Source organism: Leptosomus discolor, chromosome 1 (assembly GCF_034619465.1).
Source record: "Leptosomus discolor isolate bLepDis1 chromosome 1, bLepDis1.hap2, whole genome shotgun sequence".
In the NCBI taxonomy this organism is placed as follows: domain Eukaryota; kingdom Metazoa; phylum Chordata; class Aves; order Leptosomiformes; family Leptosomidae; genus Leptosomus; species Leptosomus discolor.
Window position 1 is genome coordinate 97647173 of NC_141391.1, and position 144179 is coordinate 97791351.

Genomic DNA, 144179 nt, shown 5'->3' on the forward strand with positions numbered 1-144179 from the left:
CTTGCCTTTCTCTCAATTCCCTTGTGAAAGTCTGTTTTTTTTGCAGTGGCAAAGAAAACCTGTGCTGTCTCATACTTACTAAAAGTGCTTTTCTGTAGTACAGGCTTACAACAGGGGGGGTTTCTTTGACAGCAATTTTTGACAGGGTATACTTATTGCTGCTTAAAAAAAAATTAAAACGGCAATTTTGAACTTCTCTCCTGTTGATCCCCTTATGTGAAGAACTGAAGAACCTCAATTCTGCACCACACTAGTGCAGGGATGGCCACCATACGGCTCTCAATTGGGCCCCACACAGCTCCCGAGCCAGGCCATGTTACACGACCAACAATGAAGCTAATGCTGGTGCAGGGGGCACTGGGCAATAGGAGCCCTGGCTCCAGGAGACAGCGCACCAGGAGCCACTTCCAGACCCAGCTAAGATCTGGGCTGTAGCCACAGGACCATAGAAATCAAGCATGTGAACTGCTCCTGGGATTCATCTAATTCTTGGCAATCTGAAGGACACAGTAGAGGTCTCAAAGCTTGGCCGTCTGAAGATTTTTGTATGTGACCCACAGGAGCTGAAAAACTGGATACAGCTGGGTAAGGGTGACAAGCACAATGCCACAAAGTCAACTGTGATATGTACGGGCAGGGAAGTTCAGTATGTTGATCTCTTCTTCCCAAGGGGATGGTAGAGATTATATGCTTCCATGTGAAACTGTCTAATTTTAGAAGACAAATAAACTCATAATTATGTTTGGAATATGGCATGCAACACTTTTTTAATCAATGCTAGAAACAGTTAAAATCTTTTGGTGTTCAACCACTGAAAGGCATCACCAGCTACAGTATTTAAATATCTTTGCTGAAAGCACCTGTCTCAAAAAAGGCAATTGTATTCCTGGCAAAATGGCACAAGCAAAAAGCAACTTACCTAGAAAGGGGGCAAATTATTAATACTGAGCTATTTCCTAGCCTATCTGGGAGTTTGTGTCTCAGGAAGAAAAAAAAAATATTTGCATCAATTTAAAAATACAGAGCTGCAAAGAAAGGCAATTCATTGTACTTCATGGAATCACAGAATGGTTGAGGTGGGAAGAGACCTCTGGAGACCTTCTAGTCCAACCCCACTGCGCAAGCAGAGTCAAGTACAGCAGGTTGCTCAGGGCCATGTTCAGCCAGGTTTTGAGTATCTCCAAGGGTGGAGACTCCACAACCTCTCTGGGCAGCCTGTGCCAGTGTTTGATCACCTTCACAGTGAATTATATCTTTTTAATATTTAAATGGAATTTCCTGTATTTCAATTTGTGCCCATTGTCTGTTATCCCCTTGTTCAGCACCACTGAGAAAAGCCTGGCTCCTCCTCCTTCACTGCTTCCCATCAAGTATTTACACACGCTGTCAATACGGTTCACGCCCTTTTACATGTCGGATATCAGCCATGAGCTCCTCTCTGTTACTGACTGCTGATTTTAGCAACTGTTCACATGACCAAAATTATTATTGCTAGAAAGTTATTTCATGGCAGTGGTTACTAAAAACTGTGGCAGTAGAGTCACATTTTGTAGGTAATATCTGTTGGGGTTTTTTTCCCCTTAGAATTCTCAAGTCATATAAATTTTTTTTTTCCCATTTTTTAATGCCAAATGCATGAAAGGAAATAAACTTATTATTAGGTGTTAAGAGTGAAAGCCTGAAGTTTGCCTCTCAATATTTACTGCAAAACCTGTTCACTTCTTAAATTTCATTTGCCTCAGAGATACTGAAAATGAGAGATTTCAGAAATGTATGAATTTTGAAATCTCACTCTATGGAAAAAAATCTATTCAGCTAAAAATGCACTTCAAGGATACGTTACTCTTCTACTAGGTGAAACCGATTAAATTCTACACTGGCTGAAAATCCACAAAAATGGTGGGATAAGTGAAGACTCTGGTGGCCAAAGCAATCTCCAAACCAGCTCTTCTGGGGCCTCCCAAGCTATGCAAGTGACACTATCAGTTAGGCAGGTGTCATGAGGATGATGCAGGAAAGATATCTGGGAGATACCCAAGAGTGAGTTTCCTGAGCATACTCAGGTAATCAAGAAAAACTCAGCCCTTTCCTCTAATGCAAATTCACTTCATGTCACTGCAAGCAGAAATGCCATTTTAATCTCCCTATGTCATCTGAGACACATAAAGCTCATCAACTGAATTTGGACATAACAACACCCTAGGCCTCATCTTGGGAGGAGCAAGAACCTCAGTCCCATACAGAAATCACACAGAAGTACGAGTGTCAGCATATCTGCCCTACCGGTATAATACACGGCTGTGATGTATAGAACGCGGAAGTTATTTTGAAGCCTTATGAAGCTGAATTTGGAAATAAAGATGTATTAACAATAATGCATTTCTGTCATCTCTAATCAGTATAGGCTGCAGAGACTTACATTATGAACAACTTAATTTTGTACGTTTCACTGCATTTGGTAACTCACTAAACGTTACTAAACTAAAAATACCACTTCTACCACATTGCTTCATTGACAAGCCTGCCAATGGTGCTCACTATTGTTAAGTGGAAGTGCCCTGTGCAGTCTGTAAATACATCCACCCATGAAGAACAAACGAGGGTAGCCAGCTTTCAGGGTAAGAGCTGGTTTCTCTTTTGTCCTTACAGAATGTTTGTCCTTAGTTAAAAACTAAGGAATCAACAAACTCGGCCTTGGAGATAGAACTACAAATTTCTTATCAATGCTACTGAATAAAGGTACAATTTCATTAATGAAGATGTTTCTGGAGCAGCTTTTGGAAGAAAGTATCATGTGGGCACCCACAGACATTAGAAAAAAGCAGCTAGGACCTGCAAAAACCGAAACTGTGCAGCTAGCTGTCCATAGACAAGAAACTGGAGCAGTTATCAGTAACATGAATGACACCACAAGGTCACTTCAGAGTACTTAAATGCCAAACATCTTCAAAGTACTCCTACACACAACCAGAACTTTGTGTGTAGTTTTAACCCTGCTTAGTTTCATAGCAGCTGAGATACTGAATACCAGAGTAAGTAACCAGGTATCTCCAGGAGAAGGGAGCATGGCACTAGATGCCATCTTGAAATACATTTTCGAGTCAGTCAAGCATTCCGTTACCAAATACCCATCTAAAGTCTTTGGCAAGGCAGGAACATTGTACTCTCTTGCCCTGGGTAGTTACACAGACTAAGTGAATTTGACAGCCATTTTGATAGCTGGTAATCGGCTTCAATGCACACTAACTGTTCTGTTTTTAAAACTGAGCAAGGCCAGCACATATGTTTGAGAGTGGGTATCTGCCTATGCTGGGCACTAGTTCATGAAAGTCAGGTTTCTGTCACAGATCTAAGGCAAATATTACAATTTACAGGAAAGAAATGAGGACATCAATACATTGTGCGTTATTGGAGACATACAGCCTTTATAAGACGGTGGCTTTCACTATGATCTCTGGGTTTTCTATGTCCTTTTTGCTTTGGACCATTCTCAGTTCCAGCTGGGCTGAGTTTGGTTTGTTTCCTTCTCCAGCTTGCGCTAAAAAGATGACATCAGAATGTCATTAAAAACAGCAGTATAAAAAGAAACAAGTTACATTGTTCTGTTACCCCACTATTTTTTCTACCCTCCTCCCCTCCCCAATCCTTACTACCCCTGCTAAAGGCTTCCAAGGTGGAAGACTGGAAGATCCAGGTCAGCACTGTGATTTCTTATCACCTCTGTTCTGCACCTCTCTCCAAGAAAGAAACACAGCTCTGCTGTTAATTAGAAAGTGACACAGACATGCTCTGAGAACCCACAGATCCCATCTGGGTCTCCTTAGGAACTGAAAGGCATGGGAACTCCAAGGGGAGAGAAGGTGTGGGGGGGGGGGGGGTGGAAATCGCTCCTCACATGGCCACCACCACAAACAGACAGTTTAGGATTAGTCGATAAGCCCCTATCAATACTGAACACACGCACTCAAAGGAAAAGTGAACGAGCTATACTCAAAACAGAAGCCCTCTTGCATGTCAAACTCAGCATTTCCTCAAGTTCTTCCACCACTGTTTTGCAAAGCAGTCAAGCACAGTAAGGCATGACTGTAGTCCCACTACAAGCTGAACAGTGACATCTTCAGTCGGGTGTCGTCAAACATCGGCTTGGAGGACACAGTAAGGAATAGGCACTGACAAGACTACCGAGCTCTCATTCTGTAAATTCGCTGGCTGATTCTGTACCGAGGGCTGTGTTTAGTGAGGAAACCCAGAAAGCTCTTTGAATGTTTCTTCTGATGTAAATCCAGAGAGCACAAGGGAACAAGGTTTGAATGAATTACCTTTTGCACTCTTAATGGTCCTCTGCAGAACATGTTGCATGGCTGACACAGTCTTTTCACATGCCACCTGCATTAACATAATACATTCAGGCTTTAGTAAAATTTCAAGTGCCTAATTTAGTATTATTATTTCAAAAACACTGCTATCAAGTGGAAAACATGACTGACGATACAAAATGATGACAATTACGTAATGTAGAGTTTGGGAAAAAAAATGTTAGACTGTCTCAATTCTCCCAAAACAGGTATTAGAAACCATACACCTGTATAGAGGACTCCAGGTGCTTAAGGGCAAGAAACAGAAAAGTAGATCTGATAAATCATTTTCAGTGCTTATTATGAAGTGAGAGTAAAAAAAATATAATCACAAACATGCATGCAGTGTCTCTCTCTCTCTAAAGAGAGCAACACCTTATTTGGCAAAATTACAAAATCCATGTAACAGAAATGTAACCATCCAAAGTTGTACTCCAAGGTGAGGTAAAAAAGCCAGTCTTTAAATAATGTCATAGATTACAAATAATTTTAAAAAAAAAACAAAACATAGTCTAAACTTGCAGACAGATTAATAACTTCTCCCACACCTTCAAATTGTTTGGATGCTTGTGTGTCCATGCCAGAAGCATAGCAGCGAACAAGTCTCCTGTTCCAACAAAGACAGCATCCACTTTAGGAGACTCTACTCGAATTCTCTGTGTCATCTTGGTACCATCCGCTTTAGCTACAACACAGATAGGCAGTTCAGTAATAGGCAGACTCAGCAATTAATACAATAGCATTTACTACAAAAGTGATCACCAGATTTGCATTCCTTTGTTGTTTGGAACGTAAAGATGCTAAAGAGTATCATGAAGTTTGTACCAGCTCTTTTAAAAGGTGCAACCTTTCAAAACTTTGCCAAGTTGGGATAGCATTTACAACTGCACTAAGAGGGTGCAGGTAGCTAGCACCTTCATCTTCATGAATGCTTGAGACCCACCTATTTTCATTTAGACAACAGCAGCAGCTTGCTCAGGAAATCACATATTTATGGAGACTGCTGAATCCTAGATGGGGCATCCCAAATCATAATCTAGAGTATCTCCAAGTCATTTAGAAGCACAAGAGCAGCTGTAGACATCACCAAAGAATATCTGATCCACGTGCCATACTGTAATCACCATCGGAATGACCAGACTTATTTCAGATCTGGCATGTACTGAGGGCTAAGACCCACTGACTGATTCTTAGTGGAATCTGTCTTAAATATCAAGACTTTTTCAGTTTCTCAGCAGTTCAGAATGTGATGCCCATATTCAGATCCCTCAGATGGACAAGAAAATGAGATCATATACCATCCCACATAACTATGCCCTTGTCAGGTAAAAACGTTCTGCGACAGTTCAAACACACAGTGAATCTTGGTGACGGTATAGAAGGGGATATAAACAAAGAAGCAGAAGGACATTTTACAACCTATCGGGGAGGAACAATCTGCTAACAGGAGAGTGTAACTTTTCATAAAAGCATTCAAAACATTCACATTTCCTGGTTTATACCACCACTACTTGTCAGGGCCACTACTAGGGGCTTTAACAGCCCTGACCCATCTCACCTAGGACATCCTCCACCCATGCACCCTCTGCCTGCTTGCCCAGGAGCTGCACGGAAGCTCGGGCCTGGGCGCAAGCATCCTTGCCTGAGCTATGTTGTAGGTGTACCTGTTGTAGGTACAGTCCTGCTGTCCTGACTTACTGATTGGATTTTCCAGATGAATCTCGGACCTGGCTTGTCTGACCTTTCTCTGATGATCACTGGACTGTCAACAGGACCTGTCCGCCATCACCACCCCTGTTGTGCTCACCCTATTCAGATACCGCGGGCCTGTGTGCTATGAGGGGAGGGCAGTGCTCTGCCTCTGCTATGATCACGCCCAGTTCCCAGGTTGTGTTCCATCATGGAGCAGCTCCATTCTCACCACTCTCTGACATTACCAGAGGAGAAGTTCACTTCGGGATCTAAGCTCCTTCCAGGCACTACAGATGGGTCTGATGACACTACTCCTTAAAAATAACTGAAAGCACAGAAGAAGTTAAAAGAAAGCAGTTTAACAAAGGAGTCCAAGACTTACTTTTTCTGTGGCTTCCCAGAGCAATTAGGTAGTCATTTCCTAGAGGTGCCTGTAGATCTGAGCTTGTGATCACGACAGTCTCTGGTCCCATGGCATGGAGCATATCCATTACCTTTCCATATGCAAAAAGGCAGGAATTAGTGACTGCAATGTGTGTTAATTAAACCTTGCATTATTCATAGTATTGAGAATTTTTGACAAGCACCTTATTCCGGCATCTTTTGTAAAGAGAGGAAAAGTTTCTATTCAAAGAATTCACTTGAATTAGGGGAATTAATTTGAAATAGGGGAATCAAAACATCCATATTTAAACACACACACTTGTTACAATATACAAGTATCTCTGTTTTTTTTATCTTTGGATGCTCCTCTGAAAAGAATACTCTGTTTCAGCCGTGATCAGAATTTTTGTCTGCATCATGTTTTCAGAACAGAACAAATATACAGACACATGCACCTGAGCTGGCATCTTAAAATGCTTGTTAGAAAGCCAAAAACTCCAGGCCATGAAGTCTTACGTAGCTACTACTTTAAGAGTTAGCAGAAATGAAAAGTTAAAAGCACTAAATCAGAGGCACACGCGCGTCTGTCTCAATCTTCTTTTCAATTTCTGTTTCAAACCCCGAAATACACCTGTAAATTGTGTATCTTTGCAGATGTATTTCCACTCTGTGTGTTCCTCATCTAAACTCATTAACACTCTACTTCTGACATCACAATTGGTTGCTACAGAAGTAAATTTCACAGACAAAAGAATGACTTCAATAATGACTTTAGCATAAAACACATGAAATATTAATTCTCCCAGAAGAGTTTAACTAAAAATCCTCTCAAGCTAGCTATGACTCAGGAGCAGCTGAATGATAAGGATTTACTTCTGTAATTTTTTAATTCTCTATTGATTTTCTTTCTTGTCTAAGCCTCCAAGTTTCTTCAATTGTCAGACCTCTTTGCACAGATATTGGTTGGGTTTTAAAGAAGCACTAAATTCACCAGCATATGCTGACATAATCAACCTGTGAGGTAACATGAAACTCAATTTCATTTCTCAGTCACAATTCACCAAGAACCTAATCACCAGTATTTCTAGTTGTAGGACTTAGCCCCTTCTCCATTAATATTACATCATATTTAATTTTATTTTAGAAGACTATATTGTCATCACTAGTTTCGCTAAAGAAATGAATGAAAGCATGGCACCATGGAAACTCATGCCAGAATTCCTACCACCTCCAAAGTAGACAAATTCAGCATGGATTATTATCAGAAGGATAGCCCTATATATGACAAACAGTTGGAGAGACAGACAGATTAAAATATAATATTCTGCAAGCAACTATTTTAAGGTGTTTCCATTGCTAAGTATAATTCCTTCTCTTTACAAGAGATTTTTTAAAACCCATTACCAATAAGAGCTATCACATGAATCAGTGTCAGAAAACTAACTTGTAAAGTTGTTTAGCACACGCAACTTGTGTTTGCAGCTGAAATATGCAAACTTAAAACTAATGGCTGCTCAGCTAATAGTGTTGTTCTCAAGACTGTGTCTCCACCAGTGAGAACAAGAGTAGAAGAACTGAGTTGTTGTTAGCAGCTAGCAGCATGAAGCACAGTTCATAGCCCTCACCCAGCACAGTGGGGTAATGTAAAACCGGGGGGGGGGTGGTGTGTGTGTGTGAAAGAGCTGAGATCTTTGGTGTTGCTTCCTGCCGTGAAGAGATGGTGATCAGCCCATCTTGTATGACGTTGCTGGAGAAAAACAACAACAAACATTTGGGGTGACAGACCCCAGCTACTCTCCAGGGTGCCACTGCAGCTGCTGTTTGTTTAAAGATTTTGTGTTCCTTTGAAGTTCAAAACCAAACTGGAAGAAATAACATCAGACCATTATGAAAGCACTTGGCTAGTCTACAAAACAAAGAGCTCAGCCTTTCTCAAGACACCAATAAAACCATATTCCTATTTTGTCCTTCATCAGCAAGCCCTGAAGCTTTTCATTTTTTTCAGTTTGTGTAAAAGGGTAAATCCTTACACCTCACTGCAGTATATTTGCGCACCATCTATCATCTCTGTATGGCGATGGTAGCAGCCATCAATGCTGTGGATCTGCCTCTCTTTTGCCAGGAAGCACCCGAAGGCCATCACTCCCAGTCTGGTTTCTCACCTATGCAACTTACCCTTTTGCAACCCAGGTCTCACCCTCCTTGAGTCAATTTAAGGAAGAGAAACAGACCACCAGCAAACGCTGTCAGGAAGAGATTCAGAGTGTATTCAATCAATCCTTGTAAGAGTTTGCTAGTAAGTCCTCTTCCTTGCAGTCTGTATAAGAGAATGGGAAATGGCTGTCCTAACACTCAGCACTGCTGTTGCACGACTCACACGTGGACAGCAGAGGGAGCGACTCACGCAGCTTTCTAATGCCCAGGGTCACCCGGCGTTTTCACACCAGTCAGTGTATTTCCACAGTGCTGATAGCGTGTGGTTACTTGCCATCTGTGCTGCTGCTACCCCTCTTAGACTGCAGAAAAACAAGCTCACAGAGATCTAATCATTACCACTGTAACGCCTTTATCTGTAGCTCTTTCAGGAACTTTCTTCAGAAGTCTGACGCTAGAACAGAAAGTGTTTTGCACCTGGAGTGCAGAAGCTTTAATGATAAATGGAGAGAAAGAATAGAGGCCAAAGTGACTTCAAGGTTAAAGACAAATGGCGAACTGCAGCATTGCAGGCAGGAATACAGAAAGAGATCTTACCCATTGTACCCCATGCCTACTTACCTCTAAAGCTTCTTCTTCTGTGTGAATCTTCCTGCCCGTGAGTAACCTGAGAACGAAACAGAAATCTTAAAAAGTTCCCCAGGCAATGACTGCTTTGTTTACTCTTTGAAAGGAGGAAAGTTTGGACAGCACCACACAGGCCTAAACAGTTTGTAGCTACATGGTCTGCTGTACCAGTCCACTGTCTTTAAAAGTTACGTGCATAGATACACAGTGCTTCTGAAGCGGACTCACACCAGTCCTAATCTGCCTCCTGTAGAGATCACTGTATCATAAAATTCCCTCACAAGTGTCTTCTCTCCATCTCCCACGTAGCTGCTCCCTCCCCTCAGGGGGACAGCCTGTGATGTATCACAACAGACTATCTCCTGACCAGAGTCATAGACAGGATGGGCAGGAGGCATCTAAATTCTTAAGTCCTATGAGATGTTGCCATGCTGGTATTTCTAATTTTGTGGGTTTGAGTCAAACTATCTGTTTTGATATTCTAACATACAATAAGAATTTTCCTAGGAATTGGTAAGGACAGGGAAGGGAAGAGTGGTAATTTTTCAACCTGCCCTAGATACAAGCCTCTGGAGATAAAAAGAGGTAATCATGAAAACGAGACTGGAGGAAACAAAAGAAATTTTTTCTTCACATAATGCCCAGATTTTTTATTGGTTTCAATATGGAGCAGTTGGGGATTTGCTGAAAAGCACCACTTGAAAGTAACAGCTAAGAAACAAACCCCAACACATACATACATGTGGCACTGTATTGAGGAAAAAAATGGGTATCAGTCTCTCCTGCTTTTATCCCCAAGTTTATTTGGCATAAAAGGACGGAAGTACTTACTCAGCTTCAAACTGGTTAGGAGTAATTATATCAGCAACAGGTACAACTTTGTCCCTGTAGACTGGGAGGAGATCCTTGGGCACATACTAGCGGAGAAGAAACAGTATTAGATGTTGTCAGCAGCATCTGAGATGTGGGACTGCAACTCTCCTTCCCTCAGCTTCCTGACAGTTTCCAGTAACCTGACAGCTCCCAGCATACTATTATGTAGCAGCAACCGAAGTGGCAGCCAGTGCACCCTCCAGCTGGTGACAGTCCAACCAACAGCCCTTCTTTCACTAGAGGGGATAGGAAGCACTGTTAAGCAGACAGGCCTAAGCTGGCAGCATTAAAATGAAGCGGTGCCTGGATGAAGAACTCGCCAAGGTGACGCAGCAGCATGAGGAAATACAGTGTCCCAACACGGGGAACCCCTTCTCATGTCCTTACCTCCAAAAGAAACCACTCTGTTGTTGTACCGACAGTACAGAGGCCCTTTGCTGCGGCAGCGCATGCCCACATTGATTGTGTTGTATTGCGGGGCTTAGGAACAAGCAACAGCCATGCTATACGTTATTTTGCCTCCTTCTTTCAGTGCAGTATTTCTAGGGTGTGCTGTACATCAGTATGTGTGAACAGGAATCAGATTTGTAATTCATTCCGTACAACTTAAATCTATAAAGCAGTTCTGATAAGGACATTAAAAATATTTTGCTTGTGTTGCACCCAAGTCTAACAAAATGCCAGCGTGCTTCGCTGCCTGCAGAATCAGCTCTCCAAGTAATGAGAGCCAATGTTCCCTTTTCCGCCTGTCTGTTCCATCTCTATCCCATCTTCATTAGCTAAACACGGCCCATGAGCAAAGGGAGATAGGTTGTGTAAGCAGGTGACATACACTAAGGCATTAAGGGAGCCCACCAGCCTGTATGCTCTTCAGACTTAAAGCTGAAAAGCATCAGCTGTTTTGTCAGAGAGTGGAGCTCAGCTAGGAATTTGGGTTAGATGAGTACAGGGATCACCTCACCTTCCTGAGTCTTAGAGTAACTCAATTTAACAAAACCTTTAATAAAAGTTCATTGTTTACTAGTAGCTGATATTCTTTGGCAGAACCCCACTTGCCAAATCAGGATTAATACCCCCTTTTATCCATGTTGTATTTTCTCTGTTAATCTCATAAGCTACACAGGGCAGGGTGCACGTATACATGTGCCCATGTGTTACTGTCTCCCATTCCAATTGTATCAGCAACAGATACAACCCCACCACAGTGCTGACCACTAGGTGCACCAGAACACCCATCATACTGATACTGAACTCACTCATGTAGCCATGGTGAAGCCATGACGTCAAAGGGACTCTACCTTTAGACAGAAATGCAAGACTAGGTCCCATCTAAATAAATAATAATTTTATTACTTTTTATGGCAGGAATGAGTTGGTGGGTTCCATGTTAAATATTCTCCTCCTCTTCCATCTACCCTATCTTCTACCCAAAAGACATAGGTAGGCCCATGGTTATGACTTCTCCCAAGAGCTAAAGCTTTGCAAGGTGACTCAACAGCTGCTAGATCTCTGCCTTGTTAGAATTAAGCCACGGACAATAAACATTGCAATAGATGTAAAATGAAAGAACAGGACACAAAAGCAATGGCAAATTTATTACTAAATGCTACTTCACGTGATGTTTTATGAGCAGGTAAACTGTAAAAAGGTACAGGGACAAAGAGGAATTCCTACTGCAAGACTAGCTAAGGCAGAAGAAAACACAAAATACCATTATTGCTGATGTCTTCCCACATCTCATTTTTGCTGAAATTATTTGCCAGTTTTGATCAAAAAGAATGATTCTTTGTCAGTATGCAGTCTCGTATTGGCACACAGAACCTTTCTGTCACTGATCACAGCCCAGTCCCTAACAGCTGTTGAATCTCACATGAAATAAGTCAGCTTCATTTAGCTTCAAGTGGTATGTCAATTCACACAATCACTGACAATGCCAGCCAGGCTAACAGCCAAAACAGAGCTCTTGGCAGAAGATGAGGGAACTCCAGTGAGACAAGGAGGGGGAGCAGGGGGATATTTTCCTGTGGACAAGGTCTATATTCCACCTGTTGTCTCAGCAGAGAGTCAGAAATAATCCCTGGGCTATGCAGCCATCATTCTTCTCAGATATTCAAGTCATTCAAATATAGAAAATTGAAGTACAAACTTATTTGATGCTGGCATCCAAAGCCACGCCTAGGTAAAATAGCTTCGTTTTGGTGTTCAAAAACTATTAAATCTTTATACATCTTTATGCAGCAAATATGCACTATACAGAGAATCCAAACAGACAAGTACTAACCATAGAGCCTTCTCCATTCCATTTGTCACCCATCACTGGATCACATACTGTAAAAGAATACATCTAGCTTTAGAAATAGGGTACAGTTACAGGGACCCTGGTGGGAGGGAAAAGTTTTAGGTAACAGTAGTGGGTATGTAACAGCACTGAGCACCTGATAGCTTATATACTCTCAAAGCTCTTGCAGCACACTCAGCTTGAAATTTATAACTAGTGGCTACCAATTCTGAGCAGGCCGTGCGTCTTAAACAATTGTCAGAGCTGTAGTCGCCCTCTCCTACCCGCTTCCATGTTGTTACGTCTGAAGGTGATGAGAATGACAGGGTCTGACTGCTGGGAGTAAATGGGCTTTTGTTACAGAAAATGCAGAGAGCCCTCTCCTTCACTCCCCAACCCAAAACTCTGGAATAGCAGTATGGTGAGGAAGAAACATGAGAGAAGCCAATAGCTGTGAAAAGAGTCCTACTTTTACTTTAGCGTAAAAAGACACACGCCAAACATACACACCAAAGTGCGGTGAGCACACATCAAAAAATTGTGTGTATTACAACGAAACGAGAAGAAAATCCATGCCAAAGTACATAAACTCATACTTGGTGTAATAATATTAACACACATCTGGCATAGGTTCTGAATCATCAGCAGTATTAACAACATATTCCAAGTGCCCTCCGTTCCAAAGTGAGGATGGAAACAGCCTAGCCTTGTACTTTAAAAAGGAACATTGTTCATTGTACTGAAAAAGCTTTAAGCAAGATAAAAAAAGAAATACAAATCCAAAGGTATCAAATCAATGTCCAATCAGTATTTAAGGAAGTGTCTATGAGTAAAAAGAGGGTAATTAATTTTACATTTAAAAAGTATTTTCCTTGCATTAAAATCTATTTATTAAATACAAAGGATCTTAGAAGCCTAGCTGTGTTCTCACCATCTGACCACTTCCTTCCTGTTCTACACAGCTAGATGTTTCTTTCTGCTCATACTCCAACAGAGTTTTCAGCTTTCACTTACTAGTACAAGGCTCTGCTGAACCTGACAATGCAACAGTGTTAATAAAGGCTAAAAAGCAAAAAAAACTGAGCTCACAAAGATATCCCTGCTACATTTTTCTAAATAAGAACTGTGCTTTGTTAATTTTAAGTCAGGTATCACACTCCACAGTATTACACCTTGCAAATCCTGCAAATAATTCTAGATGTTTCCTGACCACCCATTTTTACTGAACCTGAGGATGACAGGCTCAAACCATCATTCACAGTTTTTTATCCCACTAAACCCCGACTGACTTTGCCCTGTCACTCTAAATGCTTTGCTCAATTCAAGCCTATGCTGGTTATGTTCCAAAGTCCTGAAACACTCAGAGTCGGGAAGGAAAGTGGAGAATCTTTTCTCTCAGGTTTAAGTCTGACGTGACACGTTAATGACAGCAGTTGCTAGAGTCCGTAGCTCTTCGAGAGCTCCTAGGTAATCTTAGTAGACTGCACCAGTGTTAAAAAAGCCTTGGGAGCTTAAGCTAAATTATGAAGCTCGTAAGGCACAGTAAGACACTTCTGGGATGCAACGTCAAACTATGGCAGGGCAACACAGGAGGGTCTATCCTGCATTTGACTGACTTGGAAATCAAGGAGAGGCTTCAGCTATCAGCCTGTGCCTCTGAACTATGAGTAGCAGCAGCCGGATGGGATTTCACAAGCCTTTCTTCAATACTGTCCTCAAGGCACATTCTCCTTTGGACGGCATAATGCAAGAAACATACTGAAAGGCATAAAACCAAAAAGATAAAAACCCAACTCCCACAAAACTTAAGCAATACTGAAACGAAACTTCACTGGAGCCCCACACTGGTCCCAGCCAGATCAGAGCACAAGATGGTTGTGAAATGCTGGGTAACATCAGAACAGCATTTTCATCCTAAAATGTGAAAATGATGGGCATACACAATGATGAAGCATAAAGGATTATAATGCACATCCTTACCGTATACTAGGTTAGAATTTTGTTGCTTCAACTCCTGGACAATATCCACCACCATTGCAAGAAACGATGTGTCTCTTGTATACCCTTTGGGGAAAAAAATTAGACACTTGAAGTCTATTTTCATTAATGCTTTTTTTTTTTTATATAGAAATGCTGCATACTTCTCATTCTTTTGAGTGATGCATTTTTAGAACAAAGGCGTCTTCGTGTTTCATTCAGGAATAATAGGTGGAAGACAAATTCAGATAGTGCTTGCACAACTACAAATATAACCTTAAAAATCCATTTACCAATTACGTTATACATAATGGGCTCATACAACTTCAAAATGATTGAACATATATACAAAAAGGTCAGGCTGAAAGGAAAAAACCATGCATTTTCTTCAAAACAGCAGTCCAAATCAGTACTATTTATCATGTAAGTAAATATCTGAAATTCCATATACTCTTCTAGTACTCTGATTTGAAGCAGGTTTTTTATTATTATTAATGTTGGTGCTGATACAGTCCAACACATTAATGCAACGGAGAATTAATCTTGAATATTTTAAAGCAATGGTCAACATACCAATAAAATTCCTGTTTTCAGGCTTCACAGTGAAATAAGCTGCCAATAAGTTTTATTATATCTCAAGACCCTAATCACAATGCTAGCACTACAATATTCTTATTTAATAATGAATTTCTTTATTTTATAGACATTTATTTATATATTTTTATGTATTAACTTTATTTTCAACATTTATTCATTAATAATTTGATTTTAATTTATTTTAGTTTATTTAATAGTATTCTTTTTAGCAAGGTAGCTTCTTCAAACCTTCAGCTTGGGAATGTCCACTCTACTAAAACATTTAAAAATTCATTTTGGAGATTTTTAAAATTATTATTGGCAAAATTGATCAATTCTTAGATGCTGCAGAGAAATGGAAAAATCTTCCAAGATTTTTGGCCAAAATACTTTGTCTTATGTCTACAAAATGCTGATAATCAGTCAAAACAGTCAAGCAAAGATTTTTGTTTAAAATCATGTGTGATGGTAGATTGGCCGAAAAAAATATAGAGTATGATGAGCACTATTGACAGAGGTGTTTCCAAAAAATGACACTGAATTCGAGTTTATCTCTTGAGTGTTTTACTGTAAATGAAACAATTATATGAATCTCTACAGTTAACTTAGAGTCACAAAATTTAACAAAGTGTTATTTTATGTAATCAGCCTAAAGATAGTAATTTCCACCTCAGCCAAGATATCTACAGTCATCAGACATACAATTACAGTCAAATCCCATCTCCTGACAAATCAACTTGTTTTCAGTGTTTGAATAATCATATCCAGGTTGATGGAGGTACAAAGTACAGTAAATGGCTGTTCCTGTTTGAAGGGAAATATCTGTCCTTTGGCCCTGAATGAAAAAATTAATTTTAAGTTCAGCCACAGTGCAACTGAACACTAAAACACAGAGCGTTATTAGATCTCAAGAAATTCATGCCACTTCTACCCATGCCTTCTCTTTGCCCATACTGAAAATAGCTACACCAAACGAGATTTTTTTAAACATGAACAACACACTGACCCATCTACCCACAAGTCCTATTTTCAAAGGCACATTAATAAATATTCCTTTTATTCTCCAAAATGACTTCTTCCTGAAGATTTCTATTTTTCCTTCTACCGTTTTTAATCTCTTACATCTGTTTTGCCAGTACAAGATAGTGATAGGAAAGGAGTTGGGGGTCTCTTCCAAGAATTCAAAGTAAAATAAAAAAGGAACATTTTATCTAAAAGAATATTCAAATATTATTTACAAACTTTGCATACTAACATCTCCCGAAAACTCCTACAATACAGTGTGGTTTTCCTGGAAGTGTCCTCTGTGAGAGTTCTTTCAAGAAAAGAAAGGGTGTTTGTCTATTTTTCAATCACAAAGAACCCCTTTATGCTGGAATTAATTTCTTAACCTTAGTTCAGTCTATTTTCTATGTAGTCTCCTTTACTTCACAGGTATTCCCTGAAAAAAAACTGACCCTTCAAGCCAGAAAAACTGCTTTGGGGTTACAATCTACGCACTTAAGGTTTCCAGTTTTCCTTGTGTATAAAGACTTTCCTACATGTGGAGGCCACTGAAATCCATCAAATCTGGCAATATATTTCTGTTTACCTTCAAAAAGTGATTGTTCGCTGCTATAAAAAAATTGATACAGTAACCTAAACCAGACGCATAGCTCTCACTGAGGTGAAACCCGATCAGTAATGTATATCTGAGAAGCAGGAATTGGACGAGAAGCAGTTTTTAATAAAAACTGCACATAGAATCTCTCCTTTCTATAAAGCACTCTACAAAAACTTCTCTTTGCCTGTATTTATAAACACTTTGCACCTAGTGGCAAGCAAAGGAAAACACTGCACAGTCATCATGCCCTGTAGAACTGTATCCACTCAGAGGATCCACATAGTAACAAGAGCAAAAAGAAGAAAAAAAAAAAATAAAAAAAAAATATCAAGAAATAGGACAGAGTCAAAACCAAAATCCAACCCTGCGTATACTTTGCTCTGTAACCAAAGAACCACCCCTTAAGGATGAAGTAGAAAAAACAAGGACAGACAACTGTGTATAAAATCATGCCATAGTACTGCAGAGTGCTAGTACTGCAAATCGAGGACAAAGGGTTAAACTTACATCTCCATAATAAATTTTAAAATAATACTCTGACATTCCTCATCCTTTTTTCAGTAGAGACACTCCCAAAAACATTAATTAAGCCTGTATATGACTGGTCTGTACAAGTCTGTAAACTATACAAGGGGATCAATTTACCCACCCAATTACAACCTTCAGGCTGGAGAACACTTGCTGTTTCAAACTAAACAGCACGAGCAGTTGAGACTATAATATACCGATCAAATTGCAGGAGGAATCAAAGGAGGGAAAATGTAATTGCTTGGTTTGGAATAAGGAGGGATACAGTTTATATTTTTCATTTATGTCTCATGGGAACTCCAAGGAAGAAGTTGTTCTTACCTGTGAGTACATAATCATACCGGTTGACCTTGTTCAGCTTAAGTCCTTCATAAAGTTCATGAAGTTCATCTGAATTTAACACCTGACCCTTCCAGTGGGCATAACCTGCAAAGTAAACACCAGATAATTTTTCAAGAGCGTAGATTTTCTATTTAGGATCACACAGATTATACACTTAGAGAGACTGTATCAGACATTAGCACCAGAAAGCATTTCCACCTTCTCTTCCGTAAAACGCTGTTGTTGAATGAAAGCTGCTGTCAGCAGAACAGTTAACGTGCTTAACTTCTTAGCACTTCTGTTTCCCAAAGGAACAGGAGTGACTACACTGGAGTTTGACTGTCCATTTATAGCAAATCAAGCAGAGCACACACAAGCTCCTGCAAGTTTTCCCACAGAGCTTATGCAATTATCCCTTTTCTGTGTGGACGGGGACAAACGTATGTTTTAGACTTCACTGGAAAGGGGTGTCAGTATAATCTATTTTTGTTATTTTATCCTATTAAGAAAAGAAAAAGATCGACAGTTAGATGACAAGCTTAAACAGGCTTGTGGATCTGTGTGGACACAGGCATGCAGCACTGCTGCACCCATCAGATACGGCATTCATGGGGACCTGCATGTAACGAATACAGTAAGCACAGCAGAACACTGTCATGGATACTTTTCAAACATACAAAGTAATCTGATAGATTTTCTTCCAAAAATAGCATAGTTTTAACGCTGAGGATCCTGGAGGAGGCAAATGAGTATCAGAAAGACACTATAAACAGACAAATAATATCCATATGCTCTTATCCTTGAATGATCTCTCAGAATTACAAGCCAATATTCTTGGCTGAGAAGCGGATGGAAGGTGAAGTTACTTGGGAGAAGCTGAACTGATTTCAGCAAACAGTGGACCAAGCTCCACAGCAGCCAATTTTGGAGGGGAGGGGAAGGAATAATTCTTTCTTGACAGATTCTAAACATCTGTTGAAAAATGTAAATGCACTTTGTACCTTGTCATCAAAGCTTGCCCATCTAGAAGGCAACCATTACTCCCCCATAGGCAAGAATGGGACTTCCTCCAAGATATCAGATGAAGCACCCACAATTTAACTCTTCCAACCACCATAAATTCAGAGTTTGTTAAAAAGCTTATCTTTTTATTAACTGGAATTGGGAAAAGTGAAGTGTTAAATGAGGTATCTTTTTCCACACCATCCCCATGTGAAGACAAGGGTATTTTGTTCGTTTTACCTTCCGTTCTTGGAGTTAGAAAATTCTGTGATAAAAACTGTTGGCTTTACTTATCACTCTAAACTGTGTTATTAGAGTAACTGCCAAAAGGTCCCTAGAGCCTAGGCTAAGCACATTTTTCAGCTTTCCTTCTTATGAATGCAAATACACCCACAGTAGGGTGAGCAGATGGATCATTTTGTCCTCCTCAGCTCACAAAGGCCTAGCCTCTAACACATGACTCTGTGCCAGCTGGCTGGGGGACTGACTCACATCAGCCACTACAATTCTCTTCCTAGAAAATGCTTTTTAAAAAGTCTTTGTGAAGAAACAGACAAAGTGAGGGACTCCCGTAGGTTAGGGCTGTAGTTCCATTGCAGAACACAGTGATATTCAAAATGGCAATGCTAACACAGAGGCACACGTCTAGCCCCAAGTATATGAGCAACCCTTGACTACAACTAACTCAAGTATTTGGCTTATTTAACACACATGCAGATGTTTGTTCTGTCACATCTGCAGCTTCAAAGAGAATAATCTGCCCTCTCCTCTTCCTCGAATCTCTACTTCTCTTAGCACCACAAAACCAGTCCATACAGGGACACAACAGAGACCTTTTTATTCCGTGGTGCCCACTGATGAAACTGAGTGCAGTTTTCACCTGTGAGGTGAAATCAAGGTCAGCTGGCAAAAGAGCAGTCATTCATCTTACACACGGCCATAGGAAAAACTATGATAGATTGTCCAGACAATCTAGATACTCTCAGGAGCCATTCTTACACAGGGACCCTGCACATTCACTATTCAACTAAAAGTTCACCTTCCTATGTCAAGCTGTCTGAAACAGTCAATGCACAAGGTCTGTGTCACACTGATCCTCCACTGAGGGAGTGAAATGAACATGGAAACAAAATGTTAGGTAGCAGCCCAGCTTAGCTCAGGAACTGGTAAGCTACCAACAAGGGGCAGGGACGTTGTCCGAATTCTGTAGCAATGACTTCCAAGGGTATCTAGAGGATCCTTTTTACCACCTGGTAACACATGTAATACAACCTAAAGTCTAATCACACAACAGCTGGAGGAAAAAAAAGCCCTACGGAAACTCTCAGGGAAGCCCCAGCCATTGAGACAGAAGAAAAAGGGCAATGCCTTCACTGGATCTGCAGAGAACTGTGATTTCACTAGGAACTCAATCATGTTCAAGTAAGAGGAAACAAACAAACACTGGCAGCAAGATGGAAACCACACTAAGCCCCTTCCCCAGGGTAACTTCATGTAACATAATGAAAAACGGACAAATCCCATGACACTGCATCTATCCTGCTCTACTAGTGGAATATACAACCAAAAAGCAGCTTTTGTAGAAGGACAGAAGCCAGTTACTCATGTTCAGAGGGTTTCACCAGCTGAAGGATGGATACCTTGGGGTCACAGGAAGAGGGACTATCTTGAAAGGGGAAAGGCAAAAAATCCAGATAGATACTAGGCAGTCAAAAAACCACTGCATAGCCCTGAACCCAGAGCTAGTTAGCAGGGAACACCAACAGCAAGCTTAAACATGTGAGGTCCAATTTGCTTTAGGGAAAAGCATGAGTGGTTGGAGCTACGGATGACAATGAGGAGCCACTGTCTTCCTCGACAAGACGTAAGAACTCGGCTGGTAATGAGCACATTTGAAGGCCCAGAGCTACCTTGCAAGACCTAGAAGAATGTCAGCTTCCTAGAAACATTATCCCTATGCCTACACCACTAAATATGAATATGTGAAAACAGCAAGAGAAAACCTAAAATCTGTTTTAACTGTCCACTTACTCTAACTCCTACTCCGCAGTAATATTTCCACTGTGGCACCCAACAATACATGAGTTCAGTCTCACAGTACCTGGCTATTTGCACACATTATACATGAACCACAGCCAAGAAAACTAAAGAATGAGTTTCAAGTTTGTACTTGGCAGAACAACTGCATCCCATTTGGAGACTACAGAGCTGGTTAGGCATAGCAGCTGGGTTAAATTATTATTTTTATCTTGGATATTAAGGTGAGATCTTGGCTTGTATCTTCCACAGAGGAAGAAAGCTGAGTCTTCCTTGTTTTGGTTACAAAACCACTAAATAATTCCCCTCGGCACCGGACTGAGAGAGCAGGGAGAACTTTGCAAATCATTATACAAGCTCTCCAAAACGGCACTTGGCTCAGACTGACTGCATTAGTCTCCCAGATTAGTAATGATTTTAAACATATAGATGAACATAAATATTTAACCATCTTTATACCCCTTCTGCCTATCTGTATTAAGGCCTTCTATTGCAATTAAATGTTATATATTTGCTTTCAGCACATAAGGGAATGAAAACCAGGTAAGACGTGATGCCTCTCGTCACTTATCCCTCTTAAATGGTATTCATTAGTCTCCAGGGAAATGTCCTAGTTCAACTGTATGGAAAAAAAACCCAAACAACAAAACCCACAACAACAACAACAAAAAACCAACAAAAACCACAAAACCACAACCAATAGAAGCAGCTAATACTGCAGCCAAAATGAATTTACATACTTTTCTTTCTTGCCTTCCTCCACTGGTACATTTTTTTTCTCCTTTGGAATGTAATTATAAGCCTCTTAATTACATTCAAAAACAAGGAAAAAAGAAAAGAATAAAAATCCCACACATACAAGAAGAGGGGAAAAAAAAAAACCTACCATTTAAGTGTAGCAAGATGTAAGATTTCTTTGTGTTCCAGCCCAGAACATTCTGTTCTGAGGTTTTGAGTTCCTCCTGTGCTGCTCCCTGAAAACTTATTCCAAGTGGCTTCAGTAACCACGTATTTTACATTGGAAAAAGGAAGAAAGATCTAGTGTTTAAGGCTCACAATAGACCGGCAATCTGGTCCCAGCTGTGTCACGAAATTCACACGCACTCTGGCACAAAACCTGGTCTAAACACACGACTTACTCTTCAGCTATCAGAAGGCTTTCAACAAAACCAGAAATACAGTACCAAATTCTCCAGTGGATTTTTTTTAGAGCTTGTCAGTGTAGGAGTAAAATACTACCAGTGTTAGGCAGAAGTGGAGATCTTTTCTTTTTGTCCTGCCCTGCACAGGTGTGAATGACTGCATATGGGCGGTAGACTGTGAAGAATTACAGGAGACATAATGGTAATTTCTCATGTATCAGACCTACCAGCCAACCCAACCACCCACTACACACCCACTAAGTGGAAGTCAAAAGTGCTTTGCTTAAAAATAAAAATAGCAGGAAAAAAACAGGCTATTTGTTCTGGAGCAGTTTCAACAGTAGGATTTGGGTAGCAAAGTAAGCATATTATATGCTTAGCATTAACCTACCAATTAAAAATAATGCAAATCACTGAAGAATTAAAAATGCACCCCAAAAAAATCAACAATACAACAACACACACAAAAAAATAATTTAATTTTGCACATCAGATGATGAGATACTTCTGCAAACAGTACAGTAAAATAGAACACAAAGCACAGAATCTTTGTAGGTTGCATGACAGCTTCTTTTATTTGTACATGAAGCATGATGCCATTCAAGGGTGAGTCATTCTAATCATTAAAGTTCCTCACTAAGCAGCATGACAAACTGTTCTCCCAGGGGGACTGACTTAAAGCACATTTTCCAAATTTCAGGATTATCAGAGTAAAGAAAGCTGAATTTTCTGAGCAGAAGTCAGCAGAAATAGGCCTGTGGTATCTTATTAATTTAAAGACAGGGCAAAAAAAAGCAATAATGATTCACCAAAGAAAGCCTGTTAGTCATCAATTCTCTCTGCGTTTTATCTTTTGATGACAAGACCAGGTTTAAAGACAGGGACAGGGAAAGAAAGAATGCCATGTCCAAAACCTCACACACTTTGCTACCTGTGCCCCTCTGGTATGTGGCATTCTTTTAGAAACTAAAGTTCACAGCTCGATTTTGAAGCAGAAATTTGCCCTTCAGCTTTAATGATGACCACAGAAAGGGTTTTCATAAGGTCTTGTTCTGGTAGGAAACCGAAGTTATCCTCACCCATTCATCCCGCACACAATTCCCACGTATCGCGGCACTGCTCCAGGCACAAGCCACAGCCCAGCATGTCAGTTTGTTCATTAATCCCTCCAGTGGTACATTGATTTCCAGGTACTAGTGCAAGTTGGTTTGCAGGCATGCACAAACGTTCAAGCCTGGAAAAGTCTTTCTATGAGGACACCACATGTTCCTACACGCCTCTCTTGAAGAGGAGGTGCAAAGCCACTAAGTTTAGCATCTATCCTTCAAATTAAGAAAGGGTAGAAAGGATTTAATGGAAAAACTCCAGTGTTAGAAAACTAGACCTGCCATAAAAAGGATTATGTGCCCTTCCTTTCTTTCCCATGCCTTCCTCTTTCAGCCAAATGACTGATATTTCTAAGTATAATCTCCTTTTACCCATGCTTGGCAAGTGACAAACACTCACCGTATTGTGTTTTTTTTTTCCTGAAAGCTCTGCTTCCCTAAGTCATGAGGTTGTGCAGCAATCTTTAGGATGTTTTAACAGATTTACTAACACAATGCTGTTTCTTCTCATATCTTCAATGTCTGCCAAACTTTGAATGAAGCACTGGTAACCCTTCTCCAGCTGTGATACTATTAAAAAAAAAAATCTTCCTTCTTTTCTATTTTAAGAACTTGGTCATTCTATTGGTAATGTGATTTTCCTACCTTCAGACACATTCAGTTTATGGTCCAATAAAACCTCTATTAAGCTCTTTTAACGCCCTATAAAGCTGATTTAATCTTGAAACAAAGCAAATGAATGACAGGGGCTCATTCATTTTGAGCGCTGAGTTATTTCACATGAAAAAATTGCTTCATATCTGGAAGATTACAACAGTTTTACCCAGCTATCAAAAACTAAACAACAAAAAATCCCAAAGTCCAAAACTAAACACATTAAGGAAACATAAGTTACATCTAAGTATCTCTTAAAAAGATGAGAACACCTTTGTACTGTGCCAAAGGGTCAAGTGAAATAAGCAGCTTTTTGCCTAAGCCAGGAAGACCCCCACCCCTTGTTTAATTATTACCTCTTTTATGCCTTTTCTCAACAAGCAGAGATGGCTTTCTAGCTACCTTTGAAACATGCATTTCTTCTTCCAGGGTGACATTAAATTCTTTCCACGATAGGAACATCTTCTAACCTTTTGAAAGCTGCATGGAGCTCAACATAGTAAGAGAGGACAGAGGCTTCCTGGTCTGCCCTCTGTTCAAAAACCCAGCAGTTTATTAAGAGGAAATAAGGAAAGTATCTCTACTTTTGTGTCTGTCCGCCCATGTGTCATGTGTCCCGCGCTACCCCCACACCTCCCCCCTCCCTTTGTCAGACAGAGTTTTTCCTCTTTTCCAAGATGTTAAAGTCAGAATTTGTTCCTGGATTGTTTTTTAAAGACACTCTCAGAATTTCTTTACCTAGAGCAGATCTCCCTTCAAACAACCTGCCATGACCATGATCGTGGATGTGTCTCTATTGATCCAAAACCAGCAAGTCACTTAGAGCTCCTTTATGAGTGAAAGGTATTGCTAAAATAAACATAAATTTCAGCTTTACTTTGAAAAATAAAGTCCTCTAGCACTGAGTGTGACGAAGTCTGAAAGTATTATGTAAGTGCATCATGTTCAGGCTTAGAACCCAAGTAAAAATACATGCAAATGTATAAACACCCTACCCCCTTCCTCCCTCCAGAATGTAATTTTAGGACACTTGCTACCCATCTGGGTGGGCACATAAAGAGAGGAAATATCATGTTTAGCTCAGTATTCTTCTGATGTTTGAGTTGGTAATATGACTGTGAGTGTCAGAGCCGTAAGGGACAGAAAACAGTACTGAAGACTCCCCCATTCACAGGCCTGCTGGCATAGATGGCCGTATTTGTGTTATTTCACTGTCCGAGTTAATTAGATTAATGTCTAACAAAAGAAACTCACACTCTGAAGTAGAAGAACAGGACATTACCACATCGTATCATGCCCTAATCCCACATCCAGACTTCTGTGAGATTTGAATCAAAGCATGAAAATTACATTTCTGTCTCGTATCCTGAAAATGTGAGTGAAAATATGAGACTGATCTCCTTTCCACTGTCATGGGATGAAGTGAGCCACATATTGAGTAGAGCTGAATGACTGTGGAGTGGTACCTGAAGACCCATGCAAAATTTTACCTGTGTGGTTTGAAAACTGGACAGAGTTCACTGTATCAACTTCAAATCCCAAAACCTGTAACAGAACACAGGAGTATTTCTTTTACTAACACAGCTTTGTTAATACATTATCAATATCACAAAACACAAGAAAGGATTCTTATTTCCCAGTGCATATTTAAAAATCCTGAGTGCTGTTTTAAAGTGAAAGCTGAGTTAACATACATGCCACATAAACAAACAACGCAGCACTTTACTACAGCATGGACATGGACTGGAAACAGCACTAGAAAAACAGAGCTCTGGATCCTCAGGCTAGAGTTCATCTGGGGATAAGGACGGAGAGGCTGGTCCAGCAGCCATCACTGAAGCCCTGAAGAAAGCCTTGGCTAGGCTTTCTTGGCAAGAAAAGCAGTCTAAATTTCAAGGTACTAAATTAATGCAAAATATGGAGAGAGGATGCTGTTAGAATTCCAGAAAGCCAATCTTTCTACAAGGAGGACAGAAGAATCTTAAGAGAGATCAACATGATAAGCCATGCTCGGAGGTCACAAGCTGGTTATTTACAGCTAAAAGAGAATAGAAGGAAATCACAGAGAATTAATTTGTGGCATGATTAGACAATAAAAGGGAGAGAGCTCTTAAAAACACAAAGTAAAAAAAAAAGACTAAAGCATGCTCCAAAAGCCACCACCCTACTATATTGAAATACCCAAGAATTTGCTACTGCAATCAACAAATACATTCTTGTTGCCCAAAAAGAGATAAATATCATGAAAATAAGAGCATCAAATCAGGAGAAAACTAATGAGGATTTTTATCCTGACAATACCTGCTTAGCACAGACAGGCATTGCCGTCCAAGCCATTTTTAGACGTTTTTCTCTGTCACGAAAGAAATTCTAATGCAACAGTGACATAACAGTCTGACATTTCATATTTGTTTCCACATCCTACTTGCTCTGAGTAAGAATTCTCCTCAAAAGACAAGCTGCTATACAGGGCTCAGTGAGTCACACTGGGAGATAATAGTAATGATGCATTGCTGTTATGAACCACTTTCAGGCAATTTGCTGGGGAGGGGGGAGTGAACAAACAAAGCTTTTGCCAGTCACGTTTTTCACCGAGACACACATCTCTCCCTTTTTATCATGAAGGCAACCCCTTCACATATATTAAAAGCCTCTGTGTGTATGCTGCCAGACATTAGGTCTTCCCTGTGCATGTTGTTTCTCTCGCACATGAGAGCCATTAAACGATAAGCCCCTTATTTCAAACCCTGGGCCATTACAAGATGGAGGTACACGCTGCAACAGGTAGTTCCTTCTGCCCGCAGGCACTGCATTGCTGTCATTTCACAGCTCAGAGTCCACACAGGTCCTGACAGAATAAGTCTCTTCTTTCAATATAAAATAAAGGTTTCTATTCATTCTCAATCAGAAAGCAAAGTAGTCTTACATTAACGATAGACAGAATGGTGGGTTGTCTCAGCCTGATCAAGTTAAAATTAACCTCAGCTTCTACTGTCACCCCGGTTTCTTGTTTCATCTTGGTGGATTTTATTTTAAAGACCCAGGAATTAAAAGAGTGAGAACATGGCAATATTGTCACGACCTTAACCTTGATGTTTGCACATGTCCTTCAAAGAAATAAGTGAGAATACTGCCTCTAACCAGACTGTCACCCCATACTCAATTCCACTCCCTGCAATGAGCAGACCTAAGAAGTTCTTATTTCCTTCAGACATCTTGGCACCAATTGTGAATTAATTCTCTTCTGCAATACTTACATCACGTTTCTCCAACTATTTAACACCTGACACTAAGAACACACTATGCGTTACTAACTAATCAGGTTACACTTAGTACTTAAGGGAGGAAGAACATGCACAACTGCTGGTAGGGAGGGCTGTTCCATGACACGGATAAGCACTGTACCAGCTGATGGTCACCAGAAAGAGCAATCCTTCTTTACTGTCTCCACCAGCACTAGCTATCATTTGATTTCTCAATAAGCTTTTCTGTAGGATTAGGGATTTTTGGTTTGTTCTGGTCAGTTAATCTGCTTCAAGCTGCAGAAGGGAAAGTACAAGGGAGGACACCTCTTGGAGACAGCTAGGTCCCAGGCTGGCTTAGCTGGACACTTGGTAAAAGAGAGTTAAAATGCTTTTGAACAGTTGAGGAGAAGTCACAGATAGCTCAAATTCATCAAGGGAGCTTGATATTCTCCCTTTTCTCATCAGTGCAAAACAGGCTAAAAAGCCTTTAAAGGTCTCCATAACAATCACTGGTGATGGTCCACTCTCTCACAGTTACTGATTTGCCCTAAAGTTTTGTTTTGAATAAATGTACATGACTGATCTAACACACTTAACTATGCAATTCTCTAGTTCTGATTCAACACTCAAAAAAAGCCATGGTTACTTTAAGGAATTTTCTTTTACAAAGATTCTTATAAAACAAAGAGTAAATAAAAGACATAAAATGTCATTTAAAAAAACCAAAAGTATAATTAGAAAATGTAATTAGTACTACCTTTGAAATGAGAGCTACAGATGCTGAGGTCTAGGCTTAGTATGACATACTAAAATAATCAAAAAGAATGGTGAAGTCAAGTTCAGCCAGTACATATTTGCTACCAAGGCAAACTGAATTGTAAAGTCTCATGAAATTTAGTCATCAGAAGACGACCTGAAAACAATGTACACTGAAGTGCTAAAAGCAGGTTTTGACAGCAATCATCTCTTCTACGGCTACAGAGAAAACTGTCTTAAAATGAACTATACAACCCAAAATTAACAACTTGATCATTTAAAGTGGATAAGGAAATGTTATCATACCAATGACTAAAAACCAGTACTAGTAACCATTAACCATGCATATTTAAAGCACCATACATATCAGAAACAGTTTCTCACTCACCAAATGATCAATACTTTCCCTTCTTACAAAGCAAGCTGTATTTAAAAGACGTCTTGTTACATTTTTTTAATATATACTAGTATTTTTAATTTTTTTAGGCAGAGGTAACTAAAAGCACTGATCATGCAGGTTTTTTGATTTAATTAAAAAGTTCTAGCCAAACCAGAGTTTAAATAGATCTTAAGTGAAAGTTAGCTACTTAATTAGAAATACACGATTTTCGTATGTACAGACCTAGAAAACTGAGATCAGAGCAAATGCATTGGATCAATCATACAAAATAAAGAAAATCTAGGTCTCTTATTTGTACACAAATATCACCCCAAATTATGCATTTAGCTGGATATCAAAAATGCCTGTTAATATGAAACACATTTAAATCACTTATTTTAATTCATGGATTTAAAACCAATCCGCTCCAGTTACTGATTTTTTCCTACATACAGAAACAAACCTCTTCACGTTTATGAAATAAATACATAAATATATATGCACCAGTTCAGTCATCACCTCAGTACCTTTCCTTATTTCATGAGCAATCAAAGTGCTGTAATTCAGCAAAAACTGCATGTGAAATGGGAAATAGTGAGATCTACACAGTAGTTTTGTGGTGTTCAGTCAACAGAGAACAAATTCAAGCTGGTAATGGTTTATCATAGTTCACTAAAGTGTGCAGTTGTCTCTACACTTTGCTCAAAAAATATAGTAGAAGCCACAAGCAGCACTTTGCTGGGCCCACCTGTGTGAGAGATGCCTTTATTGAGATACTGACGGTTTCACCTTATACTCTCTGACACACCACTTTCCCTTTGCTTCCTGAATATCTTTGCGTATCAGCCTGCTATGTTTGCAAAATGACCCAACTTTGGGTGTTAAAACTGTCATTTTTCTGTGTGTGTATGCACTTACGTGTTCCTTGCACCTCTGTGTAAACTAACTGAAAGAACTCACTCTACTTGGATCTTGCCTATGTCAGAACTAATGCCTTCAAGATCGTATTTGATTAGGGTGAGGACTGAGCTTACTAAGAAATGCACAACAATGCTTAATTTATTGCTTCTCTATACCAGCCTGTAAATAGTCTATACCTGTGTTACTTCCCCCGCTCCCTACAGAAAGAGTCCTGTGGTGATATTTGTGCCTCCAGTTTTGGAGAGGTAGGTTATGGCAGACACTCTACAAGTGCCCAGGGCTTCAGCTGCCAGGGACACACATCGTCTGCATTACCATTATCCCATTTTGGATGATCTGGTCTCTTACAGGCCCTCCAGTAGAAAACAATTCCTGGTTTCCACGCTCTCCCTCTGCCGTCACTCTATGTAAGCATCATTTGCTCACAGAACTGCAAATACCTGGCAAATCTAAACCCATGGCCAGTTCGCGTAAGGAAGATAAGCACTCTTCAAAGGAAAAGGATAACCGAGTTCACCCTAAATCTGTCAGCCTCTAGTCTGAGCACATGTCAAACAATGTTCGTCTTAAGACTCAAACTAAGGTCGCCTATACCACATCATATCACATAGTGACATCTACTGCGATTGAGGTCTCCGAGGAAAATGGGTGATTCCAACACATTTTTTAAGTATCTTCAAGCAAAGGAGGCAGAACTGTTACATTTCTAAAATTAAATCACAAAACATCAAAACCAGAGGAATTTTGTATTTGAAAGGCATGGCTGGCAAATCTGAATGACAGATTTCAGAAAAATATTTGGAAGATTAGATCAAAATACACACACTGGAATAGAATGAGTTTGAAGAAACAGCTAGCATGAAACACACACTCCAACACTACGCATGAGATGAAACTGGGCCTAGTTCTTCCTCACAAACAACTGAGGAAAAGGGACAAACATCATCCAGCTCTTCCCACAGTGCAGAAAGCCCTATCTCAGCCTTACAAAGGGAAGGTGTATCACCCGTGCAGGCACCTAGTCTACAGAATCATTAAAATGCACATCTTTAAACTAGCAAGTGCTCAAGGGAAAAATCAACACAAAAGAAAGGAAGATACCTCAAAATACACGGACAACATCTAAAAGTGTTGTCTCTTTTTGGAAAACTGGACCAACAGCATAGTTTTCCTAAAAGCACAGAAGTAATTTAAGCTTATATGCAGCCACAAATAAAAAGACAAAAAATTAAAAAAAAAAAAAATCAATCTCCTTCAGGACTCAAATTTTACAAGTGATACCAATTGTTTTACTGGTAGAACAACCTAAAGACCTAGGCAGACAGAAAATTATTTCCTCCTAAAATGGCTTGAGTTATATAGGTTACATATATAGCTAGATCTCAGTTCTGGTTCACCTCTAAAAATGCAATCTTTTGGCCTTTGCCACTGTGTTCAAGCATGAATTAGAGCTTTGTTTAAAATTTACAGTCTCTCTTCCTCTCCCTTCCAGAAAACTCTTCAACCATACATACGGCGAAACACGCTATTTCTTCACTGCAAAACTGGTACATAAGATTGTTAGAAATGAAAGATTACAAACATACATTCCCTTCAGGACGACAGCCTAAGCTGTGCCCGTTCTGTAAAGGGCTGGGCGGTGATTGTAAAACAACAAAAGAAAACTATTCCACATTACAGAAAATTGTAAGTGTAGCAACAGAGAAATTAACAGGAAGATTTTGAAGCAAATGCAACATCTCAAATTCAGTTTTAATGACTGCTAAGCTTTATGTTTATATTTGTGTAATCTACATTATTTGACTCCAGAACATTGGTACATAAACGTACTCATTTTTACCTCCTAATCCCATTTGGTATTTGACTGTTAACATCACTTGAGACGGAAAACTGTTAACTTCAAAAATTAGCTCTGCCTCAGAGTAAATATTAGTATAAATTCTCATTTAATAATTTTATTTACTCTGAGCAATGCTTAGAGAAATGTGGAAAGCTGTTACTGGACTGCTTCTGTTTAAAATTTATACTGCAGCTTTACTATGCTTCAGCAGGGAAAAAGTAAATTTTCAAAAGTATCACACACTTTACAGTACTCAAGCAGTTCTTTCTCCTTGTCTGTATTCAGCTGGGGGCGAGGGTGAAGTTCAAAAAAAAAAAAAAAAAAAAAGATAAATATCTTAAATCTCTTAAGTGTGCGAGAAAAACTGTCACGTGACAGAACATAAAAAGGCAGCACGGTGAATTACACACAGAATTCCAAACCAAGGATTCAGGTACGTGAACAACTGTGCTACTGAATTGTTTTCCTTTACTGGGCAAGACCAACATAGAATCATAGAATTGTAGAATGGTTTAGGTTGGAAGTGACCTTGAAGATCACCTAGTCCAACCCTCCTGCCATGGGCAGGGACACCTTCCACTACACAAGGTTGCTCCAAGCCCCATCCAGCCTGGCCTTGGACACTGCCAGGGAGGGGGCAGCCACAGCTTCTCTGGGCAACCTGTGCCAGTGTCTCACCACCCTCAGGGTGAAGAACTTCTTCCTAACGTTTAATCTAAATCTCCCCTCTTTCAGTTTGAAACTGTTACCCCTCCGTCCTATCACCACACTCCCTGACCAAGAGTCCCTCCCCACCTTTCCTGCAGGCCCCCTCTAAGCACTGGAAGGCCGCTATAAGGTCTCCCCAGAGCCTTCCCTTCTCCAGGCCGAACAACCCCAACTCTCTCAGCCTGTCCTCACAGGGGAGCTGCTGCAGCCCCCTGGTCATCTTCACAGCCCAACTCTGGACCCGCTCCAACAGGTCCATGTCTTTCTAGTGCTGGGGGCCCCAGAGCTGGACACAGCACTGCAGGTGGGGTCTCACCAGAGCAGAGTAGAGGGGGAGAATCACCTCCCTTGACCTGCTGGTCACGCTTCACTTGATGCAGCCCAGGATGCAGCTGGCTTTCTGGGTTGCGAGTGCACATTGCTGGTTCATATTCACTTTTTCATCCACCAGCACCCCCAAGTCCTTTTCTGCAGGGCTGCTCTCAATCCACTCATCCCCCACCTTCTATCTGTGCTTGGGATTGCCCTGACCTAGGTGCAGGACCTTGCGCTTGGCCTTGTTGAACATGTAGATATGTTTTCAGAATCAACTGCTAATTTCAGCTGCTTTCCTACTCAAAGACTAAAGATGCCTAGGAATGATTCACAAAGTCAGGAAACCCAGGCAGATCTCACTGCTTTCACTTACAAGTGACAATCAGGCTTGTCTTTATTGCAAGCTGGCTCGGACTCTGACCTACGCTCCACTAAAATCTCTTGCCTGAGTTTAGAGTGATCGTCTCTGCAGAGAAAACAAGTCCTTGCAAAGGGCCTGAGAAGCAAGGAACCATGACAGATATTAGCGTGCTGTTCCGAACCAGTTCTAAAAGAGTGTATTACCCTCAAACCTTTTAGTGTATGCACTTATCCTCCTGGTAAAAAGAAGCAGTCAGTTGTACTGAAGGATTTCTCAGCTAGCTGCCCTCTTGATCAAGATATGGAAGTTCTAAAGCACAAGATGATGATAACAGTCTGACCTCCAGATCATTTCGTACTTCCAAAACCTTTCTAACCATTGGGCTGTCATTTAAAGAAGGAAAGCATCTACAGAACATGGTCTATCATCCTGCTATCTTAAACATAGCATTACTACAGATTCCAGTGACATAAGTTGTAAAAAATAAATTTAATTTCAAATATTGCATATTCTCCTCAAAGTGTTAAAAATATAAGCCTTCATAGAGCCCTGTGAACTGGACAAGTGTCACGCTCATGCAGAACTACATTATCAATATACAGTGACAACAAAAGGAGACCACCACTCTGCAAAGCGTTGTGCTTAAACTAGTATTGCTTGAACTCGGATGTAAAAAGCCAATGTCCTGTTCCTCACACACACAGTAAGAATACAGCTAGGAACAAAACAAGGTCCCTCCCTGCCGCCAAAGCAGAGCTTAGGAAATTTATGCTGATATGTATTCTGTCTGTGTGCAGATCTGTGTGATCTCTACAGTAGTGTATAATATGTGCAGTCTTGTACTTTGTTTTTCAGAAAACACAGACCATGCCACCTGGCAAAAACTGCAACAGATGCAAACCCCCTCTATTTTTCTCCACAAATTAATGTGTTTTTTTTAATGGAAGCCTTTCAATACACTCAAAACAAAACAAACGGTTTCATTTTCAAAAATTAACAGAATCACATGACAAGCCATGAGGCTCTACAGAAAGGAAGAAAGAAGTCCTCTGTTTCAAGAGCCAGTCAAACTTTCCAGGTAATGGGGAAGTGTTTTGATTTATATCATTTAAAGCACACAGCAGCATTTTTAAAAAAACAAATGAATAGTTAAAAGCAAATCCTACATCTCAAATATATACACAAATACAAATATACACACAAGTTTTTATTAAGCTGAAGACTGTGTTTATCCCAACGAATAGCTTAACTATGACTACAAATTTTAATTAACCAATATTAATTATTGCCTAATTCATCTTACTCCTCTGCCTCCACAAACCCAGTTAATATAAGGAAATTCAACAACAGGGTGAGCTGGCAAAAGGCACTTGAATAAACGGATCTGGGCCAAAACCAGAAGCTAATAGTAAACAGGTATACTAACAGAACATGCCTGGTGCCCCATGCAAGGTGAAAACATCTCAAAAATACCAACCAGTAGCCCACCAGAAACACGATGTATGTACCGAAAGCAAAACAGTTGGCCTGCTCCGGACTGCCCACAGCACATCTGGTTAACTTCAGAGGGCCTTTATCTGAGAGCGTGTGACAACAACACAAAACAAATCAAAGGCTTGAAAAGCCCCACTAAATTATCATATTTTCTTCCAGAGGACCCTCCTCCTCTTCCACATTTATATCACAGCTGGCTTTATTGCTATTGACAGGACACACATACGGTAAGCCCTACAGCAACAGGAAAATTACTGTTGTAGCAATGTAACACTGAGAGATGCATCAGTCAAGGGACAAAGTTTTATAGCATGAAAACATACATAAACACAGGGGGTTAGAGACTTAAACAGTCCAATTTCTGAGGAATTTTCAAGAATTCTTGTGGTAAGACCCCAAACTGCTCACTTTTAGCAGACCACGTCTATAACCCACAAACTGAATTAACCAGTAATATCTGTATTTGTCTACAAAATCACTTCATGGCATAAAAAACACCCATTCCATCCCTTCCATTTTTTTTATATCTATTAAAACAGAGCTTAACTGAAAGTCAGTAACAGAATTAACTTCAATGCCACAGTTAAAATCACCCTGTGAAAAAAGGTAATTGAGGGTTTGGGGTTGTTTTGGGGTTTTCTTGCTTAAGTAATGGCATCTATATTTTCCAATAAGAAAGTCTCTCTATCAGGCCATGAAAACTCTGTGCGTCCATTGTATTATAAGTCACTTGCATACAAGTGCTGGTGTTTATGTACTACAGTTCGTAGCTTTGTCTTACACAGCCATCACTGTAGTTCCAGTGAACATCATTGCACCACTCTACTCCTCTGACATGGAGCAGAAACATACTTTAAAAGGCTCAATTTCTGTAATCAAATTAATTTGGAGGAGGAGAAAGGATTTCCCAGTTGCAGCTTGCGTCTCTAACTGTGTGCCAGCTCTTTCACTTAATTGCATCTCCTTCCATTTGATACTAGATCAAAACCCACACATTGTACTGGGTGTAGAAACTTAGAATACAAATTCAGCTTGAGAAAAGGAACTCAGGAAAAAGAAAAGGCATGTCCTGGCAATTAGTGGAGCAGGCATAATTGCTGGCATGGGTTGATAAACTGAACTGAAACTGCTGTTGACTAAACCAATCTCTTTTTTTCTTTATGAGCTTTTAATAAACCATACCAAGTAGATAATGAGAACTCTGTACATATAATATAGCTGCATCCTAGTGCAGCTTTTGACAAGGCACTGCAAAGAAATATTAAGAAATATCATTAAGAATCATTAAGATACTGGAGATATTGTGCCAGGATAAAAATACAAGAGTAAATAAACTAGTTTATGAACAGGGATGCTGGAGATACTGTTGGCGATTCATTAATCTGGAGTGAGGTACCAAGTAGGTCACTTCAAATTCTGAGGTTAGAAACAGGCAATTAAAAAAACACAGCAGATGACCTTGAGAAGAAAAGTAGTATTTCACCAGTGACAGACACAGGAAATGCTATAAGAGATATAAAAGAACAGTATTTGGATAGCATCTGATACTTGTTAAAAACGAGAGATACTTGTTAAAAAACAAGAGAACTTTATGCTCTTTAAAAAAACCTACAAAATACACTATACGAAGACTATACAAACAATACATGCACACACACACACAAAAATATCAAGAATATACCAACAAACTACCTGGTTAGAACTATTCACCCTCACACTAAAAAAAAAACCCAAACAAACAAAAATTCCTGAAACATCACAAACCACCACACCTTTCCCTACCTGAACCTACCTTTCGCCTCAACTTGTTGTACTTTCAAGTCAAACTCCATGCATCTCAAACTGTTTTCTTTCCTTCCCAACTCAGCTTTTCAGCTACAAAAGAACACACATGAGACAAAGCTAGGTGTGGAGGAGTGTGCGATATTTTATATATTCTGCAGCCACATTTATTTGATGCTTCATTGTTGCTCTACGGCCACTAGTTCTCAGGCTCAACAACAGCTAGCCCCACATCAGTGAAAAAAAAAAGACAAGACTATCACCTCAGGTTGCCTAATCCCTGTTTGTTTAGTGACACTCCCTTTTCACCTTTTATCAACTGCATACCAATTTTCAGGATTTACAAGATGACTTCAGCACTGGACACCAGAGAGGACAAAGACTGGAGCAGAAAACAAATGCCTCTCTCTTCAGCCAGAGCAGACTGCAATTTTCGTCAAAGTGCTCTGGCAAAATCAGTACTTACTGAGAACTTGCAGATGGGCTGATCTAGCTGTAACACCGTGACCATCTGAACAGAAAAGACTAGAACAGCCTGACACTGCGGTGAATTTGTTCTCGAATAGTTTATTTCTTCATTTTTCTGAAAAGGCTCTCAATATAAGTACAGAACTAAAACACAACCAGGCCAAATTCAAGTTAAGGATTATAGTGCCTTAAAGATGCTCCTCCAAATAAGCCTTGGAGACACAGAAATGCTTCAGAGCAAATACCACCAGGACACTCAGTTTTTCCTTACACCAAGACAGACTGACCGGTATGCATTACTAACTATTCAATGCAAGATACTACGATGACATAAAATACATGCCTTTATAAAAATTCCCTCTCAGTCTTGTTCAGCACTAAGAAATTCATTGTTCTACATCATCAGCATTTTTTCATGGGCTACTCAAACAGCCTCTCGTGCCTGAAAGATGCACATGCCCATCATGGTTACTCCATGCATTACACCAGTTCAGCTCAGCATCGACCCAACTGCAGAGACAAAAGATTTGTGGCACAGCTGCTCTATTAACCTTCCTATGGCCAGAAGGTCATTCCTTCCATCTGAAGTGGGATCAAATAATGTATCTGCAAGACACAGATTTATACAGGCCAGGGTAAATGAAAGACAAGGAAATAACAGTTCTGTTTCCTCCTTCATTCTTCCCACTAACAGACAAACAAACAAACAAACAAACAAACAAAAAAAAAAGGAGAATGAGGTGGTGCTGCGGGCATCTGCCTGCCTTTCACCTAAGAAATACATTTCCCCTCCATCCTGAGACTCTGTTTACTGTTAGGTAACCGTGACTTTAGACACTGATTTCAGCTGGAGAATTTGCAGTTCACATATTCTTTTGAAGAGTTCTAAAATCTGCAGATTCACCGCAAATTTCAGATTCATCACCTTCATGCTGCTTCCTTCTACACTTGGATGTAATTTCACGAAAACACCATGCTTGTCACTGCAGGCTCCCGCCAACTGGAATCTTGCAGTGCTACACAGGAGGTTTACTAACACTGACCAGAAGTGGCAGACATACACAGTAGCAATAGGTCCAATAGGCATGGACTTAATCTCTTGTTTATTTTAGTGAATTAAAGGGGGGGGGGGGGGGGGAGAGATCCCACAAAACATTCTTTTCTTCTGATTTTTTTTTTTTAAAAGTTTTATTTTTAATCCTGCTGTTCATATTTTGCATACCTAGTTCTCTAACCGCCAGCCCATCAGCAAGGCATGGCAAGCACATTATGTACATCTAAGGTGGAATTATCCTACCAGAAAGATAGTCATTTTATCCAGCACATATGCTTCATTTGGCCTTCTTAGGTAGACTATGAATGGATCCCACCCTCCTACCAAAGCTTTAGATGTTAAACTGCAAGGTAACAGATGCTTGTAAAAACAGAACAGGAAACAACTCCCTGAAAGAGGCACCACCTTACGTAAAAAAATCACACCAAGGCCACCCCAGGGAAAGAATGAAGCTTCTAGAAAACAGTTAAATGTCTCACCAATTCCTTCAGAGCAAGCAGATACTAGCGTACTTTGATGAATGTTTCCTTCAGCGGACGCCAGGTGCAGGAGCCTGGGGCTTGCTCCTGCTCTGGCACCTCAGTTACGCCAAAAGAGCTGTCTGTGGGGCTGTGAAGGGAACTGGATCAGGAAATTGACTCACAAGATAAACATGTTCTTCTTTTCCTTCTTTGTCAAGTTATTGATAACCTGGATGGTTTCTCAGAGCAGTTTACCACATGGCCTTACAAAATTACTTTTCTTGAAGAGTTGAAGTGGACAGCAAAACAGAGCAGGTGGAAGAACCAGCTGGTGCCGGTAAGGAAAGAGCAAGAGTTTTTCAAGCTGGCTTTGCCACTGAAGACAGCAGATCGTGAAACTATACCCTAGAGGACAGGTGACAATATAAAACCTCTCAAATTTAAACATTAAGTTGCCATATGTTTGGGTTTTTTTTTTGTTGTACGAATGAGCAGAGGCACAACGTTACTTCTACTAACTACAGTGAGAACAGAAATAACCATCTCCAATTTAAAGCCACTGGCAGTATTTAATTACAAAAGGAATGAGCTGTGACACACATTGCCGCTTGTGCTGGTCCACAAACAGCAACAACAAATAATGTATGTGCTGCAGGAAATACCATCCCCGCTGGCCTCAGTTTTAACCATTTTTTAAACATTTTTTTTCATTTTTGTTAGCTGCACAGTGTCTGGTGGTTTCCACAGGTAACATGGTGCCGCCCCTATGAGACAGGGGCTGTATTCTGCCCTCAGTGAAGCACTGGACGGCTGGAAAAATAGTTTTTCTTCAACCTAAACTTGCTCAGTAGTACTCATCACCCAACACAAATGGTCTAAAACACATGAAGATACAGAGATTTGCAAAAAATACAGGTCTATTTTAATTGACTAGATTTAGGCCAAACTTTACTAAATACATTACCACAAACTCCAACATGTAATTCTCCAAAAATAGCATCAAATTTTGATAATTTAGTCAACACTTTTTTCTGTTATAACTTATTTTCTTTTTCTTTCCTCTTCCAGAAGATGCGGACAGAATTACCATGTATAGTAGCTATGAACAAGCACAGTAAAATTCAGGAAGAAAACAAAAAATTCATTGTTAACAATAAATAAATAAAGTAGAGAACTATTAAGGGGAGTATGAAAGAAAATATACTTGGCTTTATTGGCAATCTGCCAAGCTAAAACTAAAAATGTGCCTTATTCTGATATTGTGGGACAAACCCGCACTTCACTTCTTTGGCAGTTCCATGTATGATGACCTAACGAATGCTATTCTTTAAGATTGCCATAGATTCCTTCCTTCAACTTATTAATGCCATTGAAAGCTGTGTCATCCTTGCTTGAGTTTTCCACACAGATCCTCTTCTGAGAGGTAAAACCTGACTGGACTCTGCAGCAGGGAGAAGGGGAAAAGTTGTGAACAGACTGGAAAGGTTCCGCTAGTCAGGAAAACCATTTCCTTCTGCTTTCAGAAACCACTGCATCTACAGATCAGAAAGTGGCTCTCCAGCTTTTGCTTTGCCCCATTTTCCAGTATATGCTCTAGCACCTCCTCAATCCCACACATCCCTCTGGCAAGAGGTGCTTTGGATTCCCAAGAGAGCAAAGTCAAATCACCATGAAAGGATTTCTACTCAGCCCAAACTAGTCCATATACTTAAAATTTACATAGGATGACAGAAGGTGAAATGAGGCTTGTTGCTTGGTGAACCACGGAAGAGGTTTTGGTATCACAGTTCTCTCTCCTACTCTATGGATAATAGTTAGAGTTAAGCGAACTGGAGATCAGAGGTGTCATGGATGAATTAGAATCAGCAAATATGAGTCCTGAACAAAGGCTTGAAGAAATTCAGCAAAAAAATATTGCTGTGCTGAACTACCTATCAGTTACCCCACTGCTGCCAAGTCACAAGACGATGAACTAGTCCAGCTTCTGGTGGGGCATGTATTATCTACCAGCACCGATCTTCTTGGCATGTTTCAAACATGCTCATCATTATATTTTTTTTACCTCTGCAGATTACTACACAGCTGCACACTCTACCACACACAGTAATGTCAGAAGAATGGACATTTTATGTACCAGGATTAAAGTCTGACTCCTCACATTAACCTTGCTTCACCAACTCAAGCCTATTTTCCACACAACACAGGCAACTGAAGTGGAACTTACACTTGCATCTTTTCAGCCTAAACTGGCTAAAAGTACATGTCTGGCATGTGTTGAGTCAGCCATGCATAATGTTGTATCTCTTACCTAAAAATAACTAAATATGCTCTTCAAGGAAAGGTGACCATCATTTGTGGATATAAACAGAAAAAAATTAAAAGTAAGTAAGAGATAACATTTCACCAAAAGGGAGACTTTAGAGAAGTATCAGCAGCTTTGTATGTCATCAATTCTTCTTATGTGCACCATCCTCATATATACAATTGAAGAGTCTTTTTATTATTTCAAATTATACTACTTTTAATACATTTCAGTACATTTTAATATATATATATATATATATGAAATTAACTTTAACTTGAAGCTTTTTTTTTTCCAGAAATCTGATCACTATTGACTCTGTTATCTGAGCTTGTTTGTTTATACAGGAAAAAATATTTTCTCAACTGTTTCATTTGGAGCAGAAATATGACATAACAACTGCAAGAATTAAAAACAAAACAAAAAAAAACAACTAAGACTTTAGAACATAAGGCCATTTCCTAATAAAAAAACGCCTTAAGCAAATAAACACTTGCTACTGAGTCTCTGAGTACATGATATTCCCACACAAACAGTGCAAATTCACCTTTAGGCAAGGTTTTCCAGTCCTTTAATAAGATTTCCAATTTTTTGATGACTCAATTTTTTTTTCTAAAGAAAGTGGGTGAACCAGGGTAAGGCAGTTTTGCTTGCTCTGAAGTCAAATATTTGCACATATTTGTAGACACCAAATGGGATCCTCCTTGATCTTTCCAATTTGCTGTGTTGTGTTAGATCAAAAGATTACATTTAGGTCAAAAAAGCTACTATTTCTTCACTACAGCACACACTCCAGTGTAACTATTAGGAAATACCAGCCTGTGCATCTGCATAGTTCAAATTTTCACAACGTACTATGAAAAAGTTAGCAAATTATAACAGTAATCAACCACTGTAAATATTTATCATAATCTTTTTAAAAAGTTTAAAATGCCAACTGGTCAACTGGCCCCATAGGCACACTGCAAAACAAATTTTAATACATCTTAAAATACTTTTTTCAGCTTTTCAACTGTAATATACAACAAGCCTGTGGGAACATCCCTCAACATTTCTGTAGTTTCATGACTCTATTTTCATGACAAAACTTTATTTAACCACTTGCTACAACTGAGTGACTTGTAGGAATAACTATGGATACTAGTCACACACTTAGACTCAGCCTCAGGTGACGACGGTTCAGTTAGCCCTGCTCTTAGTTTATTAGAGACTCTGCTCACTCCTGTCTAATTTAGCGTTCACAGCACTTAGCAGTCCCAGCTGCACTTCTTTTAGGTGGGCTGAAATTACTCTAATTTTTCAAATTTATTATTTTGCATTAGTAGTTGAAAAGACTTCCGTAAAAACTCTGCGAAGAAATTTGGCATCTCTTAGTTTACAGTGCTACACAAACGTTAACTACTACTGTTAAGTACAGGGGAGATCCCAGTATTTTTCCCAGTTCTTTGCCTTCAGTCTAGTCTCTCTTCAAGCAATGTTAAGAGCTGAAAGTGACTTTTTTTTTTTTTTGTCTGTAAATAAATATTCAACTTTCTTGTCCTCTCTCAGTCCTGTCCCACTTCCCTTCCAGCTTACCATACAGGTCAAAAGTCCATCTCCTACAACCTTCTCAGAAGTTCAAAGTTCTCACAGTACATCTGAGCTCCTAGAGAGCCAGAGACATCCTTTCTTCATAAGTGAGTTAATCTGGACAAGCGCTTCTGGAAAATTTTGATAAAGCCTCTCCCTAGAAGTCCAGTCTGCCAGGTGTTTACCTAGAAGTCCAGGCCATCTTGTCAGGACCTTTTGGATTACAAGACTTTTTCAGGGCCTCACCTTGCACAAGGTATTCACCAGACTTTTGCAACTACATATACTGACATCCACATAATAACAAAATTCTGTTTACATAGCTACAAATAAGCCTTCCCAGAGGGATCACAAGTTTCTGGTTTGCTGGGGTTTTTTGTTTGGTTTGGTTTTTTTATTTTTAATTCTTCTGTCCCTTGTTTACCTTTCTTACAAGAACAAAAACAGAGGCAGGAAAGAAAACCATGCTTCTGCAAGCTTCATTTGAAGTACGAATCTAGAGCAACATTTCTTGTATCAGATATGTAACTTATGACAATCTTTGGATCTTACAAAGAGCAAATACACTCTTTTATCTTTATATTTATTTTTTAAGGGTTAGACTTTTTCAGCCTTTGATCTGTAACAAAAATAAGGGCTAGCCAGTAGGAACATTTCTTGCTGTTATTCTGTAATGACTTTTGACTTACTCCTCTTCCTCCTGACTCGTGTAATTAATACAATAGAAGTAGGTTTTGAAAAACAGAACAGGCAATCATCTTAAATAAGAGATGCTCCTTATCCATCTCTTTCTATACAATACTTAATGTGTTTGACCACATTGTTCAACAAAAGAAGAAAAAAAAAGCCTTAATTTTTTTTGCTAGGGCAGCAGATAATAAACATAGGTTGATACTGGCGTTGATCTCAGCATATGAAAGCATATTATACCCTTGGCCAAACAATGCAGTTCAAGACTACCCTCAAATACCACAGAAATTACCGTTTGTGCTGACCAAAATTATTTTCCCATCTTTTTTACGATGAAGAAGGAGCTAAAAATGTAGACGTACTGTTTCTTTCGCAGAAGAGAATCATTGAGGACTAGTCTTAAGAATGAAAATCACCTGCCCTTATTAACAACCAAACAGACAACTATTTCCATTCAGCAGGGGGGAAAAAAAAGAAGAAAAAAAAAGGGAAATCATTGAACAGATTTCAAAAGGCCATCTTATCCTGTATTGTAGAAGCTGTTTATGGTGGTGTCCTACAATTCAGAACCGATAATTTCATTCTCCAGACCCAAATAATTAATGGTATTTGTCCCTGCTTTTAGCTCTATCTTCAGGGTAAACAGATATAAAAGGAAGTCAATTAAATACTCAAAACAGAGACAAGATTTTCTCAAGTTCTATGACTGTTAGGGGAGACAAAAAAAAACCAACACAGTAGAACATAATCATTTTCCATTAGCATTATCAAACAGAACTCTCTGGATCTCATTGCTACCTGTACATAGCAAAGATCAACAGTCTCTGACTTGCAGACAGGAGTCGAATCTAGTCCAGTGGCAACCAAATGCTAATGTCCAGCACCCAGGTGACATTGCCTGGGACTTTCTCCTGTCCCTTCCTTGTACTTTCAAACCTCCGTCTTGGAAACTCAGAGAGGCCCAAAGGACTGAACTTACAGACAGAAATACTCATTCACAAAAGCTGACATTATGACAGCTGTAGTATATGAATCTTAAATTCATCTGCCTACCAAAATTTCCTGACAGTCAGAATCAAGCACCTCTGCAGAACAGAAATGAGCTCGCCCTTGTGTATTTACTCTGTGGTTTATGGAGGACTGTAACTCTACGCTTGCCAGTACTGCAGCCTTTACTTATTGCCACATTCTACCAACCTAGAAAGTGGGGCAGGAGAGGTAAGTTAAAATAAAATAAATTAAAAGAAATTACATTAAATTAAAATAAAATAAAATTTTAAATATAAAGAAATAGGAGATCCCTCTAAGGAAGAAAACACTTATGATGAAAGTAATGTTGAATGGCAAGGTGAAAACATACATTTGGTGAGGCACTGGCACAGGTTGCCCAGAGAAGCTGGGGCTGCCCCCTCCCTGACAGTGTTCAAGACCAGGTTGGATGGAGCCTTGAGCAACCTGCTCTAGCGGGAGGTGTCCCTGCCATGGCAGGGGGGTTGGAACTCGGTGATCTTTGAGGTCCCTTCCAACCCAAATCATTCTATGATTTTTATTTTATATCATAAAAACTATGACAACTCTTAGTCAAGTAGGGGAAATATTCTTTGGTGTTTTAAAACAATTTATCTGACTGACAGTGGCAACTCTCTAAATTCATGTACACTCTATCGCTCTTCCCCTCTTAAATGCTGGACAATCCTAAACCATTTCCTGATACCAAAAGCTGCCCACGTTACATGACTACAAAATAACTTAGGACTATTTTCAAAATAATTCAGAATCACTTTCTGAATTTTTAAAGACAAAGTAAAACGTGCAAGTAAAAACCATTTAAACTCTTGGCAAGGCAGAATCCAAAGCACAGCTGAGGACAGTTCAATTCCTGGCATTTTACTCCCTGGAAAGTCCCAGTGCCATTTCCTCTAAGACCTATCAGTTAATCTAAAATCTCATCTCAAACTGCTTAAACAAATGTATTTTAACCTGAAATGATGAAAACGGGTTGCTGTGTTTACTATATAGAAAGTGTTTACTATATACTTTGCAGAGAATGTCTTTCCACGCACATACTTTTAAATACTTTTGCTTTGTCAGGTTTCTATTATTCTAAAAGCTAAACTAACTGGTTAAAAAAAGACATTATAGAGTTCTCTGCTGTGCACATTGCTATGCTGGCTATTTCTAATAAATAATATTAGAGATCAAATATCAGAGATCAAATCATTGAAACATAACTGATGTTTTTGCAGAAGTCTGCAAACAGGAGGTGAAACCACGTCTGGTTTTCTATTTGGATGCTGCTGTCCAAATGCAGATTCCTGAACTGTTCTGTCAGGATTTCAGCCCATCAGACATCACATGCACACAGACGCGTGCATCTACATACATCTTGCCCTGCAAACTCAATACGGATGAACTCAGATGGAAGCCTCATTTAACCATTATTGGTTCAGAAGACCAAAATAAAAAACAGAATGGGAAATAACATCAGCATGCCAGATTTGCACAAACCCTCAAGACTAGCATCAGGTTTCATTTTTATCTCATTAAAAAAAAAAAAATAAAGAGACTCCGGTTTGTAATTCCTTTCCTTGTTTGAAGAAAACATAAAAAAGGAAAGTTTAGCTTGGTTGCAACTTGCTACATCTGCAAAGCCAGGGTTTAAATAACCTTCTAGCAAGCAGACCTTCATAAGGTCGCCTACATCGGATTTTCAAGTGCAGCCTGTAGTGATAGTTCAGTTGTTTCCCAACTATCTTTTTTTTCCCCCCACCCCAGCAACTTCTTGTTAAGCTATACACTGAAGAACATCACGCAGCGTGAGTGTGATAGGCTCCTAAACAGAACCCAGCTACAACATCAACAGGACATTTTAACTACTGTAGTATTGTATAGCGTCATCATCAAGGAACTAAAGACACTTTCCGGGAACTGATTTGCCAAGTCATACGAGACACCCATACAGAGGCTCTTGTGCCACAGCAAGGCTGTTAGAGAAGAGTAAATAGAACCTTCGACACAATTAATATGAAGACAACAGTTTAAGAGATTGGAGATTTCTGGAATAAGTACTACTGTGTGCTCTTCTGCTACCACAAAAATAGCCGGGGGGGGGTGTGAGGAGGGGAGCACAATTTAGAGATCATTCTGTCAGGAAAGGAGGGACAGTTGGCTGCAGATCAAGACAGTCTTTCAGGCACGGGTCTCCACACACGTAGATTTTTCCACAATACATGGATTTCATATGTACATCATCCTTCACCATGTACTAATTTTCACGAGACTTGGTTATACTATAATTGGATGCTGATAAGGGGGTGTGATGTCAGCTTGTTGCAGGCCTGCTCTCAAGCGCATCATTTATCAGACTTCTCTCGTGTCTAGTCTACTGAGATTATACACTATCATTTGTTAAGCACGTACCAAGAGAACCAACGTCAAAACATACTGGTTCTAGCAAAGAGATTCTTAAACAGCAAGCTTCGTACAGGCACACATGTCAAGGAACAACGACCTCTTGATGGTAAGGCCCCAAATTAGCCCCTTACGATACAGGCACTTCACAAGAGAGAACAGCAAGATGTGCAAAGGCTCGCCCCAAAGCACACCAACGTTTTCCCACTGTCAGCTAGACCTTAGCAAGCCAACTCTGAAGTCAGAACATGACAGCCATGAAGGCCAAGATCCAATTATACCCTCAAGCCCCGGGCCATGTAAGGTAGTTTCACTGGCCCAGCCTGGTACAGTCATTAAGCGGTCCTTACACTCTACTACACCTTCCCTGCATCCTCAGAAACCGAGGAGTGCGGGTTTACCCAGCCCCACCGCCCACGACGCCTAGAGGGGCTTACCTTTGTGCCAACACAAGGACACGGGGCCACCAAGCCCGGCGCCCCGTCCCCACCGCGGGACACCCACGGCTCAGCGGCAGGCACGGGCGCCCGCACCGCGCCGCAATACGAAGCCTGCCAAACCCACCACAACCGCCCCCATCCGTCTCCCCCTTATTTTGTAAGCCCGCTCGCCGTACCACAGCCTCAAGCCAGCTTCACGTTACCGGGAGCCGCGGGCCGTGCGGCGCGGAGCCGGCGGGAGGCGCAGGCTCCCCGGCCCCGGGGGTGCACGGGGAACCGGGACCGTCACTGCCCACCGCTCCCCCCGCCCCAGCTCCGCGCTCCGGCACTTGAGAGGGTGGGGAGGGCACCCCGCTCTCGGCCGTCCCCTGACCTTACCCCTACTTGGCAGGAGGCGCCCGCCGGGCAGCCCCGCCGCCACACCACCTGCCCGGCTCCCCTCGCCGCCCCGCAGAGGAGAAGCGGCGGAGCAGGCGGACGGCAGAGGAGGAGGAGAAGGGCCCGTCCGCGGCCTCTCACCTGCAGGGGGAAGGTGGCCGCCTTGTTGCCCACGTAGCCGCGGACGACGTGGCTCTGGATGGAGAGCACCCGGCACTCCCGCTCCGGCTCCATGGCTGCGACCGCCCGCCCGCGCCGGGCCGAGGTGGCGGCTCCGGCAGCAGGAGCGGGGGGCGGAGCGCGGAGGGCGTCACGCGCTCGCCCTCCCCTCCTGTCACCCGCTCGCTCGCTCACACACGCACAGCCCCCCACCCACGCACCCGCCCTCCCAGCGCCGCGGGAGGCGGGGAGCGCGCGCGGGCGCGCCGCCGCCGCGGGGCCGTCAGGCGATCGGCGCGGACGCCTAATGGCGGCCTCCACCCTCCCTGCCCAGGGGGAGGCAGCCGGCGCGGCGGGGCGGGGCGCCCACCGGCACCACCTAACGACCCCCCCGCCCCCCGCCGCCGCTCTCATTGCAGGTCTCGCCGCGGCTTCCGTCACGCGCCTCAACGGCCGCCCCTCCCGCACTCGGCGGCGCGGCGGGCGCCGTTGCTGTCAGCGGCGCCATCCCGCAGCGCCCGCACGGCTGGCCCCCTCCTGCCCCCCCGGCCTGGCGAGGAGGGCGCCGCCTCCCCTCGCTCACCCTTGGCGGCGGGAAGGCTGTGCCCCTCACCCCAGTGCTGAAGCGCTCGGTGACACTTAGGGTGTTATTGCCCCAGTGCCGCGCCCCCCTGCCAAGCACAGGGCCCTTGGGACCGCGGGTCCCACAGCCACCATGTACCTGCTGGTGCACCAGGCCCCATGTCTCTGCCCAAACACGGCGTGGGGTACGCACAGCACGTGCACGTGGGCCCCCCTTCGCCCAGTCCCACATGTCACACTGGCAGCCCATGTCACCTCCTGTCCTTGCCCACACAGTGCGACAGCGCTGGGTGCCTCGCGTCCTTCCAGTGCCCGTAGGTATGCCCAAACGTTGGCCAGCGCACACAGCGTTGGCCATCCAACCCTCCTGTGTCACCCACACTGTGCACTAGCCATCATTTAGGGTCCACGCTCCCCCTGTGCCACGGTGCTAGCCACACCTGCCCCTCTGTGTGCTGGAAAGCCGCGAGCACCGTGTGCATCCTGACCGTGCTACACCTTCCCCTTCCTGAGTGTCCAGAAAGCCCTGCGGAGCCACAGGCAGCCCCACACAACGCCCTGCGGTGGCACGCTGGCCCGAGCTGCGGGCGCCCTGACAGAGCACCGCCCTCGCAGTCGGGTTTTGAAGTGAGTGCAATTGTATGTTATCGACACAAAAAAAAAACCCAAACAAACAACCCTTCAGAGGGCTGCCAGAGTAAAAGAAGATGTGTTGGCTGGCAAGCGCTACAATACATCAAGACTCTGCTGAGGATAGGACTTCATAACATGTTTGGGAATTCCATCTTCCTCTGGCCATTTGTCATTATTGACCATCACAGGTTCAGTCAAAGATCCCTTCACAACAGGAAATCATGCCCAATGCCTCTTATTGTTCTTAGTGGACAGCTTTAAATTGACTCCTGAAATAGCATGATTTTTTCTCAGCAGTATGAAAGTGTATTTTCCTCATCATAAATAATCGGTTAGAAAATGAGGGAACACGCCGTTCTCTTTTCTGTCACCACTCCAGATGCAAAACTTAGTGCTTGTTCTTGGCTGGCCTGACTACTAACAGTTTCTCCATCACCTGTAAATGTAGGTATTTTCTTGAGTTGTAGAAATCAGTGCATCTCCTTGGAGTATATACAGGGTCAGAACAACGAATGATCTGCACAGTGTATGCTCCAGATCCAGCAGTCTGGGAAAACATTACAAAACAGCATTTCACGCGAGGAGGTTATCTCGAGGGGACACAGGTCTGGATGGCAGGGTAAGCCAGAAGAATTAGAGCAGAGGCGTATACTGAGATGGGATCTTCCTCCGTTTGTGGTCACCCATCTCCATTCTCCACCTGCAGGCTCCTTGCCTGCTTTCCACCGCTGAGTCACTCACCACATCCCTCAACCTGCATGGTCCCAAGTCCTAATTTTCCTACTCTCACCATCTTAGTATTCTTAGAGCCAAAGCAGCTTGCCACGTCTGTTACCTCTTTCATCTTCCTCACATCTCTAACTTTTTGTGCCAGTCTTCCCTCTTATTTTCCCTCTGAGTTGAGTTGTTCCATTTCCCGCCCCAATAACTCCACAATCTATCCCCAGCAACTCCACCATCTTTTCTTTTCTTCTTTCCGTATTTCTCAAATCCAAGTCCTTGACTATGTAGTCTCAGTTTCCAGTGATCACTCTTAACCTAGTGTCGTTTTGTCTCACTTTCCTCTCCTGTTTCAAACTCCTTCACCTCTTCCCACTTGCACTCTCCCCACCAACACACGTCTTGATCTGGTCCAAATCAGGCAACCTGATGGAGGTCAACATTTTCTGAGCTCGCAAAGGAGGAAAAGGCAAGGCTCCCTGCTTCCACTTGCAGTGCTGAGACCAGACAAGAGACAGTCCCGACTGGCAGCTGCAGGTCAAATTTACTTTAAAGAAGATAAAGCTTTGAAGAATTTAAAGAACTAGCAAATCTTAACAAAAGCATAAACAATGACCTCCCCCCCCCCCCCCCCCCCCCAAAGGCTAACAGAACCAGGTTACATTTGGGGCTGCTTTTCATAAGTCGAGCAAAATGCACATTCTTGACATGAAAGCATCGTCTTCCCCCAATGAAGTCCAGGGTTCCAAAGAGTAAGATGTCATCATCTTTTAAAAGAAAGTTACCAAAAATACAGGGGTGAATATTCTGTATCTTCTGCAAGACTGACTTCCAGATGACTCAATTGTTCTAGCTAATGCTCTTTCACCTCTGTCCTCTCTCCTCTTACCCCAGAAGGAACCCGAGACAGAAAATTTCTCTGAAAACACTGAAGCATTAGGAAATGTATAAACAACTAAAAGTAAGGTCTCACGTGGAAAAGGCTAGGTGGCCGTAGAGAAGTTTCCAGCCCTGTTTATGTTTGGCATTCATCATAATAAACAAGTACAGAACACACACACTATAAACGTATACACGCGGTCAGCCGTATGCTGCATACACGTGCCGCTCTCGTGATGCACATCCGAAGGACACAGTCTGTTCTGTAACATGTACCTGTACAAGGTACAGTCGGTAAGCAGTTAACATGAAACCTACTTACAACATGTTCGTTCAGCCTAAAGTCCAACCGCTGTTTTTCATTTAATAGCAATTGCTGCACGTGCCCTGTGCTTTTCAAGGGAATGGCTACTGCACATTGTTTGGAACAGAAGGCCTCTGTGCCCTCATTTTGCTGCTCTTAAAGCCTCCACAAACACGATGCAAAAAATTCTGAAGTGCTATGACCCTGTGTTTTTCCATATCTCTTGATATACTGAAGAATAAAGTTTCTTTGAACTTCCTCTGGTTTAGAGGGCAATTGGAGTACAGATGTTGTCCTTTTCCCCACTTTTCCTCCCTTCCCCAGCAATAGAGCTTAATGCTCCACTTTGACCTTGTAAGCATATGATAAATACATACTGACATACGTTCCTTTTGGGAATGACTCAAGAAGATCGATCTTGTGGGTTCCACAGTATTGTAAGGTCAGACTGGGCCTCTCTTAGGACAGTTGTGCAGTGACATTAATGGTTTGTCTCTGTAAAGCCTGTGCCAACTGCACCTTTCCCTTCCTGATAATCATATATTGTCCAAAGAAGATGCCAGGAAGCATTCTGGCATTTATGGCTGTTCTTTCTAAAAACTGCTCAAGCATGTCTGATGTTCTTACTGGAGCAAGTTCCTCCCCCAAGAAGGAAAGCACACCTTGTGTTTATTAATGCCTGTCCTTAGGTTTTGTACAGCAGCTACTCCTGCACCCACTAGACCATACAGGCAAAGCAAGGAATAGGCTCGAGGAAGTCTCACTTTGCAGAGCACAGCTGATACCAGACTGCTTGTCCACCTGAGTGAGGAAACTACAGCACGGGTAGCAATACTGAGGCGCTTTGTAGGAAGGCAGGGTGGGTGCAAATGCAGAGCTCTGCCTTCCTCTGCACCTGCTGGTAGTGAAAGAGTATTTGTTACAGGGGAACATGTGCTGTTTCTCCAAGCAAGTGGAGAAACCCATTCTATGCAGGATTGCTACCTTCTTCCTAATGTTCTGAAATGTCCAACAAAGGCAAGTACTCTTAGAAATCTTTATGCTTACCTCAGGGGAACATCTGAAGCATCCCTCTATACTCTAAGCTCTCAAAATGGAAGATTTTTTTCATGGATTAAGCAATAGAACCTGCATACACAACCAAAAGTAAACAAGGGGCTGACTCAACAGTATCGAGCCCTAACATTTTTCAAACTATGGTGGAACCTGTATACAATATATATACACTAAAAAAGTTGCCACAAGCAAAACAAAGACCAGAAAACAGTTCTCCGTCCCTTCCAGAAAGCGGCTCGTCTAAATGTGAGCACCCAGGTTTCTGAGCAGTGTTTTTTTACAGACTTTGCCCTATTTATTCTTTGAGAAGTCAGGCCCCTTCCTCCTAAAAAAGAGTATGTGTCCCAGAAAAAAGTGAAGTTAGACTTCAACTCTATAATCATTGTGAATTCTGCTATGCTATCCTTCTCAAGCCTATTCTGTTCGAAAAAACTCCCAGGTAGTCCTCCAAATCCGGGGGTTACTAGGACTGTTTAAAGAGCAAATAATCATCCAATGTGTGACAAAGGGCTTCATGAGTTAAAAAAAAAAGGTGGGCCAGGTTAGATCAAATGTAGGCAATAAAGAAGCTTCTTGCTGCAGCTGCTGCTGTAGTACTACTGGGATGATACCTTCTCAAGCTCCTGACCTTGTCACTGGATGGTGCAGGGAGTTTTACAGTTTATTTTTCACAGTAGCCTGACCTCTCAAACCAGTTCTCCTTGGTCAGAGCAGGATATTTTCTGGAAATCATGAATATTGAGTAGAAGATGATGATAATTTGATCAAGAGAGAGAAAGACCACAGTTTATCAACAACTGGCAATGTTTCTTCCACAAATGTTCCTTCTTCCTCGTATGCTCCTTCCTACAACTTCCCTAAATCCTTCTCACACCTCCGCCACTCCTCTGCTCAGTGCACCAAAAAGCAATACAGCTCGTGGCAGACCTGAGGCAATAATACACATGGCAGTTGGCCAGACAGCAATCCAGGAAGATACACAGCTTTACCTACCTTCTTTGCTCCTGGGCAGACAGGACAAACAACGATACGGGCAATTTTGATGCACAGGCTGCTGCCTTCCTAGGTCTGTGTTGTTACCCTTTGGAATTCCAGCTCACTACACATGAAGAAATTGTGAGATTACACTGGATAACAAGCTTAACATGGGTCAACAATGTCACAATATTGCAATAAAGCTGATCACCTTTTGAACTGCATGAACAACAATGTAGTCTGCAAAACATACGAAGTAATCTTTGCAGCATATTCAGCACTGGTAGGGTCTCTGGTGGAGCACTGCCCCCAGTTTTTGGAACAACATTTCATGAAAGAACATCAGATTTTGTAATTTGTATATGGATTCTTTAAATCCTCATAGGCATTGACAAAAACCAAAAGGTCAAAGTTATGTGTAAGTTGTATCAATAGCCTTTCCTTTCCTCAACAAGTCTTCAAGGCAGCAGAATTGGACCAGCACAGAGTAATCATTGTGCACTCCCCAAGCGAAAGACCACCTGTATTTAAAATGCTGATTTTTGCTGGTCAGTCCAATGTTTGGTAAGACAGACTGTAAAGTACCAGTTTATGATTGTAATAGTAATAACAAAGTATTAGCAGCGTTTGTAGGAGGGGGGTGTTATTCGTGTTTCAGACCAAATTTTCACTTGGCCTGTATTAAAATTACTAGCTTTGACAGGAATTGTCAATAATGGCAGAGAAGGAGCCATTTTATCAGAGAAAGCAAGCAGGTTATTGAAAACTGATCTTGCCATCAAAGCTGTTCCACATGGTGCAATAAGAAAGGCCTTTCTAAACCTTTTGACAGGCAGCTGAGGCTGCTATCTCTAGTACAAAAAAAGCACCCATCAGTGCTGTTTCTCCAAAACCTAGCATGAAATAGAACTGCAAACTAGCAAGGTTGACGTGCTCTCGGCTTTGGTGAAAAAACAGCCTGCAGAAAAATTGTTGGACTTAATCCATATTGACTCCACTAGCGATTATAGTTCAGAGAACAGCACTCTGCCTGCCCCAACTTCTTGAAACACAATTGAGGGAAACAGTCCTCATAACAGGCAGTAAGTAACGAAAGCGGTACGTGTAATTCTGTACTCCGGATCCAATTGTGCAAACTGCTGGGTGCCCCCTTCTCTTACAGCCTTTGAAACTTGCAGAACAAGGGCCTATACAACCTTCCCCACACCCCAGAGTAGCCTGGTGTTGTAGCCATTTAGAAAAAAAAAGTCATTTTATATATTAAGAGATGACATGATCAGAAGAGGAACAATGGGCTATCCATTCTCTTACACCTCTGACTCAAACCAGTTCTCTGTCACTGACTTGCCGAAGCTCCATATATTCTAAGCGTTTTTGCAAAATGGGGCCTCAGGGAGGAGATCATGCCTCCAAATGTCAGGCCTAGTCTTGCAATCCTCACGTCAATAGTTTTATTGAAGGAAATGGAATTGCTTCTATGAAAGACACGCAAGGGGCTGAGTGTCAAACTGAAAGACAGGCCAGCGATAACAAGTTCTTTTTAAAATGCTGTGTCACTGTCACAAGTTGTCACAGTTGAACAGCACTCTATAGCATAGCATTCTTGATCCTCACCTCCTTCAGAAACCTAAAAAACCTTCTGTTTTTAAAACAATGCAAGACACCTCTGCAGTGAAATTCTGAGCTAAAACACCCCTTGTATTGCTACAGTTCCCAGTATCTGTACACAAAGATTTCGGTTGGTGCTGAGGTCAGCACATTTTGGTTCCAGTGTCCATTTAAGAAAATGGTTGAAGTTAATGAAAAGGAAGCAGAAGGCCTCCTTTGGTTGGCTGAAGGAGCTACAGTGCCCAGGATCAACTTGCAGTTTTGTCCTGAATCCTCATGCTTATGCCCTCAGGATGCAGTCCTATTGTGCTTAGTATCTACTACCTAATATTGGGGAAAAGTAATTCATTATTATCAGGAATTGGATCCCAGTTACCCCCTTTTCTCCTTGAATAACCACGCACCAGCACTAAAGAGGTAGCAGAGTAAGTGCATATACCTCTTCGCCAACCAATGTATTTCTAGCAGCAGACCAAAACCCTGCTCTGGCAAGCAAAAAGGTAGGAGATGCAAGCAGTTACGGTGCAATACAGTAAAATGTGGCATGTGGTCATGATAACAGCTTTAGAGAAATGCATACAAATGTTTTAACTTTGCTTTTGCTTAATTTTTAAGGCACTTTGGGGGAAAGAGGGAAGAAACCTGCGTTATTTCATTGCTTTTAATATTTTGATTTTACAGACACTTCTGTACCTAGTTTTTAATACTCAACCTTGAAAATTGTTTGATGTAGATTTTGGGTCAGAAATGCCACACTATGGATATTTGTTTTGTAAGACATGGTAACAGCTGGAAAAGAACAAGGCCTCTCCTGGCAGTGGAAATAAACCCCTCAGTCATGAACTGAATCTCTCAGCAGTTTGTCCTGTGTGTGTCTTGCATCACATGCTGTCGTCTTGCAGTCATGAGTCACTTGCTTCAGCTCCCACTGCTCAGGGATATCGGCTTGGCAAAGCTGCGCAGCTCCTTCCCTGGGGAAATGTGCACACAAAGCAGTGGGAAGTCAGGCCACTGCTGTGCTCGAAACAGAACAGATTTGCATTTGAGTTCAAGCTGCAGGGAGTACATGCTAAGTTGACTAATACTGCATCTATTTCTAGTCCTGTTACCTGGGTAATGGTAATTTCAGTTTGTTCTTTTCCTTCAGTGGTTACAACAAGATTTTCCACTCTAAATTAACCTTTAAAAATCTGAATGAAATTCAGTAAGTTCAGAAACAAACCATGTAATTTTTCCAGTTAGTGTAATTTCACAAATTAGCAAAACAGCTATAATAGAGGACAGATTTCAGGAGTCTGAGAGATAAGAGTTTCAGAATTATCCTAGATTTGCTATATTTAGCATCTACTAGTACACGGTTGGTTTGGCACCCAGAGGTCTCTAAAAAAAAAAAAAAAAAAAAAACCACAAAAAAAGAGGTGCCTAAATCCCACATGCACTCTTCCAGCACCGCAATTCACACAAATAGCCAAGGTTACAAACATTCAGAGGAATCTAATCATTAGCTTCCGTTCTTGGAACATGAATAATAAATAGTTCTTCCCTGGAACTAAAGCTTAAGATTCTCTCAGCAAACAGCAGCGATTCCAAGGCAGACCTCAAAACTAGCAAAAGAAAAAGGGATAAAACGAGAACCCAAGACTACAACCTGTTCTATAACATTAGCAATGCAATTGTGTGCAAACCGCAGAATCTGGATTTGGGCTTCCGGAAAAGGAGGGCCAGAAGACACAACGTTGTTTTAAACTCATTTCGGCCCCTCACCTGAGTGAAAGCAAGATGCTTCATACAGGATTAGTTCTCATGAGGACCTCTCATCTTCCCTGATTCGATAGCCAGAGACTGAAGGAGAGAAGAGAAAAATTTTTACGTAAAAATTACCAACACAACATAGTGAAAAACATCCAGCAAGATAGTGGTAGGTTTGATAGCAAAGGTTTTTCTCCAGGACAGCTAACAACCTCTATATTTAAACAAGCTAAACTGATACAGAAAAGATATGAAGACTGCATGAGACAGATGAGCAAAGACTGAAAGTTGCCGTCTAGTCCTGACAAACACGTGAGCTGCTTATTGTCAGCAGCAATGGTAGGCTCCTTGGCAAATTGACATCGTTGACCATGGCTGCTTAGGAATAATCAGCAAAAACTTCTGTAACACATGCAAGCCCTAAACATGCCACCAGTCAACTGCAAATTCCTGTGCCTGGCATTACGATGCAATACAGTATTTCCTATTCTTGGCAAACCACCGTGTTGGAGTTCAGGCCTTCAATATCCAATTTTGCAGCCTGAGAATGTCAAACAGCAATTTCTTCCCCTCTTGCCACAAAGGACTCCTGAGTGGATTTCTAATCAAGAAACAGTGGGCACTCTCTCTTCTCTGTCAGTTTATTTGAAGGCAGTGCAGACCTCATGATGATTCCCATTCTTCCTTTCATAGGGATTGATGACACGGAAAGACTTGAGGGCTTTCTTTTTAGAAATAAACTTACCCCTTGGCAATACTCTGCAGAGCCAAGTAGACATTATTGGATTATACAAGTGTTTGCAGTTTCAGCCTTCATTTTACAGCAGATGCCCCCCCCGATGTTTACCATAGCGGCAAAGCCTATGAAAACACGGGTCAAGACTGCAATGAGATCTTCTCCCTAAACTGAGTGCGAAATTCACTTCCCTGGCAAGCCTAACTCTTGGCACTTTGACATTTTTCACAGATCTGTCTCAAAGAGGTAGAATTTGATCAGGGATTCTCTCCACATCCCCACTACTTTGTAAAGAGCAAAATTTCCTTCACTGAGAGCTATTTTAGTATTGTATCCTCCTCTGAGCAGGATCACAAAGAAGGGTCCAGGCTGGAGCCCGACCAAGCCTTCATTAAACTAAAGCTTTCAACAGCAGAAGGAAATTCTAAGAAATTGTGCACCCAGAAATCTTACTGGACTTTGAGAAGTCTGGCTTGCTTGTTATTAAGAAGATCTTGAAGTCCAGTTTCAGACTTTTTCCCTTCTGTTTTAATTCTTTGTCTTTTTGACCTTGTATGCATATTTTTGTGCTGAATATTACATTCACCATCGTGTTAGCCCTATTAGTCTTCAGGGAAGGTGGACCATAGAAACAGCAACAGCAGCTTTTCAGCAACAAACATTGCAGGAATGCAAGCACGAGACAGTTTCCAAGACTGCAGAACTTGTACCCACAGTCAAAACCACACAGTGAGCAGAATTCAAACCTCCCAGGGCTTTACTTTGATTATGCAAGACAAACATCTGAAAGAGAAATGTAAATAGGGAAGAGTTTAGCCTAGGAGCATTCTGTGTGGAGCCTTGTAAAATGCTTGTGCTGAAGACACTGGAGATTTATTAAAACAAAACAAAACAAAAACCAGCTGTGAAATTGGCTAGTATCTGCTGGTGTTGAATCCAAAACATTGTGATATTTCAGAAAAATGGTGTGCAAATCCTAAAGGAATGATGTTACTACTAAGTGCTCTTCTCTGTTTAACTCCCCAAGAGGAGTCAGCACACAACTGATTGCAGGAAAGACTTTAAGCCTATGTCTTAAAGCTCTTCTCCAACAAGAAATGTTCAAAAGACTTACGCAGAAAGAATATCACAAATGCCTCCTCTAATATTTCTGTATTTTTTTCTGGTGTGGGGCCAGTATCGGAAAGAAAATATGGAGGTACTAGAACCTGCAGCCTGCCTCTCAGAAGTAAGGAACGCAAGCAGCTCTACAGAACACAGTCGGCCGTATCGTTTTGGAAGGACAATTCTATAAAATACTGCATTTCCAAGCTGAAATTAATGTAAACATGGTTCTAAAAACATGGTTTGTAGGTTTCTTAAATTTTCTTTAAAAAGGCTTCCTAAAGCACTCAAGATTTTTCCTCTTCTGTGTCTAAAAAAAAAGACATGCCAATAAAGTGGCTATATTAAGGAAACCACTGCACAAAATGGTGTTAGAAGTATTTTGACTGTCTCTTGGATTTTATTTGCAGTAATTAATTGTATTCTTTGCAACATGTTGCAGTGTTTTTGCAGATGAAATTTTTTTTTTGCTCCTCAAACTGGTCTGTGCTTTTACACATACAAAATGCTTTAGTTTGAGTCCTACAATAAAAAAACACACTCATTGTAATTTCAGTGATAAGAAGGAAAAAAAATTCTTTCAACTTAGAATCATAGAATATTTTGGGTTGGCACAGACTTTTAAAGGTCATCTAGTCCAACCCCTCGGCCATAAGCAGGAACATCTTCGACTACAGCAGGTTGCTCAGAGCCCCGTCCAACCTGACCTTGAATGTTTCCAGGGATGGGTCATCTACCACCTCTCTGGGCAACGTGAGGCAAAAATGTGAAGTACCTCAGCCTTCTTGTCGTCTGTTGTTACTAGTATGCCCGTTTTGTTCATCAAGCAGGGGGTACGCTTTCTCTGACCTTCCTTTTCTGGCTGACATTCCTGTAGAAGTCCTTCTCTTACCTGAGTGAAATATAACCTTGGATGCCACTACAGATGCCTGACTGCAGCAAAATGGTCAAATATGCCGAAGTTATTTTAGAGATAGCAGAATGATCACATTAATAATTGTATGTGTCCAAAATATCATATGACAAGTGCGCAGTGTTGTGTTAAAAAAAAAAAAAAAAAGTGCACGGATTTCGTAACTTTAAAGGTTTTTTTCCCAGGAAGAGTTGTTTCTCTGGTTCAACTTTTAGCTCTGCAACAGATTAATCTTGAAAGAGGCACTACATTTCTCCTTTATATGCATGCTGGGAATAAAATGTAAAATATGCTCGTGTTACCTTGCAGACTGTTGTTCAGACAGCCGTTTTCCACCTTCTTGGAAATGCCAGCCAGTATGGATCACTGAATGACAATCCAGGTCCAGCCTGCTTGCATGGATCCCATGAAGAACCATGAGAGGCACCGAATCTTACAATAACCCCTTGGAGTGCGTTCAGTGCAGGCACTACAATTTTGCTGTACAGCACAGAATGACTAAGATCCTACATGGCAGGAAGGTGGCATAAGGTATCGCAGTCAGTCAGTAGTCTTGGCCTCAAGGCTAAACTACAAATGAGGATTTCCACCTGACACCATGTATAATAACAGCACACGCAGCACTTAAATTTACACGTGTATGCTATCACTGTAGTCTTCATCACTGCCAAAACACACTACCATCTAGAAACTTAGATGTGCGAATTATTTTAAACATGTAACAAGAATGTCACTTTTACAGGACTTTGCTCTGAAGGAAATCTGTTTTCATTTTACCTGAGAAGCCACCACTGTGGATAGGTCCTTGTCTGAATAAAGTTTTTTGCATTTCTGAAAATTCTATGCCTGTCAAGAAAAACATGATTTTTAAGGTTTTTTTTTTAACGATCCTGCACTGTCGCAGGGCCTGTCAGTCCCCGAGACGGAGATGCAGTACTCTGTACGGAATTCCTGTATGCACCCAACTCCGTATGGCGTGCTGCTGCTAACAAAAACGCAAACAGCTTTCAGTGTGTCCATCTCTTACCTACTTTGGCATGTGCACAATTATACCTTTGAAGTACACATCTTGACACATTATCACTTCAATTACCAATTTTAATTATCAATGAATGACAGCATCTGATCTACTCGTTTCCCCTGAGCAATCTTTCAGCTGCTGGTGTCTACTTTATGACCCAATTACAAAGGTCAGAAGCTCAAGGTGTATGAACAGGTGTATCCTATCACAGCACTACTCACTTTCCACATGTGTCTGAGTCTTTATCAGTTTTGGTTATTTATACAATAAAGGGAGAGAGCACGTGCACATGTACCAGAAGAACTTCCTCTCAAGTGGTCCCCAGATGCTACCCTCCCACTTCCACCCCCCCAAATTTACAGATTTACCCAAAATACAACGTCCACAAAAAAAGATGGTTTATTGGACTAGACTAAATGATGTAATGTTTAGACACTGTATTTGTATTAACAATGCTGTTGCAGAGGCACATAAAAATGACACATGGATTTTTTTTTCTGCCTGTAATTAAGTCTAAGCACAGGAAATAAGTGACAAAAAGGGCATTTGATGCTTTCCAAGTCACATAGCTTTGACAGACTATAAAAGACCTTGCATACCCAATAATTTAAATATAATTTCAACTTTTTGCCTTGCTGAATTCATTTTGTGCTTTTGAGTTCTCTTAAAGCTATAAAGAATTATAAACTATTAGAGCTTGAGAAGTACAAAGTTGATCAGATTCATAACAAAAATGTAGAGACAATCATTACAAAATACTGTCCTTTGAAAGGTATGTCACATTAACATGGACTCAGAGCATGACTGGCAGCTGTAGAGTTGGAATAACGCTATGAATAAATCTATGAAGCGACATCAAACAGGTCAGATCCATTTTTCTTTTCTTTCTTCCTATCGATATATCTCTTCTTACAGTACCATCGTGTCTATGCAGTGGATATCCCAGATGTTACATTTCTTTCTCTTTTTTTTTTTTTGGTCTTCTATGTTTATTGGAATTGTCACTACCCAAATATTTTGGGTAATGTTTTCAATTTAACCCAACAATACCAATCAAACTGCTGCGACCGTGCTTGGGTTTTGTTTGTAAAGTTGTCCTGAATGAAATTCCAGACACCACTGAAGACAATACACACTACATATGTATATTTACAAAACATTCCACCAGTTTCATGGCACAGATGGATTACGCATGAATCCCAACAAGCAATCACATCACTAAAATTGTCATAAAAATCTGACTGCCATTTCTAACCTCTCCTTTTAGCACCGTGGGCAACAAACTACTTGGACAAGCAACAGGTTCAATGGATCCACAACCAACAGCAAAAGATCCAGACAACCATTTAAATATATTTCCATAATAAGTTATATGTATTAAAACCAAAACCAAACCCCAATGTGTCTTGATCCTGGATTTTTCTCTGCACACCAGATCCACCTACTGATTGTTTGCATCTATATCCTTGGAAGAACGTGGCATCTTCAACCTAATGCATTAACAATCATGCACATATAAATGCTTTTATGCATATTCCACAGAAGACTTCTCACCCACAGTACAAGATAAACAGTACAACATATTGAACAGGCTTTGTTAAATCCTACTTACCATTGTCTTGTCAAAAAATGCATTATGCTAATATACAATGAGATTTTTTTAAAAATAAGTGAACAACAATTGCTCAAACAGCAAGTATTACTAATTTTATCAGATGTATTCTCCAGATTTCTTTACCGATCAGTCAAATCAATACAAACTAAACCAAAACCAAATTAAATGAAAGAAGACAAGCGCAAAATTACTTTCTGGCAGTACCACAAGCCATGGACTGCCGCAAACCTAGTGCAAGAACTGGCACAGATTAGAACTGAGCAACTGAGAGCAACCAGCAATCTACTAGTACACAAGTATATTGAAGAAATTCTAGATGAGCTATGAAGGAGCAATTTCAATCCAGTTGCTTACAGGGGGTGACCTGGCAGAGGACAGTCAGCATCAAAGACTGGTAAAAAGTAGTATTGAAGTACGCAAAATACATTATGTCACAAAATTTAACTTTGCTGGCTGAAGTAGCCAAACGTTTACCAGTTATCACAAGACAAGGTAATGAAGCAGCCCTACCCTCTCTCTTACAGGATCACAGAAGTAACTGGTGGGAAGCTTCATGAATAGCTTTACTTTGGCACCAGGTTGTGCTTTGAAGCCAAGCTCTAACATAGAGATCTGCTGCAAAGCCTTTGCCTCATTCACGTAAAACTTCCAAAGAAAGATTTCAAATCTTCCACCATATCAAAAAAGTTTTTATTTTCATTTGTTCCCCCTTTCCTCATAGTTCCCTCTCAGAATACATTGATGGTCTCTCACAGAAGTACACCTCATTTTTCACCAAAGAAGCAAAGAAAAACCAAAACATGCACAGTAGTAATAAAATATCCAAATTAAAACTTAACGCAAGGAAATGCTGCAAAAAGAATTCTTCTTGTTCTACACTAAAATCAAAACCAAGCTGTGTGGGCTGTGAAGTTTTACCCTGTATTGAGGCACCAAAGCTTTTACACAGAGATGTATGTCCTAACCAAAGATGCACTATACCAATCTAGCTCACTTTAGGACAATCAGAGGTTCATTCGCTAAATGAGCTCCAAGTTTTGGTAAAATGTGGTGACACCAGCTGCTAAAGAAGAAAACTAGGAGTCTTGTCAGACCTTCAGGAAAGACAGCAGTGGGGGTGAGGGGGAAGACCTGGAAATAGCAAAGATTTCTCCTGTGCGAGAGCATTACTTCAGTTACAGTAAAGAGAAGAAGCCAACTTACATTATGACAAGCGTAAGCCAGCTTTGGCACTTGTGTTACTGAAAATAATGTGGTGACTGTTCCCAACTCAGCAGGCAGCCAGCTGTGAAGGTTTATTTGCAACAGTGACCACTTGAGCAGCTGGGCATTTCTTATCCCAGGGAAAGCTTGCTTACTATCTGTAAAGCCACCCAAGTCCAGCTGTTATTAAACAGAGATGTGAGGTAATTGTTATTTCCAGAACGGGAATTAACAGGATGCCAAGGGTGACACTGGAAAAAGGACGGCGTTGAATTTTAAAATACATGAGCAACTAGTAGGTTTAAAATCTACATTGTGTTTTTCTATTTTAAGCCCTGTCCAGTGAAAGACGGTTTAACAGCATGAACTGCAAGTAAACTGGCTCAAAAAAATAACCGGAACAATCAAACCCTGAACACCCCTTAACTAAATGAACAAGTCTCTCGGGAGTGACATGGGCAAAGACCATACTTTTTGTAGACCAAACCTGATCAGAGATTGGATCTTGTTTCTTTTCTGTAAATAGACAAAACAAGTATTTCAAGATACAGCTGAAGCGGTGTCAACATAGCGATGTCCCAGGTCACAATCAGAATTTTGTATATACAATTTGCATTAACTTAAAAAAATAAGGAAGTTGAAAATACCTCCAGAGAACATTCTAGGTTAGCAAAACGTCCTGTACAAAAGTAGGCCACATCTGTTGGTTTAAAAGAAGTCCACAGCAGTTGGTCTCTTCTTAGCTGATATAGTAAATGGTTTCTTCATTTGAGGCTCTCCTGCTGGGGTACCTGTGGGTGACTTCAGCACCCCATGACGGGGTTTCTGTTCAGGATTGAAAGCCACACGGGAGGGTCCTTCAGGGCTCACTAATATGCTTTTGTCAGTCTTTTTAAATTCTGTTGAAAAACAAACAAACAAGTTAAAAGAAATATCACCCCATGGAATAATTTGGCATGTCAATTAGTTATGGAATTGTCCAGCCCTGGATGTCTACCTTAGATCCCTAAGTCCACCACTAAAGATCAGAAGCCTAGGACCTTAGGAAAAAATGGAGACATGGTAGTGAACCACATCTCTTAGCAGGGACCCTTCGAGAACAGGGTCTGTTGCAATCCACAGAGAGCCTGTGAACCGTTCCCCGTGGTTTCACAGACCACTAGAGACTCTCAGAAACAAGTGTTCTAGCTATACTGAAAAACACCACACTTCCGTTTAAAAGCTGGTGATGGGCAAGAAGTGGCTCTATTCCGAACTGTTAAACAGCACCGTTCTAGAGACTCCTGGTTACCCCTTCTGCTGGCAGGGAAGCATTTTTGTTCTTTTTGTGCGGCTACGTTACATTAACAGAAACACATGTATCAAAACCCACTATTCTCCGTTTGAACTCAGCCTACAGCATATCTCAGGCAGTAAAAAAAAAATAGCTAAATGAATATATGGAATAAACTTTCATGTTACGTAGCGAGACACTTACTTAACAGGGAAGACACTGCTTACATGTGGAATCCACAAGGGAATTGACTATTTATCTACTTGTTAACAATAATAAATCGGAGACAGCCAAGAAAAAAAACTGAAACTTTGCTATTATACAGCCTGAGTTCATCAGCGTATCAGCACCTTTGTCCTGGGAAACAGAAGTAAGCAATGAAGACTGTGAAGTGCATGTGCTTCCTTAAGAGGTGCCCTGTAGCACAGGGGGCTCAGGAAGGGGAGTTTGTTGCTCTGCTGCACTGTTTTCTATCTGTAAGGCTCCATCTGCAAGTCAGTAATGCAGCACCCCGGAATCACCCAAGTGTAGCTGTTGGGCTGAATACCCTAAACTTTACCATCTCCTCTGGACAGGAACTTGAGGATGGTTTATAAACTATATACAAATATTGAGACAAAAAAAGGATCAGAATCATCCTGTTCTAGAGAGGTGAGGACTATAGGTATGTGTGAGGGTACGCAGCTTCCCTCTTTCTCGGCTACAAGAGAGAGTGTGGAGACACATAAACGCATTAGACTCACCAGCAGTCATGTTTTTATTCAAGCCAAACGTGACTTTTTTGGAGCTGGACGACTGCAGCTTGTTCAGCTATAAAGCAAAATAAAGACATGAAATAAAATAAGATTTCTGAGGCCACGCTATGAGTTCTTTTACCTGCATCCCACCAAAACTGATGCAAAGCAGCTTACTTCCCTTCATCTGTCTTAGAACTCCCGCAATCCTCTAGCACTGGCCCCTGCTAAGACAGCACTGTTTTTCTAGCCAAAAGCAAACATGCTCCGTTTGTAGAGAAATCACATACTCTCACTAACGTCACCACATAATAACAAACAAAATTATATTTGCCTATTAAGTACACTGGCCCTCTGCACTCAGGCCTCGAAAGTGCAAAGAGAGCATGAAAATACATTAGATGTTAAAAAAGTTTCGAAAAAAAGGGCAGTCTTTTGCAGCCCTGCACTGTTGCCAGCCTCCACAAATGGGAAGATATGGAGGCTCAAAGTCCCTTACCAAGACTGAAAGTCAGTTTATGCTTTTGCTTTCTTGCAAAATAAGCAGGTTCAGAATGGTGTCCTTTCAACAAAAAGGTATTTTTGAAAGCAGGGGGGAAGGAAGAAAAGATTTTAAAGATGCCTGCAACTCATTTTCTGGAACTCTGGAGCCATGTGTGACTGTCTACAAGGAAATGCAACAGCATTTCCAATTTTACCTGCCTGTGTTAGGAGACTAACGCAGAGTGGAAAAGACAGCCTGAGTGAGGTCACGCCCTTTGCTGGGGCAGGTAGCTTGGGAAGAGACTCGTGCCCAGACTCAGCTGCCATCTGTGAGATCACATTACCTGCATGGATGCTCTGGTGGAAGAGATGGCGCTTCTGGCTTTCCTGAAGAATACCGCCTTTGGTAAAGTTGTTTTTTCAAATTTTATAAAATCACTTCCTGGTTTTGCTTTCTTTTTCTTTAATGCCGGTAGAGCAGCACTGCTTTCCTACAAAGGAGGGAAAGGAAAAAATGCTCTTGGTACAAAAGTACTGCAGTTAACTATACCTAGTACAGTGATCAGCGCTCAGAGATTACCACACTTCTATAAATATTGCCACAGCTGAGAGAGAGCTGTTGGTACTCACATAAGCTAATCATCATGGTTAACTCTGAGGAGTTAATTTTGCAGTTAGCATGACTGAAAGCAGAAGTTTAAGGCAAGCTCTGCATAGAAGAGGAAGGTCATTGCAAAGCAAAACAGGAGGAACTTGTAACACATTTGCCTGGCCCGCCAGACGCTTTCTTCACGTGCATGAGCTTGCCCTACAACCGACCCAGCTCTGCCGCGCACAAGTGCTGATTTTTTTTTCCTTGCCCTTAAGCAAAATCTCTTCTGTGGTACCTCTGGCTGCATAAGATACGCAACTAACGAACAAACCCAGCTTTAGGCTAAGACGGAGACTTTGGAGAAAAACAAAGTGCAGTACGAAGTCTGTCTATACTCTCAGAAACCCAGCTGTTGTGTATTGCTACTAGTTTGCCGCCTCAAATTCATACCGATGATTGCCATTTAAAGCATTCCTCTCCAGCACAAGGCAATTCTTAGGACCTGTACTGGCAGTGCCACTAATGAAGTGCAACTGCTCCACAGCTTTCCAACCTGTTGTCTATGGGCCCCAGATGTCTGTGGACTACTGTGAGGTGAAGTTCAGCTACGCTTCACATCAGCCCACAGATGTGAAACTCTGAAAGCAGTTCGCAGCCGTGCTGTGGCAAATGTCCAGGGGATATAGCCTCTTTAGATTTGAAAATCATTTCTGCTTTAAATAAAATGAAAAAGTACATATTTTTTAGCTTTCTGAATTCTGGAGACAACTGTGAAATAATGCTAAACTTGACTAGTTTTTCACCTTCTTCCCCTCCTCCTCCCTCTCGATATCTGGACGCGGTCCTGTGCAACCTGCTGTAGGTGAACCTGCTTTAGCACGGGGGTTGGACTAGATGATCTCCAGAGGTCCCTTCCAACCCCTACCGTTCTGTGATTCTTTGGAGGTGTGTTGTCTTTGAAATCAAGAAACAAAACACGCCCCTCGTGATTTCTGGGCACAAGACCATAATTACATAACTGAAACCAGGAAATAAAATATTACTTCTCAGGCAATGAAAACAAACTTAGCAAAGCCTAATTTCCTCCACATTTGTGCACTTTAGCTTACCCTGCTCTCTTCTTTCTTATACCAGTACTCTCATTGTCCTCCTGACTCAACTCCCAACTTTCTCTCCTGGTTTCCACCCCCCGGCTCCCACTCAACACACACGTATACACACAGCTACCTGGACTGGTCAAGAAAAGGCAAATGCTGTAGTTTCTTTGGAATTACACATGGGAAGAGTGGCTTGCTAGCCTGTTCACTGACTTGCCAGCCAGCCAACAGGCAAGTGCTGGGGTCACGCTGCTGCCTCTCCCTCAGTGGCTACACCAGTTTGTGCCAACACCTAATTTCCATGAAGCTTGCAGAAACTTCACCTTGAATCTATTGTGGGTCTTTGAACCTGTTGGTCAGTTGCAGCCAAGTTTTACAAATGGAGATGGGGTGGCATAATCATCGTTTCTTAGAAACTAAGCTTTCACAGAGAAAGAAAGACGAGGTGTGCAACATGGAATATTTAGGCAACAGGAGACAAAGCCAATGGTTCCTACTTCAGAAGCCCTGCAGTGAGAAAAATGCAGTTTGCATACTGGGGACAGAGAAAGGTTTTGGTTCTTCCCTCGCAGTGCTTTATCATCAAAAAAAAAACTTTGACATTTTAAGTTATTTTAATATTATTTAAGCAATGTTTCAAAATGCATTTTTTTTCTCCCTTGAAGAACTGAGTGGTTATATGAAGTTCCTCTATGAGGCCGCACTACCTAACTAATCACACAGTTTTAAATTTAAGTCAAACAGAGGTGAGCTGACAGACTAGTAACATGCACTTTTTAGTCAGAGGAAGATAGAGTTGTTTTGTATTCTGAATTTCACTTATGCTTTATGAATTTTCTTTCCACCAAAGTGGGATTGTCAACAAGACTTCCAAGAATATAATCCAACCCCTAAATGTGTTAGGGTGAATGTATACACAGGAAATGAGCAGTTAAAAACATTTCAGTGTCAGTAAAGGGAAGAACCTCTGCACTCTCTCTTAGTTGTGCTACCAAATATATACAGTGCAAAATGCTTATTGACTCTCAATAGCTGAGCAAAATCAACCCTATTCTATTTATTGCCAAGAACAATACAGGGGTGGGAGGTAGAGGGGGAAAAAACCCTAGCTTGTTCCCAAACGGCAAGATGTAAGTAAGTATTTGAAGACTATTTCAATCAGACCTTCCTAGCAAAAAACACAGTATTCTTTCTAAGAAATTGGATCATTCATAAACGTGATCATACAGCCATTGATGACTCTGAAGGTCACAGCGTCACATTCTCTGTTTGCTCTGTTCCCAAACAGCACTAACAATTTGTTTAAGATGGAGAAGGGAGCTAGCGAAAGAAGCCACTACTGGAACTGCTGTGGGCAATTTCACCAGGAGCTTACACTAACCCAAGTGTGCGCTGCTCTGCTGCTGCTGAAAAAGGGATGTTCCATCTTCCCGTTCTCATCCTTTTGCCAGAATACACCCTTTGTGAACATGCTGTAAGCTCAACCAGAGACCCAATGCTAAAGAATAGTTAACCCAGGGACCAAAAAAAAAAAAAAAAAACCGACCACAAAATGACAACCCCATACCCTAACAACCCAATTTTCACCTAGATGAGTTCTTTCAGCTGAGTAACTGGCACAAGCTTTAGTGTTGTTTCACGGGAGGGCTTAAGACCATGGTGGTGGGTGTGGATTTCTGGGGAACTGAGTTATTTTTGGTGACAATGCATGATGACATCAGCATGCAGCCTGCCCATGAAGCCCCACACTCAGAAAGCTAAAGCCAAATTTGAAAATGAGCCTGACAACCCATGAAGAAAGCAGAGGAAAATGAGATATACATACCCCTTTCCTGCTTTTCTTGCATGCGGGCTCCAGGACTCCATTGGTTTCAACAGAGTTTAGCACCTCTTTTCGCTTCAAGGTTGCTGCTTTCTGGCTGGAGACTTTCATCCCTTCCAAACCAACTAGCTTTGTCTTTGTCTTCAATTTGACCTTTCTGGAGGGTACAGATTCAGAGTCTGCACCTCCTGACAGGGTCCCCAGCACGCCCTCCTTGTTGGATTTCACATCAGTCTGCTGCAAAAGGGTTTCCCCATTCACCAAGACAGCCTCTGCTTTCTGCTTCTTTTTCACAGCCTTAGGAGTTAATGGTGTGACAGATGGGCTGACATCCTCTGCCTCACTGGCATTAGCTGGTCCATTCTGACATGCTGGTTTTAGAGGAACATTTTGCACTTTTGGATTCATTTTCTTCAACAGACCCTTTTTACTCTGTTCTGTGTCAGTCGGACTATTCTGCGCAGAGATACTGTGATTCTCTCTAGTGTCAGTTGCTACATTTGTGGTCTCATTTGCCTCATTTACTAGCAATCTCTTTTTCTTCCTTTCCTTGCTATTTTCTGGCACCTTTCCCTGGCTAAAAACATTAGATCCAGATGTTTCAGCTATTCCCTTCTCACAATTTCCATCAGCTGTTCCAGAATCAGCACTTGGACTGTCCCTCTTCTTCCTTTTTTTCCTCTTCTTCTGGGGAACTGATGCCTCCTTTGCACTTGACATCTCTTGTTCATCCTCTAAATCTATGCCAAAAAGAATGCCATGTAACACAGACGTGAAACACAAAGGTGCCACATCAATACAAGCTGTGATGCTACAGATACTTGCATGGGGTTCTCAGTAACTCTCTTCACCTTTTCAGAAACACCCCCAAACTCCTATATTCTAACATATATTCTATTTAAGAAGAGTGACATGTTTCTGTTTTCCTACAGTAAATGGAACTGCTCAATGGAGCAATGCAAACAACTGCTTTCAGTTCTACTTTTGATTGAAATTTTTGAGGTGATGCTTGCCTCAAAATTGGTAACAAAATTCCCACCACTTTCAAAGAGACTTTAATTTCAATTTAACCTTCATCGCAACATGATACAAATCAGCACATCCCAAACAACAGATCTGCCTTCTTCGAAACAGCTTGTATTTGATAATCCACCAAATTACACAAGTGACTATGGATTGTCTCTCTTCCAAAGGTTAGTCTTGCCTTACTTTTTACTTTTTCCAACTTGTTTTTCTCCCAGGGCTTGACAGCTTTTTTCCTTCGCCTTCCCCTGCTGAATTCATCATCATCTTCATCTGTAGAAACATCTTCGGGAAAATCTTGGGGAAAGATTCCTGTTGAGGAGGAACGATAAGGGATCTGAAAACTAATAGTTCTATTTCTATGACCAGTTATGCTGTTCATATACAGCGGTAACTCCCACAGAAAGAAAATCAACTTGTTCCCCATTCAACCCAAAATTAAAAAAATAAAAATAAAATAATAAAAAAAAATCACACGAGTGATTCCTACTTAAGTGAAAATAATCATCTTTCATTTAAGGACAAAGTACATGGTTGCTCAAATTGTGAAGGGGATTTGGTCTTCTCACCAAAAATGTGTTATGTGTCTTAACGAGATTAAAAAAAACCCCACAACCCCCCAAAACAGTATTCTTGAAATACATGTTAAAAAAAGAAAAAAGAAAAAAAGATTTGCAACACTCATTGTACGGTAACATCACATATCCTTTAACGGATAAAAGAAACTACTGTATGCTGCTCAGTCCTTACCTTCTGCTAAGTCCTGGAACCTGGAGGTGGGGACGAAGGGAGAGAAGGAAAAACAAAACAGTATTACTGGTGTACTACCAATAATAACATCAACAGCATAGTGTCATGGTACTTTTATGGTTTGTCAAAATAGGAACAATGTATTTTGCACAGGAAGTTACAAAGACATCTACCTCAGAAATCCATAAACTCAAACCAAATCACTGAAAGGATTGAGAAAACAGCCATTTAACACTTCTCCCATATCTGTAACTTGCATCACACACAATCTGATGTCACATCCTGCAGTACAAATCCACCCAGTGTAGATACACCTCAGCCAGCTGCAGTTGTCTAGCACCAGTAAGGAGCAGTAGCACAGGCTTCAGGCACCTTATGCGTGATATCCAGGGCCGCGAGACAAACCTGCTCTCGTGACATTGTCACCAGGACAAGCGAGGGTGGAAAGAAAGCAAAGGAAAAGTTGTTTAGGACAAGGTGGAACATGCAAGGTGTATTTCAACAGAACTCACTTTTTGACCAGCTTGTACAGGCGCTTTCTGTTAAGGGAAGGTGTATTTTTCTTGCTTGCCAATTCAAAGAGTTTGTCAGCAACAGCCTTATAATCAAACTGTTGGAGGAAAGTATGATACAGCTTTTCTTAGTTAGCTCATTCATGCAAGATAACCCAATGCGACTCATGTTATCAACACTTCAAGTAGCATACAAATCCTTTAAACAGCCACTTCTTTCAAACACAACGTATTTTTTCTGTTGAAATTTATATCCCCTTCACGCATGTAGACTGATGTTTACAGATGGTTGCTTCATAAACAGAACAGCTCAACTCAGTATCACTTTCTCAAACACTCCTAACCTTAATTCTTACCCAAGAGAAAAGCCAGCCAACTTCAAAACTCCCAGAAATATTTAGCTAAATATCAGATTTAAAGTGTGCCATGTCTCTATTTTTGCTTAAAAGCCACAGATGCATGAAGCGTATCTACCTGCACGTGTGTTTAATGGGTGGATCTGTCAAGAAAAGTACACTGCACTGGAAGTGGGTCTAAAAAACCCCAAATTGCAACATGTTACCCTCTCTCCTACATATCTCATCATCCATTACTTTTGCTCTTATTGTCAACAAAACTTAGGCTGATTGCTTCACCACCCACAGTGACTTGGCTTTTACCACACTTTTGAACTCTGGAAACAGGAAGGGAGGAGCAGAAAAAAAGACGGTACGGGAGAGAGGAAAGAAGAATTCAGAATTTAGACATGGATTTATTTTTTTATGAACTACTCCCAGAGTACACATTACACAAATAGCACCTCACATTAAAGGAGAAGGAGATTAAAATTTTGTAACATGTTTATCCAATTAACATCCTTTATTTCTGTACCTCTTGAAAGGGACAGGAAAAAAGAAAACAGAAGGGGAATACCAGTAACAGAGCATGCAAGCCACAAACCTGAAGAACAGCCCCGATACTGTCATCAGCATTTTCATAATCATCCTCTGTTTTTTCAGAGCTCTGCGCTGATTTTCTTGGCAAACATCTGCCTGCTATTATGAAAAAAAGACTGAATATTAATGTTTAGTTTGTAAGAACTGAGATAGCACACATTACTCTGATAAGCAGAAGATCAGGTGCATTTTTCTTCATGCGATCTTGAGAACCTGGACTGATTTACCTGCTTCATGTCACCATTATGCAATGCACAACTGTGGCATTATCTGAGCATCTTTTAAAAAACTGCCTCTGTACCAGAGTATATCTGGATTGAAAAGCTTCCTGCTCAGCTTTTTTATACATATTTTTTTTAATTTAAAACTCACACAGGATGCCAAAACCTGATCTTCAAAAATGTTGTGGGCACCCGAGAGCCAAAAGCCAGACCAGGTTATCATCTACGGCTGCTGCAGAAAGCTGATATTGCCTGGTTTTATAGAGATATATATGATTTTTGTGACATGTTCTTTTGGAGTCACTTTGTTTAAGCACATCTGAAGGGAAGACAGGAAACCACAATTACCCTTACCACACCTTGAATGTGAGTTTGACTGGTTCAGAGCAGAAGCGCATTTTTAAGAAACAGATTTTTAAATCCTAGCAAGTGTTACCAAGGCCATTTAGAACTTCCGCCTCACCTTTAGTTTTAAGCACCTCTTCATTCTCCTGTTTGTCTTCTTCAGACACATCCTCTTCATCACTGTTGCTACCCAGTTCTTTCATTAGGTCCTCGATGGCGTAGGGGGACTGATCCACAATGATCTCAAAGATACCAGTGGCTACAGCATGCAGCACACACCGACTGTGTTACAAGAGATCAGGGATGAGAGTCAAAAGGCAGAAGCACCCTCCACTCTCACGTTAAAAAAAAAAAAAACATGGAAATTTGAGGGACATAGGGAAAATGGGTAAGAAAGAAGAAAGTGGACAGGCATTTACCTCTCCAGATACGGAAAGCAAACCTGTTACTTCCTAAACTCTATATTACACTGCAACAACAAATCTAACCAGCTCAGCTGTTCCATGCGTGTTTAAAAAAAGCAAAAGCAGACGAAACCAAGCAACACAGGTTGATAGTTCTTATATCAACGGATGTAGATTATCTATAGCTTTTATAAACACGTGTTATCTTCAAATGACTGTGCACATTGTTAGTAAAATATCCTTCTTTCTTCACATTTTGAAGTTATGCTATGGCTCTTCTTCAATCCATTTATTACCATGTGGAGTGGCATAGGCAGAACTTCTTCATTCTTAAAAAAGTATTTATGCTTTCATGAAACTTACTCCTTCGATTTGGCAGCAATTTTGCAGAAAGGTTCAATGAACTTGAGATTCTGGTCTGCTGTGAGCTGCATGATTAGAAAGAAACAAATTATGAGTACAGTAAATATTGCACGTGTACAATCAAATTCCTTGAATATTTGGTATAGGGTGATCTTCTTTAAGAAGTTAAGTCAAAGTCTTTCAGCATGCTATCTAATTCCAACTGACAGGAGCATCTAGAGACATTTTGTTACCACTGCTACCACTAACTTCCATATATTCCCTGGAAGCATTATGAAAATGTTGACTGCTTTGCAGACTTTAATTTACTGAGTACAGCAATATAAAAAAGCTTCTTATTTTAGATATGGAAATATGAGGCAGAGAAAACTTAAAATAATTTTGTGCACTTTCACCAAGAGGGTTTGTAGCAGACAGGAATCGGATCTGAGTTTCTCTTAACTGGACTGCTTGGACCAAAACACTGTCAGCTACAGTAGTACTAAAGATAAAAATCCTTCCCTAAATTCAATGTATGAGCACCAAATTTCAAATAGTCTAGGGAATTAATTCCCCATGCTTCCTGTGAGTGGCTTAGCCACAGTTTTGTGACTGTGGAACTGCAGAAGTTATTTGGGTGCAGGCACTTTTCTTGTGCAGATGTCTTCTCTCTCACACACCACAATCCAGAACCACAAAAGCTGCAGGCAGGATTGCTTTCAATACTGACTGCAAAGAATACAAATGGAAAATTGCTAACAGCTTCGTCCATTGCAAGGAGATGTGTCAGGTGCCAGAAACAAGAGGAGGTAAATGAACGGAAGCCTGGAACGAAGTGTGGGGCGACGGGCAGCTCACTCTAGTGGAGTAACAGGAGATGGACTCTTTGGAAGAAGTTCAGCAGCGACAGCTGCAGTAACAGGCTTTCAGTTGCTGCAAAACTCTGCATCACTCTAACGTGAACCAAAATTAAGGGCAACGGAAACAGCAATATATAGCAGAGAAAGACAGATGTCATCAGCAAAATGAACAACTGGATGTCGAGGGTAAATTGCTCAATGTGCGGCCAACAAGGTTTGAAGCCAACAATAAGCAAATACCAAGACAACTTTGAAAGCTCACTTTCTTCCTCTATTTAGGTGTTACACAATCAGACAAGAGCAGCCTTTATGTTGGTTTTTGCAAAAGCAAAGACTGGCAACCATGTCCACACAAGGGAAAAGATGTTAAGTCCTTTCTGTTGAAACAAATGAGAATGGTCTAACTTTTCTATCGCTATTTCCAACCTCGATTTGGAGCAGTATAACAGTACTCAGGAACTTGAGAGGAACTACTATATTCTCACTGTCTACACTAAGACACGAGTAAAAGTAAAATCATAAATCATAAGAAGTCACTTTCTTCATGCTTATTCAATGTTTCTACATTATATTTAAAACTGCTAAAACATACATAATCTAAAAATGATATTTCTTCTAAAATGCTGTGTGCTACAGTTAACATTAATCAGGAAGAAAATGACAACATATTTTCTAACCTCCTTTGCACCAACTTTAGCCAATTCATCCAGATAGATATCAATGAAATGTAACTTTATCCCCATGGGAGCATGGCTGTCTGGGTCCATAATTTCTTTCACTAGTAGTGGCAGGAATAGGTCAATTAGACTGAAAAAAAAAAAGAACAAGATATTAATATTCAATGGCTCATGTTCTGTTTGCTTTGAAAACAAACTCTAGTCATTCATGGTTTTACCAGTTCTGTAAGACAGCTACCCAATGCTCATAAGAAATAAACCCAGTGATCAATTTTCACATCTAAAAGCAAACTTTTAAAAAAAACCCATCCACAATCAGAACTACTTTCAATCTAGATGACTTTGTAGCATTGGACAATCCACTCAACACAGTTTGCTACAGTGAAAATCACTGGTTTAAAATTCACACCTTAATTTGGACTGAAGTTTATTATGCCATATGATAGAAGGGTGGGAGGAGGGATTCTGCCATTTGAGCATGGCATTCCAAAGACACAGCCATCGTGTTCATCCATCCTTGATGGGCAACACCTCGTACGCTTCTATTTTATGAGACGATTCTCATTTTGGTGCACACCCAAGGATTAAATTTAATCCTGATCCTTCTCGAAGGATCTGTACTGATTAAATTTAATCCTGATCCTTCTCATTTCAACTGTGCAGACTTGGCCTTCATTAGAGCATGTTATCTACTGTCCCTTTGAGCAAAACAATTACACTGAAGAACAGCTTGAGGGCTAAGCTAGGCACAAAAAAATCATCATTCCAATAGCTCGAGCCAGAAGTGAGTGAGCTGTGTACAAGTAGGACTGTGGCTCTGTTCTGTTACTGACTTCTGGAGTACTAACAAAAACTTCTGGAGTGACACGGCTCAAAGAGACATGCTGTCATTGCTGCATCTAAGCAGCACTTGAGACTTTCTTTCTTTTCTGAGGCCTATCCTTGCTATCTTTCAGGAAAGTGAAGCTTTGTATATTCCATGCTTTCTCCCCTAGCATTCTGTGGGACCTCCAGCAATTTTACCCACAACAAACGTTTCCAGTTCCAAAGAGAATTCAAAGCATTCCAAAACCGTAAAGATTATTTCAGTTTTACTGCAATACTCCTTTCTTCAAAAGCATTTTAAAAGAAAAGAGAAATGGAAAACATGGTAGGCAGCTTCTAGGCTCCACCAAGGAGGGAAAGGCAGCTCTTGAGCTCCCTCACTCTGCAAAGAAAGGAATCGTGATGATCTCTTCCCACACTGCCTCCTCTGGTGGTGAAGGGCTTCCAGGCCAGCCTTCCAGTGAAGCTGGAAAAACGGATGCCAAAGCCGTAAGAGGCCTTGTCAGAGATCAGTTTGGATGATCATGTCTCTGCCATCATGGGAACGTGCGTTTGGAAGAAGGGCTTTGGCTTTATCAAACCTCCCCCCAACTTTCTGTTCCTGTCAAGGAGCATTTTCATCTCTTCAACCCGTGGGCATTCATCCAATGCAAAATTAAGGCAGAACAGAGGGGATAGGATGTACTTTAGCTTTGCATTCCTTTCTATTTCCACAAAAGCATGCCTGTAGGCATTCCACATTTCAGAAGGCAAGAGAGAGAAAGGATAACCTTAGCACTAGCTTATCAAGCACTTTTCATTAAAAGACTTAAAGCTCTTCATCAGTTTAAACAGAGCAACCTTAGAAGTGGCACAAGAGCTCTAGACAGGGCAAGATGACTGCAATTACTTGCCATTTGATAGAATATAGAAGAAATACAAACAAAACCGCTGATGTATACAACAAACAGGAAGCCAGTTTACAATTAAGAAGTTCTGTCTTATCGAAAGACAAGTCACCATGATTAAACATAGTAAAATAAAAATTAAAAAAAAAAAAGTCACCACCAATCAGAAAAACAACACAGCAAAAAAAAAAAAAAAAAAAATTCCTTTTATATATCTTCTGGGATGCAGGTTTCCTGCCTAATGTCTCCACAAGTGGTATTTCATTGATAGCTCTCCTGGCTAAATCAGACCTAGCAAACTCCATGAAAAATTTGGAGCCCTCAGATTTCGCGACTGCTTCGAACACTGTATGACAAGCTCCTGTGTTCAGGTTTTGCATAAGCATATTTCTCAAATCTCTGTATTAGTGAAACACACGCTAAATGGCTTAGGTGAATGTGAGAGTTACTGATTGCAGTGCGTATTTAACCTCATGAAGTCTAACACCTAACTTTGCTTCTAAACTACGTAAGTGAGCTGGAGAACAAATAACCTCGGTGTTACAACTTCATGACAGCGCCATCTATGGAGAAAAAGAACCTATTTAAGCGAAAATATATTTGATGAAGATAAATTGGACAACTTTTTTATGATGCAACTACATTCAGAAATCTGCTTACCTTTCATCCCACTCGTTTCTTTTCAGCACTTCAAAGGATTGCCTCAAAATCCTACGCATTAGCTGCAAAGTACAAAGTTTGTTACACATCTTGTTCATGAAAACAGATAAAGAAGTTACCGTGACTGTAATATGAACAGATGTCTTAGTAAACCTCTTCATAGCACAAAGTGGAAAGCTTCCTCACATAAACGTTTTGAAAGATGTGTCTATCATGTCAAGCAACAGAAGTATGCTATGAAGCTCAGAAGACAATAAACTATTTTCATTTCCTAAGACCAGAAAAAAATCCATGACTTTTTCTACTGTACACATTTCTTTTGCTCCATCACCCTGATTTCTTCATTAAGTGCTGCCAAATCTTAAAAAACCCACAGCTTAAACTGGAGACAAGAATATGGGACAGATGATAACAACAATAATTTAATTTACTTGAAACTTGCACTGAGACACAGCCATATGTAAAATGGCTACATTAAACTGGCTCAAAACACTTCACTTACTGCAACACCTGGTTTCTGCTAGCACTGAGAAACAAAAACCAGCAGTGAATGTGCCTTCAGTTAACTTCTTTCAAAGATTAATGTGATTTTGTTCTTCACAAAGTAGGTCTTTTAAGATTCTTCTCTCACTGATTTTACTATTTGTTTCAATATAGTGTTTCCTGTAGAAAGAATTCTGATACCTGAACATACTATAGTGGATACTTGAGTGGTGGAAAATCAGAGTGCTAGTGACAACTGCTTTATACGGTCATAAAAAAGTCTGTAAAGCCTGATCTAAGTAACTGATGCTGATGTAGTGTCCTCTGAGACAGTATTTATACTCTGTATAGAAATCAGTGAGAAACACCACTATGTCATAAAGGCAGGCAAACAAGAAAGCACTTGCAGCATGACATAAACTGTAATGGCTTTTAGATTTGCAGTGGTGAGTGAAAGCCTTTAAAAAAAGTACCTCTTGCAGTGCGTCAAGAAGATAGTCACTTGTTTTCTCTTACAACTTACATAAACGCACATGCAGACAAAGCTGCCTTCCAGCACACCACCACCTCATCTTTTCTTGCAAAAAAGATCTACAAGAGAGTCAGTATTACCATATAGTACTTATCAAGACGCAGATTGTCTATCCCATTCCATTCACGGTTCATAGTTTGCCAAAATGTCTGAATGAACAAGTGCTCTGTAAGAGAGTAAGAAAAAAAATATCTGCATCTGGCACGGTGGTTTATTTTGCTAACATAAAAGAATCTCAAGAAATCACTTCGATGTGAGAGGGGGACGCATTTCCCTAGGGATTCACCTAGTGACAGGGACAGAGGTACGGGAAGACAGGCCTGAGACAAGTACAAGCCAACTAACCTTCCGAACAACACAAGAAAAGGCACACAGCTACTTTTAAAGACAAGCGTAATTACAGGGACAGCTTTGTCCAAAGTTTGTGTTACATATGTTAGCACAAAATATTCATTCCGTGCTCATTTGTACCCCTGCAAGTTTTGGCATCGACTGAGCACTCTACTTCAAGGGCATTTTGAATACCAGGTGCCTAACGGCTCGTGAAACAAAGTTGGTTTCGAGTAGGAAATACACAGAATAAGTAAGTCTATGCAGAATGGCAAAGTAAGGGGACAAATTTGCTTTGCTATCCACTCTGCAAAGTCTCACCTTTATCACACTGGAGATACAACTCTTCCCCTGCAACAACCAGACACAAACTGCATCTCATGCTTCCCTTAATGCAATCACACAGAGCAGTTGGACAAAAAGCAAAATAAAAAACCAAAGCAGCACCCCTATCTGTCTGTCTCTTTTCTGGCACCGTGGTGGTGGCCTCAAAATTACCAAAGATGAAAGCACTTACAAAGCATTAGATAATGAAATACAACTTACGAGCCTCTGTATTCTGAATCACATGGATAAGCTGTGAGATATTGTCTGCAAGTTCCTCCTAGAAGTAAATAACTATAGTTAGTATAGCACATTTCGGAGCTTCGTCTCCTCATTAAACGTGCAACCAGAAAACACCAAGAAGTATGAATATCATGAAACATCCCTCAAAATGAAAAATATTATCTTAACAGCTGCTTTAGTACCACAGTTATCCCTCCACTGGGGTTAGGACAGTTGTAAGAGAAGATTCAAGGATATCAAGCTCTGTTCATTTCACCAGATCTCTGCAAAAACCATCTTTTTGACAGCAGACAAAATGAGAGGAGAAAAATCCCACGTATTTGAATTAACAAATGATGTAAAACTTTAGGGGTACTGTTTTCACATAACTTAATTGTGCTACATGTGAGACAAACCTTGTTCATATAGGCAGGCAAGTGATTTGAAAACTGATTAAGTGAGATTACTAAGATGTGGTTCTCCAAAACTGGTATCTTATGAAAGTAGGGAGACAAACTGGCAGTACTTGACAAAAGTCACTAGTAGAGACAAAGCTGGTAGCAGAGGAAGTGCCACCAAACAAACAAAAGAAAAGGAACTGTGAAACTTTCAAACTAGGCTAACTAAAGGTGGCAGGTGTGTTGCAGTTGCAGTTAAGGGCAACCTGCTTCAGTTCCACCAGATCAGTGCACTTCGTCACGGTGTAGATTTCAGTTCTGGTTTTGGAAGGTAAACAGCTACACCTGCCATTCAGAGGGTGACTCCAAACATGATGCCATTTAGGCTTCTGCTCAAGCGGTGAGGATCACCGAGTTGCAGTCACCTCTCCTGCACATGCCACACACGGGCAGCGGGGGGGGGGGGGGGGGGGGGCGGGGAAGGTGAGCCAAACTCACTGTAGCATATTTTAGAACAGACCCACTCAAGCAAATATAAACCCAATTACTATACCTGTAGCAGAGGTTTATCCTGCATCCACATACAATAGAACAGGCCCTTCCATATTTTTAGCAGTTCCTCCTGGCTGAAGCCACCTATGGTACAGAAGAAGTCTGAATGAAATGAAAAATCCCACATTTCCACCAACATATTTTCATCCAGTTCCCTCTGTTCCCTGCTTTCTTCTTTGTTTTTATTATATTCTCTTGGGTAAATATTGGTTCCTATGGTAAGCACACTAACTGGAAGGCAACTTGGCATAGTTCAGTGATTTCATGACTGTAAGCTTCTACCTTGTACTGAAGTAACTAAGATTTCAAAGAAATCAGAGATGAGATGAGATGAGATGAATACTAAGATAATTCTGATAAATCTCTCTGGCATATTTTTAGCACCAAGTCTAAAAGATATTTGCAATGAGGGCATCACATTTAATTTTGCAGGAGAGGTGATGTGCAAATCTTCAGCCATAGCTGACACAGCTTTTAGGGTTGTTTGGGGGGGTTTTGAGTTTTGTTGGTTTTTTTTTTTTAAAATAAAGTCTCACTTTATCAATAGTTTTGTTCATTACGAGGAGCTTGTTTCGATAGAATAAACTTCTAGCAGTCAACACATTTATTTCTATATTAAAGTGTAGAATCAAAGAGACTGAGCAACTATAATGAAAATACTTTCATTACAGTTAGTCTGGAGATACAGCATCACCTGAATTAACAGAAAATACTATTTTCACTATTAAAAGCCTAAAACCCCCACATTCTAGTAAAAAATCACACATTACAGAAGGAAAGTACTACATGGAAAATTAAATTTTACTGTCAGTAATAGTTGCTCAAGAACGCTTTAAAAACTGGATTATTCATGACATCAAACACATTTCTGGGAGGCAAAATTATAATGGTGTACTGTTACAAGGCAGCTACAATAACCTACTACAGCTATTTTCAAACTATGGTCTATTAAGTACTCCCAAGTAATTTCAAGAAAAATCACGTTAAAAGGGTAGTCATCTTCAGTAAGCTCAAATTTGCTCCAAAAAGATCACTGTCAGTTTTGAAACATTTTCAGAGGTCTGCCAATCAAAAAGCCTGAGACCCAGTGCTAGTTCTAAACTGAGGACCTCTTCCTTGGACCAAGTTATCTGCAAGCAATTATCGCTGCTGTATCGTTCTCCACTTGGATGAAAAGTTGTAAACATGTTAAATCATCTACAGTCACGTTTGGTTAAAAAGAAAGGAAGTAGAGCTGAGTGAAAGAAATATCCAAAATGCTATGTAGAAAGCAATAGGTCTAGCAACATTAAGCACTAATTACAAATTTAACTTAGATTTGGCAGTAATGTTAAGATTAAATATGAAACAATTTGATTCACTGATTTAATATTAATTGAAATATTAAAATTAACAACATTTCTTAACAGAATTATATGCTACATACGTAGAGTAAGAAGCAGGCTTAAGCGCACATGCTGTGCTAACTCTACAGAGGGATGAGGCATTAGGCTGATGTCCAGGGGGTGTCAGCTGCTACATATAAAGATGGCTCAGGAGTTCTTCCCCATCTAGGGAACACAGACTTCCATGGGGTTGCTTTCCATGGGAAAGGGCTTTTTAAAGTGTCCTGGGCAGTTCTTTGTCCATTTGACAAAGGACCCTGATCTAAATGCTTTAGAGCAAGTTTCTTAAACTAGTCACTCAAAAAGAACTTTCAATATTGGGTTTTCCACTTTATGTGCCCTGCAGTCACCATTCACAGCTGGCAAATAATAACCACTCAAACAAGGTTATTTTAAAACCTGAATCTGCTGTATTAGCAACCACAGTGTGCAAAAATGAAGGCCTTCTTTACTTTAAAGCCAGCTTGAGAAAGATTTTGGTTTTAGTGCTTGGATTATAGCGCTGTCCCTATGTACAGTGTGGGAGCTTGGACTGGTAATGAATGTCACAACCAGTCAGTGAAGACATCCTACATTAATGCAAGCCTTGTTAGCGTTTCTGTTTGGGAGTTATGCTGGTTTGACATTGTTGTCATTAAAATTGTTGCCATTTTTCCTGTTCTAGATATTCTCCAAGGACCAGATCCACAAGGGCACTTTTCAGTGGAAACTACATAAATACTTTTAAGACGTGGGCCCAAGAAAGTGCTGCTCTGTCAGATAGGAAACAACCCAGCAATCTTTCCTCTTTTACTAAGTTACTTTTATTTATGATTCTTTCACCAATATCTCTATAAAGATATCCTTCTATTATTATCAGCCCAGTGCAGCATGCTCTTCTCTTCCAAGGTAGCTAACAAGAAAAAAGAAAGGACCGCTTCCAAGGGATAAGGTGCTCATCCAAGCTCATCTGCACACACGATGACTTCAGTAGTTCTATGCCTTCTGCAGAGTTTAACTTCTTGTTGAAAATTAAGAGCTCTAGTTCTTTGAAGAAGAGCCCCCAGCATGACCCATAATTCAGCCTTAGCACAGACCACGCTGAGCAGCCCTGCCTACCTATGAAACACGTGACTGAGGTGAACATCAGGTGAACTCCACCACCTCTTTCAAAAGTTGGCATGCTCTCAACTGCTTAAGTTAGGGTATCTAGCTGGGTTATCTAACATATAAGTCTCACCTCTCTCAGAATGCTGGATGGATATAAGACTGCTAATTAATAAATAACTCCAAAAAAATCCCTCTCCTGAACACAGCACTTTCTCTCCAAGACCAAAGAACTTAACCTTTGTTTTAATATTACTAGCTTGAACAGTATGTAAGAGCAAGTAAATCTAAGAACTCTGGAGATGAGTCACCCTTGTTTCCTACTCATTTGCATTTCATGGTGGGCTGACTTCAAAATGCAAAAGGTTCACATCCCAACTGACACTTTCCCTGTGGTAGTTTCCTAATACCTCAAGGCATTAGCTTAACCTGCAACCTTTTTCCTTGGGTAGGGCACTGCTGTCCATCTATCAGGCTACTTCCACAAGCTTAAAGGAAGCCGTGCTTTGCAGTGAGATGCACAGAGCACTACTGAACGCACAGAAGCCATGACCAGCTTAGGGAGTCTCCAGAGCTAAAAACAGGTGGAGACTTAGAAAGTACTCGGGAGGAATACAATGCACACTCATTGCTCTTACTAGTCTCCAGGCAACCCCTAGATCTACGGTAACGGTCAGAAATGGGATAATGGGCTATTTGTCTCTCTGGCCTGACCCCGTAAGGCTGTTCCTATGTGCTCTTCTCTCTGTCAAACAGGGTTAATGGGGCAAATACTATGTGGAAGGGGAAAAGGGTAAAGGGAAGAAACAACACCTATTCCTCAGTGCCTTTTCAAGGAATCAACTCAGGTTCAACTGGCATTCCAGTTTCAGTTTAGCTTTTGGGGTGCCAGGTCTAGGCTGGCTTCCTCAAAGCCAAAGGCGTATGTACGCATAAACCTCCGTACCAGTTTCCCAAATGCTGCGGGAAGGTTTACTAGGTCAGATGCAGTGCTCTGCAAATGGTCATAGCCAGTTTCCCTCCTGTGTTATGCCCAGCTTGCAATAGAGAAAAAGCAGTTTAGAAACATCGCAGAATCTCTTGGGCACCTCTGCACCGTGCTCCTTACCACTCCAACAGGAAGGTTCACTGAACTGGATCCACGCATTCACACAATGCTATGACTGACCTTGTAAGCCTTCTATAACCTGTGTTCATGATGAGAAAGTGCACAGGAGGCACCTTCAGGTGAAGGCAGCTTCAGATTGGCATGGCTTCAGTCTCACTGTTCAAAGCCAGTAAGTCTACCTAGACACAAGCTGTCTCCAGGCTCACCACTGAGGTGTCCGTGAACTGGACTCTTGGTTCTAAGGCGCCATGTCTGAGCAAGATAATTAACCTTGTTGGAAAAAAGCTTTTGATACCATGAATCTGGAGGCAACAGGTAACCTAGATAATCTGAACGGGTAACAGAGAATTGGCTGCAATTATACAAGTGCTGAAACACTCCTGAGTTCCCCTCAATTCTCTCCAATGTTCCTGAATATCAGTCATGGAAACAGGCAGCCACCACCTCACCACCAGGCAGCACAGGAGGAAATAAAACTATACGGTCCATATACCGGGATGGGTTCAGTCTGGGTCAGCTCAGCGCATTTACGTGCTGCTCCTGGGAATGAGCATGTCAGCTACAACCGCTCCGATCCCGGCAACGTTAATGCCGCCAGCAAGACCCGTCCCGGGCCAAACCGACCCTTCCGCCTCCTCCAGCCCCCTGCACTTGGGGAGACCGCACGGGCGAGGGGCCGGGAGGCTCTCCGCTCCTCGGAGGGCTGCTGCCAGGGCGCTCAGCCTGACGGCACCGAGGCAGATACTTTCTGTGATGAAATACAGGCATAAAAGTAAAAAAAAACCCAAACAAACAAACAAACCAAAAAACCCCAAAACACACACACACACAAAATAAAAAATGCCACAACCAAAAAAAAACCCCAAAGGTGGTGGCCCCGCGGTGACAGACCGGGCCGGGGCAAAGGCGGCGGGTCTCGGCTCTGCGCCACACGTGCTTCCCCACCCCCTGCCGTCCTGCCGGGGCCGCCGCTTCACCCGCGCCGCCCCGCTGAACCGGCCCAGCCCCAGGCCCGGGGCCCTGTCCCGGCCTTCGCCACTGCGGACCCCGTCGGCCCCACCGCCCCCGAACCGGACCGTGCCGTGCCGTGCCGCGCCGCCCTGCCGGGCCCTACCGGCCGGCCGCTGGGTCCGCACGCTGATGTACCCTCGCAGCTTCTTCAAGGCACGGTCCCGGATGCGCTTCTCGTTGGCGGCCAGCCGCTGCGCGAACTGGATCTCGGGCGGCTGCACGGCGGCGGGAGCCATGGCCTGTCCCTGTCCCTGTCTCCGGCCCGGCCTGTCCCGTCCGGGCCCTTCCCCTCCCGCGCCGCGCCGAGCCGAGCCACACGCCGCCTGATGGCGTCACAGACAGCCCCGTCGCCCGCCTATGGCCGTCATCGCAGGGCAGGCGCCCTGCGGGGGGCGGAGCATCGCTGACAGTTTGAATTCTCACCGGTACAAATGAGACAGAAGCAAGCCCCCGGGGCTCGCCCGCCCTCCACCTCACCCGCCCCCGGGGCCCTCGGCCCCTGCCCCAGCGATGCCACAGCAGGGCCGGTCTCCAGCTTCCCCACAGCCCCGCCCCGCCCCGCCCTGCCCTGCCCTGCCCTGCCGTGGGCGCCACCGAGCCGGGTCGGGCCGGGCTCACGTCTCTGCCCGCCCCAAGGCGCCCGCGGCTACCCCGGTACCCCGGAAGGCACCGGGCCGGGGATGGGACGGACCCTGGTTCCGCCGGGAGGGAGGGGCTACCGTGAGGGGCGTGGTCAGTGTCGCGGCGTGACGCCAGAGGCGCGCCCTTCCCGCCCTCACTCCCTCCCACGAGGCTGGCGGCGGCCCTGGGCGCGATGCGGCGTCGCGCCGGCCTCGCTGGCGACGCGCAGGTAGCGCAGCGCGGCCCGCCCGGCCCGAGGGCGTAGGGCTGGGCCCGGACCCGGACCCAGGCCCGCCCGCCCGCTCCGGGGACGGGGTGTGGGGGGACCCCGCCGCGGGGATCGGCTCCTCTGAGGAAGAGGCGGAGGGGCGGCCCGGGTGGCGGTGGGCGCTGCCCGCGGGGTGCTGAGGGGGCGATGGCGGGGCCCGCGCAGCGGAGCTCCGCGGGGGGACGGGGAGTGCCAGGCAGGGCAGGGCTGGCACTGGGGGAGCTGGCAGTGCCAGGCAGGCAGGAGGTCGGCCCCTGGGGGGCCGCGGTGTCTGTTCGGTGGGCTCCTGCCCGCGGCCTTGGCTCGGAATACACTGGTGGACGAGAGTGGGGGACCCTTCTCCTCGTGAGGGGGGAGTCTGGGGGCTGTGGACACCCTGGGCTGGTGGAGAGTGGAGGAAGGGCTGGTTGCGGTTCTCTGCTGGGTGTTCACGGCCAGCTGGGGGCTCTGCCCCATCCAGCCCCCTGCCATACCGGGAAGGGGGATTCAGATGCAGGCTGTGAGCTAAGGTGCATAACTAATAACCCTTGTGCAAGAGGTCTGCAAGGAATGAAGTCAGATTTCCTGCGTCCAGTCACCTGCCGTTACTGTAAGGGGCTGGACAGAAACCTGCAGTTCTCCAGTGTCTGTATTGCTTCTAACATGCTGTTGTAGTGGGGGGAGATGTGGAGTGGCTGCTTAAGCAGAGAAAATAAAACTTGGCTATTGGAACTGCAGTACTGCAAAGATCTGTGTTTACAATGGGAACTATAAAGGAGAATTTTCTCTTAGTTGTGTATTTCATACCTCAATCCCAGTACTTCAGTAGAGTATTTTATTTGAATTTAACTTCTGCTAGTGAGTGGAGCTATTTTTATGCCTGTACAAATTAGTGCCCCATAATTTTGAGCAATGCTGAGTTTCCTCTCTGTTCTTCCTGTTTACTGACATGCAGATGGTATTCTACAGAGTCCTGTTGCCATGTATTTATTCCATACTTCCTTGAGACCTAAAGGAGTTGTATTTTTCTTGAATCTTGTAACGTGGTGGTACTTGGCCACACTAATGCTGCTGTAAGCACTCCCTAAGCGCAGCTTAGAGCATACAATTCAAGTTAAAGGTAAAATCTGTCTTCCATACCTTTATTGCAGCTCTGATGCCTCTGGAACAGGAGAGCTGAAACTGGCCTGTTCTGTCCCTACAGCTGTCTGGGTTTGAAAGACAGCTGGGAAAGAAAGAGAGTAGAAAGCAAAACTGAAAGGAAATATTTAATCAGAGGAAGCAGGGAAGCAGAAAGAGAGAACTGTAGGAAATGGCTGGAAAGGATAGAAATGCCAGGGCAGCATTGTCTGTACCAGTGATAATGACATCCACTTGTCCTGTGCAGCTGGACTCGAGAAGACTGGGGGGCTGCCATGTTTTGTACCTATAGGAGACAGTTTCTTATGTTGATCTGTAGTACCCTCTTCCCTCTGGAATAAGATGTGATATACAAAGGGTCTCATTTTTTCCTGCACCATTCTCGATGCAGTGCGAAACAGTACCAAGATACGTTAGAATTCTGCTTTGTGAAAGCATATTAATGTTTTAGGCAAAAGATGTTAAACCTTTTATGTCTGTCTGCATATTGTAGCCTTTCTGAGATACAGCAGTGTGCACATGTAAATACATCAGAAATTGGAGTTTAGGAGTTTTTTGGTACAGAAATTTTTCTATAATTTTAAAGTTGATGCGCATTCTCTTGGACTGTGGAATTAAAGTTATTTTACAGCAATGGCTTGGCAGAAGAGGAAATTAGTAAACATTTTTTGTCTTAACTCGGGATTAAATTACTTTTATGTCGGATTGGGTTGCAAATAGTTGCAAATATTTTTTGCTCCTCACAAAAGATGAATTCTTTTGAAATAATACAATTTCCTCTAAAAGAGCTGTTGTAATTTATCAAGGTGACTGAAGATCTTGCAAATATTTGAGTGAATTAAAAAACTGTGTTATCATATCCTTTACAACGGTCTCAAAACAATAACTTGGCATATCCATAGCTGCTCACATTTTAAAATGTGAATGTTAGTTTTTACAGCATTCTGAGGCAAATTGCACACATTTTAGATGAAGAAACAGATGCAGAAAGGTAATATGATTTGCTTTAGGCCAGAATGGCAAAAATTAGAGTACAGTCAAAGAGTCCATCTCAGAGGCTTTGGATTTCGTTATTACTGGATAGTTCTCTTTTAAAAAGGTTATCAGTTTCTGAAATGATGTAGTACAGAGGAATATTTTTGACTGAGAGAAGGGATTCAAGCAGAAAAGCACTGCAAGGCTGTAACAGTGTCTTTGGTTGGTCGTTGGTTGTTTGTTTTGTTTTTTATTTCAGAAGGCTGAGACAAAAGAGGAATTTGTTAAAGTTAGAAGGAGGGATTTGGAAAGGCTGACAACTGAGGTTATGCAATTGCGGGATTTCTTACCCAAAATAATAAATGGGGATATCCTGGGGACATTCCAGAAACTGGATGCTATTGAATCAAGTGAGTAGTACCATGTTATAAGCTCTTACAGTTTCTGCCAAAACTACTTAGAACAAACTGTCGTGCCCTTATGAATAGTTGTGGAGTTTGTGTATTCCTGATTAAACTGTGATGTTCATTGACTGCTTCGTTAAATTAATGTGTTTATAATGAAGAAAATTAAAACCTACATTACTAATAATTAGACATGTCAAATTAATCTTTGAAAATATTTTACTGTGGATGAAAAGATACTTAGTTCAGGCAGTAAGGGAAGCTGTGCCAGGAAAAAAGGGATTCCTCTTGGAGAAAAGACGGAAGCATACTGTTCTTCAAAATGTCGCTTTAGATCCACAGCAAAAAAAAAAAAAAAAAAAGTGGTAGATAGCTGTGGGTAAAAATTTAAATTTAAAGGAAGAGATAATATTGTTGTGTTTAGCCTGTCTTGGTTTTTAGCTTGTACGCTTTTATTGCCATAAATATTCATAATAAATTATGTTGAAGACTCTTTGTTATAAAGGTCTTTTTACTGCCATGGCCAAAGTCTAATTTGTCAATGTTATGATTCTCTGTGTTATTTTTTTCAACAATTGCACCACTCCAACATGCCATCAGGACCAAATCAGAGTCACCTCCATCGCTAGCCTGTAGCTTAGATGCAGCAGTACAATTCACCTGTTCTCCTAGGAATAGGTTTTGTCTGAAACCACGTGGGACAAGCACTGACACAGATTATGGAGAGTGTATCTCTTCTAGAATACCACATGATCAATTGAAAATTAATTTGCAACAGCTAACTAAGAAAGTAAGAGCCTCAAGGCCTGTCTCCGGCACCAGGTAATATATTGGGGCAGAACGTCCAGCTGCCTCAATGACCCACTCTTCAGAAAGATTTTTCCGCACCAGCAAATCCTACCAGAGATGAGAAGACTCTACCACCTCTCCTGCTGCCAGTCAAGACGTCCTCTGTGTCACAAGAAGTGATGTGGGATCTGGAAATGTTCTCTTTATGCTATTGCAAGCATTGAGGACTGTTTCCAGTTTCATTAAGTGTTTGAGATCCTGACCTAGTCAGATCCTTGCCTTACCTACTTTTATCAGTGCTCAGTCTCAAGATTTCTCTCACTGGTCCTTCTTACGCTCCTTGTGCCAGGCATCAAGGAGACACTCTTAGGGCCTTCCAGCAGCAGGTTTGTGGCATCGACATGGGGATTTTAAGACTCCTTCAAATGTTCTCCTAGCTGGTCAGCATTCTCTGGGTCTTTTGGAGGAGTACCTGAAGCTGAGTCAGCCTTTGAACTCCCTTGAATATATCCCTGCAGTGGAGATTCCTCTTGCAGTTAATGAGGTCGTCTGAATATTTATTCAGGCTCTTGCCATTGTTTGCCCCTACAGCGGCACAAATCAAGTGGTGATTTTTGCTGCTCCAGTGTGCTCCTACCACTGCAGCATGCAATAGGGCAGACTGAAAGGAGGCTTTGGAGCATTCAGTTCACAAAAGGTTGGACAGGGACACAATCACTTTCAGTCTCAGAATGGTGAGCTCTCTGGTGCTGTTTGCTAAACACAGGCTCTTGGTGTTGGCATCTGAGGCTTACAGGGGTCCGGCAGCTACTAGAGATGTTTTTTCATGTTCTTCTTACAGAAGCCTAATCGGCAATTTGTACATCTCTGCTGTTGCAGTTTTCTACGTACTGTAAACACAAAGTGGTTAGCAGGTTCTCATGCTCCTCAAGAAGTGCAGATTATAGTTGGAGGCTTTCAACATGTCTCGCCCATTCAGTTGTGAGACTGATGGAGTCTTGAATAGCTTTGAGAAAACTTGAAATCTGTGATTGTTTCACTTGTACACCTAGGTCCGTAGGACACACCTTTGCTGTGGGAGCATCCCATAAGTGATATATGAGATCTGAGCTGGTGACAGTCAATGCAACCAACAGCTGCTTTTTGGGCTTGTGTCCGGATCTTCACTAAGGCTTTTGCCAGGGTAATTGTTCATTTCAAAAAGAAAGGTCTGTTTTGTTCTTGCTACCCTCCTCAGGAGGAGTGTTTGGCTCCTGGAATCTTAGAAAAATAGCTTCAACAAATTTTCTATATTATTATATGTATGTTTAGTGGAACTCTGTCTACTGGGGAAATGTTAAAAATAGCGTTTAACATTGATCTAGCATTTGAATTAGTAGAATTGGAATTCCATTACTTGCTGATGTTCGTAGTAATTATACTCGTTCTCCACCTCCCAGAGCTTTGAGATTAGATCTCTGGTCCAGAAAATCTCCTGATGTGACCTATAGTCTGGATGAGACTGAGTCTACCTCATGCCTGAGGGCCTCCTCTTCTTTCGTTGTGCCCAATGCCTTGTTCTGTCTTCAAGCCTGCTGTCTATCTTGGGAGCAAATGACACTTCTTCCCAGAGTCTGATTTACTGCTGCAGTGGTAGGGTTGTGTATTTCCTGTGTGCGTAAGGAAATGGCAATTTCATACTTTTTTGCTCATCCAAGTTGACAGTGGAAGCTGCTACTTCACTTGGCGGAGGTAGACTGAGCCTCGAGATTTTGGTGTCAAGCGGGAAGGAGCTTTCTTACCAGGGTCTCGGCCTTGCAGGCAGTGAGAGACCTTGTCGCGCTCCCCTGTGTGCTGCTCAGGACTGTGGTACACAGGAGTGAGCAGCACAGCTACAGCCTTCGGTGTCAGCAAAATGCTGCTCATTCTGCTGCTGTGTGTGAAGAGGCTGTCAGATGTTGGGTCTGGTGCATGTGACCTTGAATTCCCTTCAGAGCAAAGGTGTGCACGGCTGGGAGAGCTGACTGGGCATACAGGGGGAGTTGCCACGAATAAGGCACAGCTAGAAGTAGGTCAGCATCTTCCAATATTACCCTTTTTTTTTTTTTTTTCCCCTTGACATAAAACATCATGATGCCTTAAAGGAGGTTGACGCATCCTTCTTTTATCTGAAGGGCTTAAAAAAAAAAATATATATATATATATAGGTAACATTGCATTAACACTTAGTAGTTAATATTATTCCCCTTCTCCCAGCTCAGTTTTGGTTCCAGGACCTTTGAAGTCTGACAGCGAAGGATGTGGCATCTTTATGTGTCTGCTGGCTGCACTGATGCTGGATTCAGGGTGGAGCCATCCTCTCAAAGGCTGGAAGTGATTCTTCTCATTCAGGAGAGCTTGTTTCCTTGCAGTGAGAGAGATTTTCACTGAATGTACTTAACTGGCAAGGATAAACAGGTTCTCAGTCTGCTATTGATAAGCAGAACATGCCCTTCTCGTGCTCAAGACTTCTTTCTGTCAAGTACTTAAGACTCACACCTACATAGTAATAGGTGCATGGGACTGAATTTTCTTTGCTTGATGGAAGGAAAGTAAGCTTCCTGCCAGTGACCAGAGTTATTCCTCAAAAACTCAATGAATCCATTTCCCCCTTTTCCTGTGGGTTGTGGGTTGAAAAGAACTGAATGCTCGGAGGGCATGCCCTGGGACATACGTGTTTCCTAGGAGTGGGCCCTTGCCTTACTTCTTTGGTTTCTGTTAAAAAGTGTTGGTGTTGATGGCTTAGAATCACACAAGGGCTGAGTGGCAATACATTTCACCTCTTTAGAAAAGCTGTTTGTGACTCGATTATCTTCTTTCATACCTGCTACTCAGAGCAGTGTGTATATATTTGAGATGATAACATTTTGTCAACTAGGACCGAAAAAGAAAGGAATTTATTTCCAAATAATGTAGAATCACTGAATAAAATGCCAGACTCCGAGGATAATAAGGATTATTATATCTAATCTTTGGATAATAAGGACTGGTGTTTTTTAATAGTGTATTCTTTTTGTGATTGAATTTGATATGCGGTTTGGTAAATACATTCAAAAATATTGACCACATGTAAGGAGAAGTATTTGAAGTATGTTAAGCCGTAGACCATACTCTCATGATCAGGGTATGGCACTGGAAGTGGGGTGTAACTTGTTTTTTAAGCTAATCAAAATTACAGTAGATGCTATTTGGACATTACTTTTTGGAATTACTTAAATGTCTTTCCTTTTTTTCAGAATAAATACTAAGCATCCAGAACTGTGGTTTTTAAAGTAAAATATAATACACAACAGTTGTTAAAAATACCCTTCAAAGTGAATTTTTTGAAACAGACATCATGATTGTGAAATACAATACTTCTATTTCTGTTCACTAAAATAAAGTATCTAAATTGGAATGTATTTCTGATCATTACATTTTTAAAAGAACCGTAAAATTTGCTTGTAATGGACATAATCTTTAAATAGTTCATAATGTCGTATACTTTTAAACATTAATTTAAATTATATTAAAAAATAAAATGTTTTGAGTAGATGCACTTCATTCTTACTCTTCATATAATTTGTACATTTTATATTGAAACACTCAATTTTTGACGGATCTTGGTATTTTTTTTCTTAGATTTTTTCACTGTACTCACTGAATTTTAAAGATACCAGACACAAAAAGCATCATGAAAACAAACAAAGTAGGAAATTGAGTAAATTTCTTAAAATCCCTGAGGATCTGGAGCTCAGTTCCAGAACAGTATCTTATCGGCACACAGTATTTAACAGCTGGATCTGATCCTTTCAGTCTTTCCCCGTTTTAAGTCAGAAACATGATGTTCATTTAGTTTCTTATAAGAACCGTTGAAATGTGGCAAATTGCGATATACCAGTTTAGCCACGAGGAGGTGATCTAACACAAGCAATTAGTTAAAGCACCTCATTAGAGTTGCACTTCGTGGATTCTTTTTTCTTTAGTGCAAGCCTGTGGTCATAACTTATTACTTCGTTTATCTGATTTGTCCCATCACAGACATGGAGAAAAAGGAGGAGGAAATAGAGCAGCTGAAAATGGATTGTGAACACTTCAGAGCCCGTCTGGAAACAGCTCAGGCAGATTGCATGAAAGAGAAGAAGGTAGATTTGCTGTCAGAGTATTGGTATCTGACATAATTGCTGGATGCTTGAGTTTTAATAACAAAAGCTGTAATGATCAGTTTTTCTTGTTCGTGTTACAAAGCACATCCTTAGCCTGAAAAACAGTCTGAGATTTCTATTCATATAGTCAGGTGATAAGTAAATTGCTTACCTATAAGTTCATAACTGATATTTTTTTCCCTTGGTATTTCTAGAGCAAAAGGGTCAATAACTAGACAAAATATAATACCACACAGTACTCAAATGTATTCCATGTGTACAAATAGACGTACAACTGTCAAGTCTGTCTCCCACTTACGTACATAACTCTTACATAACTGCATAGATCTCTCTGAACTTCCATTCTGTGTGAAGTGCCATTGTATGGCATTGCATTATGGGCTTCTTGGCCGGATTCATTTTGGTCTATGTAAAGCTAAAAATCAACCATTAGCATTTTGTTTATATTAACATGTTGAAGTAAAACTTGGGTATTTGGGAAGATTGTGGTGAAGCTGGCATCAAAACGTCCTTTGCAGAATCAGTTCTTTTGAATTTAATAGAACTATAATGTATTGTCAAAAAGGACAATAGAACGTACTGTAAGCAATGCAGTGTACAAAAGGAAGCCAGCTGCTCCTTTGGCTTGCTGTAAGCTGTGTACCTTTGTTTAGTTTTAATAGTCTGTCTTAATGCACCTATTGATCCAATTGCCATGTACAGCTGTGAGTCAAAGAACAGTTACAGGGCTCCTTTTGCTCTGTCAATATTGTGTTTAGTGATTATGAGAGAGGAGATTCTTAACAATGAAGGAATATCGAAGACCGTGACTTCTCAGACTGTGGGTCTTCAGTGAAGTCGTTGGGCTTCAAATAGGATCACACAGACTAGCGGCTTAATTTTCGGCAGAGGTGTGAGAATCAGTTGTGATTATGTGCTGCAAAAGTTCATTTCCCTGGAACTGGTATCTATCTTTCAGTAGTCAGCAGAAGCTCTCTTTGTTGGGGTTCTAGAGTTAGCATCTGCACGAAGACAGGCAAATCTACACAAATGATTTCATTTTTGAAAAGGAATAACTGAAGAGTTCAGATATGCAGTTTTAGGGCACATCTGCATGGGCAGGTCATTCTGGAATGAAGTTTGGTATGAATGTAAAGTATGATGGAGTAGTTGTCGATGTGGATATTCCTTGCTTCAAAATAAGTATCTTCTGGGATAGCTACTGCAGTTCGGCAAGAGGTACTCATTCAGTTTTGCTGTGCACCCAGGCCTTTAGCGCTATAAGCATCCAGGATGAAATCTCTGTAAGATTTAATGTTGCTGATGTAGATATCAATGAAGAGGGTCCCACCCTTTATTCATAACAGGTGGCTTACGTTTGTGATTTCTTTTGGGTGAAAGTTTTACTTAAAGCATGGGTAGTTCACTGAAAGTAGTTGTTGTCTTGGTGTTCCTGATCAAAGCTCTTCTCTTCGTATCTTTGCCGTTGTGCAGTATACACTGATTGTCTAAATGGCTTCTGTTACATGCCACAAAGGTGTATTCGAGTGGATTATGCTTCTGTACGTTGTGAAATCCTTTAGCTCTTTGGGTTAAAAGAAGATGATGTGTGTATGTGTGTGATTTTTGTTCCTGTTAATCACTTTGCACAGTGTTTTTCATTTGGTTGCTGTTCTTCTATAGGCATCCTTGCATATAGTTTCTGAATTATTTTCTACATCCTTATCTTCTGAACGAGAAAGAAATGATGCACTGAAACAAACATAAATGCATTTTCTAGATGAGCAGTGTCCTTTTCTTAGGGGATCATAAATCAACATTTTGCATTCCAAAATTTCTGTGCAGTGCTATATCACTCATTAGGGAATTACTTTGCTTTCTGAACCTGAGCAAAACTTGAAGTGTACATTATTCCTGGCTAATGTGGTCTTTGTCTGTCTTTTCATAGTTACATATTTAAAGCACCACTATATTCTTGTGCCTTGACCCTTTCCTGAAGATGGTGGTGTTGCATAGCTCAGTGGTTGCTTCGTGATGTGAACTCTCAGGGGTGTTTCTTCCAGCTTGGTTATTTGCTTTTCTGTTTATTTTCCTGGCTCTTGAATGTATTATTTTGTTTTCCGTGCTTCATACTTCTGTTCTGATGTTGCTTTTGATAATTTCTTGTGCTGTCTTTGCGTCCTTGTTGGGGGATCTAGCATTGTTATTATGGAGTTTTATGTCTTACTCTTCAGTATTAGCATCCAAACACAAAATGCAAATAAAATGTATTAAAAGATATATTTTCCTAAGACAAGGACAGCGCAGAAAATAAAGACGGGTACAATGTAGGGGTTAGACAGGAAGATGCCTGATGCACATGGTGGCAGAAAAGCTGATAGGTCTGACAGTGAATTATGTAAAAGGTAAAATTTGTCCAACTTGCTTAAAAATCAAAAATGTATTAAGAAATAAGAGACTCTTCTTTGGACTTCTAAGCCTAGGGAATCAGCAGCAAGTGTCAGTCTTTTGCATATAGTAATCTCTAAGGTGAAAGAGACTCCAGGGAGTAAATATGCACAGAAATCTGCTTGATAAATTTGATTTGAATTTTGGAAATCCTAGCCTGTGTGTTCCATTAGCAGCGTGATAAAGCAATGCAAATCAGGCTGTCAGGTGCGATACAGAAGGCTAGGTAGGTAGTTGATGACAAATGGAGTACAAGCAGCTTTGTACTGGTTGATACCACGTTACATAAATTTTCAGATGAGTTTACGTTTCTATTGTTTCCAAACCCTCAAGACAAAACATTGAGGCGAACCCCTAAAATTACATTGAAAAGTAAAAGTGTTGTACTGTTTACTTGCCTTCAGAATTGACACAGAAAAGATTCTTTCTCATTTTGCCAGACTTCATCCTGATAGCTAAACACACAGGGGAGAGTGGGCCGAGGAGGGTGCTTTTCGCAGTGAATCTGAAAATCCCACGTGCACAAACTGGGCAGAGCAAGATCCTTCTGTTCTTTTGACATTGTGTGATCGATGAGTCTTTTAATACTTGAGTTAGCGTAATTTTCTTGATCGGCCTTTATGTTTCCCTACAACACTTGTCTGATACCACCCCACTCAGAGTTATCAGGGAGCCTCCCCCTGGCCCTGAGAGGCCACGGACGGTGGTATCCCTGCCGTCATCTCGCTGTCCACACTAGCTCTAAACCGAGAAGTGCAGTAGCTTCGCTACCCCTGTGGCAGTTGGTAGGAAGCCAGTGAGACCTCGAATCATACCTAATCTCGTGGTATTCTGGCCAGTTTCGCATGTGATTGGAAAAAAAGTCCTGCCAAATTGAATTTGTGTCCTGGTCGTGTCGGATTGCTCTGTTCTCTCTGTACGTTTTGTGGCAAGGACCACTGAGCAGCTCATTTAGGTGGTAGATGCATGATGGTGCTCAGGCTTTCTTGATATGAAAGGCCATCCAAACTTCCAACCTTAGGCGTGTTTTTCCAGGGTCTCTGTCTTACTTTGCAACTGCTGATCAGGAATATGCCAACAGAAAAAGTTGGAAGACAACAGTAGTTATCCTAGATATCCAGCAACTCTACTACGTTGGCTAAGGCAGAAGTCTATTTTGAAAAACGAAACAACCCTCCCTGCCTTCCTAAAAGACGTTTCCAGTATCTTTTGTAAGGTGTCTGGAAAGGCTGACCTCTGATGCTGAAATCCCTTCTCTCTTGAAGAGACGTGTAGCTATTTGCTTAGGGAGGAGTAGAGTCCGCTATCAGACTTCTCTAGGTGCCGCTTAGACTCGGTGGGTCACTTGGCCTGACCTTGTGGACAGGCCTCTGGTTACTGTTAGCCTCCACGGTGTTCGTACTACTTACATACCTTCTCTCCTGAGCTATATCTATCTGCAGCTGCTGTGAGTTTGCCCCGCCCCCATTTCATGTATGGCCATAATGTTGTTTCTTGTTCTGTCCCTTAGCCTGGAAACGTGATTTGGCTGACATGAAGCGTAACCAAAATTTCCTTACGCTGTTTCAGGAGAAACTAAACCTCCGCCAGCAGCTGAATGAGGCCAAGCAGCAGCTCCTGCAGCAAGCAGAGTATTGCACAGAAATGGGTGCAGCAGTGTGCACGTTGTTGTGGGGTGTATCTAGCAACGAGGAAGCTGTTAAAAGCATTCTAGGAGGAGTAAGTATGGCAAGTGAATACTTAGCGGTGGTAATGCTGTTAGGCCTTTAAAGTAAGGACCTGGCTCTGTAACATACCTTAATATAAGGATATATTTCAGAAACTAATTGGACAGCAAAAATGTTTTCTGAATTGTATGTTCTTTGGGAACCATTCATTCTCATTTAAGAAGTGTTGGAACTGTAAAGTGATAAGAAGCAGGCTGGGAATAAATACAGTCATTAATTTTTACGTTACCAAACAAGGATTACCTGTTTTCCACCACACACAGTTCAGCTGGGAGCAAAGATACAGCTAGGACAATGTAAATATCTTTGCAAGCTAACAGAAGAAGAAAATAGTTCTTGGCACGTGCAGCAGTTCCCATGCCTGTAAAGAGCTTGGAGGAGCTATTTCCCTGAAAGGAAGGTGGATCCATCAGGTCTCAACTCCGTTAAATCTTTGTGCTGCCTTAATATTTGCATGAGTCTTGGAAATTTAAAGAGCGTAGCTGCTTTGACTGTAGTGAACCTTATCAGATTTTCAATGTCAGGTATGGACAGGTAGCTTATTCGGAAAAAAGCGCGAACAACAACATTTAAGGACAATAGTAACATTACAACTAACGCAGTTTCACTGCCAAGTGCAGCTGATGGAATTAGGAGGGATCAGAGGAATAAGCCTAATAAAAATATGATTTTCAGTCTTCTCACAGCCAATATGAGAAGGAATTGTATTTGATCTGAGTGAACGGATGCCACAGTTCCTTCTGGCTTGATTTTTCATCAGCATGTTGTACTGCTGAATGAATAGGATTAGTTCATTATAGTAAGTGGTAAATTAGTGTGTTTGTAAGAGATTTTCCAGTTTGGGTGCACCAAAATACAATTATGACTTCCTGTTGGATGTTAGAAAGCTGTACGGTGATACCTTTTGGTGATAACTTCAGATGATTCAAGATCCAAGCAGCAGCAGCTGTATCAAGCAGTTAAAAACAAAACAAAACAAAACTAGGTGGATACTACAGAGCCCCCACATAGCCACGCAACTGGTATGAAATTACATTTCGTATTTTCAGAACAGTTTATGACTGTAAGAGTCAACAATATTTAGTGACTAGCTGTTATTTGACTTGTGAAACAGTATTGAAATGGTATGTATCCCACAAAGGATGATTTGTATAAGGGTAAAAAGCCCAGCTGTGAAGATGCAATACTTTTGTTTCTAGGTTGGTTTGAAATGCAAAATGCTTCTGCTATAGTCATTCCCAGCAATCATTAGAGCCCATTGAACTGCTATACTTCTGATGAAGGTCATGGCAACGTTTTTGGGCATCATTTTCTTGTGGTGGTGCTCGTAACGCGGTAACAAACATGGCTGGGTTTGCAACAAGACTACTAGGAAAAATGTAAACGAATTGTATGACATTGCATCAGCCACAGATTGCAACTGGCAATGAGTCAGGTTATTAAAAGATGGTGGAGGTTTGTCATACAAAGTTTTTTGTTTGGGTTATTTTTAGACAAGTTGTACAGCTTGTAGCATCTTCCCCCCTCCCCTGAGAAGGTGCTATGAGCTACAGAAATGTATAAAACATCAAGAGTGCTTTGAAACTGTTGCTCATACCTAAGCATGTGGGGAGGGTGACATCAATTCAAAATCATTTCATGCCGAAGGGAACAGTGGTCAAGTCTTTTTCAGTCTTTGCACAGATACAGAAGCAGGTCTTTCATACGGTTGTAGAGTGTGGATTGACTGAAATAATGTTTGGGACCAGTATACCATTTGTGTCCGTACGGATTGGGATAGTCGAAACTCAAGCAGCAAATTTGAAGTGTAACACAGCTAGTTTTCACGGCGATGCAGGAGAGATGCCTGCTGTTTCTGCCCATGCGTAATGTTTCTAGAGAAAACCTGAAGAAACATTCAGAGAAGCAGCATGAGAGAGAGTTATCAAGGATGCCTACCTGTCAAAAGAGGTAAATTAATTCCCATGGGATTGTTTTAGATGTCTTTCAAATAACTTCAACCAGATAGCCACATGACAGGGCTCTCACATGGAAAGGCAAACTGAAGGTTTGATTTCAGAACAACATCAAGGCTTGCTTCAACTTGAGAAATTTTTGATCCTACAAGGTGGTCTGCTACTTCAGTTATCTGCCATGGTGACAAATGGCTTTATATTTTATGGCAGCAATTTTGCATATTAACTGGTGTTTTCATGCAGGAGTTATGTGGACAGCAAAGGGTTCATTGCACCATCTGAGCTCAAGCACCTAATGGCTGCTCTCAGAACTGTCCTTATCTCAATGTCTGTGGGTGAGACATTCCTCAGTCCCATGAAAATGCTGTCAAGCTAATAAGAGACTGTGCAGAGTACATAACAGTTTGCTATTTATAAACATGATTGGTCTCTGCTGCAGCTTCTCAGGCCTCACTGCTAGTCAATTAATGGCTATTTGGAAAGAAGGTTCAGCAGAGAGGACACCAGCGGCACCTCAAGAGACTGGCAAACAGAAGATTTTACTTCTTTTCTGTGCAACACACCAACTACTTGGTTTACTTACTGCTCTATTATGTTCCCATGTGAATACATGTTTTCATAATAGCTTATACTAGTCTGCTACAGTAGGCTCTCTATTTTCTCCATTTTCTCTCACACCCTCTGTTTCTTGAACTATAGTCACTCTTTGTGTTAAAATTGCCATCTTTGAGGTGTGGTGTCCCTATAAGTATAAAAAGTACATCCAGCACATGCAGAAGTGCACTTTTTTTCATTCTCTTTCTCCACGATCCCTTCATTCCTGTTACTCCGGGACCACAGTATCATTTGTGAAGATACTAAGTATTGGCTGACCCTGTTGCTGGAGTCATCCCACAGGAGCTGTACATTTTTGATGTGGTGAATGTGCAGCAGTGGAGGAATAAATAAATGTTACCAGTAGCTTTGCACATATTGTGAAAGGAGTAGTTTTGACAAAAACCTAAAATTTTCAGTCAGTTTGCAAAATGAATAGAAGTTCAGGCATTTCTTCAGCTGTCGCATTGGGTCGCTGCTGGGAGTGACTAAAAGTTTCAGCTGCTTCATGAAATAACTGGCAAAATTATCAAGGACACTGGGAAACCTGGCATTATGGGCTCTCTGCTACACTGTTATGTTATGAAACCAGCATCGTCTGTGTGAAATAGTGTTCCAGCAATGTTTCATAGGTGAGGATTACTAGTAGTCAGGAACAGTTCTCTCCATCCTTCTTTGTGGGCTCTGTCTGCACCTCTGACCAGGTTCTTTGACCTGCCCTGGGCTTTGTACCTGGTGGCTGCTTCCTCAATCGAGATACCCAAAAATGGAGCAGTAATCCAGCGGAGGAGAGAAGACTGTGTAACGTAATTAAAGGCTGTACTCCTGTTTGTATGCTCTGGTGTGACAATCATCTTTCTCAGGTGACACTGATGACTTAAATTCAACCCGTGACCCAGGAGAGACCTCTGTTTCCTTTTCTGAAGAACTTCCACCTAGCCTGTTCCTCTTCATCCCATATTAAGCGATTAATGAATACTGTTAGGATCCAGTTGAATTCTGCTTTTTTTTCCGGGTGTTTCATTAGTTATCTTAGGAAATTCTTGTTGAGACACTATGTCAGGCTGCTCTCTGGTCTTCAGCTGGATAGGGTTTTAGTAAAAGCTGCTGTAGTAACCCGGGTAAATGTGAAACACCTGGTGCAGCTATTGCAAAGCAAAGAGAAAATACGCTCACTTTTGAAAATAGGCTTTAATTCTGCTGTTTGAGATATATTATTGTGGGTTTAGGAGGCAAATACACAATGGTTTAGTTTTATAAATAAATGTAGTTTTGAGTAGTTTCCCATTTTCTTCTGAGATAATGATTTCGCATATTAGGGGATCAAACATGTTGCTTAGTGCATACCTGTTATTTTCTGTTGTTTTCTGAATTAACTGGACGTTTAGTATTTTTGAAGATTGTCCAGTTTTACTGTAGCATCTAATAAATCATAGCTGCTGTAGTGTGTATAATCTTTTTTTCTCCTCCGCACTTGCAGAGTAAAGCAGTGAAGTTTTTCACAATCACTGCACAGACCATGGAGAGCTTTGTGAAGTCATTAAGTGAAGACATGAAACAGCAGGATTTGGATTCTGATGAAAATCAGTTTGTATTAGCTTTGGCAGGGATTGTAACAAGTAAGTTAATGTTATCTCTCAGAATAGCATTCCATGTGTACTGGGAATTTCTATATTGCCTTATATGTGCTTTTCAAAGTCAGGTATTTAATCAATGTTGATAGCTTGGGTGACTTCCTAGTCTTTTAAAGTTCCAGCAGAATTTGTCATTGACAATTCTGTGAGGCATTGTACTGTCTGTGACACAGTTAAGGATTAGATGGGTAAGAGCCATTGAGTTCTGAAATTCCCTAACGCGTCTGTTCAATCTGGAGTAAAACAAGGACCATTCTAGTCTTGTAAGTTCACCTTAGTTTGTAAATGTCAAGCAGTTTACTTTCTGAATCGCCAATAATGCTAACATCTTCAAGATATATGAATGACAGATGATGCGAGTAGGTCAGGCCTGTCTTAAGGTGAGGGCTCAGCATTTTGAACCTGCTTGAGAATTGTATTGCTCTCAGATGTACCATACCCTCACTGTCCTGAGTCCATAGTGCTAAGAGAAGTGAAAGGTAATAAACCTGGCTTCCATACTAAATGTTTATTTTAGGGTCAGAGAATAAGTAGAAAGCCACAGATCTGTCTTAATACGGCGGCCCTTGGCTTGGAAGCCTGTGAGAAACGGGGTTGATAAATCATTGGCATATTTGTGAAACTGTGCAGCTGTCAAAATGGCACTAATGACATGATGCAAGATAGATGAAACAGTGGGTATTTATACAAATAAGAGAATCTTGCATTAGCAGCTTTTTTGAATGTGTGATTTTAGGTATTGTGGTGCCATTAAAGATTGTAATAAAAACCAATATGCCATGGCACCAAGGTGGAATCCAGTTCACTCCAATTGCTTCATTGGGGAAAAAAAAAGCATAGCAAACGTAAAGTCTGAACAAAGAAAATGTTTAAAGGCTGGGGATGGGGGTGTGTTGGGATTCTGCCTGAGGAGGAATCAGGTTGCTTACTGAAACTGGTCTGAACTTTGCCAGTGAATTTGATATTACCAAGATTTGTCTTTTTGTCTCTAACTTGGGAAAGGAGGTTGTTGAAATTCAGCTGTGGTAAAGGATACAGTCAGATGAACGATGTAGAACGTACCAGTTTAATCCTCCTGGTTACACTGTAAAGTAGTACTACACTAGAAAGTTGTATTAAAAGAACACTGAGGAGGTGATCATGAAGTGCCAACCATTCAGATGTTAGAAGACACCAGAACAGAAGTTCTCAGTGCAGTCTTAACACAGCCCAGCGTGCACAAACATTGCGATAACAGTCTTTAATTTTATGCTGAGTCCATAGTACCTCTGCTTATTCTGAGGTTAAAAAAGACATCGTGATGTACGTGTGTAGGAGAGAAAGCCTGAGGCTGCATGAAAATGGAAGAGCTGTATTGTGCAGCAGATCCCCAAACTTGCCCTGAATGGGAGGGTGGGGAATCAGGTTCTGTCACTATTAGCTACACTGTGCTTTACGCATTTGGAGGAGGCTTGGCCAGTTGCACAGTTATCTTTGGAAATATTTTTGCCTTTTTGTTTGTGCATGAATAATGTGGTGCTTGCAGAGAAGTAGCAAAAGAGCTTTTGAGTAGATGTCCATGAGAGTTTTGATTGTGTAATGTGCTGGGTATGTTGCATTGAGTGATTAGATTATCTCATTTCTTTGAAGTGGGACTTATAATGGTCAGCTTTGCTTCAGTCCCATATTACTTACGGATGAATCCAACCCTTTGTTTTGTAATTCACTGTGTTACTATTAAGATACTGGCCACTCTGAATAAATATTTTAATTACCAAAGTAGAATTACAGGGACTGGAGCACCTCCCCTATGAGGACAGGCTGAGAGAGTTGGGGTTGTTCAGCCTGGAGAGGGGAAGGCTCCGGGGAGACCTTATAGCGGCCTTCCTGTTCTTAAAGGGGGCCTGCAGGAAAGGTGGGGAGGGACTCTTGGTCAGGGAGTGTGGTGATGGGATGGGGGGGTAACAGTTTCAAACTGGAAGAGGGGAGATTTAGATTAGATATTGGGAAGAAATTCTTTCCTGTGAGGGTGGTGAGACACTGGCACAGGTTGCCCAGAGAAGCTGTGGCTGCCCCCTCCCTGGCAGTGTCCAAGGCCAGGCTGGATGGGGCTTGGAGCAACCTTGTGTAGTAGAAGGTGTCGCTGTCCATGGCAGGGGGGTTGGAATGAGATAGTCGTTAAGGTCCCTCCCAACCCAAACCATAATTCCGTGAAGGAGTTTGACAGTCTAGTTTGCTGCTTCAGTGTTTGCTTTCTAGATGAATATAGTTTGAAGTTCATGTAGATGCCATAGGTCATTTTTCACAGCTGACATATCTTTTTAGTGGTCCTGATAATTAGCATAACCTTCTGTCTGAAACATGGTTTTTATGATGATGTTTTGTGTTCTTTCACAGATGTGGCTGCACTGGCATGTGGCCGTGAGTTCTTGGTTAGTTCAAGTCGTGAATTACTGGACACAATGATGCACCTCCTGGGAGACATGAAGCCAGGACTCTGTACTAAATTTAAAGTGTATGGTGACTTTTTTTTTTTTTCCTTTCAAATGAAATGCATTATCTTGTAGTGTAGGTCATAGTGATGACAGTAGTTTTCCCACTCTCCCGTTATTTCCTTTCCTAGAGAGGAAACAGTTTTTGGAAACTTTTCACAGTAGCATTCCTTGCAGATATACCCGGCTTGGCTACAAGACTAGCTTCATCCAGGTTTTGTGTCTCTTTTGAAGTCTCTTAAGCACCATAATATTGTAGAGATGAGCAGGGATGCACTCTTCTACCTTAGGGGGCTTGTGAGTTGAGGGTCAGATAAGGAAAGTGTGAGGTCAAGTTTTAAAACAGGGGGATGTGGGAGATGTGGACTCATATTTATTCCCTTCCAGTATGAAGACTGTAAAATACTACATCTGCTTAGTGAAGAAAGTGAGTTATGTATCTGCTAAGAGCAAAATTAAATTAGTTTATGCCGAGTAGCCAGAAGCAGTATGCACTTAGGTTTGTAAAAGGTAATGCCTATAAAGGGACCTTGTGATATAGTGTTATAAAGAAAAGGCAATGTTACACAGTTCAGATGCTGGAAAAGTTGTACTTTCCAGCTGATGGAGAGATTAAATAAACTACTGTCTTTGCCTTTTTCTCAGAGCTGTTACAAGCTGAGGATGTATGGCCTTGACCGAGCAAATTACCGTGGCTTGATGAGTACTTGCTCATCTGCTAAGCTGTGAGCGCTTGCCCCATACACCTGGTTAATTTGTTCATGAAGATGGCTTGAGCCAGTGTGGGGGGGGGGTTTCATAAATGGGACACACACACACTCTCACACTCACTCACTAAGGCTTCATACCCAAGCCAGCTGTCACAGCTCAGCTGACAAACAGCAACCCTGTCAGCCACAGTAACTTGGCTGCGTCCATGCGTGCAGTTAGGCAGGTTGCATGTGATAGGCATGAAATCAGGCTCCGTCTTAACTTTGGATAGGTTTTATCTTGCCTAACCTCAGCTATCAGAAACCTAGATGTCAAGTATCTGCTAACTGTCTGGGCTCCTTCCCACAGTCAGTGGAAGGAGATGGTGCTGTCAGATGATTGCTTGCTCAGCCCCTCTTAGGGGGAACGAGTTGCCCTCTGAAGGTGTTTGCCTTTCACCATTGGGTAGCGAGGGGGAAGCTGAATAGTCTGTGCTGTAGTTAGTGGTTAGATACTTTAATGTCCGTCATTTATTGTGTTTCCCAAGTGTTGGGCTTCAAGGTCAGCACTCAAAATGGGGTCGTTAACTCTTGCAACAGTGGGGGTATTTTTGTAAAGCCCCAACTAAAAGATTTGTATGAGAATCTCAACTTAAGAAAGAAAAGGTAATTGGTGCCTTCGTGTATATAACAAAAAATCCCTCACAACATGCAAAGATGACCTATACGGTTTCAAAATCTGTAGAGAAAAAAAAAAAAAAGATGACTGTTTTGAGAGGAGAAGGGAGAGGAAAGTGTTCCTACACTCACACACACACAAACACACACGAATGTGTGTATATGGGTCCAGATAAATTAGTTTTGATCATTTCAAATTGTGTCAATGTAATTGGACAATGTAACCAGATTTGAGAGCCTTCCTTTTGAATTGATGTTTTGGGTGGTTTTTTAATTGTATTTCAAAACCTGCATGCTTTGCAGAAGTATTACACATGGTGATATCAGCTTGGCTGCCGTACAGCAATACCGATAAAATATACATAAAACAACCCCATGAAGTGGCTAGGGATTTAACAGGGGCCAGCCTCTTTGGCTAGCAATTGAGCTTAAAAATAGGTTGCACAAGGTCTTTGATAAGTGGGAAATGTTAAACATATGTTACAATAGCATGAATTCAGTTCAGTGATAATGTTTTTTTTGATGTTCCAGAGAGCCAACAATTTTTTTTCTGGCTCTGAACTTACCATTTGATTAAAAAAAAAATGGCTGTATTATGACATTAGAACAAATGCCAAAAAGGAGATTTCTTCACAGCCTTGTCGTGGAACAAGGGATCCTGATTTGCTCAAATGTTTTAGTGCAAAATGTTTCCCCTGTGTTTGTCTTTCATGTCCATGGTCAGGCTCCTTTTTGTTAACGAGCCTCTATGTGTCTTGTCGCTATTCAGTTCTTTAAACCTGTTACTGACACTAGACCTCTTTCATGTCCTTTTTGGGGATTTTATACTCCCCCAGCCTAGCAAAGAAGATTTTTGGGGATTGGTTGGTTGTTTTTTAAATTGTTCTCTGCATGTAAGGATTTTAGCTGTTTGTTAATCTTAAATAATCCACATTTTCATAAGCAGATGTGTCAGAAGAACTCCCTTTTCTCCCTGCCATAAGGAACGTAAGGCAGAACAAAATGCAAGACAATTGTGAGATAAGGAGGATATGATAGGTAACATAAATTGTAGTGAAATTTCAAAGTTATGTGTAGATGGACTCTGGAGTCGTCATAAATAATGTTTATGCACACACATACAGACTTATATACGTATACATACATACAGACACACTTCTAAAAGTATACCTCGTGGATGAAAATGTCTGTACATTATTTTGGAAATGCAATGTGTTTTTCTCATAACATAACCATGATATTACATGGGAGGACATCATCAGCTTAAAATTTTGTCAGTTAAAGAAAAAATTTGCATTATTTCAAGGATATGTTTGTCCTTTGCTCTTTTGAGGTTTTACAATTATTTTCTAGCTTTTATTTTCAAAAACATTTTTCTTTGCTGTGTGACGAATCAGGGGAAACTGCGAATCTAATTCTACACACAGCAGTATCCAACAAATCTGATAGAAAGGTGTTCTCTTTCCTCTTCTAGTTCTAGCAGTCCTGTGTTTTACTTGTACTGGTATATAAATAAAAAATTTACAGGGAAAAGCTGTCATTTATTCCAGCACTGCTTCAATATCCATTGTAGTCCATGAGTATGTAATAAATATATCCAAGGCATCTACATGGGTACTGGGACTGAAAAATCTCATGGGTGTCTTTGCCTTTCTGAAATAGCAGTGGTGTGAAACACTTTAGGTCTTCTTCTCATTGGTATAGGGTTTGTTCATTTTGTGTACTAATTTATGTATATTTTATGTACTAATCCCATGTATTAAGCAGACAAGAAGGGGCTTTAGCTGTGCTTTTAGTTCTAGATTTTAAAGAGCATTGACAGATATAGTAGTACAAGATGTTAATTAAATTTGGCTTGCCTAAATAGGAACACTACGAAGTGCATAATTAAAAAGCCCTCCACATTACAAAAAACTCAGAAAGCATTGTTTGTTTAGTAATTATGTGTGTCAGGTTTGCTTATTTGCAATAATTGGTGGATTATTTGTAATAATTATTGCAAAAAATACTAATTAGAATATGTGAGTACTAGAGGTGAAAGTGGTATAAAGGGCCTGGAAATGCTTCTATTTTGTGCTCAGGTGAGTGTGTTTGTTTAGTAATTACGTGCTACTACATTGGCTTGTGGGGGTGGGTTATGTTGTCTTCTGACACTCCAAAACCACAGCACTTTCCCGGATCACCACCACCAGTCCCTTTTGTCTGCACAATGCAAACAAGTGAAATAAAAATACAAATATAGCAGTATCTTTTTACGTCATTTTATTTCTGATTGCAAATGTCAAATAGATTGAAGATGAAAGACATTGTCAAGAAATGTTAACACTTCCAATTATAAGATACTGTGTTACTGATAATTTTCATTCTGACTGAGTGTAGGTAATTATGGTTGTGCTCCTTTGTCAGAGCTTGGGTTCTGGAAGCCAAGTAAGAGCTGCAGAGGCTGTATGAAAAGAAGCATATGGGCTTTACAAGCTGCAATTTCAGTTCCATAGCACCCTTCTCTGCCTGTCAGTGGCCACTGATGCAGTAGATTTAATAATCTATTTCTTCTTCCTACTGCTTAAGAGCCTAGGTGATCAAACTCACAGGGGTGCGGCGCATAATATGAGTTTTGCCTCTTACAACGTGGTTTAGCCTGCAGTGGGTTACTTTTTCCTGCTTTCTGAAGGTATGTAGGGAGAGTGTCCGAGAGTCTGCTGGTGGCCTAGTAGCTTAACCCATGAGAACTCGTTTGACAGCAGAATGTGAGATGTGAAGTCCATTCGGAATAACATTATTTCCCTTTTGTTTGGAAATGGTGGCAGCGCAGTGACATGCAGGTTTATTGCAGTCATGTGAGAGAGCAGCCGCCAAGCTGGCCCCAGAATGGAGGAGAACTTTCTAGCCTGTTCCTGTTTCTCTGTAATTGTTTTGTAGGCAACCGAGCACCCCACTGTGAGTGGGTATGATGACATGTTCCATAAATGTTATAGGAGCCCTGCTCATTCATCTTCCCTTTTCATTGTCCATAAAATTGACTTGCATGTTAACATCTTCAAAAAGAAATAACATCCATCATAGCACATCATAAAGTGTGCTAGTGCCCTCTCCCCCCAGCTGCTCCACAGCTGTAAAGATGGTCTGCATAAAAGGCAGAACATCACTAGAAGGGTGAAAGAATTTGTAAGACAACTTTTGACTCCAGAGTATGGCTCTTTTTCCAGGCACGTCAGGGCCCTCTTGGCTTGAAGTTGATAGTACAGCAGCAATCTGATTCTGAGAGAGGCAGAGCATTAGTTTGTATTGTTAATGTCAGTGGGTTGTTTAGGTTTTTTTCTGGATGCTTTCTGCTTGTGAGTGTCAGGTCCCATTCCTACCAGAAGTTAGAGGGAAATTGAAATAATTTGGCTTAAGCCTGCTGAGGCTGCTTAGCTGAAAAAGAGTTTTATCCACCAAACCCATGAAAACTTGTATCAGCAATGTGGCAGACAGCATAACAACGTCAACATCAAGTGTTTGAAAGGAGAACTTGGTTCAGTGGAAACTGCAGGAGCAGATTTAATCCCAGTGAAATGCTCTGCACTGAGTATTGGCGATTGTTCTGGATGGCTTTGGAAAGGGAGATACAGTTTGAGCCCTAAGTTACTGTACTTGTCTGACAGTCGAAAGCAGCTAAAAGTAAATTTTGACCCAGGCACTTTGTCTGCATAAAGAGGGAGAGCTGCCATTTCTGCATGCAGCTTCCTGTACCTTAGAACATTGCCTCAGCTCTGCGTTGGCTGAGGCTGAGCGGGTACCTGTAGTCAAACCCACTTTCCCTGATGGGTATCAGATTTTGCAAGTTACTGATCATACTGAAGCTTTTCATGTTTGCAGTAACTTCAGCATGAGCCTTTGTGGGAGAAGGTGGTGGGACCAGCAGGCTAGAGCAGTCCTTTAAAATGCAGAGCCTTCTCCAGCCTACCTGGTTTTCTCTCTGTAGAAAAATTGAGACTTTGGTTTAATTTATAACCTGTTATGTATGTGGCTCTGATATGACTAATGAACTTCCTATTTTAGGAGGCTGATAAATTAGCAAATCCTGGTTTTGTCTTTTGAAAATGTGGCTGAAATGAATGTATGCCTACTATATGTATTTTTGTTTTGTCATTTACACACAGACATGCAAGGGACAGTCTTGGTTCAAGTCTGTCAGAGATGTCATCTTAGTTTTTTTCCAACACCCAATTAAGGAAATGTTTTCTAACTACCAGACCATAGACCTTCTCCGTTACCTGGAAGACAGGTTATGGATTCTGTCCACCTTCAACATCAATGACAATAATAAAAGATCAAAAGAAATCACCTTCTGGAAAAAAAAAATAATTATGGCTTTGAGTGGGCCTAAATGTTACTTGGAAACAATTTTGGAGAGGTGTGGGCGAGAGTACTGTTTGGCCTGTGTTATCCTGGTGGTGATCTACGCTAAGACAAGAGCACAGTTTACAGCCAAATTGAATTCCAGTGTTATTGACTTTTTTTAAAAAAAAATTCCACTTGTACATTGAATATAATCAATCTGGATTCCTGAAGAGTAAATAGGAAAGTCCATGATGACATTTTAAGAGATAAGCAGTTGTTCTTTTCACAGCAGGGTCTCACTTGGTGGTTTAGATCATATGGCCCTGCCTGACTGCAAGGGGCTGGAGAGCAGGCAGAGCAAGACGGTTCTCTGCCTTGTACCCATAGCAGAAGGGACAGGTCTATCTTAGGAGGGAGTGTGCTAAGCTGAGCTGGGACTATTAATGCCTTCCTTTTCCCTCCTTCAGGCTCGTCTCCTTCTTCCAAATGTAGCAGTAGTACATGTAGGCGTAGTAACTTCCCCTGCCAGTGGAGAGAGGCTACACTGGTGTTTGCTGTACGCATATTGCATCTGTTCCCGTTGGCGGGAGGAACAGGAGAATGCCTGAAAGAGGATGGCATAAGCAACGTGTCTGTGTTTCAGCTGACTGGAGGGTCAGTGTACAGGAAGGCTGGTGTGCCACAACCGATGGAGGAGAGCCTTACTTTGACGTTGTTTCTAGTACTTGGTATACACTCTCGCTTTCTGTGGTTCCTAGTGGCCCTTTTATTTCTCAGGGCAAACACTTTTTTGAGGTGATTGTCTGCCCAGTGGGGATTGTCACTATGAGAGCTCTTTTGTATAGGTTGTGTGGTCACATAAAGCCACAGAATCACAGAATGTTAGGGGTTGGAAGGGACTTCGAAAGATCATCTAGCCAAGTCTTGGTTTTGCATATTTCATGTAATGAATCTCATGGAGTTTGATGAGACTTTCTTATTCCCATATGGGATGTTTGTCCATGTGTTTGAAATACATGATTTAAGGGTAGAGACAAGGTTTTGCACAACATTGCTTATACATAATTTGAGACTTTTCTCTTTTATCAAAATATAAATTATTAGAATAGGCTTCTGCATCAGTTCATGCTTGGCATAAATAGCAAAAGATGCCAAAACGTACAAAGAAATCAAAGGACTTCATATCTCTTTTTCTTTCAATTCTAGGCTAATGCTAATGTCACTTTACAATGTGAGTATCAACTTGAAAGGCTTGAAGTACATCAGTGAGAGTCCAGGTTTTATTCCTTTGCTTTGGTGGCTGTTGAATGGTAAGTTGCTCTAAGAACCTTGTAAATTGTGACTTTGGGGACTGTAGATTGGCAATAGGTGGTGCAAACAACAAACCAGAAATTTTTATTTGTAATCTGATTATGTGTAGCTTTTGTCAGATTAAAAGTAAACAAAAAGGGCAAATAGCTAGAGGGAGAAGATACACATTTGCCACAGCATTTTTGGCACTGTATGTAATACTCCATTAACATAAAATTTATGGATGGTAGAATTAAAAATAGGGAATGAAGAAATTTAATGAAGTGGATTAAAAAACCCCATCTGTATTTTCACAGACTAACTTTAAAATAAATCATGAGGGGAAGCCATGTATCAGATCACTATCATTTAACAAAAGAAAGCCTAACTCTGTAACTACACTCACCCGTGATAAAAGTGACCACTTCTACAGCTGAAGAGAGGCCTTGTGCTCTAATAGGATTTGGGCTTGCAGGGCTTGAGTACTATTCCCAGCTTTGCCTCTGGTCAGTGCAGGACTTCAAGGACGTCAAGGACTTCTGTTGCCACTGTCAGGTACATGAGTGACATCAAGGCTGTGCTCTTTCGGAGGCTTCAAATCCCTGCGTAGGAGCCAGCAGAGACGGACATTGCCAGCGTGTGTTCGACATAGCTGGCAGCTGTGTGCACAGCTTGCAAGGGGAAGTGAGGACAGCAGTAAGGACAGGGCCGTAACACTGTCCTGCCTACGACCTGCTCCTAGAGTTGCTCTGTCTTGGCTTTCTCAAGTTTTTGTGGCTTGTCCATGTGCAGATTTTGGTGTGTGGTTCATAGGACTGGGGCGGTTAGTCACCTCAGCACTCTGTGCTGCTATCCAATACCCTGTTGTAATACAACTAGTAAATACTAACAGCAGCTGAGGTGAGAGAGGTTCCATCTGCATTTTCAAGGAATTAATTTCATACTGAAGTTTTGGAAAAGCTTTGATTTGGGCTGGTAAACTGGGAGCTACTTGTATTGCTTAAAGTTCCCTCGGCTGTTTTACAGAAAATGTAGGTGCTATTGCTTTTCACCAAATAATTTTCTGCTTTGCAGTGCCATAGGCTTGCTCTTCTGAGGTCTCAGAAAATTAAGTAATACTTGTAAGACTGTTGGAAAACACCTGTTTTATAGGTTTTTTTAATATAGTTTGAGAAAAATTCTCAGAGAACTCTGAATACGAGGTCCTTTGTTCTGTTGTACTTAGAAATTTAACATGTTAGTCCAGATTTTCCTTTTACGTTTGGCTAATATATACATAGGCTGTTGTTCTAGCAAAAAAAAAACCAAACCCAAACCACTGTTAAAACCCCTGTCTGAGTTCCCAAATGTGCCCCTCTAAATGTTGTGATAAAACAAATAAGCTAATTGTTTGATGCAGTCTATTGTTTGAAGAAGGCTCCTAGGTCACATAAGAGGGTGAAATGTGGTACCATTAGAATTAATTTACAGCTGCTAATGGAAATTAGAAATGTAAAGGCTACTCTGCATTCTGAAAGTGTTAATTGTGTATGGCTGGGTTGTAGAAGGAAGGACAGGCATGGCTAATTCCTTCACTTTTTGATAATGAAGTTCTCCGGTTACAGCAAAGGAGGAAGATTCTCAGATAAACCACATCTGCTGGTTCAGATTTCTGACTTCAGAGGAAGTCTGCTTACTGTCAAGGGGGATGGCTGACTAGTTTGTATATCAGATAAGAGGTCAGATCCAAGACCCGATCTTGTTCCCAGCGTTTTGTGTGAGATCACTGTAGTTTCCTCTACATTTAATCCATTTCTAAATGTTTCAACTTGTAAAACTTAGTATCTTCCTCCCACTTTTGCTCCTCTCCTGTTTCCATGTCCAGCATCTTCAGCTTCTGCTAGCCGTGATTCATCTTATAAACACCTGGAGCTGCTACAGCATAAGGTCTTACAGTTTTTTCCTTGCAAGAGAGTAGAGCACTACAGTCTGCTGGCAGGGTATCCTGTATATGCTGCCTTCCTTCAGGAAGCTTTTTCAAAGAGTGTTTTGATTAAGGCTTATGAGATGATTCAGCTTTCCACAGTTCTGTAAGCTTTTATCAGCATTCCCACTAAGAGAGGCCCCAGAAATCATCCTCTGACTTTTTTTAAAAAATATTTTCAGAGTATCATCCTGTTTGCTTTTCCATCATCAGTCTACAAGAGTCTGTGACCTCAGCCTATACATCAAGGCCTTTTTTCTCCCACTGGCTTGTGCTCAGCTGATAAATCCCTCAGATTCTTTCTCTGTATTCTCAGTCTCTGCCCAGTCTCTTTGTCCCCTGAAGAATGTCCTTCCCACTAAGTGAGGAGAGCAAACCATTAACTCGATTTCCTTTGTTCCCCTTAGTTGTACCTGAAGCAAAGAGGAATTTGATTCAGGTTGTCTAGCAGGCTTTTTGATGAGACAGAAATATGCCTTGACATTGAATACATGGATGGTGGGAGAAAGGAGGAAAATCTAAGATTTCTAGTGGAGTAAGAATGTTAACAGCAAACGGAGTTTGTCCGTCCTGCTGTCTCTAGAAAATTTGGATGACCCAGTACGACTTCACACTCGCTAACAAGGGTTCTTAATAGCTCTTTCTGCTGGAGGCTATACTGATAATAGGAGAACAAATGTGTGTTTGACACACTTTTTGAAGGTAATGCAGATCTCTGTAGTTTTAGCACTTTATGAAGTGGGCTATTTTTTTCTTTTTTTATTCTGTCTTTTTAAACACTGTTTAAAAGGTGGGCATCCTTTCATAAGCAATACTGGTCACTGAAGAAGACACTCTGATAGCTTACGTAGCTGTTGTATTCTTGCATAGGTATCAGCTATGCTACCTATACCTTCCCAGCCTGGTGCCAGCATAATACACACGAATGATGACTCAGATTTCTGGCTGTGGAGCATCTTGTGGAGTCAGTCGAGTTCTCTTCTTGTGGAGCACCATTTGTTTGCAGAGCAGCTGTTCCCATCTTGGAGAAAACACGCAGCTTTAGTTTTCTCCATCAGCTGCTGTCGCTTTGTTGATGTCTTGGCTAAGGGTTTCGCATAGCTTTCAGATCTAAAGAAAAAAAAAATTACTCTCCTTGGATACATGAGAAAGTGTGTAATTCAGAGAGACTATGTCAGTGACATTTCTCGTCTATATCTGGGAAATTTCTCCAGGTACTTCATTAAACAAAAGACAACAAGAGAAGTATGACTAATTTTAGATCTTGCCCTTCAGTTTCCTCCACCACAGTTCCACATGGAAATCTAACCTTGTTTATCCAAATTCTTTGCAAATGATGGTGTCTATTATAAATGCCTGTGTGGAGCACATTCTCATTTTGCTAATGCTGCCTGCAACCTTCAATATTTGCTTTTCATGACTAATCCTGACGATTTTTAATGCCTTGCTTTTCTGTTTGAATTGGTTATGGCTGTGAGAGTTTTTGACTATTCAGGTTATTTGCATGGCAGCATGTAATTTAAAAGACATCTGGAAAAACAGAACCCCCCTATTTATAAACTGATGTCAATATTAAAAGAAATTTTGGTTCATAAATCAAAACCTCAGCAGACTTTCAAGTGCAAGACCACATCCATTTTCTTAAATGCAAAGGTAGCAGCTCTGATGGAGAAAGTCCCTGACAGCAGAAAGGCTGGAAGAGTGTCTGGGGAAGCCTCACTGAATGCTTGCCCTTTTCCATACTTTTCTCTAAGCAGCTGCTGTGACTGATACTTGCCCAGATGGAGCTCCAGCTGGGTGCGGTGTGGCTGTCCTTGCCGTCTGAGCAGGGATTTCTTGACTAGCTCACCCGGCCTAATAGCAGACTCGTACAAACTGACATTGCCCTGAGGAGCGCAGCGTTTCTCCTTTTGTGAACGTATGTAAGAAACCTTAACTCTGGTAAATGCATCCGTCACTGTAAACCATTGATTTGTTCTTCCATTGTTACTCTTGTTCATTAACTACTGTGGGAATCCTCAGAAGCCCAAGCCAGGATTGATGGGAGCTGGACAATGTATCTAACAGCTCACCCAGAAACCTGCCAGCTGCAGAACCATGCCTGTGCAAGCTCCTTTTCACTCGCAGCCCCTAAGTAGCAGTCAGGCAAATTGGGACCAAATTGCTTCTTCAATCTGGACCTTGGGAGTCTTTCTTAAGGATTTCACTGATAAAAGCCTGACAAGTATGTGTCTGCAGGAGAGTGGGGAATTCTGGTCAGCTGAACTTAGTGAGAGCGGCTGCCTGGCCAGGGAGGAGACTGAGGTAAACCCAGCTGGAGCTGGAGCAAATAAGTTGCAGAAGGAAGGGGCATTTGTGTCCGTAGGAATTGCAGCAGCAAAGCTCATTCTTTTTTTCTGCCGTGGCGTTCTCCCTGCTCCTTCTCCACATAGCATCTTTATTGCAACACTTCTTGTCTCCACAGACCTATCAGCATTACAAAAATGTCTGGAAAACTCGCTGCTGCTGCAGATACTAGCTCAGCTCTGCCAGCGTTGGCAATGCAAAGAGATCTTACATGGGGCACGCTGCGGCCCTAGCTCTCCCTGTGAGACATGCTGTGAACGTAGGTAGTCTGACAGGTCCATAAAGAGGAGAGGGGAGTGGCAGGTTGCCCCTTCGTGCTAGAATCAGACTGTAACTGAATTGAATGACATTTACGACAGTGGTGGGAAGCTTTTGAAATACAGCTCTTGTACACAGACCTAGCTGTAAACAGCTTGCTGGTAATCAGTCTTGCCTTCAGGTGGCCAGGGAGTGGTATGGGCACGCGTACGTGGAGTTCACACAACTCGGAGCCAATTGTAGATAAGCTGTTTAGCATTGATGTAATGCACTTACTTAAACCCTGCTGTAGGGAACAGTTCATCGGAGAGCGTGGTGCTAATGACAGATGTGACTAAAATCTGTCCACGTTATCAGTTGCTTTTGTCACTGACTGAAAGCCAGTGACATCAAACGGTAGTGCTGGCAGCTAGCAGAACAGCAGCAGACTCCAGCAGTTTCAACACGTTAAAATTGCATCAGCTTTTTATGATGGTGGTAGGCTTACGCTACGCTTGTCATCCCCAACTGAGGCAAGCAGCTTGATTTCTTCCCCTATACCCCAGAAATAATGATTGTAGTTTTGAAATTTTAGTTGGAGAGATGGGCGTGCTCATTGTTGGGAGGATATGATGCAGTGATTTGATTACAGCTACAGGATTTTTTTGATCTTGTGCAAACAAAATGTTACTCAGCTAGTGCAGAAATGACTAAATCCGGAAGGTATTGAAATAAATATAATGCTGAATAATGAAGATTCCTTACATTTCTTCTGAGTATTTGTTAGACAGGGTTTTTAGAAAAAAATCCGTAATGATACTGGAGAGACAAGAGAAAGACTTCTAGGGTATTTTATTTTAAATCCTCTTAGAAAACATGATTATCTGTAATAAGTGGTATTCTCAAAACCACATGTAGTCCTAAGGGAGTGTATTTTAAGCCATATGTATTTATTTAACTCAAAGCGTCTCAGAATACATGCAAAACAATGGCAATCAGAGGTTAAATGCATATTAAGTCATCTTCTGGTGCAGGATCATTTCCTTCCTTTGCTGTATGCCTGAGTGTCTAATCCGTTCTTCATTTGAGTGACTCAAGCCGTTGAGCTTCCCTGGTTGCTGCTGGAGATTCTTCCTAGAACCTCTTTGCTCTTACTGGAAAATGTTCTTGCTCGTCAAGCTGAAAATCATTTCCCGATCTCCTACAGATCCTAATTTTGTTAGCTCCCTTGCTAACACTTCTTCCCTGATCAGTTCTTTACTTTCCACAGCCTTTAAACACTTCCAGATAATAGTAACATAGATGCCTGTACTTGTATTAATAACAAAGCACTTTTCATCCAGGGATTTAAAACATGTCACATATATGAAGCTTCCCAGCAGTACTGCAGGCCATTAAAAGTATTAATGGCTTTATTTCGTGCAGGAATAATGTCACATGGAGGAAGATTGTAATGAACTACATAGATTTCGGTCCCAAAAGCTGCTTTCTTCTTGCCTATTTGGGCTATGGTTTGTTGCTGCTATTTCCGATGAATAAATGTAGAGTAATACTAAGTGCAGAGAAAGGGGGCAGGTGCTAAGTGCAGACGTTGAACATTGTGTCTGGAAAAAAAAAAAAAAAACAAAAAAACCCCTCTGGCAGGCAAGAAGACAAAAATGGAAAGAATGGGGGGACAAATTCAAGGCTTTTAGTCATATTTTGATTGTCTCAGAATAAACCTGGAAACCAAAACTTGCACCCAAGATTTTTCAAAAGGATTCACTGAAGTGTTGCTGCCCAAGAAATTGGTCATAGAGTCTTGCTTTTTGTGAGGCTGAGTTGCAGCATTTCATCACTCAGAAAATTGCACCTGTGGGTACTGCAGGAGATGATGATGGAAAGAGGCTGCTTAGAGCCTTCAGCCCAGGTCGCAGCAAGAGGAGTGGCTGTGCTGTGGGTATGGCCATTTCTGCAGGGTGTGCAGCACTAATCATTGGGGTTTTTAAAACGCTGATTTGAATGTCTGAAGTTGTCCGGTATGCCCAATAGCTAAGATTCTTGTTGCACAGAAAATCAGAAAATGCCTGTGTCCTCAGGTTATACCCCACTCTGCTAGTTTCCCAGGAGAAAATAGAATTCCTTTCTTAAGAGGTTTACACTTTAAATAGGGAAGAAGATGTGGTAGAACAGACCCGCATATCTCATTTATGATGGAAAATGGAGGAAGAGAGATAGTGTGTGGCTTGTGGGTGTAGATCAGATGTCGCAATCTTTAATGTTGTACTTCAGCCATGTGCTAGCGGGAATTACTTAAAAATTCGCATCTTGACAGTCAGTTTCATGCTTAAAGCCATAGTCATATTCATTGTCCATCACATTCCATTTTCTCCCCTAGGTGATTTCAACAGTCCCCCTTATACTTTAATGAATAATTCTCTGTAGTCCTTTTTCAGGTCACCAGTGTTAGGTATTAAATAAGCCAGGAAAGGAAAGAACTTGCCTCAGCCCACCAAATGCTTCCTTCAAACTCAGTACAGCGTGGTTTATCACTGTACCGTATTTATGCTCCTTCAGTGAGATTTTGGTCTCTGTGGTGGTTTTGTGTGCAAAGTGAACAGAATTAATTTTTCTCTGCATTTCTGCACAACACTTTATCAAAATCTTGCTGAAGACTAGGTATGCTAATGACAAACACATAAGTGGAACAAATAACTACTTCAGCCGTAAAAATATATTGCACATTTTCATTTGGAATATGCAGAATAGAGAAGTGCAAAAATGGGGCTTTCTACCAGATGCTTTTGATAATGCTATCAACAACTAAATGCAAATGGGCTGTTGTGAACGATTAAAATATAATGCTTCTAATGTTTCAGTAATTAAAAATCCATTCTGTGTTCTTAACAGTAGAGTAGTTATGTCTTCCTAGCTTAAGTCAGTCAAAGGTCTTTGCTACATTTCTCTGACGCATTCCTAAGCAGCAGTGCTTAGCTTCAGTACCCATTTCAATTTCATATCAACTGAATTAAACACTTGGAAGGTTGATATATGGTTACCAGCAAGTTTTATAAAGATTAATATTTTATTGAGCTTTGAAGAAATCTGAAGGCTTATATAAAAAGAAATTAAAGAAAAGCCTGGTGATTTACTGCAGAGTTGATTAGTTGGTCTGTTTTTTAAGTCTGAATAGTCATGGGGTATAGCTTGTTCTGCTCTTAAATCAGATTGCATCCAAGAGTACATCTTGGCTACTGACTGGATAAATTTCAGTTGATAAATTCCCTGAGTTATAGCATTTTCAACATTTGAAAAACAAGAGGAAGGTTCCTGGTTATCTCTCACTTACAAGCTGCTGAGGAGGGCAAAGATGTTGTTTACAGGTTCCTTCCAGAGCCAGCCAGCCAGGAGCAAATGGCAGCTGTGAATTACAAAACTTCAGTTATTCCCTGTCTACCTGGTGGGTCATGAGGAATGGCACGGTAGAGCTTCAATGTTACCTTTTTTGGACTTGCTTCTAATAAGCACTGGATTTTTCCCTCCCCCACCTTTTAGACCCAGATACAGAAGTTTGTCTTCATGCTCTGCGGCTCCTCCAGTCTGTGATTGTGGAGCCAGAAGTATTAGCCAAGTCAGCCTCTGAGATGCGTGATACTTTGCCATTTCAGCGTATCATTGCACTGTCAAAGAGCCGCAATGCAGATCTGCAAGCACTTGCAAAAGAACTACTTGAAGATCTTAAAATACTTGAGTATGAAGCATAGAAGAGCTCTGTGACACCAACTGCTTACGTCTTTCCTATATTTTTATGCTGCAAGAGTTGTTGGAGGTGGACTTGACTGAAAAAATCTCTGCCTAAGTTCCTCTGACAAAATCCTTTTCAGAAATTAGGTAACCCAACTAAAATAATACTTGGGAAAATGTGTTGGGTTTTAGCTGCCCAAATATAATCTTAGGTGATCTGGTAGAGATGGGGCAGACTTAATTTCTTTGAGTAGGATTTTGTTGATAATGGATTTCCAAAATGATGTAGGTTATGTTGTCTGTTTGCCATATATAGGGAGTAAATTAGTCATCCCATTCGTTGATAGGATATAGTTTATTGTAGCGGTAAATAATCCTTTTGGTCCATCCTTAAGAATTGTTGTACTGTGCAGAAAACTTTGTTACTTTTCATAACTCTTCTGTATCAGAATGCATCCCAAGTTCCAGTTCTATTGTTATTTCTCACCTCTCTTTTTCAATTCAAATAAAAGAAAACTTAAATTGTGTAGCGTGTAATGGATTCTGCTTTCAAAATTTGCATTCGGATTCAGTCGAACTGCAGCCTGGTCTGTGGCTGCCAGGTGTACCAGAAACAGAGCCATTGTTTTTCAAAAGCCCTGAAAAAAGGAAGTGCAATACTGTTGTCCTTGGTACCTAGTTGGGCACTGAAGAGGCCAAAGTGAACTGCTGCTCTGTCCTGAGCAGCATTGCATTCCCTCACAACTGTGGTGTTTGTTAGAGCTTCTTGTGTACACCTTGCTTACCTCAGTGGTAAATGCAAATATTTTTGTGCTTTGTACTTTTTTTATAGAATTTACAGATTTTCTAGAAAATATAGCATCCATTTCTGTGATGACAGAAAGACAGCCAGTTGGGTGATGCTATTCAAGGGAATATCGAGTGAGAAATGCAATGCTGTGGTAGCAACTTTTTCCTTGCTAAAGTTACGGTACCTCAGCTGTGAACCTGAGGTTAACAAAATACAATGTGGACTTCTAATCCAAATGTATAGAAAACATGAAGTAAACTTCATAGGATTTAAATATTGTGATTGGCAGACAGTTTCAGAGGCAGACCACTGTAAAATGCCCAAGTTAAGCTACAGGTCATCTCCCATTAGTCCGTTTGCAGAATGGTGAATGTTCAGAGTTAGAAATGTAATAAATGAGCTTAAAATTATTTTAAATAATTGGATCAAATGCTACAAATGGTAGCCGTCTGGTTTGGGACTGTCTAACTTGAAGATTAAGATGCAGATCTCACGTACATGAAAGGGTTGCATGGGGTTCTGCTGTGTCTGATTCAACGCTACATTGAACTTACCAGGTGCAAATTTTTGGAAGGCTTTAAATCTTTAGAGCATGCTTTCTTTGGATTTGTTTTCTTATCTTGCTATCCTAGTTAAAGCTCCTACAGTTTAATCCTAAAGGGATCAAAATTATAATCAGATTTCCTGGAACGTCAACTCATGAAAGTGTTCAATTTTAAGAAACACTAAAGGGCATCCACTTTCCATTTAACGGGAATCTGCTCATGAAGGTCTGTCATCAAACTTTCGGAAGCCAGTAAATAACAGAAAAAGAAAAGTAGTTCTGTGAGCAGAAGAGACGGTGAAACCTCATGTCCTGTGGATTTGAGATATTTCTTGAAAATTTCCCTGTCCTTCCCAGCTCCTCACCCAAAACCAAGTCTACTCAAGGGGCAAGCGTGGAGTGCACAAGCTGAGGGTGACACGGATGCTTATGGCCAGGTTGGTAAGCTGTGGCGATGGGCTGGTTAGCTGCTGCCAAGCAGGATGTATGCTGCTCTGCCAGCTTTGCCCTCATCAGAGTTTTAATTTAGATCTTTTCTGCTGTTACCCTAGCTGGTCATGGAGCTTGAGGGAGCTTAATTATCTTTGAGAAGTCTTCTTCTTCTGTCAAGTTTGCTGGGAGCTGACTGACAAGATTGAAAAGTTATGAGAGGGACTGGCAATGCAATTGCACCTCATTTCCATATGAAATCAGGAAATAAAATACTCAGGACTGTTCATTTTAAGTGTGTGTCTACTGGCATGGTCAGCACTTAAAAACCATGTTAAAATACATGATTCCCAGACACTACAGTTTCTCCCCAGCGAGCTGCCTGGATCTGGTGATTGTCTCCCAGACAATCTTCGAACGTCTCCCAGATGGCTGTTTTCAGGTGTAGCTCACCAGGACTGTTTCTTCAGAATCAAGCCATCAGTGATCCACCGCCCTTGAGAAAGTCTTTTTTCTGTACTAAGTGTTTCATTACGCAAGATTGATAAATAAGAAAAAGTCACTCCATCTGTGAAACACAGTGTATCTTCAAAAATGCCAGAGAGCAAAAATTCCAGAAGCATCAAAGAGAACCTGTGACAAACAGGCCTCTAGGAACGTCCTTATGTTTTCTCTACATTTACTTTGTCTAGCTGTTTGCCATCAATGCTATAGTTTTAATCTTTATTTGGGTTTATGGAAAAGAAAAATAAAACATTTGAGGGGAACTTGTTATCACAGGCAAGCAAATTCGTAATACTTTATGGTTTAAAAAATAAAAGGGTCACTGGAGTCAAATTGTACTGAAGTAAGGCAAGTGGATGGAAGCCAGGGATAAGCCTGGCCCCTTAACATTTCAGAGTGTTTGCAACTTCATTAAGGTTTCTTAAATATTTTGGTAAAATAAGTTGGACATTATTAGTTGCAGATTGCATTATAAGCCATTCTATTTTTTTTCTGGTTTTCAGGTTCCTTTATTCCCCTGTCCCCCATTTGATGGAGTCAGGGATCAGCTCCCTCCTCCTGCTCCTCTGCAGATCTAAGGCTACATTGCAATTTGTTGAACCTTTTTGCTGTGGGAGCAATGCTGCAGCTTTCCATACAGACATCTGCTATACCCCAGGCATGCTGTTGGACATGTCATGGTGGGATCCTCCCAGACCTTGGCATCTATCATAAAGTAATGATCTGGACTCTTCAGTCAGAGACATCGATACCTTCTTTATTGTTTATTTCTCCATGGTAAAATTGGTGGGAGTCTCATGCCATTGGCTGTAGAGGAAGCTCCAGTGACTTGCTGAGACAAGGTGCCCGCTGTTCTGTTTAAATGGCTAAAATTAGGTGAGATGGATCCTACCCTTTGGTGTCTATTTTGCAATAATAGATACAGAGCAAGTTTTCAGGTTACCTGTCTTGGTTTGAAAGACAGGTGTCTGTGGAGGAAGGCAGGAGCCTCCCTTGAAATGGAAAGTGCAACCCCCTTCCCTCCAAATTATTATAATTTTGAAATTAACGGGCGTTCAGGCAAAGATATGGGGAACAGGAATAACAGTTCTTTACTAATATATATATATATATATATATATATATATAACACAAGGCAGGGAAAAAACAAACAACCCACTGGTTTACACTGACAGAGTCAGGAATACAACCTGACACCCTGTTAGGGTGGCAGTAGCAGTCCAATAAGATGGTGGCTGCAGTCTTCCTGAAGTGATGGGTGTAGTTCTGTGGAAGCAGCAATCAGGTAAAAGAGTCTGGTCTTCCTCTGAAAGTCCAGTGGTAGGTAGGTAGCTCTTGTCCTCTGGAACTCCAGTGGGGGAAAAACTCATCTGGGAATCCAGTGGAAGAAGGCTGCTAGGGTGTTCAAAATCTCCGTTTTTATTTAGCATGGACTGCTTGGCTCCTTCCGCCCCCCCGGGCGGAGTATCTCACAATGGGATGGGGAGTCGTGAGGCAGTTCCTTGATGGGCCATTAACAGGAGATAGTCCAGGAGCGAGTTATCGCTGGGTCAGGCGATAAGGCATTGTTGTGCCCAGTAACAGGAGATAGTCCAGAGGGGGGAGGCAGGGAGCACCGCCCCACCTGGTCTCAACAGCTCCTGAAGATGGTAATAGAATATTTTTTTTTCCTTTTGGCACATTTTACACTGTAACCCAGGACATTACCCTACTGTTGGCAGACAGTATTTTAAAATCCTGTTTGTTGCTAAGTTTGAGAAATCCCTGTTTGGAGGGGAAGAGTGTTTAAAGTTTTAATTTGTCTTCATGTGGCTAGTGCCAGAAAACAGGCCATTAGGTAACTGTGGACCTCCTTGAGTCTCCCTCTCCCTTGAAACTTGTGGGATTTTGACAGTTTATGGATAAAAAAAAGTCTCTAAGTAACAGGTGGTGCTCCAAAAACTTATTGTCAAAGCTTTACTGATGAAGTAGAACAGTGGGTGATCTAGATACCACAATATGACACTGTAAGTTGCTGCTGCAGTTAAGGACTGGTTAATGTATGCATTATAAATTTCTGGTTTTACTTTGCTGTGAAGTTATGCTTCAGTCTGAAACTGTGGGCCATTAGGAAGTTTTACTGGTTTAAAATCAAGAGTTCAGTGTATGCTTTGGAAAACACCAGCTTTAGAATGTTGCTTTTTCTGGGTCCTGTGGAAAAGTTTGGGATTCTTCTGTGTAGTAATTGATTAGTTTAAAAACTAGCTTGCAGGAGAAAAGGCAGTTCACACAGCACTAGTTTCACTAGCCCTGTTCAAAGTTCGGAGTTACTTCGTCATTGCCATTTCCTCTGTTGCACAATCCCTGAGTCTCAGTAAAGAAGAAAACATGAGTTTGGTGTTGCTTTGAGATTATCAGAGTTACTCCAGATTTATACCCATATAACTGAAAGCAAAATTTGACCCATGCTAAGCCCTCTCAAAAGATGAAAAATCTGTTTTAAAAAATGCTTAGAAGAAAGCTCCTGTTTACTTCACAGTATCAGCTGCATAATTAAAATTGAACTTTACTCCTTTCAGTTTTACCTACTGCGTACAGAGCTGCTGAAATGACGTCGGTTTCTTGACACTGCTGGGAAATTCTGGGTTTTCATATTTGATGCTGATGATCAATTAGATGCAAAGGAAAAGTAAGTGAGGGTCCCCTAAACATATTTCCTGTCACTTAAGAAGTTTAGCTATATAATGTACTGCCCCACCAGTTCTTCATGTGGTATCTGAGGTTGATGTTTGGCCTGGACTGTGAGCTGGCTGAAAAGAAACTAGAAAACCTCAGTAGAAGAAAGTAAGGCCCAGTCTGAAGGCAGACCTTCCCCGGTGGCTCTGTGCCCCGTGCTGATGCTGAATGGCCCACGTGGCAGCATGAGGGGCGTGGCATCTCTGAAGGCGACTGTGAGATCTTGGATGAGAATGGGAACCTGCTGCCCAGTTCCTGAGGGAAGATGGTGTTTGGTTGCATACTGATGCTGGCCCGCTCTTAGGAGCTCATGGCAAAGGTGGTGAAGTAGAGTTCAAGACGCATCATCCTGTGATGGTTGTTTAAGAGAGAGAATTAAGTTGGAGGAAGAATGGGAGAGGGTGGCGATTTGGTCATACGGCTACAAGTGAACTTTCAGATGATTCAGTTTCAGCTGGTTGTACCAGTCATTTAGCTGCTCCTTTGGGTTAGCATTTGCACTTGTGATATGAGCTGATTAGCACAAATTGGACTTCAGAATTGATAAGATTTTACAAGTCTTGCAAATGTTGTGTGATTCATCTCCTCTACTGCTTCCAGTCCTGCAAGGATACTGGAGGAGAGGAGAAAGGAGTTTTACTGGGGAATAAGGAACGTGTTTCCTCTGTTATCCTTGCCCAATGCGTGCACTACTGGTTAAGGGATATGCCGAGCATGGCTGCCCCTTCCCTTCCCTCCATATAGCATCTAATTTGCAGCTGCATCTGGCTGTGGCTGTGTCGTTCTGTAGATAATTTTCCCAATTTGTATGCAGGAACTTTTGCAACTGATAGTTGCTTCTCATATATGTGAGTTACAAGTTACAGCTGATAAAAACTAATCAGAAAACTCTTGAGGTCATACAGATTTTAACTTCTCCAATGCTTTATGATGACTTTTACAACCTATGACTTGCTCCGTCGGAAACCTTAAGAAGACTTTGACCAAATTATAGTTCTGCATGTAATTTATAGGACTATAATTTTTACTGTGGGTGCGACTGCAGTTAAAGCACTTCTGATGCCAGGTGCTCAGTCTTTTTGAGTGCGTGTGGGGTTGTGCTGTTGGGCTGCAGTCACGAGAGGCAGCAATCACTGAGGGCAAGGCTGGAGCGGGGCCTCGGCGAGGGCTAGGGAAGGGCAAGTTGTGCGACGTGGGTGGTTTTGCCAGGTGGATGGGGAAAGTCAGGTCTGACTGAGCTGTGTAAGTGGCTTTCATGTCACGTGGGTCTGAGGCAGAGGAATGGGTTGGGTGTTAGGAAATGAAGTGAGCTGTTTGAAGCTCTTGCAGAGAGATAACTGCCTCCTTTCTTCTGTAGCTGTATCGGTGCCAGGGTCAAATGAAGTGCAGCAGTCACCCTGTATTAGCACAAAACAGAAAATGGAGAATGTGGAAATAAAAGCCTAATTCTTGGGTCTGTTCCCTTCCTCCTGAGCAGGATCTGTGGTGTCCAGAATCAATTTCAAGGGCACTTTGGCTTAGCCATGGCATGTGCAAAAGCTGATCAGCGCAACCAGCCCCTTGCTGCTTGCCAGTGTACTGCAGCTTTACCAGAGGACTTGCTGCTATGGTTGCTGGTGTTTTTACAGCTGTTGTAAGGCTTGTTGGGACCTTTGGTGCAGCATAAGGATAGGTCTTCAATAGGGCTTCTGCCATTTTTTCAGCCTGTAGGTTTCTGGGAGCTGCTGGCATGGGAAAGAGGGTGGTGGGCATTCAAAGCCCAAGGAGAGTCAGGGCCTCCTGCTAGGGTGAGAAGTCCTCTGAGTCACTGTGATGGGAGTCTGGATCTGTGTCAGTACTCCTAGACATGCGCCAGAACATTTAATTAGAGGTGGAAGATCTGTGAGGTGATGCCATGGTGGTGGCAAGGACAGAGGAACATGGGGGGACGGGTCTTCAGGCTGGTCTAAGCAGGGAGCAGAGCACTGGGGTGCTGAGGGCAGGGAGGCCTGGGGCCCTGCGAGGCAGTGCCATTCCTGCCGGCAGGGCTGTGAAGCTCCTGATGGGGCTTCACTGGCCTGGCAGAAGGGGTGCAGTTAAATGGGGAAGAGACTGATTCTGGGTGGATTAGTGGGTGGAAGGCAGCTTCTGCGGAAAGGGAGGTTTCCACAGAGCCGACATGCTGGTGGGGAGCAGAGCTGAGCTGCTGCCTCAGCCCGGCAGCAGGCCGGGAGGGAGCTGTGGCATGGTGACAAGGAGCTGGCACGTGTGTCTCCAGGGGCCCACTGGAGGCCCACTGAGCCTTGCCCCGTCTCTGCCTCCTCAGCCGCTTCTAAACATGGCCGACAGCACCCCAGGGCCAGGCTAAGCGGGCGTCAGCTGGCTTTGGTGCATGGAGGGCAGCTTCTCCAAGCTCCTCCCCGCCGCTGTTGATGGCACTGAGGAAACAGGGAGGTTTTCTGGCGAAAGGACCACTTTGCATGCAGGTGAGCCATCTGGTTTTCAAGCCAAGCATCTCATGTCCCACAACATGAATGGCCATGAAAGAGGGTTGAGAAGAGCCTTAATCATCCCAACAGAGCCCCAGGAAGCCCGCAGTCAGCAGCCCGGCACTCCTGACACCATACCAGGCTGTGGCTGGACCCCGCTGCTTGAAAGCTGGCTGGGTGCCAGCAATGAGAGGGAGTGAAGTCTCTGAGGAGGTGACCGGCAGGGCATGGCAGGGCAGGACAGAGTGGCCGAGTGGGGTAGGGGTGGCCATGCATGGGATTTGAGCAGCGGGGCAGATGTGTTTCTGCCCAGGCGGGGGACACTGGCATGTGCAATCATGAATGAGTTTCCTGAGCTGCCTTACTTTGGGGCTGGGGGTGGTTTAAGCCATAGTGGCTTGCCTGTGCTGGAAAGTGTCACTAGCATTATGCGGGATGCCTCTTCCAAGTAATGAACCTGGGATGAAGGACAGGGTGGCCAGCCTGAAGGGCAGACAGACACTGTAAACCAGGGCACTAGTGAGCAAAAGCTCTCCTGTTGGCCTCCCTGCAGGTCCCCTGCCCACCCTGACAGACCTTGCTGGCACTGGAAGTGTGTGGGCAGAGCTGCTTACAGGGAAAACAATGGACTTCTGAGGAATCTGTGGTGCATAATGGGCCCATAGTCACCACACTGATATGGCAGATGGGCAGGTGGTTATCTCTGCTTTGCACATGTAGGCATGCCGTAGTGCTTGCAAGATCCCCAGCATGCACATACAGAAATATGCGTGCTCTTGTGACTGTTTTTTGCATTTCACAGCTTGTCTGTCTGCAGCTGCATTTTGGAAAATGGCAGGGGGCGCTTCATCCTGTGCCTGACAGAGATGCAGAGCTCTCCATGTGCTCGGAAATTGTTCAGCAGCAAGAAGCTACTGATAGTGATTGCTGTTCTTCCCAAACATATCCTTTCTCTTCTTTTTATTGCGGTAACTGTTTATTCCTTCAGAGTGATTTTCACGAACATCATTACTACCCTGTTGCAGCAGAAGTTTAATCTCTTGGAAACAAGAGCAGCTGAGTAGGAGTGAGTCACCCTTGTTCCAGTAAGGAAGCCCCTTCAGGAAGCCTCTCTAGCAATGATGTCCTGTGTAGCCCTGATCTGCCGCCGAGCTATTCAGCTTTAACAATGCTGACAGTGTGTAATACTGCCCCGGAAACCTTCAGAGATTGCTTGTCAGACACAGCCAGCGTCTCCAGTGCCCAGGCAGCTAATCTAGCAGCAGACAGATCTCGGGTAAGGAAGCCAAGGGAAAGGAGGTACCCTCTTGGCTGTAAATGGCAAGGGGCCAAAAGGTGCCAGAGTCGTTTCATGAGCACCGACGGCAACATGGAACACAGTCAGAAAAAAAGGGACTGCCTCTGGGGAGCTTAAAGGCAGCTGAAAAGCTGAGCTGCTAAAAACAATAGTGCTGCTGTAAGTGGCCTAGGGAGAGGGGAGGTTTCGAGAGCAGATTACGAGCATGAGAGCACAGTGAAACTGATGTGGAAGCTGCCACAGAGGAGGAAGCTTTTGAATGATGTCTTGAGCCTGTAACGGAAAGTGCTTGGTATCCCACAAGCCTTTGGCCTCGGAATGATACACATTTTTCAGGATGGAGAAAGGGAGAAAGTGCATTTTCCATTAATTTTTAATTATAATGAAGTGTTCTGTAGTGATAGGTAGTTTCTACTGTATACAGTCTACAGCAGGGGATGGGCCACTGGCAACCTTCTTGCTGTTGAGGCTGTCACAAGAGCAGCACAGCAGAAAGGACTGGAAAATGTTTCTAAGGCACTGCTGTAATGCCATGAAAAGTGAAACATTACTGCACAAATGGAGCATTTCCATTGAAGTGCTCTGCTGCTACAGATTAGAGTTGCTTAGACCTGTATTTCAGCTTCTTGTGGCCCAAGAAGATTGTACAGCTTGTGCTTCACTGGTGGCCAGGAGATATTATCTCCATGGTTCCTGCTGGGGCTGAGTTGCTGCCCTCCAGGACGAGGTAGGGCATATCTGCTGGGCTTATCTGGGACTCAGGGGATGTGAATTTGGTTCCCTGTGCAGCCACAGACCTCCTGTGTGCCCAGGTAAGCCTGGTGGACCAAATTTGCTGAGGGGCTGAGCTTCTGTTGGAAGCTGATTTCAGAGGGAGTATGCTGGAGGGTTCAGTCCTCCAAATTAGATTTCTGCTTTGGTTCTCTTTGCGTGTAACTCTCCTCCTTTCTGCCTTAGTCTGACCACTTTTATTTGGGTTGCAAAAGCCTTTGGGACAAGTATCTGAAGTGTCTGGCAGACACAAGGAGGCTGTCGTTTTGCTTGGCTAGTACTGCAGTCCAAGTAATGGGTGGTGGAGGGAAGGAGAAGAAGGAGCCCGAGGTGTCGAGGATACCCAGGCTACTGCTCCCAGCCTCCAGCTGGCTCCCAGCTCAGTTGGTTGCATAGCTGTGACATGGCCTTTCTGCTGACCTGATAGTTGACCTATGGGTAATGAATGAGACCCAGCTGCTAAGAGGACCCACATTTGTAAAGCCCTATGAGTCATTTCCAGCCCAGGAGATGTTGCTTCTGGCAGGTTACAGAGAACTCAGTGGTCAAGAAGGCCCTGGGCATGCTGCTCCTGCCTATTTGCAGCCCAGCTTGCACACAGCAGTCAGAATTTGGGCTCATGCTGTGAAAGCAGGACATGGGTGCCTAGAGGACCAGCTCTTATATTGCAAGGAGGGCTAAAACTGCTGTTCCTGTTCTCACCACCATAGATTATGGGAGGGAGAAGTACTCTAGCCCTGTGCTCCTCTGCCTCTCCAGATGGGAAACTAAGATCCTAAATGGTGATCCTAAGATCCTAAATGAGATGCTAAGATCCTAAACGAGAATGAAGCGATCATTTCTGGATACTTTGAGGGAAGATGAAAGGGCAAAGGGCATTCTGGCACCAAGAGGAAGAGAAAAAGAAACTTGCTTCCAAGGATTCAACCCTAAAGCACAGTGACGTAGAAAGAAGGAGATTCTGTTTATGGAGGAAGTGAGAAGGGAAATTAGAGTGGGGGAGGAAGAAGCAGCTCGCCAACGAAAGCTTGTCCTTTGGGGCAGGGCAAAGAGGTAGGTCTGTTCCCTGGGGAGCTCATCTCCCAGGAGCAGAAACTGCCGTCTGTGGCTGCACTGCCTGTGGCACTGGTGCACTGCTGTTCGTGGGCCAGGCTTTGAGGAGGCCTGTGTGTGCCCTTGTTCATGCTGCAGCACAGCCAGACCTGGCTTCCTTCCCTCTGCTGGGGGGGTCAGGGCAGAATGCCTTTTGAATATTGGATCTGCTCTTTCTTGAAGAGCTCAGATTCTTTGGAAAGTAAATGATACAGTTGAGGAGTGGGCAACCCAAGACTTGGAGTGTGTCTTGGAAACTGGAAGATGTCCTACGGGTTTTGTTCCTGCTGCTAGCGGGAGCCTGGAGAAGCTGGTTGGGTCTATGGCATTGCTCTGACTGTGGATCAGCACATCTCCCAGACCTTCAGCCAAGCTCAGCATGTGTTAGTGCTGCTCCTGCAGCCCTCATCACCCTGTCAGGTCTCAAAAAATTCCTTCATTTCACAAGGTCTTAGAATAACCTTGTACCGCTGAGACTCCTGGTAGCTTTGAATGGTGTAAGCTGACAGCAGGATAGCTGCAGTGATGCTGTCCCTGAGGGGCTACAAATCCTGTCTTAACCAAGCAGGCTGATATTTCAGCTTCTCTGCATCAGCAGTGAGCGTGGGATTGCTGCAGGGGGTAGAGCAGGATTGAGAAGGGAAAAAGAGCAGCCGCAGTGACCGGAGCGCTGCATAAAGTTACCTGGCCTCTCTTGAGCAACTGAACCCGGGCACCAGGAGCTGCCTAGCTGCGGCAGGGTGCCGCCTTCTGTCTGCTCCAAGGCCACAGCCTGCAGAGAGAGGAAGGGAGGCAGACAGGTAGGTGCTGTGACTTTCTGTTTATCCTGACCCTCTCCCAAGGGCTTGCTGTAGTTCCCTTCCTTCCTCTGCCCTGCAGGGGTTGCTTTGGTTTTTTACCTTGAACGTCTCACTGTCCTTGAATTCAGAATAGCAGCCAAGGCCAAGGATGCAACAACAGGGACAGGGCAGAAGGTCTCCTAGGTGTCTGTGACTGGTGATGAGAATCTTTTTCCATTTCTTGCCCTTTTCACTCCTTTCCACAAAGACAGGCACCTTTCTCTGTTCTGCCCTCTCTCCTCTCCTGGACTTTAATCACTAGAAAATGTGTATGGGCCTTTGTATTGAACAAGGCTGAACACAGCTGTCGTGGCTGGGATACAGCTGTCTCTTGTCAGCAGCATCAGAGCTGACGCTTGTCTGATTTGGACTTGTGTGAATGGGCATGCAGAAAGCACCTTCGGTGTCATGCAGATAATGCTATCAACTGCAGGGCTTCAGATGCCTGTGCCATGGTGGGAGGAGATGAGGACAACATCAGTGACAATAAAGTGTTACAGAAGTAGCAGCTGTTATGTATTGTTTAACTGATTTTCTGCACAAGGCCAGAACTAATTCGCAGTTGAGCAGCAGAGGAGCTGTCTACAGGCAGCTGGCTGGATTCAGGGGTGACTCAGCTCGCTGAGCATGTGTTCCCTCAGATCTAGTCATTTCCCGCCTCCTACTTGACTTTTCTATCTTAGAAAAATATTTGAGGAACCAACTGAAAGTATGTGCTCAACAGTATGATGCAGGGTATGGGTTTCCATGAACATCCCAGGTTTTCTCTTGAGAAAAGCAATATGGACAGTTTGAAAAAAAAAAAGTTGGATTAGTTTTTATTCTTTCTCTCTTTGTTTTCTTTTGTGGGGTAAGACTTATGATACTGAGTAAAAACAACAGTACAAAAGGATAGAAATGGGAGTTTGCCAATAGAGAACGGAAGGAAAATGTAACCTCAGCATTGATGATGTAATTTTTCAGATGAGAAGCACTGAAAGGCATTACAAAAGGCCATTACAACTGTTCTGCTGCTTACCTACCACAACCCCACGTGTGAGCACTGCTAAGCAAATCTCTGCCTGCATTCCTGCAACTACCAATGTTTCCACATTTGCCTGTGTATGCCTGGAGCATATCTCATGGCTCTTTGGGCTGAGGTGCTCTAGAGCTCTTTCCCAGGCAGTTAAAAGGAAACTTGTCTGTCCTTCCAGGAAAAGATCAGGGAAGGCAGTGGGAGATTTTGAACACTGATTGATTTCTTTCCACACCTTCTCTGTGCAGCCGGGCAGCTCGGGACGTCACCTTTGCCCTTGCCCACATCAGCTGGCGGAAGTTTCCCAGGCCAGGGTCTTCCCATGTGGAAAGGTACTGGGGTAAGAATGAAACTTGTGTGACTGCAGAGAAGACAGTTACTGATCATAAAACCACCTTTTGATGGCCGATGCGATTTTTCACGAGAATTGTACTAGTAGGTAAAAATATGTCCCTGTCCAAGGAGTGTGAATGGGCTTCTTGCACCTGTAAGATGGCCTCTTCCTGCAGGTTAGGAAGAATTTGAAGGCTGCTGTACTCTATAGCAACATCTCAGTGGGGATGTTCCACTGATCTTTGCTCCAGCGGAATTAATATTTGCTTCATCTATTTTGAGATTAATAGGAAATTCCAGCAGCTGGCATCTCAGAGGAGTACTGCAGAAGGGTATGGTTAAAATCCAGCATTATGTTGAACTCCTGGGATTGCCGGGCAAGGCTTCTCTCTACTAATGATGACATTTTTAAAACCACTCTGAAGGTTTGATCTTGGTCCCATTGGGCATTTTGCCATAGATCTTAATGGCTCTGTGGCTGATCTCTTAATCTCTAATGCACCTGCGCAAACTTGACAGTTTATTGCAATTTCATGGTTTTTGGAAATCGTCTCACACTAATGCCATCAGAGAGACCAGTTTTTAAGGTCATTAGCTCAGGACATAACAAATAAATAGTGAGAGAAAACAATCTGTAAATGTCATATTTGTTTAACACACAAAGTAGCTCCTGAAGAGCAGTTATCCTTATGTCTAGAGACAGCATGAAAATGACATTCTGTGTCTTGAAAATGTGGATCTGTTAGAAGTGAGAAGAGTATAACATGGTTGTTTATCTTCTCTACTCTGTTCCCTGTCTCCTTGTTGTTCCCCATGCATCTTGTTGTTTGACTTATTCTCCAATATCCTTAAGTTCTTGGACTACAGACCAGGACTCAAGGCATAACTAAAGAACTTCAGGTTCTGCTGCTGAGATTTGATAACTGTTTTTTGCTCTCAGGATAAATAATACTTTTTAGCTGCTATTCCCAATGAAAGGAATTGGGGTGATTGGAAAGTGTTACCCTTCTCCACATCAGTAGAAAAGACACAGGCCCACTAATGTAGGCTGATGTGAATGCTCCCTGGACAAAAAAAAAGGCAGAAACCTTTATCACTTGAATCAAGTCGGTTCCATCAGTAACTGCACTCTAAAACTGACTTACAAGTTTGCCAGTGTTTTGCTTGTGGAGGCAAGCCTGAACCCATGGCCACAAATGGGCATTAGGACAGGAAAAGACACATGGATACTCACTTTGCTAGGGATTAGATTGTGGGAACAAGAGGAATGTGGTGAGGGGACTGTAAGGCCCCTGCCACCCTGTGTCTGCACAGCAGCTCTGCCTCTGCCATGTGTGATAGGGAGAGGCCACCCAGCTCAACCGCTGATGGAACATCAGCATTGGCCTGGCTCTTTGCCCGAAGTATTTTGTGGTCACTGATATATTTTAATTTGGTCTAGAAAAAGGCTTCCCTTTAGGTGATCTTCCGGCTGCCCTGAAGAGGATCTCTGAAGGTCAGAATAGTGGTGTCACCACAGCTTCAGTGCACAGCATGATTTTGCCAGTAAATCCTTCTTCGGTGGCCCGTATTTGTCCATTCCAACAAGGCAGGGTGTTGCCACCATGAAAGCAGCTGGAGGCCCTGGCACACTCTTAATGGTCCGTGAAGGTGGTCTTAAGACAAGACCTCTTCTGCTTTTCCCTGGGTGCATGAAAGCAGGGCATGGTATCGTGTTACGATTCCCCAAATAAGAGGCTTTGTCCTCCCTGTTGCCATCTACCCTTCCTCTCCCCCATTCTCAGCACAGGATACTCTCTCCAGCAGTACTGGAGCATCTGCTTGTGGCGCAGCACAGATTCACAGATGTAAAAGAAACCCTGACTTCTTTCTGAGTAATTTTTTCTAAGATTTGAGGGAAGGCACTTAACAATGGCTTTCCCGTTGGTGACACTGTAAGTGGGGGACCAAACCCTGAGGTGGATGTTTAGTAAATCCTCACCCTGCCCTACTTTATGCATCTGAGTTAATAGATTTGTGAGTTCTCCAAAGACCAACTGTAGCCCCAAGTGAGTCATTTAAAGCACCCAAGTGTTTCTTGGTTTATGCTGAGTATACAGGCAGTTGGACCTCTTAGGCAGTGGGTGGATTAAATAAGCTTGGTATCCATGATAAATGGGGTGAAATACACATTTCTTTACGTGCTACAGGAACACCAGGCTATCAGCAAGCCCAGATAAGCTTCAGTAATGGATAATTATTACAAGGCATTGTGTCACACTTGGGTTAAGCATGACAAGAATTTCCCCAGTGTAAGAAGATGTCAATGTTTGCTGAAAGTATGTGCATTTTTTTTTTTGCTTGCTTAAAATATTTGTTTGTTTGTTCTGGAGAAAGTTAACACTGTAATTTTACATTTTACAATGTAAATGTTAGTCTGCTAGCTAGTTTTTCTTTTTGGCCAGGTTTCTTTAAATATTAGCAACACGTTTAATGGCTTCTTCATTCATTACAGTTTTATACATTCCTTTAATTAATCTTGTAACTCAACAGGGCAGTAGAGGCTTGAAGTGGGGCTTCACTCCTGTTATGATGACGTCTGTTTGCTTTTATCAAGCCCAGTGACTCAGTTTCAATTGATTTGTACATCCAGAGTTTCAGCCACACTAGGGTGTAGATGCAATTTCAAATAGAGACAAACTAAAGTGAATATAGAAATGCTGTCAGTTTTATCGTGCTAGAGGATCTGGTGTCTGAAAATTCAGCTTCTGTAAAGGGCTTAAAGTTTTGTCTGTTGGAAATGTGAAATGCCAGGATTTGCTGTCCAAGTGGCAGGTGCAAGATGTCAAAACCTTCTGGATGCTTACCGACCTGACACTCCGCCGTAACTCACATCAGCAGTAATCCAGACATTCCTGCCCAAAATGTGCAGTCAATCAGCACTAAAGAAACAGCAAGAACTGTGTCTTCTGCGGGCAGGTTGTTTCCGCTGTGGTGGGGAATGTACAAAGACAGCGGCAGCTGTATCAGTCAGCATCACAACCCCTAAAGCCAGAATCCCGTCTCCAGCACGGAACACCACCAGATGCTCTCAAGGAAAATGCTTGAAGTCTAAGGAATAGGTATATTAGGAGGAGGAGTGGGACGGGACACTTCTTCCTCAGCCCTGTTGTTTGCTATGGTCTGTACTCTGAAGCATGAACAGGCCTCTTGGCCTTTGCCAAATGTTCCTTGGCCACTGCCTTGTGCTCTGGCAGGCGAAGGCACTGCGGTGTCTTTCCTGCCCCCAGTGTGAGGGGTCAGCCTGAGCCCTGGTCTGTGCTGCATTGCCCTCAGCAGGGCCTTGTTGAGTCCTGCTGGGAGGCACACGCTCCGTGCCTGGGCCCTCCTCCATCACATGGTGGCGTGGTCCTGTCCCATGACCTAGTGGTGGAGCAGCTCTCTCCCTTATGGGGGTATTGTAGATGCTAAGGAAGCTTGTGTGGATCCAGGAGGAGGTTAGACAAGTTTGTGGAGTAAAAGCCCCTGAGCGTCGCCAGAAGGGTTATAGAGGCCGCAGCTGGCTCAGGAAATCCCTGAAACACAGGCAACTGTAGGCTGGAAGGGCGCTCAGGAGAGGCATCGTGTACAGTTGCCCTGCTCAGGGACAGCCAGGGAGCTCCGCCAGGCTGTGCTTTTGCACTGCTGCGTCTTTGGCACAGCACTGCTGGCTTCAGCAGTGGGTGCCCTCGGCTCTTCACCTCTGCCTCACACTGTGGGGCTCACCTGCCTTCTGTTGTGCTGCCCACTTGCTTTTGGCCAGTGCTGTCAAGCAGGTGGGACACCTGAGCTGGGTCAAAACCCCAAGGATTCTTTGGTGTGTCTTTTTTTAATTATTTTTTTGCTGGATCCATTCCCGAAGCCAGTTCAAAACGTGGCCCCACAGGCAACAGTGCCAGGTAGTGTGAGGGGATGACGCAGGACAAGAATGGAGGGCAATGCTCATTGCCTGAGCCAGTGTTGCTACTGATGGCTTTGTGTTGTGAAACCACAGCCTGTTAGTCGTGGTGTTACGATGTCCACAGGAACCTTTGCAGCTAAAACCTCAGCTGATGGCAACAGCTCTCTGGTAAAGTTAGGAGAAGTGTGCTAATTTGCAGCAGCAACGAGTAATTGAGAATAATCGTGGCTCCAAATCCTCCACATCAATCCGACCCAGCCTGTGAACATGTAGCTGTCCTGTGGCAATAAGTTCTGCAGGCTGCCTGAGCTGTGCTACAGTCTTTGTAGTTGTACAGGTACGGATCTGAAAAAATACTTTCTCTTTCTCACAGTTCACATTAATAAGGCTAACAAAACTCTCCCCAGCATATCCACTACTGTGGGGTTTTTTTTCCTTATTTCTCTGTTAGGAAAAAGGAAAATATATGCCTATATATGTATATGCATATGTATGTAGGTATACATATATAACTGCCGAGAAGAAGTAAATCCTGCTATTGTAACAATTTTAACCAAGAAAAGATCCTATGAAAAGCAAGGAAGACATCAGTCAAAGAAACGCTGGTATAAAATAGTTACAGCAGGTTCCTCTGTGTGCTCTGATTGCTGTGCAGCTTTTTGGGAATTCAGTATAGCCGCAAACCCAGCTTATGGATGGCAGCTTATGGCTTGGAGCAGTGGTTCCAAGTGTGTAGCTGGATCAGTAAATTTGTCCCTATATAAAGCAGCGATTTTTCAAATGCAGCTTGCAGCCCCCTGCTGCTTGTGAAGCCTTTCTGTGTGTCCTGGGAAGGCCGCAGCAATCAATACATGACACGTGACAGCAATCACATATTGATTGTGTATCTTGTCTATTATATATTGCATATATTGTCTATTTTATAGCTCCCCTTTTGCAGCCTGACATCCCATGATTCATTGACCCTTTGAGGCAAAATTTCCCTTTGGAAGTGGAGCAGCCTTCTGTGTCTCCAAAATCACCAGTCACTCTGGAAACCTAAGAAATAGCTTACTGAAGAAAACACAAATGTAGGTCTGATGTATGTTTTACACCTGAAAACTCCAAACCAAGCAGCCACTTGCTGGCTTGCTGTAACAGCGATGGGCCCAGCATAAGGGGACGGGGTGGGACTTACTTCCTGGCGGTACATTCCTCGCTGAATTATGGGCCTAAGGCAGAGACCTCATTTTCTCCAGATGACTCTCAGGAAATACCCTCCCCATCAGCTATTATTGCCTAAATAATAGGGAGGGAAGTACAACAGACTTGAGCAATATCTGAGGTACTCCGTAGGGCACATCCCAAATCTGGTGTAGGGCAAGGCTGTTAAGACAACTGATTGTAATGTCACTCAGTGGGCGTATACGGTTCTCTTTTTGCCCCAGAGTTATGAGGTCATGTGGAAAAATACAGATACTTGTTTAGAAATAGGTAACTTGCTGAAAAGAAACGTTGCAAAATCTCTTCCTAAGTGCGGGCCCCTCCTGTCAACATTCATGCGTAGATTTAACTTCAATAATGGGGCCTCTAGGTAGGAAAAAATGCGTACAAATGTTTGCAGGCTTAGAATCTTAAATGTTAAGTTTCCAGAAAGTCCAGTCCAGGAAGGGAAAAGCCTGTCGAGGGAGAGGTCTGCTGGGATTTGATTTATGAACAGGACATCCTGCTTAGTTCCGAGATCTTGCAGATACGATTCTAGTGAGACCGCTGGGTTATTGTGATGGCAAAGAAAAGGAGCTCACCCTCTCCCTTGTCTGCCAAAGGCACTCAAACCTGTCTGGGCATCGTATCAGTGCTAAACATTTGGCATTCTTTATCACATTTCATCACCACTGTTTACTAAGCAATGTTAAAAATGCACGGCATGTGTGCAGCTCCATGCAAGCAGACTAGCATGTCTATCTTTAATTAGTGAGTTGCACACTGTCATTTGTACAATTAAGCTCAGAGTTGATTCCGTGACCTAGCCACAGAAGAAGACTATCCAGAAGGTTGGGGCAAAAGGCAGAGAAGAGGTAAGGCTCTTAGGAGGATGTTTCCCAGTCAGTTCTTCTGGATCACTGTGGCTGCATCTACATTTTCTACGAGCTGTGGCACGGGCCTAGCTCAGCTTGTGCGCTCAGTTTTCCGCTGTGTGGGAACTAGGGTGCAATGGGGATAAGAGAAAGGATGTTTCGCTCCCACATCATTCTCTAGTAGGAGATAAGAGACATCCAAGACATGCTCTGGGGCAGTGGTGTTGATACATCTTCTGTTACTCAAATGAGTCAATCTCAACAAAGAGGCTTTAGAAAGCTGCTTTGTTCTTGTTGCCTCAGATTGTGGTGCTCAGCTCAGACCATGGAAGGGCTAGCTGCCAGTGGCTGCCTGAAACTGTCCCCTACTTTCAGCTGGAGTTGCAGTACTTCAGCACCTCAAGCAACTTCTCTACTACTTAATTAAATGTTGCCAGGGCACATTCCCAGACATTAAGACTGAGTCATCTATACTGTTAAATTGTTAGGATGTCCGAAGCACGTCTGTGGCCCTTCAGATGTTTCCCAGGCATGGCTTAGAAGCCAGTAGGGCCTGGAGACTATTCTCAGTAGACATTTGAGATTAAACTGCCTTGTTTTGACAGATAAGAAAGTTCAGTAGTCTGGAAGTGGAGTATCTCATGCTGGCTGGCCTTAGTGCCAGAGGACAGACCTGGGCATGTCTGAAGCGCTGTTACGGACATAGCCTGGGTGTCTCCAGCCGCCTTTCCTTAGGATAGAAGTCTCTCTTATTTGCAGGGGGTTGCAAAGGATTGTATAGTGCTTTAAAGGTCAGTGCTGGAGCTGGCTGTTCAACTAAGTATAATACAGTGTAGCTTGGTGGGAGCTGGTAAGGAAGGAGGTGGGTAAATTCACTTGTCTGGCTACTTCCTCATACATAAAGGAAGGAAGTGTCTGAATTAGAAATGGGTAAGCTGTGTTTACCTGTGTTTCCTTCTGGCTACACCACTAACTTTTTACCTTGTTTTATTCCTCGTATGTCACTTATTCACCTCATTCCTTTATGTGGCCCCACATTCCTACAGTCTAGTGCTGAATCTCATACTTTGTTGGATATTGCAGAAAATCTCAAGTCCACCCTGTTGCCAGTGGACAATATGTGCATGTTATCAGGAGGAGTAATTCATCCATCTTCGGATTAACAGAATAGTCCTCCAGGCAGAGTTTCCTCCCTACCTCATTCATTACTTTGTCACTGGCTGAATCCCTGCAGTTCACCTTTGTGCTTTGTCATTTTGCTGGGAGTCATGGCACTTCACTTTTACCTCCAGACAAAGGGAAACCAAATCAGAAACCCCAGGCAGGTGACTCACAGCCACCTCGTGGAGCTATCTGTCTTCCAGTTGCTTATGTCTAGTTTATCTGCGTCATCTCCAGAATGAAGAAGCTCTGGGTGGGTCTGGCTACCCACGGCTTTCACTTGGAAAGCCCCCATCTCTAATCTTGTAAGTAGCCCCAAAGGTATGTGGGGCTGCTAAAATTAAAAGAGTCTGACCCCAGGAATGGGACGGATGGTATGACAGCTGCGTGGCCTTTGAACCAGTTGTTAATCTAATGAAGGGTGATTTAGCTCTGCCAGTCACACGTATACATCCCAGCTGCAGCAGCGCCAGTTGGAGATGTGATCAGAGCGCCACCCTGCTCCCCCTTCCCCAGGGCTGTCTCCAGCAGGGGCACAGCCTCAGCAGCGGGACTATGTGTCCGGGAGGTGGCAAATCTGGATTTAGAGCACTTTGTCCTGGGCAAAAGAACACTGCAGCCATGTGACACAAAGTGCTTAAGAGGAATAACGTTTCTTGGCTAAATCGGAGAGGTGATTCAAGCTGGTGCGTTGCGCTGCTCTGTGCCTACATGGCTCTTGACTCTCCCCCAGGATTTTGCTCAGTCGTCCTATCTCCTTTCCCTTCTCATCTCTCTAGAGCCGTGGCCCCAGGTGTGGACCCCTCTTCTAAGCAAGTTTGTGCTCGTACACACCTTCGTTCTCTCGGACGCTCTCCTGACTCAGATAATTCCTTGCTGCCAGCTGTCTTGTGCCAACCTCCTCCACAGCCAGCGACTCGGCTTGTTGACACTGAGCAGAGTCCCAGCACCCAGACTGCTCTCCTGCCACTTGGCCTCATTATACCCAAACTCTGGAAAAGTATCTGCTCTGAGAAAGTGAATGTGCAACCCACCTTTGCTTTTTAAGCTCTGACTGGAGTTTCACACAGTGAAGTGGGACGGGGCAGATCCTACCAGGGGAGTCACATAAAAAATCCCCTCTGTCCCCTAAAGCTGATGCAGCAGACAGGGTGGATGTGAGAAGACAAGCTGTGGTGTCAGCATTGGAGACGGGCAACTGAGACACAGAGGGCTCAACTGTCTTCCCTAATCTCATGCAGGGAGTCCGTAGCAAATTTAAACACCAACTCAGACTTCCTGTGTCTGGGCCCCAGCCACATAAGAGCAGCTTTTGGTATGAAGAATGAGGAGAAACCCCAGCACGTTTGTCTTATCAGCTGGCTCTGTCTGGGATGAGGTGGTGAGGCTGGATCCTGCCCCGCGCAGGGCATCCTGGAGGAGTGCGGGTGAGAGCTGGTGTGGGCTGCGTGGGAGGCAGCAGGCACTGGGAGGGATGCGTGTGACTGGTGACAAGCAGAGGAGCTGCCCTTTTTTTGCTCACAAGCAATTTCAAAGTGACTTTGAAGTGGTCTGCAAGATTTTGAGCAGTTTTGGCCAGCTTCTGAGGGGAAAGTTAGTGTCTGTCAGAGGAGACTCCAGAAGTGAAATAACATGCCTGATAGCAAACCTCATGAGACAGATCCTCTGTGGGGGTAAATCAGCACTGTTCCCTTGGTCCCATTTAGAGCTATGCTGGCTTACAGTAAGAAGCACTGGAACAAATTCAGGTGTAATTGCTTCTCACAGAAACAACTGTAAGGAAAGGCAGCTTGCTTAGTGAGGATAAATCTAGGTCTCATTGTTTTCTTTTCCTTGAAGGAAAGCAGAGTTATGATGCAAAGGCAGAAAGACAGGAATGCCATAAAATGAGCAAACAAGGGTGGAAAGGTTTGCCATCTCATGGCCTTTTTTTCCTACATCCTGCCACAGGCAAAATGGATTTGAAGAAAACCTGAGGGAATGGCTGCATGAACAGCCTTTTAAAGAGCCTGGGCTAGTTCTCCTCGTCGTTACATTGGTTTTTTTTACCAGTGCCACGCCATTGATTTTCACTGCAGTGACATAGCTGTAAAACAGGCTTAATATAGTGGAGAATCTGATCTTACATATTGAAATTTGTTTTTCACAACCGTGCTTTTCTTATGGGGAAAAATAAATGCCTCGAGTTTAAAGGTAAGCTCCAAATCTTCATCACACTGTGAAGATTTGCAGATATAAATCCCGTTTAGATGGCTTTATAAAACACTGAAGTACTCCACAGCAGCAGGATTTAACCTTGGGATGTTCACTTGCTGTAATGTGATTAATGAGCCTTTCTCCATGCATAGCAGATATCTAAGCAATTTTTTGTGTATGGAAGTGGAGCAATTGTCCGGCTTTACGCAAATGAGGAGCTACTTCAGTGTTTGCCCTGTGAAGAGACTTCAGTTTCAATGGGCTTCAAGATTGCACTTTTGTGTTAAGTGGAACTGTGATCTTTTTCCAATGAGTGTTGCTATGCAGGGCCAATTTGTGACGTCCATTATTCTAAAATAAGTAACTTCTGCACAGCAGAAATATGCTCCACTTGCACTGCTAATCTGTCTCTCACACAAAGGCATGTTTAGAAGAAAAGTTATTTATTGCAAGTAATAAATGCAGGTTCTCAAAAGCATTTTTAACTTAGTTTCCAGAGTCAGAGCACTCCAGTTTGAAATAATTTCCTTTCAATTTTCTAAATTTTCAATCTCTTTCCTGGCTGTTTTAGACCATATATTGCATACTTAATTATTCTCTGAAGGAGAATCTCAGCCACTGAAAATGGAATATACTTAGCAAAATTCTTCATGCAAGAATCTGTTCTTTGGGTATTGACTATCGACTTACTAAGAAAGGAAACCTGGCTGTCTGTTAAATGAGCATGGTATGTTGAAGTCTCCTGCCTCACCTGTGCAAATGGTTGTAGAGCTCATCTGTGTAGTTTATGAGCTCTTCTCAGTCATTGGTAGAACAGTCCTTTGAATGTCCTCTAGTGAAAAATGGAAACTGTAGTTAACGCTTACCCAGTTTGTCTGAAATCACAGAGGAGAGCTGGGGTGTAGTGGGATTTGAAAAAAGCATATCTGTGTTTTTATACAGTATCTTTCCCTCTAGATAAGCTGCATCACTGTAAGAGCAGAGTGGTTTAAATTCTTCCCAAAAGGACCCAGAAACCTTAATTTCATTAGAAACCACGTGAGTTATGAGCTATTGAGGATTCCATTTACTTGAGAACTTTTGAGGTTTTTTGAGACTGTTCTCAAGAAGGTAAAATGCAAATATATCAATATTTGGAAGGGTTCATAGGGTTGGTTTGGCATTTCTTTGCAGCTTTGGCTATCAGGTACAGTGAGACTGGGAAGTACAACTGAATAACTCCATGGCAGCAAGAAAATGAGTGGTTTTCACTGCTGTTTTACTCCCGTGTGAGGCTGGCTAAGAGGTCCCGACCCTCTTCTCTCTCCTAGCAGCAGCTGGCTCTGGCTGTGCAGCTGCACAGCTCTTGCAGCGGGCAAGGGCTGACTCCATCCTTGTGCAAAGAGTTTGCATACAGGATGCATACAGCTGCATCCCTCTCTTTTTTAGTAATCATGAACAAATTTATAGCCATCCAAGTAGGTATGTGAATAATTAGCAAAGTGGAAAAGAATGTTTCTAGCAAATAATTCACCTGCTTAAAATCCCTACTTGTCCAGTGTGTAGACTTACTGATGGCCTTATATAGTGCAGGTGCTCTGTCATCTCTTTGCCTTCGGAGGAAGGGAGAAGTTATCGTTCAAAGCAGGGATTAAACCACTGCTCTAAGGTCACACAAAATCTCTGTGGCAGTACTGGAAATACCCACATTTCCCTTTAATTTTCAAAATCCTTCCAGGAGTTCATGCAGACTGGCAGACTGTGTTAGTCAAAAGAGGTTTCTCCTGTTGTCTGAAAGACCTTCTGCTTGACAGCTCTGTCCTCAGAGGAAACATTTCTTCATAACAAGTTTGCCTTGAATTGGTCTGGCTTTATTTTCCTCTTTTCTTATAGCCCACAGCAAAACTTGTACCCCAGTGTAACTAATTTTCACAAACTTCCCTATAAAATGCAGGGCAAGCTGTGTTGACTGGTCCCTCTGGGAGTGGAAGATGAAAGACAGCCAGTCCTTTAGCAAGGTGTAAAGCCTGTGTGGGACCCTGGTTCAGCAACTGAATTCACAGAGTGTAAGGAACCAGCACACACATCAGTCACTGGGCTGTATGCAAGAAGCTATACGTAGCAGATCGTGGAGTATGAGTTTGCATGTGCAGCCATTTCCGAGGCGTCGGTGCATTGCTGTTTCAGCCCGTTTTAACTGTGTGACACGTTGCATGGCCAGCATGTATTGCCACCAAGTACAGTTATACTTACATTGCTTATGGAGGCTGTGAAGTTCCTCCAGAAGACAGAGCTTTCTGGGGATCTTTCCCTTCTCAGCAGTCAAGCTGCTGTAATCACTGTTTAAAGGGAGACTGTGAAAAGCTGTGAGCTAATCTGTAAAGTCATGGCTCACTTCTCTTTCACTTCCCTCCTTGGGACATGTCTCCAATATGAAGCTGGTATTTATGTATGTGTAATGCCTGTGTCTATGCCTAAGTGAGTCAAGAATTTGTTGTGTGCCCAATTAGCACACTGCAGCCGTGCCTGCTCAGTCCTGCCACCCTCAATTTCCATTTATGCCACTGAGAAGAGAAAAGAAAGCTCTTCCCCTGGTGCTGTCACAACTAATATGCTGGCCAGACTGGATGCTCCCAGGAAGACAGGGGATCCCACCCCTCCTCAGGGCTCGTGCCATCTCCTGGGGTGCCAATCAGCACCCATGCTGACATGGACACCTGGGAATGGCAGAGAGGACAAACCTCAGTGGGGTAACTGAAAAAAAAGCCACTTTAGGCATCATACTGTGGTTGCTGAGTGTTCCAGGGATGGTTTGAACCCAGCCAGAGGAGGCTCCACGCTCTCCTGTGAATATCTGCAGAGCCGTTGAATTCTCTCATGCTTATGGTGTTTGTAGATAACTCACCAGAACTTTTTTTTTGGTCTTGTTTGGAGGCTGGCAATCCAGCTGCACTTCCAGAAGGCTTAAGCTCTTACTTTGGGGTTGAGCTAGTGAGCATAAATGATGGTTCAGGTTAGTTTACTGATCCATAAAAGAGGTGCTTTATTTTTTACAGCTATATATGTGTGTGTGCACGCGTGTGCACACATACATATAAAGAAGCAATATGGGCTGTTCCCTTGGCCTCATCCCACTTTCCATGAAAAGAAGTGTTCCCCTGGAAGCTGTAGCCGTTCACATCTCACAATCTGCCACCTGTCAAAGCAATTTGAGATTTACTAGTGACAACTGAGTGCTAATGTCTGCCATCCTTGCCCTGCAAATAGCCGATGCATTCCAAGTCCCATGGCCCTTGGCCCTTACGTCAGCTCTTCTCCCCAAGATTAGTTCAAACTCAACCAGTCACCCAGTGGCCATTTGGAGTGATTCACTCTTAGAAGTACATATCTTTGACACTCACCAAAACTTCGGGGGGAAAATGAGTCATATCACATTATAGAAAGTCATATCTTGCCCTTGGTATTTCTATGTACACATGAGTGATAATAATTTATTTTTAGGTACGTTTCTACAGTATAAGTGCTGCTTCCTTTGATAAAGGTCATCTTGAGAGCCACACGCTAATATTCTGCTTATTGCACAAATGGTATAGGAGATTATTTATTTATTCATGCGTTTGCAGCAGTGCAGTTGAATGACAGAGAGCTACAGCAGGAGCTGATTGGGAGTCAGCCTGCAGACAGGGCCCCTGTTGCTAGGCTTATCTGTCAAATATGTTCAATAATGCAGTGGCATTTGCTTGCTGTTTGAATCACTTGGGTCTGCCTCCTAGGCCATTCAGTGATGACTGTTTTCAGGACGGAGAAAATCCTGGCTTTTCAGGGGGAGCCATTAGACAAGGTATTTGTCACGGTGTCCTGGAGGAGATCTTGGCACTGGCTGACGAAGACCAAGCAAGCGGATAAAGCAAAGCCTCAAGCCTCATTAGGTCTTGTCACCATCCCAACGAGCCAAACCATTCAACATGGCAGTTGTGGGTGGATGTGGTTTTGGTCCAAGTGTGCCATTGTGCCTGTGCCACCCACAGCAGATCTACGTTGGGACCTGCAACATTTTTGAGATGGGCCAACCCTGACATTGCACCCAAGTACTTCAGCTGCAGCACTCTCTGGATGATAGCCTTACTTTTTTTTTTTTTTTTTTTTGTACAAAACACGGCAGCACTCCTGCCTCGGGGTCATCTGGCCTTGCCTCACCCAGTTTCACCCCTGGCAGGTCCATCCCCTGCTGAGCCTGTGTGAAGTGGGCAGCACTAGCCCCTCGGCACTTCCCGAGGGGCTCCAGCTCTCCAGCAAGCCGGCAGGCAAACCTCTGCCGCCTTCTCGCGACATCTGCGAAGAAAGGCAGAGAATACCATCTGGCTGTGAGAGGCATTTCATGGCCCTGCACGAAGGGAAGTGGGACGACTTTCTACTGCGCTTAAATGTCGTTTAAAGAAATCTCCTGAGTTTTGGATATGTATGTGTGCAAATGTATGTTTATATTATAGATAACGTGCAAATTCGTGTTTAAAAACCCAAATGCACAACTATGTGTCCCAGAGGAGAAGTTTGCAAATTGTTGAGATTGTGTTCGCTGCCCCCCTGAACTGAAGATGATTTGGATATAATTCCTTACCGAAGCAGCTTTCAGCCCAGTCATTAATGAATCCAAAATAACA

General features: G+C 42.2%; 3 protein-coding genes across 4 annotated transcripts; 1 reads left to right on the forward strand and 2 right to left on the reverse strand.

Annotated features, from left to right (window-relative positions):
- Positions 1-3425: 3425 nt before the first annotated feature.
- Positions 3426-46117, reverse strand: PDXK (pyridoxal kinase). The gene is made up of 11 exons (XM_086474694.1): positions 46025-46117; positions 24800-24854; positions 17369-17473; positions 14344-14427; positions 12367-12413; positions 10044-10129; positions 9207-9252; positions 6430-6541; positions 4904-5040; positions 4320-4386; positions 3426-3538 (listed from the first exon to the last, which is right to left on the reverse strand). Exons 1-11 carry the CDS (start codon positions 46115-46117, stop codon positions 3426-3428), a joined length of 945 nt encoding a protein of 314 aa, XP_086330820.1.
- Positions 46118-58703: 12586 nt separating this feature from the next.
- On the reverse strand, positions 58704-83252 carry RRP1B (ribosomal RNA processing 1B). 2 transcript variants are annotated; one of them, XM_086475301.1, is made up of 16 exons: positions 83117-83252; positions 78425-78507; positions 77474-77531; positions 76678-76763; positions 75583-75644; positions 73211-73340; positions 71695-71759; positions 71046-71209; positions 70366-70460; positions 69427-69524; positions 68915-68934; positions 68351-68476; positions 67145-67875; positions 63975-64121; positions 63157-63223; positions 58704-62039 (listed from the first exon to the last, which is right to left on the reverse strand). In XM_086475301.1, the coding sequence occupies exons 1-16, from the start codon at positions 83247-83249 to the stop codon at positions 61849-61851; spliced, it is 2256 nt and encodes a 751-aa protein (XP_086331427.1). In that variant the 5' UTR covers positions 83250-83252; the 3' UTR covers positions 58704-61848. The 2 variants fall into 2 exon arrangements, with proteins under 2 accessions (XP_086331427.1, XP_086331359.1); XM_086475233.1 differs by having other exon boundaries at positions 67145-67881; positions 83117-83249.
- Positions 83253-83827: 575 nt separating this feature from the next.
- HSF2BP (heat shock transcription factor 2 binding protein) lies at positions 83828-117429 on the forward strand. The gene is made up of 8 exons (XM_086475490.1): positions 83828-83863; positions 86256-86406; positions 91228-91331; positions 95349-95498; positions 99536-99674; positions 102066-102183; positions 109057-109160; positions 117221-117429. Exons 1-8 carry the CDS (start codon positions 83828-83830, stop codon positions 117427-117429), a joined length of 1011 nt encoding a protein of 336 aa, XP_086331616.1.
- Positions 117430-144179: the final 26750 nt, after the last annotated feature.

Bases quoted from the DNA above. Each gene is read 5' to 3' on its own strand.
- RRP1B (XM_086475233.1), bottom strand. From the start codon at position 83,249: ATGGCTCCCGCCGCCGTGCAGCCGCCCGAGATCCAGTTCGCGCAGCGG. The intron at 71,760-73,210 runs GTTAGAAAATAT...CTAATCATGCAG, and splicing joins CTAAAGTTGGTGCAAAGGAG to CTCACAGCAGACCAGAATCT. The intron at 63,224-63,974 runs GTAATGTGATCT...TTTGCTTTATAG, and splicing joins CCACCAGAGCATCCATGCAG to CTGAACAAGCTGCAGTCGTC.
- HSF2BP (XM_086475490.1), top strand. From the start codon at position 83,828: ATGCGGCGTCGCGCCGGCCTCGCTGGCGACGCGCAG. The intron at 83,864-86,255 runs GTAGCGCAGCGC...TTTTTATTTCAG, and splicing joins GCCTCGCTGGCGACGCGCAG to AAGGCTGAGACAAAAGAGGA. The intron at 86,407-91,227 runs GTGAGTAGTACC...GTCCCATCACAG, and splicing joins ACTGGATGCTATTGAATCAA to ACATGGAGAAAAAGGAGGAG.
- PDXK (XM_086474694.1), bottom strand. From the start codon at position 46,117: ATGGAGCCGGAGCGGGAGTGCCGGGTGCTCTCCATCCAGAGCCACGTC. The intron at 17,474-24,799 runs GTAAAATTTTGC...TTTACTTTGCAG, and splicing joins CCAGTTTTCAAACCACACAG to GTTATGCCCACTGGAAGGGT. The intron at 4,387-4,903 runs GTGTGGGAGAAG...ATGTTAATGCAG, and splicing joins AGCATCCAAACAATTTGAAG to GTGGCATGTGAAAAGACTGT.